Source organism: Mytilus trossulus, chromosome 1 (genome assembly GCF_036588685.1).
Source record: "Mytilus trossulus isolate FHL-02 chromosome 1, PNRI_Mtr1.1.1.hap1, whole genome shotgun sequence".
Taxonomy (NCBI): domain Eukaryota; kingdom Metazoa; phylum Mollusca; class Bivalvia; order Mytilida; family Mytilidae; genus Mytilus; species Mytilus trossulus.
Window position 1 is genome coordinate 34,348,135 of NC_086373.1, and position 144,179 is coordinate 34,492,313.

The 144,179-nt window shown below is 32.7% G+C and overlaps 4 protein-coding genes across 5 annotated transcripts; 2 read left to right on the forward strand and 2 right to left on the reverse strand.

Moving 5' to 3' along the window:
- The first annotated feature begins 39,111 nt into the window (after window positions 1–39,111).
- LOC134722455 (mucin-2-like) lies at window positions 39,112–47,136 on the forward strand. The gene is made up of 3 exons (XM_063586078.1): window positions 39,112–39,245; window positions 40,285–45,411; window positions 46,041–47,136. Exons 1-3 carry the CDS (start codon window positions 39,146–39,148, stop codon window positions 46,133–46,135), a joined length of 5,322 nt encoding a protein of 1,773 aa, XP_063442148.1. The 5' UTR covers window positions 39,112–39,145; the 3' UTR covers window positions 46,136–47,136.
- Window positions 47,137–48,235: 1,099 nt separating this feature from the next.
- On the reverse strand, window positions 48,236–70,642 carry LOC134722465 (extracellular signal-regulated kinase 2-like). Its single transcript, XM_063586089.1, has 12 exons — window positions 70,354–70,642; window positions 65,554–65,652; window positions 64,810–64,930; window positions 63,342–63,472; window positions 62,446–62,615; window positions 60,542–60,681; window positions 59,880–59,937; window positions 59,315–59,555; window positions 58,705–58,930; window positions 58,236–58,339; window positions 56,073–56,228; window positions 48,236–53,597 (listed from the first exon to the last, which is right to left on the reverse strand). The coding sequence occupies exons 1-12, from the start codon at window positions 70,417–70,419 to the stop codon at window positions 53,406–53,408; spliced, it is 1,704 nt and encodes a 567-aa protein (XP_063442159.1). The 5' UTR covers window positions 70,420–70,642; the 3' UTR covers window positions 48,236–53,405.
- Window positions 70,643–70,711: 69 nt separating this feature from the next.
- Window positions 70,712–82,410, forward strand: LOC134722475 (poly [ADP-ribose] polymerase tankyrase-1-like). 2 transcript variants are annotated; one of them, XM_063586098.1, is made up of 7 exons: window positions 70,712–70,890; window positions 76,007–76,086; window positions 76,665–76,816; window positions 77,097–77,163; window positions 77,989–78,087; window positions 79,093–79,318; window positions 81,355–82,410. In XM_063586098.1, exons 1-7 carry the CDS (start codon window positions 70,806–70,808, stop codon window positions 81,828–81,830), a joined length of 1,185 nt encoding a protein of 394 aa, XP_063442168.1. In that variant the 5' UTR covers window positions 70,712–70,805; the 3' UTR covers window positions 81,831–82,410. The 2 variants fall into 2 exon arrangements, with proteins under 2 accessions (XP_063442168.1, XP_063442175.1); XM_063586105.1 differs by having other exon boundaries at window positions 70,885–71,008.
- A 6,271-nt stretch (window positions 82,411–88,681) lies between these two features.
- LOC134722491 (carbonic anhydrase-like) lies at window positions 88,682–105,071 on the reverse strand. Its single transcript, XM_063586115.1, has 8 exons — window positions 104,862–105,071; window positions 94,172–94,198; window positions 93,763–93,918; window positions 93,218–93,369; window positions 92,750–92,842; window positions 91,760–91,826; window positions 89,804–89,967; window positions 88,682–89,109 (listed from the first exon to the last, which is right to left on the reverse strand). Exons 1-8 carry the CDS (start codon window positions 104,917–104,919, stop codon window positions 88,918–88,920), a joined length of 909 nt encoding a protein of 302 aa, XP_063442185.1. The 5' UTR covers window positions 104,920–105,071; the 3' UTR covers window positions 88,682–88,917.
- Window positions 105,072–144,179: the final 39,108 nt, after the last annotated feature.

A 144,179-nucleotide genomic window follows, 5' to 3' on the forward strand; every position in this document is an offset into this window, starting at 1 on the left:
AACATACATCTATCAAAAACACATGCAGAGTGGAAGTGGCCGGGTACTTGTATATCCCAACAATAAAAAGACAGAGAGCCATGGTGTAGTGGTTAGCGCTTCCTTGTAGATTTCGAAAAAGAAAAGGCGAATGCCGCTACAAGGCAGCACTCGCACCCTCAAGGTGGAAAGGGATTTATATAATTAGCAATCACTTGTTTCCAAATCAACTATAAAATAAATATGTTAAAATAAAAAGACACTATGAACAAATTAATCTAAAGCCCGTTGCAATCTATTCACGATATTCCAACAAAACGTCTTTAGTTGTTTACAGTTATGATATATTCGTCTGATTTTGAAAAAAATGACTCGTTATTTATCATTTGCAGTGCTCTCTGTAAAAGTGAAACAAATGGACTTGAAAATAACCACAAATGAACTGCAGGTTATCGTGGTTCTAGATAATTGCAGGAATTTTTCCGACTTCCAATCAGAAATTCTACATCTTATAGCAAATATTGGAGACCAATTAAATGTGTAGATTTTAATATAATGCTTGTTTACACTTACTGATTGGCTATGAGTGTAAGGGGACGACCATTTGATATTCTGCGGGGGGGGGGGGGGGGGGGGGGCAGGAGGATTTGTTTTTGATCGGTTATTTATTTTTGAAAACTGAGAGGACAGATTATTCATTTTCTGCACTATTGAAGCAAGATTTTTCATTTTCATTAAAGCAAGGGACTGATTATTCATTTTCACAACTATATTTATGTTATTCGAAAACATACAATTTTTTAAATATTTGTTAATTATGAATAATACATGTATAGTCAAGTCATTATGTACCATTTAATCAGAAAAGATCATAATTCCCTGCAGAAATTTTAAGATTCAAGCTTGCATTCATAACCTCAGACACATACTTGTGTACAAGAGGACAATATAATATACAACATTTTAAGATAATACATAGCGATACAGGACAAACGAAACACAAATACATAGTAATAAGTATATTATAAAATACAATTGGTATAATTAAATGAAGTATTTTATAATTTTGTTAATATATATATTCCCAAGCAATAAACCTGTATTGCATACATATATAGTATTAAAGTTAATTTAGTTTACGTAGCCTGTTTGAAACTGAATAAAAAGTAGTGTCAAACTTATTTTGCCGAGCGGAGCGAGGCAAAAAAAATTTTGAAGGGTTTTGGAACCGCTGAAGGCCAAAGAAGCTATAGACCTGCTAAGTTATTTATTTTCAATACATTGCAAATCAGGTTATTTATTTTCAAACTACCACAGAACAAACCATTTATTTTTGTGATTATCAAGGCTGAGTTATTTATTTTCAAAATCCTCCTGCCCCCCCCCCCCCAGAATATCAAATGGTCGTCCCCTAACACACGTATGTTGTCCCTGAGTTGAAATTTATCGAGTCGAAGTCGGATGCAATGGTTGGTATCGAACGGAAACTATTGTCTAGAGCAAAAAGTTTTTGAAAGTATCATGGAATAATAAAGCACAACTGTTTTATTCTTTTTTATATTGATTACAAATATATTGAGGTATTGATAATAATTCAAAGTATTATCTAAAAATATATACTCATAAGAACCGTTATAGGGAACAACTACTTAGTACTTAAACCATATGCAAATATAAATTAGTCTTAGCTTTAATTTCAATGAAATTTGGAATTGGGACAATATGAGTGTTGATAAAAACTTATTGGTGAATGTATTTCAGGAAAAATATACAGCCAATCCCTATCAAAACAATCTTTGAAATAACTAAATATCATAGAAAACAAGTCAAATTTAAGAATGCATTTAACTCGTCATAGATTATCGCCAAATTATCTAATTGTAGGAGTAGGCCATATAAGCATGCAAGGAGTAAATATGTCAGACAGAAATTGTGATATTTCTATTGTAAATAATATTGAAGATGAATTTCATTGTGTTATACAATGTGGAGGTTACCTAGAATTAACGAAGAATCATATTTAACCATACCATTATAGACGTTCTGCTACATTTAGAATAGTTCAGCTACTGAGCAATTACAAAATGTCAAAGATTTGCGAATTTTGTCATGGTAAATTCTTGTTTTATAACAAGACCGAACTTTGAAATAAAAATGATATGCATATGCTTAACTGATTTCTCTGCCATGTGATGCAACATGTTCTGTCCATATTAATATACTAATGAACATCATCTGCATAAGGTAATACAGATTTAAATTGAAGTTAAATTATTTCATATTCTAATTGTTGAACTTATTGTTGAAAGAACATATACCTTTCAGCTTTGATGATTTTTTTTTTTATCGATAATGGTTGTTTACTTAACAACCAGTGGTAATATTTGCACATCCAGGACGAAAACAATGAAACAATTGATGAATTGGGTTTTTTCCCAAACTGAATCGACCGTAATGAAGTGCAGAAAATTAGTCTCACACTGGAATCAGGTATGCTTTGAGTTTTTGACTTGTAAATTGGACAATTATTTTTTGTTTATTGCGCAATTGAAAGCATTCGTTTACTTTGCTAGTCTAGAGCGTTATACCGTCCCAACTTGTGACACTGCACATAATGTCCCCTTTCTGATCAGTTGCGTCATAGCCTCAGCAAAACCTTGCAGCAGATTTAAATAGATATTTAAATCTAATTAGGGTTGACATCGTTTCTTACTACCTTTAAATATAAGAAATGTAGGACTAAATAAATGTGTCACTTAATTGTAAAATTAGAAATAAATTTGTACTGTAATTTAAAGAGGCAATTGTTAAAAAGCGATGGTTAAATTAATTGTTTAAACTCTATGTTGGCCAGTATATTTAGAGTCAATATTTCCTTAAATTTTTAACTGTTTAAATACCTTGTTTGATTGTCGTTTAGACTACAAAGTTTCAATGGAAAACTTTCACGATTTATGATATATATATACTAATATTTCGAAATCCGTACTTACTGTTTTTTGCAGAGCGGCAAAAAAATAAGGTAAGCTTGTTAATACTTCCAATTTTTAGTACCTGAACACTCTTTGTGCTGAAGTAGTACTTTTTCAGAACAATTGATTTTGACCAAACCAAATATACGTAAAAATGTCAAGATTCATTTATTTTCTGATTTAGATTTTAAATATCAAAATTGAACTTTAATATACAAAGACAACTAGTTATGTAATTGTTCATTGCGAAACATCTTTTCAAAAAATGCATCTGACTTTGTTAGTATTTTGATATATTCCTTTAGTTAGCCAGTGCATTTTGTAAAAACACACCTTTCTTATTTAACTTGTTTTAGATTTAAAAAAAAAAATTATACAAAATAATTGCGAACCAAAATTTATACAAGATAATTTCGAACCAAAGAAATAAACAAAATAATTTCGAACCAAAAAATTATACAAAATAATTTCGAACCAGTAGATGAGAAAAACTGTACAGTTTCTTTCTAAAACAATTTTAATTCATTTAAAATATTAATTTCTACTACTTTCAAAATTCAAAATTCAAAATTGAGCTGTCTCGATGTTCTGCTATTTGAAAATTTCTCTTTAAACAAATATGAATTAGTTTCGTCTACACATTATATATAATTGTTTTAAAAGATGAAATTTAAATGAAGATAGTCACAGCATTAAATCATTGAAAAGATTATTAAACTATCACATTTGTGTATGCTTTTTTTCGCAGTCTATGGCCAGTATGAATAGTTATCGAATGTTAAAATTTGATATTTCATTTTCCTCAGAAAGTCAATAAAAGTGGAACTACTGGATGACGCCTATTTTCGCTATCTTCAAAGGACATGATAGAAGAATTATTTTTTGTAGTGGCCACAGTTCTTGCAATATCCAATGCTCAGAGTATGTAAAAATATATTTACTAATATCTGATAGATAATGGGAAGCATATGAAAAATAAAAAGTAATTGAGACGATCCACAACTTAATTTCAGGTTAATTTATAGGATGGATACTCTGTACCGGTTTTCAATACAGTTTAAATGAACAAAAAAAAATATAGGAAAAAGCACAAAGCATATAAATTAAGTTCAATACATTATTTAATATTTAAAATTCATACATACTTTCAATTACATTGCGACAACGGTTCGAGTTAAAGACACGAGGCAACAGGATTTATGGAGCGACCATGGTTTTAGTTTTTTTGTAGTTGAAATAAAAAACTCAACAATGATGCACCTATATATATATATAAGATGCATCAATAATTCTCGCACGAGTTCGACATATGGGCATCAATGAAAACTTATATTACCACATTTGCGTTGTCGTTGATTTTTAAAACATTTAAAAGTTATTTAAAAAAAAAATTACTATTATCTGATGAACACTTCAAAATAATCGAAAATCGACAATGATAAACTAAACCGTAAACTTAAGGGAAGGCCATTGATTGGAAATTGTTTACATATTGTCATATGTGTCTAGGCTCTTTGACGTTTTATTCCACGGTTTAGCCGCTTGAAAATTTATTTTTACTTTTGTACAAATTTGTATCCACAGCTATCACTACATTCTATATTGTAGAATATTCGTTTTCATCACGTCTTGTGGAAGTCATATAATTTTAGTCCCTACAAGTCCAATGTATTCGTTTTCAAACCCTTTGTTTACGTTTCCAAAAAGATTGTTACGGCTTGGTTCGCCGATTAGAAAAAATATACCATACGTAGTTCAAACCCAATTCTCATTTTCTCAGTCATGATTTTCACAGAATAGAAAACAAACGCTATTTCTTGTCATGAGTAACACAACAGGTTCTATTAGTGTAACATGAACTAAGTACCCCTTTACTCTGATACTCAGACATTATAATACGTCACCAGTGCCTGGGCAGAAAGTTGATGAACGAGGATTATGTTAAAGATCGTTTCGTCGTTTTTCCTTAAAAGTTCATTGGTAGATATCATGATCACATACGATGGTCTTGAAGTATAATAATAGTTTATAGGTGCTGATGTTGATTATAATCATAATCACGTGTTATATTGTTCTTTTATTTGTCTTTGTAAATTATTACTTTTACTGTTAAGTCTCTTTTTGTTGATGATATTCAGGTGATGTGGCTTGGTTCTTTAAATGTACAACCCCTCATTGTTTATTGTGCTGTGGTAAATTATTGTATTCTTGTTTTTCGTTTTTGCTTATGCGCTTTTCTTGTGTACAATTTGGAAATTAGTATGGCGTTCATTATCACTGAACTAGTATATGATTTGTTTAGGGGCCAGGTGCGGGAATTTCTCCGCTACATTGAAGACCTGTTCGTGACCTTCTGCGGTTGTTTTTTCTATGGTCGGGTTGCTGTTTCTTTGACACATTCTCCATTTCCATTCTCAATTTTATTTGCCTGTTTTTTGTTGTTGTTGACACAATTGTTTGTCAATGTTGACTGTTGTATCCCTATTTTTGACATTTTTACCTATATATCTGTTTATTTTGTTCACACATTGTTGTCAATATAACGGAATGTATGCAACTGTCATACGAGTGAGAGGTAAATCTAGCTATAAAACCAGGTTAAATCCACCATTTTCTTCATAAGAAAATGCTTGTACCAAATCAGGAATGTGACAGTTGTTATCGCTTCATTTGAATTTCTTTAGCGTTTAATTTGGCAATTCAGCTAGAGACTTTTCGTTTTGAATTTTCCTCCGAGTTCGATACTTTTGGTTATTTGACAAATTTAGACATTCGGAAGTCAACCCTTGTTCTCATAGTAGACTGGTTCTCTGTCCTTTATCTGTTTGGCTTTGATACCCGTATGTTGCAAGGGAGAGGACCAGCCAAGTTCTCATAGTTGCTTTAGTTTTTAGGTGGTGCTTTGTTGTGTAATCTATTTAATTTAAACATCTGTTTTATTTTGACAAGTAACGATTTAGTCTATTCCTTCTAGATAAGTTTTCATCTTAACCTCGATGGTTCATGAGACAGGAAGCCTAAACCAATCTGCTACTGTGCAATGCATTTTCTGGATTATACTTGTATTCAAACGAGTAACGCAAGGATTGTCTAATAAGAATCTAATAAGGCAAGAGCTTATTCCAAACCGTGGCACTTTATGTCATGCAGGTTTTGTTTTGCTCTATCTTTAGCGTTTTCTGCACGTGCAGTAATCTATTGACTGACGTTTGTCTTGTCTTTTTTATTGACCTTGCTTGATGCTGTCAGTTCTTTTCTACATATGTATGTATATTTTGGCATCTTAGTACATTTTGCAACTCTTTTACAATTGATTTAACTCAAATACCGAATGAAGAGGGAGTGCTTTAGTTTGCAAGCTACTGTGCCGAATAGGAGCTAAAAAAAATATTATTGGATATGATTTACTCACATTGCGTAATGTTATAAATAGACTATGATCTCCTGTCAACCTAAAAAATATGAAAATTGTAAAAATTAAAATGCATATAAAAAATTACATCTTCCAGAAAAATTAAATAAAAAATCCGTCTTCATTGGACAATATGAATAAGGATTAGCATATGATGACTATAACACCCATTTACCAGCTTTAGACATAAAATAGCGTAAAATATTTCTAGTCGATGTAAAAGAAAACTTACATTCTTTTATTGTTTTTTATCTACTTTGAAAAAATGAAAGCCTATTCTTAATGAAACGTAGGACTTTATCTAGTTATGTTTTCTCAATTAACAAATAAACCTGATTGCAATTACTCTAGCCTTATATAAAAGGATAACAAGTTGATAACGTAGCAATTAGAACATGCTCGCCGATGTATTTACCATGCAAAATTTAACTCACGGTATATTTTTTGGCATTTTTTGCCAAATCTTATGATTAAAAATTTAATATGGCGCAATTTTCAAAAATTGGGTTTCGATGGCTATCTAGTTGAAATGAAGAATAACAATATGATTTTATAATAAACCGAGAAAAAAAAATATAAAGTAAACTATTTATTCACCCGTAATTAAATTTGATCAATTATTTAAATAAATACGACGTCACAATACAGAAATGTATTTAAATTCTATCGGAACTATATATATACCAAAATTTTAAACTTTTGTGATAATAAAAATACCACATAAAGAGTCCGGGGGCACACTTCAATGTAGTTCACATTATATATATACTTAAGTATATCTATTGCTAAACGGTTCTGACATTATGTTTTGAGGAGGATTTAGAAATAGTATAAATGTCAAATATATACTCAACAACAAAAGAAACGCACCTCTTCCATTAATTTCTTTGGGGTAAATATATCTACAGTCCATACTTTTTTTCTTCAAAAAGCTATTGAAATGAGTCAAAAATTTTCTACAAACTTTTTTTGAAGAACAATCTATTTTTTTTTGGCGACAAGTCAATGTAAGCATTACATATAGTGGCAGCTGAGGGTGAAACAAACATTTTTTTTCTCAGGGACAAAAACAAATTATTTTTTTCTCCAAAAACTGGAAACAAACTTTTTTTTCCAAAAAAAAACATACCCCCCCCCCCCCCCCCGAAAATCAAATGGTTGCTGCCTTATAAGATAGAGATTTGTTTTAAGAAATTGAAAGTGATTTGTAAAGTGAAGAATAAATATACTTTAGTTTGTTAGGGGTGAAATTAAAATACCTGTCAAAGCATTTATACATTATAAATAATTATCAAAGCAAAGTCACATACATTGATCTTCAGTTGTTTTTATTGTGTCGTTCGGTTGCTTTTCCCTTAAAGTATGTCCCACATCATTTCCCTATATATTTATATAAAGAGAAGAATGAATTGCATTAACAAAATTTTGTAAAATTGTTAGCAATAAAGAAACTTCACCGTATAAAAGACACAAAACACACTATTTTTCATGATTATCATCTATATATCCTGCACCGACATGTACTATCTTAATGCAATACAACCACATTAAAATTATAAAGAAGCGACTCTTTTTCATATTGCGTCACAGAGACAACGACCAAAGAGCAGACAACAGCCGAAAACATATTTTTGCGTGGCGTTTAATTCATTACTGTGGTTATTGGCTGGATATTTACATGCAAAGGGGATATAAGAAATAATTCAGAATTCGTACATTCTACATTTTACCTATACGTTGGGAGAATATTTACATATAATGTATTAAGAATACTGAAATAGTCAATCGACTCCATATTGAAGTTACTTTAATGACGATTTCTACCTATTTGCTCCCATTCAAATGTACTGTGCAAAATAATCTTTATGCATTATTCATTTAGAAAACTGCAGCCACGTTTTCAATTTTATTTGTCTTGCTAGCATTCTGTTTCGGTGAAGATATTTTAAAATTTAAAATGCCTACCCACTGCTATATTCCTATTTTTGGTCTTCTGGTTATCGGGACTGCCTCACACAATTTATACATTTAGGTCAGAAAACGTGGAACATGTTTTAGCTATTGTCATTACTTTGAGTTGTCGTCTGCCAGTGCAGAAGCATGGAGATGAAATAAAGATTGATTTGAACAACGTACAATTTATTCGTCGCTCGTTGCTTGTGCTTGTCCGGGTCCTCCACCATATCGTGTACTTGGCTGGGGGGACTATGGCAAGTACAAGCAACGAGCGACGAATAAACTGTACGTTGTTCAAATCAAAAATTTTCCAAATTTTATAATTTGGGGCGGGGATGTTATATTCCTATTTTTGGTCTTCTGGTTATCGGGACTGCCTCACACAATTTATACATTTAGGTCAGAAAACGTGGAACATGTTTTAGCTATTGTCATTACTTTGAGTTGTCGTCTGCCAGTGCAGAAGCATGGAGATGAAATAAAGATTGAACAACGTGCAGTTTATTCGTCGCTCGTTGCTTGTGCTTGCCATAGTCCCCCAGCCAAGTACACGATACCACAATGACATAGACCATATATCTCATAAATAGCGATCTGTGATGAACTGTTAACTGATTACTTGTCACTCTGTCAAAATTTATGAGACTTTCAATCATCATCCAAATCTTTCCCGCTTTTTTCTTTCTTTGAAAGATAAAACACGGGGAACATCCTTGAGCTGTACGTTTTATTCTTTCCAGATATTCGCATCGATATTCAGCCTGATGGACGACTGTTAGCATTTGATCCATTCAAAGGCACATATGGAACAGTATGTTCTAACAACTGGGATGATGTTGACGCTGACGTTTTGTGCAGCAGTAATGGACTTTCTAAGTCCGGACAGGCAAAGTCCCTAACACGTGATTGGACATACCACCGGGAAGTGTTTGGGTTGTACTGCACTGGCAATGAAGTGAATTTCAATGATTGTATGATGGACAGATATGATACTACGTTTGGAGGGTGTGATAACATGGAAGACGCTGCTGTTGAGTGCAATAGTGAGTAAAAAGAGCAGAAATAGTTTACTCTAACTGAATATTTTGTTTAAATGCATATTTCGAATACCGAACATCATAATAGAATAGAACCGAAAAATAATAAAGGGATATTCCAACTTTTCAATTGAAATAAAAAACTGAAACTGGATTGGCAAAAAACCGACGAAAAGTCAAACATCAGTACAAGCAAAACCACATAAGTTTATGTACGCTCTTGTTATTCTATAAACCGATAAAGCTTTTTTTCATGAACATGTAATACACTTATTTCGAGTTCAGGCTTTATATGATTAAAGAAAAAATGCGAAAGTTGTCTACATAAAATACACATTTCCAAGAGCTAACAAATACTACATCATTAATTTGAAATAATAACTTAGAAAAGAAAATATCACGGTAAAAGTTATCAATATTGTCAATAATAATTTAAAAAAAAACCTTTCATTTTAATGAATAGCTGTTATTTATTCTAAATTTATTGAACCATAAAATTAATTTTTGACTCTTCACATTGAATAATCCGCGATTAGTTTTATGCCGAAATTATGGTTCAATAACCTCAAAATAAATTATTGCCATTCATTATAAATAACTTTCTATAACAAATTAGGCTTTCAGAACTTTTTATATGATTTATATCAACAATAACAACGTTCACACATGTTGGCGTATGAAAGCACAACGTCAGAGTGAGAGTAAAAGTGGGCGTGTCGCCATAAAAATTGACAATATTGAAAATAAAAGTAATAATTTTAACCAATCAGAAGACAGTATATTCACCTAAAATAGCTGTAACAACAAAGTATATGTAAATAGGCGAGGTAATAATAAAATTATATTTGAATTGTTAAATAAAAAAGATAACCGATAGAATAGAAGAAATATATTTTAGTACGCTTTGCACGTGATACATAAAACCACCATTAGAAATGCAGAACATACAATTTCTAAAAATTACAAAATCCATTTACTGAATTCATATCAAACTAAATATCGTGGCACTAGAATGGACAAATACTTTGGTGACTACATAGTTTCAAGAAAGTGATGGAAACCTTCATCATAAATGTAACATTATAGTTAATTTGAGTATTTGACTTCCATTCTTTACTACTTTCTTGTTAAAAAATTGGTTTTCCCCAAAAAATGTACAAGATTATTTTTAGTATTATCATTCAGTTTATATACCATTTCAGATGATCAAAAGGTGGCAATAGACATTTCTTCTGATGGTAGAGTTTTATACATCGAAAATGGAACTACTGAATCGATTTGTTCATTCGAATGGGACGATATTGATGCTAGCGTTCTTTGCAAAAATTTGGGACTTGGAATGTGGGGAAGAGCCAAGTATTTGTCACGTGATTGGTCATACGATCGTAGGGGTCTGTATGGCGTATTTTGTACTGGTAACGAAACAGATATATTCGATTGTCATTTCAACGAGAAAGACACAACACTTGGAATGTGCTATCAGATGGATGATGCAGCTGTTGATTGCTATACCAATTCAATGCCGATGTTTCAATTTTGGAGTAGGTTATTCTATTATATGTCATTATGGTATATTTCTATTATAAATTAGAAAATACGTGGAACCACAAATGTCAAAATTATTTTTTAATAACGTAGTGGAATGAACCATTTGTAGATTCTTATAAACTCTATAGAACTTTTAGACTATTCTAAATCCCGGTCTATTTCTGAAATTAATTATAACATACTTTTTTAATCCTGTATGCTCAAATTGCCTATGTAAAATTTTAAAGTTGTTTGTATAATCATTGAACACAAATATATGTGACGTATACATTTTCTCACGTCAGACACGCGATATTGTTTCTTTTAAAATTGTAAAACGATGATGACTGCTGTATCCATATTTTGACTATTTTATTTATTATGTCTGTTAAGTTCACGCATCATGGTAACTATAGCTGAATTTGATGAGACTGTCGTACAAAGTGACAGGTTTAGCGCTATAAACCCAGGTTTACTCCACCATTTTCTACATTTGAAAATGCCTGTACCAACTCAGGAATATAAGTCGTTTTTGATGTGTTTTGTCATGTGATTAGGGACTTTACGATTTCATTTCCCTCTGAGTTCATTACTTTTGTGAATTTACTTTACACAAATCGTAAAACTTAAAATAAAATAAAAAATATTGAACAGCTACAAAAACAAACACCAACGTATATAGAAACAGACTTTTTGATGACACCAATTTTATATTATCGATTCTAAGTATCATGTTCTTTCCACGAATATGACCTACCAAATTAGACTAGTTACCGGGTTTGCAATAACATGAGCAACCAGACGGGTGCCACATGTGGAGCAGGATCTGCTTACACTTCTGAAACACCCGAGATAACACCCAGTTTTTGGTAGGGTTTGTATCATAAAATTGAATGTTAAAATATTGTCATTTGATCGACTGATTAAGTGATTCATTAAATAATTTTTGGCTTTATCAAAAACCAGTAAGTTTAAATATCTTTTGAAACACCATTGCGTTCGAATACCTAATACAGGAGTATCTAGTTTGACTACTAAAATCGTAGTGTTGTGAAGATTGGATTCAAATATACGATTAAATAGCTGATATATCAACGTTTGGTCATATCCACAGAATTTTAATGAAGCTTATTAGGTTTGATAGAATAAGTTGAACTTATTGATCCATATATAAAAACGATAATTGAAGCTTTATTTTCTAAACTAACTTTATATTTGATTTTTAGATGACAAAAATGGTACACTGGCTGTCAATGCCGATGGAAGGGTTTTGTACACTGAAAATGGAACTACTGAAACAATCTGTTCATACGAATGGGATGATATAGATGCTGGAGTTTTATGTAGACATCTTGGGCTTGGAATGTCAGGAGGAGCCAAATATCTGCCACGCGACTGGTCATATGATCGGGCTAATGCCTATGGCGTCTTTTGCATGGGTAACGAAACGGATGCCTTCGATTGTTATGTCAACGAGAACGACACAACACATGGAATGTGCTATCAGATGGATGATGCAGCAGTTGATTGTTACCCTTATCCAATGCCGATGAACCAATTTTGGAGTATGTCAAATATATAATTAGATCACTAAGACTTTTAAAGAGACAAAATTGAATGTAAAAATATTGTCATTTGATCTACTGATTGAGTGATTCATTAAATAATTTTTGGCTTTATCAAAAACCAGTAAGTTTAAATATCTTTTGAAACACCATTGCTCTCGAATACCTAATTCAAAAGTATCTAGTTTGACTACTAAAATCGTAGTGTTGTGAAGATTGGATTCAAATATACGATTAAATAGCTGATCTATCAACGTTTTGTCATATCCACAGATTGTTAATGAAGCTTATTAGGTTTGATAGAATAAGTTGAATTGATTGATCCATATATAAAAACGATAATTGAAGCTTTACTTTCTACCCTTACTTTATACTTGATTTTCAGATGACAAAAATGGTACACTGGCTGTCAATGCCGACGGAAGGGTCTTGTACACTAAAAATGGAACTACTGAAACAATCTGTTCATACGAATGGGATGATATCGATGCTGGAGTTTTATGTAGACATCTTGGGCTTGGAATGTCAGGAGGAGCCAAATATCTGCCACGCGACTGGTCATATAATCGGGCCAATGCCTATGGCGTCTTTTGCATGGGTAACGAAACGGATGCCTTCGATTGTTATGTCAACGAGAACGACACAACACATGGAATGTGCTATCAGATGGATGATGCAGCAGTTGATTGTTACCCTTATCCAATGCCGATGAACCAATTTTGGAGTATGTCAAATATATAATTAGATCACTAAGACTTTTAATGAGACAAAATTGAATGTTAAAATATTGTCATTTGATCGACTGATTGAGTGATTCATTAAATAATTTTTGGCTTTATCCAAAACCAGTAAGTTTAAATATCTTTTAAAACACCATTGTTCTCGAATACCTAATTCAAAAGTATCTAGTTGGACTACTAAAATTGCAGTGTTGTGAAGATTGGATTCAAATATACGATTAAATAGCTGATCTATCAACGTTTTGTCATATCCACAGATTGTTAATGAAGCTTATTAGGTTTGATAGAATAAGTTGAATTTCTTGATACATATATAAGAACGATTATTGAAGCTTTATTTTCTAAACTTACTTTATATTTGATTTTCAGATGATAAAAATGGTACACTGGCTGTCAATGCCGATGGAAGGGTCTTGTACACTAAAAATGGAACTACTGAAACAATCTGTTCATACGAATGGGATGATATCGATGCTGGAGTTTTATGTAGACATCTTGGGCTTGGAATGTCAGGAGGAGCCAAATATCTGCCACGCGACTGGTATTATGATCGGGCTAATGCCTATGGCGTCTTTTGCATGGGTAACGAAACGGATGCCTTCGATTGTTATGTCAACGAGAACGACACAACACATGGAATGTGCTATCAGATGGATGATGCAGCAGTTGATTGTTACCCTTATCCAATGCCGATGAACCAATTTTGGAGTATGTCAAATATATAATTAGATCACTAAGACTTTTAAAGAGACAAAATTGAATGTTAAAATATTGTCATTTGATCGACTGATTGAGTGATTCATTAAATAATTTTTAGCTTTATCAAAAACCAGTAAGTTTAAATATCTTTTAAAACACCATTGCTCTCGAATACCTAATTCAAAAGTATCTAGTTTGACTACTAAAATTGTAGTGTTGTGAAGATTGGATTCAAATATACGATTAAATAGCTGATCTATCAACGTTTTGTCATATCCACAGATTGTTAATGAAGCTTATTAGGTTTGATAGAATAAGTTGAATTTATTGATCCATATATAAAAACGATAATTGAAGCTTTACTTTCTACACTAACTTTATACTTGATTTTCAGATGACAAAAATGGTACACTGGCTGTCAATGCCGATGGAAGGGTCTTGTACACTGAAAATGGAACTACTGAAACAATCTGTTCATACGAATGGGATGATATCGATGCTGGAGTTTTGTGTAGACATCTTGGGCTTGGAATGTCAGGAGGAGCCAAATATCTGCCACGCGACTGGTCATATAATCGGGCTAATGCCTATGGCGTCTTTTGCATGGGTAACGAAACGGATGCCTTCGATTGTTATGTCAACGAGAACGACACAACACATGGAATGTGCTATCAGATGGATGATGCAGCAGTTGATTGTTACCCTTATCCAATGCCGATGAACCAATTTTGGAGTATGTCAAATATATAATTAGATCACTAAGACTTTGAAAGAGACAAAATTGAATGTTAAAATATTGTCATTTGATCGACTGATTGAGTGATTCATTAAAATTTTTTTGGCTTTATCCAAAACCAGTAAGTTTAAATATCTTTTAAAACACCATTGCTCTCGAATACCTAATTCAAAAGTATCTAGTTTGACTACTAAAATTGTAGTGTTGTGAAGATTGGATTCAAATATACGATTAAATAGCTGATCTATCAACGTTTTGTCATATCCACAGATTGTTAATGAAGCTTATTAGGTTTGATAGAATAAGTTGAATTTATTGATCCATATATAAAAACGATAATTGAAGCTTTATTTTCTAAACTTACTTTATATTTGATTTTCAGATGACAAAAATGGTACACTGGCTGTCAATGCCGATGGAAGGGTCTTGTACACTGAAAATGGAACTACTGAAACAATCTGTTCATACGAATGGGATGATATCGATGCTGGAGTTTTATGTAGACATCTTGGGCTTGGAATGTCAGGAGGAGCCAAATATCTGCCACGCGACTGGTCATATGATCGGGCTAATGCCTATGGCGTCTTTTGCATGGGTAACGAAACGGATGCCTTCGATTGTTATGTCAACGAGAACGACACAACACATGGAATGTGCTATCAGATGGATGATGCAGCAGTTGATTGTTACCCTTATCCAATGCCGATGAACCAATTTTGGAGTATGTCAAATACATAATTAGATCACTAAGACTTTTAATGAGACAAAATTGAATGTTAAAATATTGTCATTTGATCGACTGATTGAGTGATTCATTAAATAATTTTTGGCTTTATCAAAAACCAGTAAGTTTAAATATCTTTTAAAACACCATTGTTCTCGAATACCTAATTCAAAAGTATCTAGTTGGACTACTAAAATTGTAGTGTTGTGAAGATTGGATTCAAATATACGATTAAATAGCTGATCTATCAACGTTTTGTCATATCCACAGATTGTTAATGAAGCTTATTAGGTTTGATAGAATAAGTTGAATTTATTGATCCATATATAAGAACGATTATTGAAGCTTTATTTTCTAAACTAACTTTATATTTGATTTTCAGATGACAAAAATGGTACACTGGCTGTCAATGCCGATGGAAGGGTCTTGTACACTAAAAATGGAACTACTGAAACAATCTGTTCATACGAATGGGATGATATCGATGCTGGAGTTTTATGTAGACATCTTGGGCTTGGAATGTCAGGAGGAGCCAAATATCTGCCACGCGACTGGTATTATAATCGGGCTAATGCCTATGGCGTCTTTTGCATGGGTAACGAAACGGATGCCTTCGATTGTTATGTCAACGAGAACGACACAACACATGGAATGTGCTATCAGATGGATGATGCAGCAGTTGATTGTTACCCTTATCCAATGCCGATGAACCAATTTTGGAGTATGTCAAATATATAATTAGATCACAAAGACTTTTAAAGAGACAAAATTGAATGTTAAAATATTGTCATTTGATCGACTGATTGAGTGATTCATTAAATAAATTTTGGCTTTATCAAAAACCAGTAAGTTTAAATATCTTTTAAAACACCATTGCTCTCGAATACCTAATTCAAAAGTATCTAGTTTGACTACTAAAATTGTAGTGTTGTGAAGATTGGATTCAAATATACGATTAAATAGCTGATCTATCAACGTTTTGTCATATCCACAGATTGTTAATGAAGCTTATTAGGTTTGATAGAATAAGTTGAATTTATTGATCCATATATAAAAACGATAATTGAAGCTTTATTTTCTAAACTTACTTTATATTTGATTTTCAGATGACAAAAATGGTACACTGGCTGTCAATGCCGATGGAAGGGTCTTGTACACTGAAAATGGAACTACTGAAACAATCTGTTCATACGAATGGGATGATATCGATGCTGGAGTTTTGTGTAGACATCTTGGGCTTGGAATGTCAGGAGGAGCCAAATATCTGCCACGCGACTGGTCATATAATCGGGCTAATGCCTATGGCGTCTTTTGCATGGGTAACGAAACGGATGCCTTCGATTGTTATGTCAACGAGAACGACACAACACATGGAATGTGCTATCAGATGGATGATGCAGCAGTTGATTGTTACCCTTATCCAATGCCGATGAACCAATTTTGGAGTATGTCAAATATATAATTAGATCACTAAGACTTTTAATGAGACAAAATTGAATGTTAAAATATTGTCATTTGATCGAGACGACTGATTGAGTGATTCATTAAATAATTTTTGGCTTTATCCAAAACCAGTAAGTTTAAATATCTTTTAAAACACCATTGTTCTCGAATACCTAATTCAAAAGTATCTAGTTGGACTACTAAAATTGTAGTGTTGTGAAGATTGGATTCAAATATACGATTAAATAGCTGATCTATCAACGTTTTGTCATATCCACAGATTGTTAATGAAGCTTATTAGGTTTGATAGAATAAGTTGAATTTATTGATTCATATATAAGAACGATTATTGAAGCTTTATTTTCTAAACTTACTTTAGATTTGATTTTCAGATGATAAAAATGGTACACTGGCTGTCAATGCCGATGGAAGGGTCTTGTACACTAAAAATGGAACTACTGAAACAATCTGTTCATACGAATGGGATGATATCGATGCTGGAGTTTTATGTAGACATCTTGGGCTTGGAATGTCAGGAGGAGCCAAATATCTGCCACGCGACTGGTATTATGATCGGGCTAATGCCTATGGCGTCTTTTGCATGGGTAACGAAACGGATGCCTTCGATTGTTATGTCAACGAGAACGACACAACACATGGAATGTGCTATCAGATGGATGATGCAGCAGTTGATTGTTACCCTTATCCAATGCCGATGAACCAATTTTGGAGTATGTCAAATATATAATTAGATCACAAAGACTTTTAAAGAGACAAAATTGAATGTTAAAATATTGTCATTTGATCGACTGATTGAGTGATTCATTAAATAATGTTTGGCTTTATCAAAAACCAGTAAGTTTAAATATCTTTTAAAACACCATTGCTCTCGAATACCTAATTCAAAAGTATCTAGTTTGACTACTAAAATTGTAGTGTTGTGAAGATTGGATTCAAATATACGATTAAATAGCTGATCTATCAACGTTTTGTCATATCCATAGATTGTTAATCAAGCTTATTAGGTTTGATAGAATAAGTTGAATTGATTGATACATATATAAGAACGATAATAGAAGCTTTATTTTCTAAACTTACTTTATATTTGATTTTCAGATGACAAAAATGGTACACTGGCTGTCAATGCCGATGGAAGGGTCTTGTACACTGAAAATGGAACTACTGAAACAATCTGTTCATACGAATGGGATGATATCGATGCTGGAGTTTTGTGTAGACATCTTGGGCTTGGAATGTCAGGAGGAGCCAAATATCTGCCACGCGACTGGTCATATAATCGGGCTAATGCCTATGGCGTCTTTTGCATGGGTAACGAAACGGATGCCTTCGATTGTTATGTCAACGAGAACGACACAACACATGGAATGTGCTATCAGATGGATGATGCAGCAGTTGATTGTTACCCTTATCCAATGCCGATGAACCAATTTTGGAGTATGTCAAATATATAATTAGATCACTAAGATTTTTAATGAGACAAAATTGAATGTTAAAATATTGTCATTTGATCGAGACGACTGATTGAGTGATTCATTAAATAATTTTGGGCTTTATCCAAAACCAGTAAGTTTAAATATCTTTTAAAACACCATTGCGTTCGAATACCTAATACAGGAGTATCTAGTTTGACTACTAAAATCGTAGTGTTGTGAAGATTGGATTCAAATATACGATTAAATAGCTGATATATCAACGTTTGGTCATATCCACAGAATTTTAATGAAGCTTATTAGGTTTGATAGAATAAGTTGAACTTATTGATCCATATATAAAAACGATAATTGAAGCTTTATTTTCTAAACTAACTTTATATTTGATTTTTAGATGACAAAAATGGTACACTGGCTGTCAATGCCGATGGAAGGGTTTTGTACACTGAAAATGGAACTACTGAAACAATCTGTTCATACGAATGGGATGATATAGATGCTGGAGTTTTATGTAGACATCTTGGGCTTGGAATGTCAGGAGGAGCCAAATATCTGCCACGCGACTGGTCATATGATCGGGCTAATGCCTATGGCGTCTTTTGCATGGGTAACGAAACGGATGCCTTCGATTGTTATGTCAACGAGAACGACACAACACATGGAATGTGCTATCAGATGGATGATGCAGCAGTTGATTGTTACCCTTATCCAATGCCGATGAACCAATTTTGGAGTATGTCAAATATATAATTAGATCACTAAGACTTTTAAAGAGACAAAATTGAATGTAAAAATATTGTCATTTGATCTACTGATTGAGTGATTCATTAAATAATTTTTGGCTTTATCAAAAACCAGTAAGTTTAAATATCTTTTGAAACACCATTGCTCTCGAATACCTAATTCAAAAGTATCTAGTTTGACTACTAAAATCGTAGTGTTGTGAAGATTGGATTCAAATATACGATTAAATAGCTGATCTATCAACGTTTTGTCATATCCACAGATTGTTAATGAAGCTTATTAGGTTTGATAGAATAAGTTGAATTGATTGATCCATATATAAAAACGATAATTGAAGCTTTACTTTCTACCCTTACTTTATACTTGATTTTCAGATGACAAAAATGGTACACTGGCTGTCAATGCCGACGGAAGGGTCTTGTACACTAAAAATGGAACTACTGAAACAATCTGTTCATACGAATGGGATGATATCGATGCTGGAGTTTTATGTAGACATCTTGGGCTTGGAATGTCAGGAGGAGCCAAATATCTGCCACGCGACTGGTCATATAATCGGGCCAATGCCTATGGCGTCTTTTGCATGGGTAACGAAACGGATGCCTTCGATTGTTATGTCAACGAGAACGACACAACACATGGAATGTGCTATCAGATGGATGATGCAGCAGTTGATTGTTACCCTTATCCAATGCCGATGAACCAATTTTGGAGTATGTCAAATATATAATTAGATCACTAAGACTTTTAATGAGACAAAATTGAATGTTAAAATATTGTCATTTGATCGACTGATTGAGTGATTCATTAAATAATTTTTGGCTTTATCCAAAACCAGTAAGTTTAAATATCTTTTAAAACACCATTGTTCTCGAATACCTAATTCAAAAGTATCTAGTTGGACTACTAAAATTGCAGTGTTGTGAAGATTGGATTCAAATATACGATTAAATAGCTGATCTATCAACGTTTTGTCATATCCACAGATTGTTAATGAAGCTTATTAGGTTTGATAGAATAAGTTGAATTTCTTGATACATATATAAGAACGATTATTGAAGCTTTATTTTCTAAACTTACTTTATATTTGATTTTCAGATGATAAAAATGGTACACTGGCTGTCAATGCCGATGGAAGGGTCTTGTACACTAAAAATGGAACTACTGAAACAATCTGTTCATACGAATGGGATGATATCGATGCTGGAGTTTTATGTAGACATCTTGGGCTTGGAATGTCAGGAGGAGCCAAATATCTGCCACGCGACTGGTATTATGATCGGGCTAATGCCTATGGCGTCTTTTGCATGGGTAACGAAACGGATGCCTTCGATTGTTATGTCAACGAGAACGACACAACACATGGAATGTGCTATCAGATGGATGATGCAGCAGTTGATTGTTACCCTTATCCAATGCCGATGAACCAATTTTGGAGTATGTCAAATATATAATTAGATCACTAAGACTTTTAAAGAGACAAAATTGAATGTTAAAATATTGTCATTTGATCGACTGATTGAGTGATTCATTAAATAATTTTTAGCTTTATCAAAAACCAGTAAGTTTAAATATCTTTTAAAACACCATTGCTCTCGAATACCTAATTCAAAAGTATCTAGTTTGACTACTAAAATTGTAGTGTTGTGAAGATTGGATTCAAATATACGATTAAATAGCTGATCTATCAACGTTTTGTCATATCCACAGATTGTTAATGAAGCTTATTAGGTTTGATAGAATAAGTTGAATTTATTGATCCATATATAAAAACGATAATTGAAGCTTTACTTTCTACACTAACTTTATACTTGATTTTCAGATGACAAAAATGGTACACTGGCTGTCAATGCCGATGGAAGGGTCTTGTACACTGAAAATGGAACTACTGAAACAATCTGTTCATACGAATGGGATGATATCGATGCTGGAGTTTTGTGTAGACATCTTGGGCTTGGAATGTCAGGAGGAGCCAAATATCTGCCACGCGACTGGTCATATAATCGGGCTAATGCCTATGGCGTCTTTTGCATGGGTAACGAAACGGATGCCTTCGATTGTTATGTCAACGAGAACGACACAACACATGGAATGTGCTATCAGATGGATGATGCAGCAGTTGATTGTTACCCTTATCCAATGCCGATGAACCAATTTTGGAGTATGTCAAATATATAATTAGATCACTAAGACTTTGAAAGAGACAAAATTGAATGTTAAAATATTGTCATTTGATCGACTGATTGAGTGATTCATTAAAATTTTTTTGGCTTTATCCAAAACCAGTAAGTTTAAATATCTTTTAAAACACCATTGCTCTCGAATACCTAATTCAAAAGTATCTAGTTTGACTACTAAAATTGTAGTGTTGTGAAGATTGGATTCAAATATACGATTAAATAGCTGATCTATCAACGTTTTGTCATATCCACAGATTGTTAATGAAGCTTATTAGGTTTGATAGAATAAGTTGAATTTATTGATCCATATATAAAAACGATAATTGAAGCTTTATTTTCTAAACTTACTTTATATTTGATTTTCAGATGACAAAAATGGTACACTGGCTGTCAATGCCGATGGAAGGGTCTTGTACACTGAAAATGGAACTACTGAAACAATCTGTTCATACGAATGGGATGATATCGATGCTGGAGTTTTATGTAGACATCTTGGGCTTGGAATGTCAGGAGGAGCCAAATATCTGCCACGCGACTGGTCATATGATCGGGCTAATGCCTATGGCGTCTTTTGCATGGGTAACGAAACGGATGCCTTCGATTGTTATGTCAACGAGAACGACACAACACATGGAATGTGCTATCAGATGGATGATGCAGCAGTTGATTGTTACCCTTATCCAATGCCGATGAACCAATTTTGGAGTATGTCAAATACATAATTAGATCACTAAGACTTTTAATGAGACAAAATTGAATGTTAAAATATTGTCATTTGATCGACTGATTGAGTGATTCATTAAATAATTTTTGGCTTTATCAAAAACCAGTAAGTTTAAATATCTTTTAAAACACCATTGTTCTCGAATACCTAATTCAAAAGTATCTAGTTGGACTACTAAAATTGTAGTGTTGTGAAGATTGGATTCAAATATACGATTAAATAGCTGATCTATCAACGTTTTGTCATATCCACAGATTGTTAATGAAGCTTATTAGGTTTGATAGAATAAGTTGAATTTATTGATCCATATATAAGAACGATTATTGAAGCTTTATTTTCTAAACTAACTTTATATTTGATTTTCAGATGACAAAAATGGTACACTGGCTGTCAATGCCGATGGAAGGGTCTTGTACACTAAAAATGGAACTACTGAAACAATCTGTTCATACGAATGGGATGATATCGATGCTGGAGTTTTATGTAGACATCTTGGGCTTGGAATGTCAGGAGGAGCCAAATATCTGCCACGCGACTGGTATTATAATCGGGCTAATGCCTATGGCGTCTTTTGCATGGGTAACGAAACGGATGCCTTCGATTGTTATGTCAACGAGAACGACACAACACATGGAATGTGCTATCAGATGGATGATGCAGCAGTTGATTGTTACCCTTATCCAATGCCGATGAACCAATTTTGGAGTATGTCAAATATATAATTAGATCACAAAGACTTTTAAAGAGACAAAATTGAATGTTAAAATATTGTCATTTGATCGACTGATTGAGTGATTCATTAAATAAATTTTGGCTTTATCAAAAACCAGTAAGTTTAAATATCTTTTAAAACACCATTGCTCTCGAATACCTAATTCAAAAGTATCTAGTTTGACTACTAAAATTGTAGTGTTGTGAAGATTGGATTCAAATATACGATTAAATAGCTGATCTATCAACGTTTTGTCATATCCACAGATTGTTAATGAAGCTTATTAGGTTTGATAGAATAAGTTGAATTTATTGATCCATATATAAAAACGATAATTGAAGCTTTATTTTCTAAACTTACTTTATATTTGATTTTCAGATGACAAAAATGGTACACTGGCTGTCAATGCCGATGGAAGGGTCTTGTACACTGAAAATGGAACTACTGAAACAATCTGTTCATACGAATGGGATGATATCGATGCTGGAGTTTTGTGTAGACATCTTGGGCTTGGAATGTCAGGAGGAGCCAAATATCTGCCACGCGACTGGTCATATAATCGGGCTAATGCCTATGGCGTCTTTTGCATGGGTAACGAAACGGATGCCTTCGATTGTTATGTCAACGAGAACGACACAACACATGGAATGTGCTATCAGATGGATGATGCAGCAGTTGATTGTTACCCTTATCCAATGCCGATGAACCAATTTTGGAGTATGTCAAATATATAATTAGATCACTAAGACTTTTAATGAGACAAAATTGAATGTTAAAATATTGTCATTTGATCGAGACGACTGATTGAGTGATTCATTAAATAATTTTTGGCTTTATCCAAAACCAGTAAGTTTAAATATCTTTTAAAACACCATTGTTCTCGAATACCTAATTCAAAAGTATCTAGTTGGACTACTAAAATTGTAGTGTTGTGAAGATTGGATTCAAATATACGATTAAATAGCTGATCTATCAACGTTTTGTCATATCCACAGATTGTTAATGAAGCTTATTAGGTTTGATAGAATAAGTTGAATTTATTGATTCATATATAAGAACGATTATTGAAGCTTTATTTTCTAAACTTACTTTAGATTTGATTTTCAGATGATAAAAATGGTACACTGGCTGTCAATGCCGATGGAAGGGTCTTGTACACTAAAAATGGAACTACTGAAACAATCTGTTCATACGAATGGGATGATATCGATGCTGGAGTTTTATGTAGACATCTTGGGCTTGGAATGTCAGGAGGAGCCAAATATCTGCCACGCGACTGGTATTATGATCGGGCTAATGCCTATGGCGTCTTTTGCATGGGTAACGAAACGGATGCCTTCGATTGTTATGTCAACGAGAACGACACAACACATGGAATGTGCTATCAGATGGATGATGCAGCAGTTGATTGTTACCCTTATCCAATGCCGATGAACCAATTTTGGAGTATGTCAAATATATAATTAGATCACAAAGACTTTTAAAGAGACAAAATTGAATGTTAAAATATTGTCATTTGATCGACTGATTGAGTGATTCATTAAATAATGTTTGGCTTTATCAAAAACCAGTAAGTTTAAATATCTTTTAAAACACCATTGCTCTCGAATACCTAATTCAAAAGTATCTAGTTTGACTACTAAAATTGTAGTGTTGTGAAGATTGGATTCAAATATACGATTAAATAGCTGATCTATCAACGTTTTGTCATATCCATAGATTGTTAATCAAGCTTATTAGGTTTGATAGAATAAGTTGAATTGATTGATACATATATAAGAACGATAATAGAAGCTTTATTTTCTAAACTTACTTTATATTTGATTTTCAGATGACAAAAATGGTACACTGGCTGTCAATGCCGATGGAAGGGTCTTGTACACTGAAAATGGAACTACTGAAACAATCTGTTCATACGAATGGGATGATATCGATGCTGGAGTTTTGTGTAGACATCTTGGGCTTGGAATGTCAGGAGGAGCCAAATATCTGCCACGCGACTGGTCATATAATCGGGCTAATGCCTATGGCGTCTTTTGCATGGGTAACGAAACGGATGCCTTCGATTGTTATGTCAACGAGAACGACACAACACATGGAATGTGCTATCAGATGGATGATGCAGCAGTTGATTGTTACCCTTATCCAATGCCGATGAACCAATTTTGGAGTATGTCAAATATATAATTAGATCACTAAGATTTTTAATGAGACAAAATTGAATGTTAAAATATTGTCATTTGATCGAGACGACTGATTGAGTGATTCATTAAATAATTTTGGGCTTTATCCAAAACCAGTAAGTTTAAATATCTTTTAAAACACCATTGTTCTCGAATACCTAATTCAAAAGTATCTAGTTGGACTACTAAAATTGTAGTGTTGTGAAGATTGGATTCAAATATACGATTTAATAGCTGATCTATCAACGTTTTGTCATATCCACAGATTGTTAATGAAGCTTATTAGGTTTGATAGAATAAGTTGAATTTATTGATCCATATATAAGAACGATTATTGAAGCTTTATTTTCTAAACTTACTTTATATTTGATTTTCAGATGATAAAAATGGTACACTGGCTGTCAATGCCGATGGAAGGGTCTTGTACACTAAAAATGGAACTACTGAAACAATCTGTTCATACGAATGGGATGATATCGATGCTGGCGTTTTATGTAGACATCTTGGGCTTGGAATGTCAGGAGGAGCCAAATATCTGCCACGCGACTGGTATTATGATCGGGCTAATGCCTATGGCGTCTTTTGCATGGGTAACGAAACGGATGCCTTCGATTGTTATGTCAACGAGAACGACACAACACATGGAATGTGCTATCAGATGGATGATGCAGCAGTTGATTGTTACCCTTATCCAATGCCGATGAACCAATTTTGGAGTATGTCAAATATATAATTAGATCACAAAGACTTTTAAAGAGACAAAATTGAATGTTAAAATATTGTCATTTGATCGACTGATTGAGTGATTCATTAAATAATTTTTGGCTTTATCAAAAACCAGTAAGTTTAAATATCTTTTAAAACACCATTGCTCTCGAATACCTAATTCAAAAGTATCTAGTTTGACTACTAAAATTGTAGTGTTGTGAAAATTGGATTCAAATATACGATTAAATAGCTGATCTATCAACGTTTTGTCATATCCACAGATTGTTAATGAAGCTTATTAGGTTTGATAGAATAAGTTGAATTTATTGATCCATATATAAAAACGATAATTGAAGCTTTATTTTCTAAACTTACTTTATATTTGATTTTCAGATGACAAAAATGGTACACTGGCTGTCAATGCCGATGGAAGGGTCTTGTACACTGAAAATGGAACTACTGAAACAATCTGTTCATACGAATGGGATGATATCGATGCTGGAGTTTTGTGTAGACATCTTGGGCTTGGAATGTCAGGAGGAGCCAAATATCTGCCACGCGACTGGTCATATAATCGGGCTAATGCCTATGGCGTCTTTTGCATGGGTAACGAAACGGATGCCTTCGCTTGTTATGTCAACGAGAACGACACAACACATGGAATGTGCTATCAGATGGATGATGCAGCAGTTGATTGTTACCCTTATCCAATGCCGATGACCCAATTTTGGAGTATGTCAAATATATAATTAGATCACTAAGACTTTTAATGCGACAAAATTGAATGTTAAAATATTGTCATTTGATCGAGACGACTGATTGAGGGATTCATTAAATAATTTTTGGCTTTATCCAAAACCAGTAAGTTTAAATATCTTTTAAAACACGATTGTTCTCGAATACCTAATTCAAAAGTATCTAGTTGGACTACTAAAATTGTAGTGTTCTGAAGATTGGATTCAAAAATACGATTAAATAGCTGATCTATTAACGTTTTGTCATATCCACAGATTGTCAATGAAGCTTATTAGGTTTGATAGAATAAGTTGAATTTATTGATCCATATATAAGAACGATTATTGAAGCTTTATTTTCTAAACTTACTTTATATTTGATTTTCAGATGATAAAAATGGTACACTGGCTGTCAATGCCGATGGAAGGGTCTTGTACACTAAAAATGGAACTACTGAAACAATCTGTTCATACGAATGGGATGATATCGATGCTGGAGTTTTATGTAGACATCTTGGGCTTGGAATGTCAGGAGGAGCCAAATATCTGCCACGCGACTGGTATTATGATCGGGCTAATGCCTATGGCGTCTTTTGCATGGGTAACGAAACGGATGCCTTCGATTGTTATGTCAACGAGAACGACACAACACATGGAATGTGCTATCAGATGGATGATGCAGCAGTTGATTGTTACCCTTATCCAATGCCGATGAACCAATTTTGGAGTATGTCAAATATATAATTAGATCACAAAGACTTTTAAAGAGACAAAATTGAATGTTAAAATATTGTCATTTGATCGACTGATTGAGTGATTCATTAAATAATTTTTGGCTTTATCAAAAACCAGTAAGTTTAAATATCTTTTAAAACACCATTGCTCTCGAATACCTAATTCAAAAGTATCTAGTTTGACTACTAAAATTGTAGTGTTGTGAAGATTGGATTCAAATATACGATTAAATAGCTGATCTATCAACGTTTTGTCATATCCACAGATTGTTAATGAAGCTTATTAGGTTTGATAGAATAAGTTGAATTTATTGATCCATATATAAAAACGATAATTGAAGCTTTATTTTCTAAACTTACTTTATATTTGATTTTCAGATGACAAAAATGGTACACTGGCTGTCAATGCCGATGGAAGGGTCTTGTACACTGAAAATGGAACTACTGAAACAATCTGTTCATACGAATGGGATGATATCGATGCTGGAGTTTTGTGTAGACATCTTGGGCTTGGAATGTCAGGAGGAGCCAAATATCTGCCACGCGACTGGTCATATAATCGGGCTAATGCCTATGGCGTCTTTTGCATGGGTAACGAAACGGATGCCTTCGATTGTTATGTCAACGAGAACGACACAACACATGGAATGTGCTATCAGATGGATGATGCAGCAGTTGATTGTTACCCTTATCCAATGCCGATGAACCAATTTTGGAGTATGTCAAATATATAATTAGATCACTAAGACTTTTAATGAGACAAAATTGAATGTTAAAATATTGTCATTTGATCGACTGATTGAGTGATTCATTAAATAATTTTTGGCTTTATCAAAAACCAGTAAGTTTAAATATCTTTTAAAACACCATTGCTCTCGAATACCTAATTCAAAAGTATCTAGTTTGACTACTAAAATTGTAGTGTTGTGAAGATTGGATTCAAATATACGATTAAATAGCTGATCTATCAACGTTTTGTCATATCCACAGATTGTTAATGAAGCTTATTAGGTTTGATAGAATAAGTTGAATTGATTGATCCATATATAAAAACGATAATTGAAGCTTTACTTTCTACACTAACTTTATACTTGATTTTCAGATGACAAAAATGGTACACTGGCTGTCAATGCCGATGGAAGGGTCTTGTACACTGAAAATGGAACTACTGAAACAATCTGTTCCTACGAATGGGATGATATCGATGCTGGAGTTTTATGTAGACATCTTGGGCTTGGAATGTCAGGAGGAGCCAAATATCTGCCACGCGACTGGTCATATAATCGGGCTAATGCCTATGGCGTCTTTTGTATGGGTAACGAAACGGATGCCTTCGATTGTTATGTCAACGAGAACGACACAACACATGGAATGTGCTATCAGATGGATGATGCAGCAGTTGATTGTTACCCTTATCCAATGCCGATGAACCAATTTTGGAGTATGTCAAATATATAATTAGATCACTAAGACTTTTAATGAGACAAAATTGAATGTTAAAATATTGTCATTTGATCGACTGATTGAGTGATTCATTAAATAATTTTTGGCTTTATCAAAAACCAGTAAGTTTAAATATCTTTTAAAACACCATTGCTCTCGAATACCTAATTCAAAAGTATCTAGTTTGACTACTAAAATTGTAGTGTTGTGAAGATTGGATTCAAATATACGATTAAATAGCTGATCTATCAACGTTTTGTCATATCCACAGATTGTTAATGAAGCTTATTAGGTTTGATAGAATAAGTTGAATTGATTGATCCATATATAAAAACGATAATTGAAGCTTTATTTTCTAAACTTACTTTATATTTGATTTTCAGATGACAAAAATGGTACACTGGCTGTCAATACCGATGGAAGGGTCTTGTACACTAAAAATGGAACTACTGAAACAATCTGTTCATACGAATGGGATGATATCGATGCTGGAGTTTTATGTAGACATCTTGGGCTTGGAATGTCAGGAGGAGCCAAATATCTGCCACGCGACTGGTCATATGATCGGGCTAATGCCTATGGCGTCTTTTGCATGGGTAACGAAACGGATGCCTTCGATTGTTATGTCAACGAGAACGACACAACACATGGAATGTGCTATCAGATGGATGATGCAGCAGTTGATTGTTACCCTTATCCAATGCCGATGAACCAATTTTGGAGTATGTCAAATATATAATTAGATCACTAAGACTTTTAAAGAGACAAAATTGAATGTTAAAATATTGTCATTTGATCGACTGATTGAGTGATTCATTAAATAATTTCTGGCTTTATCAAAAACCAGTAAGTTTAAATATCTTTTAAAACACCATTGCTCTCGAATACCTAATTCAAAAGTATCTAGTTTGACTACTTAAATTGTAGTGTTGTGAAGATTGGATTCAAATATACGATTAAATAGCTGATCTATCAACGTTTTGTCATATCCACAGATTGTTAATGAAGCTTATTAGGTTTGATAAAATAAGTTGAATTGATTGATCCATATATAAAAACGATAATTGAAGCTTTATTTTCTAAACTTACTTTATATTTGATTTTCAGATGACAAAAATGGTACACTGGCTGTCAATGCCGATGGAAGGGTCTTGTACACTGAAAATGGAACTACTGAAACAATCTGTTCATACGAATGGGATGATATCGATGCTGGAGTTTTGTGTAGACATCTTGGGCTTGGAATGTCAGGAGGAGCCAAATATCTACCACGCGACTGGTCATATAATCGGGCTAATGCCTATGGCGTCTTTTGCATGGGTAACGAAACGGATGCCTTCGATTGTTATGTCAACGAGAACGACACAACACATGGAATGTGCTATCAGATGGATGATGCAGCAGTTGATTGTTACCCTTATCCAATGCCGATGAACCAATTTTGGAGTATGTCAAATATATAATTAGATCACTAAGACTTTTAATGAGACAAAATTGAATGTTAAAATATTGTCATTTGATCGACTGATTGAGATATTCATTAAATAATTTTTGGCTTTATCAAAAACCAGTAAGTTTAAATATCTTTTAAAACACCATTGCTCTCGAATACCTAATTCAAAAGTATCTAGTTTGACTACTAAAATTGTAGTGTTGTGAAGATTGGATTCAAATATACGATTAAATAGCTGATCTATCAACGTTTTGTCATATCCACAGATTGTTAATGAAGCTTATTAGGTTTGATAGAATAAGTTGAATTGATTGATCCATATATAAAAACGATAATTGAAGCTTTACTTTCTACACTAACTTTATACTTGATTTTCAGATGACAAAAATGGTACACTGGCTGTCAATGCCGATGGAAGGGTCTTGTACACTGAAAATGGAACTACTGAAACAATCTGTTCATACGAATGGGATGATATCGATGCTGGAGTTTTATGTAGACATCTTGGGCTTGGAATGTCAGGAGGAGCCAAATATCTGCCACGCGACTGGTCTTATAATCGGGCTAATGCCTATGGCGTCTTTTGCATGGGTAACGAAACGGATGCCTTCGATTGTTATGTCAACGAGAACGACACAACACATGGAATGTGCTATCAGATGGATGATGCAGCAGTTGATTGTTACCCTTATCCAATGCCGATGAACCAATTTTGGAGTATGTCAAATATATAATTAGATCACTAAGACTTTTAATGAGACAAAATTGAATGTTAAAATATTGTCATTTGATCGACTGATTGAGTGATTCATTAAATAATTTTTGGCTTTATCAAAAACCAGTAAGTTTAAATATCTTTTAAAACACCATTGCTCTCGAATACCTAATTCAAAAGTATCTAGTTTGACTACTAAAATTGTAGTGTTGTGAAGATTGGATTCAAATATACGATTAAATAGCTGATCTATCAACGTTTTGTCATATCCACAGATTGTTAATGAAGCTTATTAGGTTTGATAGAATAAGTTGAATTGATTGATCCATATATAAAAACGATAATTGAAGCTTTATTTTCTAAACTTACTTTATATTTGATTTTCAGATGACAAAAATGGTACACTGGCTGTCAATACCGATGGAAGGGTCTTGTACACTAAAAATGGAACTACTGAAACAATCTGTTCATACGAATGGGATGATATCGATGCTGGAGTTTTATGTAGACATCTTGGGCTTGGAATGTCAGGAGGAGCCAAATATCTGCCACGCGACTGGTCATATGATCGGGCTAATGCCTATGGCGTCTTTTGCATGGGTAACGAAACGGATGCCTTCGATTGTTATGTCAACGAGAACGACACAACACATGGAATGTGCTATCAGATGGATGATGCAGCAGTTGATTGTTACCCTTATCCAATGCCGATGAACCAATTTTGGAGTATGTCAAATATATAATTAGATCACTAAGACTTTTAAAGAGACAAAATTGAATGTTAAAATATTGTCATTTGATCGACTGATTGAGTGATTCATTAAATAATTTCTGGCTTTATCAAAAACCAGTAAGTTTAAATATCTTTTAAAACACCATTGCTCTCGAATACCTAATTCAAAAATTCAAAAAGTATCTAGTTTGACTACTTAAATTGTAGTGTTGTGAAGATTGGATTCAAATATACGATTAAATAGCTGATCTATCAACGTTTTGTCATATCCACAGATTGTTAATGAAGCTTATTAGGTTTGATAAAATAAGTTGAATTGATTGATCCATATATAAAAACGATAATTGAAGCTTTATTTTCTAAACTTACTTTATATTTGATTTTCAGATGACAAAAATGGTACACTGGCTGTCAATGCCGATGGAAGGGTCTTGTACACTGAAAATGGAACTACTGAAACAATCTGTTCATACGAATGGGATGATATCGATGCTGGAGTTTTGTGTAGACATCTTGGGCTTGGAATGTCAGGAGGAGCCAAATATCTGCCACGCGACTGGTCATATAATCGGGCTAATGCCTATGGCGTCTTTTGCATGGGTAACGAAACGGATGCCTTCGATTGTTATGTCAACGAGAACGACACAACACATGGAATGTGCTATCAGATGGATGATGCAGCAGTTGATTGTTACCCTTATCCAATGCCGATGAACCAATTTTGGAGTATGTCAAATATATAATTAGATCACTAAGACTTTTAATGAGACAAAATTGAATGTTAAAATATTGTCATTTGATCGACTGATTGAGATATTCATTAAATAATTTTTGGCTTTATCAAAAACCAGTAAGTTTAAATATCTTTTAAAACACCATTGCTCTCGAATACCTAATTCAAAAGTATCTAGTTTGACTACTAAAATTGTAGTGTTGTGAAGATTGGATTCAAATATACGATTAAATAGCTGATCTATCAACGTTTTGTCATATCCACAGATTGTTAATGAAGCTTATTAGGTTTGATAGAATAAGTTGAATTGATTGATCCATATATAAAAACGATAATTGAAGCTTTACTTTCTACACTAACTTTATACTTGATTTTCAGATGACAAAAATGGTACACTGGCTGTCAATGCCGATGGAAGGGTCTTGTACACTGAAAATGGAACTACTGAAACAATCTGTTCATACGAATGGGATGATATCGATGCTGGAGTTTTATGTAGACATCTTGGGCTTGGAATGTCAGGAGGAGCCAAATATCTGCCACGCGACTGGTCTTATAATCGGGCTAATGCCTATGGCGTCTTTTGCATGGGTAACGAAACGGATGCCTTCGATTGTTATGTCAACGAGAACGACACAACACATGGAATGTGCTATCAGATGGATGATGCAGCAGTTGATTGTTACCCTTATCCAATGCCGATGAACCAATTTTGGAGTATGTCAAATATATAATTAGATCACTAAGACTTTTAATGAGACAAAATTGAATGTTAAAATATTGTCATTTGATCGACTGATTGAGTGATTCATTAAATAATTTTTGGCTTTATCAAAAACCAGTAAGTTTAAATATCTTTTAAAACACCATTGCTCTCGAATACCTAATTCAAAAGTATCTAGTTTGACTACTAAAATTGTAGTGTTGTGAAGATTGGATTCAAATATACGATTAAATAGCTGATCTATCAACGTTTTGTCATATCCACAGATTGTTAATGAAGCTTATTAGGTTTGATAGAATAAGTTGAATTGATTGATCCATATATAAAAACGATAATTGAAGCTTTATTTTCTAAACTTACTTTATATTTGATTTTCAGATGACAAAAATGGTACACTGGCTGTCAATACCGATGGAAGGGTCTTGTACACTAAAAATGGAACTACTGAAACAATCTGTTCATACGAATGGGATGATATCGATGCTGGAGTTTTATGTAGACATCTTGGGCTTGGAATGTTAGGAGGAGCCAAATATCTGCCACGCGACTGGTCATATGATCGGGCTAATGCCTATGGCGTCTTTTGCATGGGTAACGAAACGGATGCCTTCGATTGTTATGTCAACGAGAACGACACAACACATGGAATGTGCTATCAGATGGATGATGCAGCAGTTGATTGTTACCCTTATCCAATGCCGATGAACCAATTTTGGAGTATGTCAAATATATAATTAGATCACTAAGACTTTTAAAGAGACAAAATTGAATGTTAAAATATTGTCATTTGATCGACTGATTGAGTGATTCATTAAATAATTTCTGGCTTTATCAAAAACCAGTAAGTTTAAATATCTTTTAAAACACCATTGCTCTCGAATACCTAATTCAAAAGTATCTAGTTTGACTACTTAAATTGTAGTGTTGTGAAGATTGGATTCAAATATACGATTAAATAGCTGATCTATCAACGTTTTGTCATATCCACAGATTGTTAATGAAGCTTATTAGGTTTGATAAAATAAGTTGAATTGATTGATCCATATATAAAAACGATAATTGAAGCTTTATTTTCTAAACTTACTTTATATTTGATTTTCAGATGACAAAAATGGTACACTGGCTGTCAATGCCGATGGAAGGGTCTTGTACACTGAAAATGGAACTACTGAAACAATCTGTTCATACGAATGGGATGATATCGATGCTGGAGTTTTGTGTAGACATCTTGGGCTTGGAATGTCAGGAGGAGCCAAATATCTGCCACGCGACTGGTCATATAATCGGGCTAATGCCTATGGCGTCTTTTGCATGGGTAACGAAACGGATGCCTTCGCTTGTTATGTCAACGAGAACGACACAACACATGGAATGTGCTATCAGATGGATGATGCAGCAGTTGATTGTTACCCTTATCCAATGCCGATGAACCAATTTTGGAGTATGTCAAATATATAATTAGATCACTAAGACTTTTAATGCGACAAAATTGAATGTTAAAATATTGTCATTTGATCGAGACGACTGATTGAGGGATTCATTAAATAATTTTTGGCTTTATCCAAAACCAGTAAGTTTAAATATCTTTTAAAACACGATTGTTCTCGAATACCTAATTCAAAAGTATCTAGTTGGACTACTAAAATTGTAGTGTTGTGAAGATTGGATTCAAATATACGATTAAATAGCTGATCTATCAACGTTTTGTCATATCCACAGATTGTTAATGAAGCTTATTAGGTTTGATAGAATAAGTTGAATTGATTGATACATATATAAGAACGATAATAGAAGCTTTATTTTCTAAACTTACTTTATATTTGATTTTCAGATGACAAAAATGGTACACTGGCTGTCAATGCCGATGGAAGGGTCTTGTACACTGAAAATGGAACTACTGAAACAATCTGTTCATACGAATGGGATGATATCGATGCTGGAGTTTTATGTAGACATCTTGGGCTTGGAATGTCAGGAGGAGCCAAATATCTGCCACGCGACTGGTCTTATAATCGGGCTAATGCCTATGGCGTCTTTTGCATGGGTAACGAAACGGATGCCTTCGATTGTTATGTCAACGAGAACGACACAACACATGGAATGTGCTATCAGATGGATGATGCAGCAGTTGATTGTTACCCTTATCCAATGCCGATGAACCAATTTTGGAGTATGTCAAATATATAATTAGATCACTAAGACTTTTAATGAGACAAAATTGAATGTTAAAATATTGTCATTTGATCGACTGATTGAGTGATTCATTAAATAATTTTTGGCTTTATCAAAAACCAGTAAGTTTAAATATCTTTTAAAACACCATTGCTCTCGAATACCTAATTCAAAAGTATCTAGTTTGACTACTAAAATTGTAGTGTTGTGAAGATTGGATTCAAATATACGATTAAATAGCTGATCTATCAACGTTTTGTCATATCCACAGATTGTTAATGAAGCTTATTAGGTTTGATAGAATAAGTTGAATTGATTGATCCATATATAAAAACGATAATTGAAGCTTTATTTTCTAAACTTACTTTATATTTGATTTTCAGATGACAAAAATGGTACACTGGCTGTCAATACCGATGGAAGGGTCTTGTACACTAAAAATGGAACTACTGAAACAATCTGTTCATACGAATGGGATGATATCGATGCTGGAGTTTTATGTAGACATCTTGGGCTTGGAATGTCAGGAGGAGCCAAATATCTGCCACGCGACTGGTCATATGATCGGGCTAATGCCTATGGCGTCTTTTGCATGGGTAACGAAACGGATGCCTTCGATTGTTATGTCAACGAGAACGACACAACACATGGAATGTGCTATCAGATGGATGATGCAGCAGTTGATTGTTACCCTTATCCAATGCCGATGAACCAATTTTGGAGTATGTCAAATATATAATTAGATCACTAAGACTTTTAAAGAGACAAAATTGAATGTTAAAATATTGTCATTTGATCGACTGATTGAGTGATTCATTAAATAATTTCTGGCTTTATCAAAAACCAGTAAGTTTAAATATCTTTTAAAACACCATTGCTCTCGAATACCTAATTCAAAAGTATCTAGTTTGACTACTTAAATTGTAGTGTTGTGAAGATTGGATTCAAATATACGATTAAATAGCTGATCTATCAACGTTTTGTCATATCCACAGATTGCTAATGAAGCTTATTAGGTTTGATAGAATAAGTTGAATTGATTGATCCATATATAAAAACGATAATTGAAGCTTTATTTTCTACACTAACTTTATACTTGATTTTCAGATGACAAAAATGGTACACTGGCTGTCAATGCCGATGGAAGGGTCTTGTACACTGAAAATGGAACTACTGAAACAATCTGTTCATACGAATGGGATGATATCGATGCTGGAGTTTTATGTAGACATCTTGGGCTTGGAATGTCAGGCGGAGCCAAATATCTGCTACGCGACTGGTCATATGATCGGGCTAATGCCTATGGCGTCTTTTGCATGGGTAACGAAACGGATGCCTTCGATTGTTATGTCAACGAGAACGACACAACACATGGAATGTGCTATCAGATGGATGATGCAGCAGTTGATTGTTACTCTTATCCAATGCCGATGAACCAATTTTGGAGTATGTCAAATATATAATTAGATCAATAAGACTTTTAAAGAGACAAAATTGAATGTTGAAATATTGTCATTTGATCGACTGATTGAGTGATTCATTAAATAATTTTTGGCTTTATCCAAAACCAGTAAGTTTAAATATCTTTTAAAACACCATTGCTCTCGAATACCTAATTCAAAAGTATCTAGTTTGACTACTAAAATCGTAGTGTTGTGAAGATTGGATTCAAATATACGATTAAATAGCTGATCTATCAACGTTTTGTCATATCCACAGATTGTTAATGAAGCTTATTAGGTTTGATAGAATAAGTTGAATTTATTGATCCATATATAAAAACGATAATTGAAGCTTTATTTTCCAAACTTACTTTATACTTGATTTTCAGATGACAAAAATGGTACACTGGCTGTCAATGCCGATGGAAGGGTCTTGTACACTGAAAATGGAACTACTGAAACAATCTGTTCATACGAATGGGATGATATCGATGCTGGAGTTTTATGTAGACATCTTGGGCTTGGAATGTCAGGAGGAGCCAAATATCTGCCACGCGACTGGTCTTATAATCGGGCTAATGCCTATGGCGTCTTTTGCATGGGTAACGAAACGGATGCCTTCGATTGTTATGTCAACGAGAACGACACAACACATGGAATGTGCTATCAGATGGATGATGCAGCAGTTGATTGTTACCCTTATCCAATGCCGATGAACCAATTTTGGAGTATGTCAAATATATAATTAGATCACTAAGACTTTTAATGAGACAAAATTGAATGTTAAAATATTGTCATTTGATCGACTGATTGAGTGATTCATTAAATAATTTTTGGCTTTATCAAAAACCAGTAAGTTTAAATATCTTTTAAAACACCATTGCTCTCGAATACCTAATTCAAAAGTATCTAGTTTGACTACTAAAATTGTAGTGTTGTGAAGATTGGATTCAAATATACGATTAAATAGCTGATCTATCAACGTTTTGTCATATCCACAGATTGTTAATGAAGCTTATTAGGTTTGATAGAATAAGTTGAATTGATTGATCCATATATAAAAACGATAATTGAAGCTTTATTTTCTAAACTTACTTTATATTTGATTTTCAGATGACAAAAATGGTACACTGGCTGTCAATACCGATGGAAGGGTCTTGTACACTAAAAATGGAACTACTGAAACAATCTGTTCATACGAATGGGATGATATCGATGCTGGAGTTTTATGTAGACATCTTGGGCTTGGAATGTCAGGAGGAGCCAAATATCTGCCACGCGACTGGTCATATGATCGGGCTAATGCCTATGGCGTCTTTTGCATGGGTAACGAAACGGATGCCTTCGATTGTTATGTCAACGAGAACGACACAACACATGGAATGTGCTATCAGATGGATGATGCAGCAGTTGATTGTTACCCTTATCCAATGCCGATGAACCAATTTTGGAGTATGTCAAATATATAATTAGATCACTAAGACTTTTAAAGAGACAAAATTGAATGTTAAAATATTGTCATTTGATCGACTGATTGAGTGATTCATTAAATAATTTCTGGCTTTATCAAAAACCAGTAAGTTTAAATATCTTTTAAAACACCATTGCTCTCGAATACCTAATTCAAAAGTATCTAGTTTGACTACTTAAATTGTAGTGTTGTGAAGATTGGATTCAAATATACGATTAAATAGCTGATCTATCAACGTTTTGTCATATCCACAGATTGCTAATGAAGCTTATTAGGTTTGATAGAATAAGTTGAATTGATTGATCCATATATAAAAACGATAATTGAAGCTTTATTTTCTACACTAACTTTATACTTGATTTTCAGATGACAAAAATGGTACACTGGCTGTCAATGCCGATGGAAGGGTCTTGTACACTGAAAATGGAACTACTGAAACAATCTGTTCATACGAATGGGATGATATCGATGCTGGAGTTTTATGTAGACATCTTGGGCTTGGAATGTCAGGCGGAGCCAAATATCTGCTACGCGACTGGTCATATGATCGGGCTAATGCCTATGGCGTCTTTTGCATGGGTAACGAAACGGATGCCTTCGATTGTTATGTCAACGAGAACGACACAACACATGGAATGTGCTATCAGATGGATGATGCAGCAGTTGATTGTTACTCTTATCCAATGCCGATGAACCAATTTTGGAGTATGTCAAATATATAATTAGATCAATAAGACTTTTAAAGAGACAAAATTGAATGTTGAAATATTGTCATTTGATCGACTGATTGAGTGATTCATTAAATAATTTTTGGCTTTATCCAAAACCAGTAAGTTTAAATATCTTTTAAAACACCATTGCTCTCGAATACCTAATTCAAAAGTATCTAGTTTGACTACTAAAATCGTAGTGTTGTGAAGATTGGATTCAAATATACGATTAAATAGCTGATCTATCAACGTTTTGTCATATCCACAGATTGTTAATGAAGCTTATTAGGTTTGATAGAATAAGTTGAATTTATTGATCCATATATAAAAACGATAATTGAAGCTTTATTTTCCAAACTTACTTTATACTTGATTTTCAGATGACAAAAATGGTACACTGGCTGTCAATGCCGATGGAAGGGTCTTGTACACTGAAAATGGAACTACTGAAACAATCTGTTCATACGAATGGGATGATATCGATGCTGAAGTTTTATGTAGACATCTTGGGCTTGGAATGTCAGGAGGAGCCAAATATCTGCCACGCGACTGGTCATATAATCGAGCTAGTGCCTATGGCGTCTTTTGCATGGGTAACGAAACGGATGCCTTCGATTGTTATGTCAACGAGAACGACACAACAAATGGAATGTGTTATCAGATGGATGATGCAGCAGTTGAGTGCTACGGTATTTTATTTTAATATTTTAATTTTTTTTTTAAATTGGAATGAAATGAGTCGTCTGGGTGGGTTACAGTGTTTTGTCTATCGTTGATAGACACAATTTTGGCTTGTGACCGTGACGTCGTCAACGTCTTTTTGTGATTAACCTCGCTTTCAAATTGAATTTAGATTAAAATTGCTAGTATGAGGAATGACTGTAATATTTTTCTCCATGATTGGAATGACGTAAAAAATGCGCTGCACACTTTAAAATAACCAGCTTCGCAGGTTATACATGTGCACCACATTTTTAAAGTTATTTTTTTGTAGGCAGAAAAAAATATAATATTTATATTATAATATTTGATCTATGGTGTTTACCTTAGGTGATACTTATTGTCCTTCTTGGACTATACGCTATTTTGACTTCGAGCATTACTGAAGGGACAATCATTGTCGAAAAGCTCATCTGGTGTAGAAAATTGGTGCCTTTAAAATTATTTGTAGTGCTATACATCGCCACCAGAGTTATTTACCTTTCAATCTTAACGGAAATGAGTGTACAACATAGTTGTTTTTGTATACTATACTGATATAAGGCTGTTATAACATTCCACTTATACAATCAAATGTCGTTATGTCGTTGATAGGTCATGGAGCTCATATTTGAGATATTTAATTTATTAAATATGGCGGGGAAAAGCCTGGTTCGGACTTTTACCTTACATTTGCATTGGTATTTATATTTAGGTCTCAATTCATCAAAAGAAAGACAATCAAGAATCTGTCAACTGACCTTTGATAAAGTCTTATATTAAAAGATAGAAAGGTGTTATGGGGCACAATATTCTACCATGAAAAAACACCAAGGAGTCCGAACATCTGACACAAATTCCAAAACCTCATCAAAGTTCATCATTGAATTAGATATTTCGTTTTTATTTTTGAAGGGATAAGAAATGACCCAATACATATATAACGTATTATTTTTGCGCTTTATTAATTTATGAAGTGTCGAACTTTTAGTCTTCAATAAACGTAATGACTGTTCGATTTTTTTGCAGGTAACGTGTCATCAACTTCTGTACAAAATACTTTGATGTATTCTACGTCTTCTGTTTTCAACATTCAACCAACATCCATGAATTCCAATATGGTATTTCAGTCTTCTATGAGTACATTGCAAATGCTTTCCAGTAGTTACATGGGAATGAATCCTTCACATCTGTCATCAAGCAACTATATGCAACAATCAAATATACAGCCTTCGTATAGCACAAGTTCGGTTTCAAATAATATTCCAAATCAAAGTACAATTGGATTTCAACAAATAACTTCACAGATTATTCAAAGCAACTCAATGTCACTTGCATCAAGTAGTTACAATGGGCTGTCAGTTATGCATCCAATACAGACAACTTCAATAACTCCATCAATTCTTCCGCAAAGCATGTCACAATTTGTTCAAAATACACCAACATCGTCATCATTTAGCAGCATAAATCCATCTCATATGTTGCAGAATAGCCAGGCGCATGCTAGTGGAAGCTCATTAACTCAGCAAAGTGTGTCTCAGATTATTCATACTTCACAAACCACTCCAGCATTTAGTAGCATAACTGGATCTCCTCTTGTGTATAATAGTCAAGCATCTGCCTTGACAACATCAGTACCTCCGCAGACTATGTCTCATCAAATCCAAAATACACCAATATCAATAGCATTTAGCGGCATTAATGGTTCTCCCCTGGTGCAAAATAGCCAGACGCCTGCGTTGACACCATCAGTACCTCCGTACACTATGTCTCAGGTTATCCAAAGTACACCAACATCAATAGCATTTAGCAGCATTAAAGGATCTCCCCTGGTGCAAAATAGCCAGGCACCAGCTTTAACAATATCAGTATCTCCGTACACTTTGTCTCAGGTTATCCAAAATACACCAACATCAATAGCATTCAGCAGCATAAATGGATCTCCTCTGGTACAAAATAGCAAGACACCTGCTTTGACACCATCAGTACCTCCGTACACTATGTCCCAGGTTATCCAAAATACACCAACATCAATAGCATTTAGCAGCTTTAATGGATCTCCTCTGGTACAAAATAGCCAGGCACCTGTTTTGACGTCATCATTACCTCCATACACTATGTCCCAGGTTATCCAAAATACACCCACATTAATGACATTTAGCAGCAATAATGGATCTCCTCTGGTGCAAAATAGTCATGTACCTGCATTGACATCATCAGTACCTCCATACACTATGTCTCAGGTTATCCAAAATACACCAACCACTCCAGCATTCAGTATCATTATAGGATCGTCTATGATGGGCAACAGCCAGGCACCTGCTTTGACAGCATCATTACCCCCACACACTATGTCTCATGTTATCCAAACAACACCAACATCAATAGCATATAGCAGCGTTTATGGATCTCCTGTGGTACAAATTAGCCAGGCACCTGCATTGACAACATCAATACCCCCACACACTATGTCTCAGGTTATCCAAAATACACCAACAACAACAGCATTAAGCAGCATTAATGGATCTCCTTTGGTACTAAATAGCCAGGCAACTGTTATGACAACATCAGTACCTTCGCATACTATGTCTCAGGTTATCCAAAATACACCAACACCAATAGCATTGAGCAGCATTTATGGATCTCCACTGGTGCAAAATAGCCAGACACCTGCTTTGACAACATCAGTACCACTGCAATCTATGTCTCAAGTTATCCAAAATACACCAACCACTCCAACATTCAGTTACATTATTGGCTCGTCTGTAATGAGCAATAGGCAGGCACCTGTTTTGACAACATCAGTACCTCCGTCCACTATGTCTCATCTAATCCAAAGTACACCAACCTCAATAGCATTAAGCAGCATTAATGGATCTCCTCTGGTACCAAATAGCCAGGCACCTGTTTTGACGTCATCAGTACCTTCACAGACTGTGTATCATGTTATCTTAAGCACACCAACATCAATAGCATTTAGCAGCATTAATGGATCTCCTCTGGTACCAAATAGCCAGGCACCTGTTTTGACGTCATCAGTACCTCCACAGACTATGTCTCCGGTTATCCAAAATACACCAACATCAATAGCATTTAGCAGCATTAATGGGTCTCCTCTGTTGCACAATAGTCAGGCACCTGCTTTTACAACATCAGCAGTACCACTGCAATCTATGTCTCATGTTATTCAACATACACCAACCACTCCAGCATTCAGTAGCATTATAAGATCGTCTGTTATGAGCAAAAGCCAGGCAACTGTTTTGACAACATCAATACCTCCACACACTATGTCTCATGTTATCCAAAATACACCAATCACTCCAGCATTCAGTAGCATTATTGGATCGTCTGTAATGAGCAATAGTCAGGCACCTGTTTTGACAACATCAGTACCTCCACAGACTATGTCTCATGTTATCCAAAATACACCAACCATTCCAGCATTCAGTAGCATTATAGGATCGTATGTAATGAGCAATAGCCAGGCACCTGCTTTGACAACATCAATACCTCCACACACTATGTCTCATGTTATCCAAAATACACCAACCAGTCCAGCATTCGGTAGCATTATTGGATCGTCTGTAATGAGCAATAGTCAGGCACCTGTTTTGACGTCATCAGTACCTCCACAGACTATGTCTCAGGTTATCCAAAATACACAAACATTAATAGCATTTAGCAGCATTAATGGATCTCCTCTGGTGCATAATAGCCATGCACCTGCTTTGACAACATCCGTACCTCCATACACTATGTCTCATGTTATTCAAAATACACCAACCACTCCAGCATTCAGCAGCATTTATGGATCTCCTCTGGTACAAATTAGCCAGGCACCTGTTATGACAACATCAGTACCTCCACAGACTATGTCTCAGGTTATCCAAAATACACCAACATCAATAGCATTTAGCAGCATTTATGGATCTCCTCTGGTGCACAATAGTCATGCACCGGCATTGACAACATCCGTACCTCCATACACTATGTCTCATGTTATCCAAAATACACCAACCACTCCAGCATTCAGCAGCATTTATGGATCTCCTCTGGTACAAATTAGCCAGGCACCTGTTATGACAACATCAGTACCTCCACAGACTATGTCTCAGGTTATCCAAAATACACCAACATCAATAGCATTTAGCAGCATTTATGGATCTCCTCTGGTGCACAATAGTCATGCACCGGCATTGACAACATCCGTACCTCCATACACTATGTCTCATGTTATCCAAAATACACCAACCACTCCAGCATTCAGTAGCATTATTGGATCGTCTGTAATGAGCAATATCCAGGCACCTGCTTTGACAACATCAGTACCACCGCAATCTATGTCTCATGTTATCCTAACTACACCAACAACAATAGCATTAAGCAGCATTAATGGATCTCCTTTGGTACTAAATAGCCATGCACCTGTTATGACAACATCAGTCTCACCCCAATCTATGTCTCATGTTATCCAAAATACACCAACCACTCCAGTATTCAGTAGCATTGTCGGGTCATCTGTTATGAGTAATATCCAGGCACCTGCTTTGACACCATCAGTACTTCCACACACTATGTCTCAAAGCATCCAAAATTCACCGATTACACCTACATCGAACAGTGTAAACGGACCTTCTTTAATTCAAACAACGCAGTCATCACTAGTTAGTGCTTATGTACCTCCTCAAACCACTCAACACATCCAAAATACACCGACTACACCCGCATCGAGCAGCGTAAATGGAGCTCCATCAATTCAGCCTACACTGACCTCTACAAATACACCGACTACACCCGCATCAAGCAGTGTAAATGGAGTTCCGTCAATCCAGCCTACACTGACCTCTACAAATACACCGACTACACCCGCATCAAGCAGTGTAAATGGAGCTCCATCAATCCAGCCTACACTGACCTCTACAAATACACCGACTACACCCGCATCAAGCAGTGTAAATGGAGCTCCATCAATCCAGCCTACACTGACCTCTACAAATACACCGACTACACCCGCATCAAGCAGTGTAAATGGAACTCCACCAATCCAGCCTACACTGTCCTCTACAAATACACCGACTACACCCGCATCAAGCAGTGTAAATGGAGCTCCGTCAATCCAGCCTACACTGACCTCTACAAATACACCGACTACACCCGCATCGAGCAGTGTAAATGGAACTCCATCAATCCAGCCTACACTGACCTCTACAAATACACCGACTACACCCGCATCGAGCAGTGTAAATGGAGCTCCATCAATCCAGCCTACACTGACCTCTACAAATACACCGACAACGCCCGCATCGAGCAGTGTAAATGGAGTTCTGTCAATCCAGCCTACACTGACCTCTACAAATACACCGACTTCACCCGCATCGATCAGTGTAAATGGAGCTCCATCAATCCAGCCTACACTGACTTATACAAATACACCGACTACACCCGCATCTAGCAGTGTAAATGGAGTTCCGTCAATCCAGCCTACACTGACCTCTACAAATACACCGACTACACCCGCATCGAGCAGTGCAAATGGAGTTCCGTCAATCCAGCCTACACTGACCTCTACAAATACACCGACTACACCCGCATCTAGCAGTGTAAATGGGGTTCCGTCAATCCAGCCTACACTGACCTCTACAAATACACCAACTACACCCGCATCAAGCAGTGTAAATGGAGCTCCATCAATCCAGCCTACACTGAACTCTACAAATACACCAACTACACCCGCATCAAGCAGTGTAAATGGAGCTTCATCAATCCAGCCTACACTGACCTCTACAAATACACCAACTACACCCGCATCAAGCAGTGTAAATGGAGCTCCATCAATCCAGCCTACACTGACCTCTACAAATACATCGACTACACCCGCATCAAGCACTGTAAATGGAGCTCCATCAATCCAGCCTACACTGACCGCTACAAATACACCGACTACACCCGCATCAAGCAGTGTAAATGGAGCTCCACCAATCCAGCCTACACTGTCCTCTACAACTACTCATTCTACATCAATAACTTCATCGTCGACTTCAAGTTCTGTAAATACCGCATCTTCTCAACAAACGACCCAAACATCGTCTAGTATGAGTTCAAACTCTTCTACAACGACACAATCAAGTCTATCAAATAATCTTGGATCAGGCAGTAAGTATATCTTTTTGAATATGTCACAGCAATCACCTAATGTACTTTACGTTATTTTCTTTCAAGTTTTACAATTCATTTTAAAATGTACGAAAACAAAAACGAAAAAAACCCACCCCAAAACATAACTATGAATCATAAGCACTGCATAGCGTTTTCTTGCGATAAATAGTATTTATGAAATAGTTTGCGTTATACGTTATTAACTAAATATTTTTTAAAGTTTTCTTTATGCTTCTGAGATAAAAAAAAAAAAAAAAAAAAAAAAAAAAATTACCAAGGCAAACAAATTTATTTGAAATAGAGATATTTTTAGTTCTTACATTAAAAATAAGAACCACGAGGTAAACAAGTCAAACATATTAAACCAAACAACCAACAGGACGGCAAGTCTTATGCCAATTAGAAAGCTATTGACATACAACAGAAAGATCGTATTACTTTAACGAAAAAATATCTTGCAAAAAGTAAAATCACAAAAAAACTGAACTCAAAAAGAAAAAATCAAAACCAAAGCTCAAACAAATGGACAACCGTTTTATTGATATATAATATAATATATATGACTCGCTTCAGGCATTTTCTTATCAAACCTGATTTAATGAAAGTGAAAATTTATCTTTTTATAGGTTCATCTGTATGGTCGTTCTTCAGCACAAAAATAATGATTCTTACAGTTCTTATGATGATAACAATCAAGAAAATGTTTTGCAGAGATGCTTGAATGTAAAACATAGCTTTTCGTGATATTCATTTGTTTAAATGAAAAATCAAATGTGATTCTAGTTTTCAAATATTTATATACTGTTCGTTAATGAAAACAAGAAGTTTGTATGCAGATTGTAATATCAAATTATCAATTTATCAAATCAATCATGTTTAATGAAAAAGTGGAACCAAAGCAATCATGATGCATACTCAAAAGCTTTAACGGAAAAAGATTATTTAACAAGAACACCAACGTCAGTTTTGTAATAAATAAAACTGCAATGTTAGTTTTATTTGGTGTTAGTATAGATTTGTTTTGAATATAAAATTTCTTTAACCTAAAATAATGCTTTGTTCGTCTTTTTTATCTGAATAAGGGACTTCTGCCATATTGCTATAAAAGGATATAGCTAATTTTAACTCTTGGTTAAAAGTTTTTTTTTTTTTATCAAAGGGTTACATACCCAAGGATTAAAAGGATGATGAACGATAGAACTTTAACTCCTGATCACATAACCCCCCATTTAAATAATTTAACTTAGGGTTTTAACCAAGTAATGTTTAACCAGATATATTTTTCAAATACAGCTACACTGGATATGGCATCAAATAGTTCAGTCACTCTATGAGTACTAAATACCGGTAGCTAAAACAATAACACAAGCAGCATTACTGGCAGGTTGCAATCTTATCAGATTTGTCTTAAACGAAAAACGTTTGTCTCCGAGTGCAAAGAAGATGGTAAAAGTCTGCCAAAAATTTATTTCAATGATGGAAAAAATCGTCCCAAATTTCACTCTTTTATTGTTGTTAACTTAACATTAGATTTATTGATTCAAAAATGGATTCAGGCTTTTCAAGGCTAGTTTCGTTAGAAGTATTTTAATGTGGCTTGTAATATTTGTGTCCTAAATACACATTGTTGACATTATTCATGTTATTATGTGCTATTTTCAGCATCTTCGCAACTCTACTAGTTAAAGTAGATCTAGATTCACCGTATTAAATGCCTTTTTTATAATGTATTCCTTATAGTGTTGTCTGTGATTAAAAGGAATCCAACATAGATTCAACATAAGTTTTTGATATTGCTTTGTTCAGATGAAAACATTTTTTTGTATTTTTGTTATTTGAATTTTTTGCTCTAAATTATAGAGTGGACACAATGATCACTATAGGGTGTCTGTCATTAATAAACACTTTCTGGAAGGTAGGCCGACCTGCAAATGGAAAATTGGAGAATGTTGAAGACTTGTCAGAAATTTTACCTTTCAATAGACCTGACTGCACTCAAGTAGGTCTTGTAAGCTACTTATGTATCAGTTAATTTGGGAGTTCTTTGTTCAGATGATGATTTTAATATACGAACGGTAGATGTGAGATTTTTAATTTATTTTAGAAATGCACTCCCCATCCCTGTTTTTCTTGTTTGGCAGAATATTTGGCACAACTGCAGGCTAAATTGATGTAAGTAGCCTTAAATTGTTTATCTAAATGGTTGTGTGTGTCATTTAAGTAAGATGTTTAGCTAGCTATAAAAGCAGGAATAATCCACAATTTTCTACATGAGAAAATGACTTTTCCAAGTTGTTATCCTTTTGTTTGATATGTTTGAGCTTTTGATTTTGCAATTTGGTTACAGAGTTTCAGTTTTGTATTTTCCTTCGAGTTCTGTAGTTTTGTTCTCTAACTTTTTTCTTAGAAGTGCAGACAGTAAGCCATCATAAGGTTGTTTTGAAAAATTCATGCATATAAGTTTTAAATCTTATATAATGGCTTTTTCTCTCTTCTGGATTCAATCACTTTACATTTTTATCAGTTTCAAATATTTCCAGGGTAATTGTGCCAATGAAATTTAACATATGATAGATCATTTATTTCTAAGAATGCTATCATGTGAACTCAGCTTTTCATTCGTGTTTTTTTTTTTAATTTTCTACCCCATTGATTGTGAAGCATAAACATTTACTTTTCTTACTAGGAGAGTTTATAAAGTATAAACAAAGAAATATCTACACCCACATCAATGCAGAAATACTTTGTTTAAGTAAAGGGTTGCAGTACAGGTTTTCAACAAGATTCGAGTATAATCAAACATAGTGAAAAACAAAACAAATAACTATATCATCCACCTTTATTTTATATCTCAGGTTTTAATGGGAATGTTCTTCTTTCAGTTAAAATTAAACTAATGATCAAGACAATCAACAGATAAAATGATACATTTCAAAGTACAGTAGATCATTGGCATGCATCACATATGTTGTTGAACAAATCAAAACATGTAGCATATTAGATATTAAAAATAAAATTGAGAAAGGAAATGGGGAATGTGTCAAAGCGACAACAACCTGACCATAGAGCAGACAACAGCCGAAGGCCACCAATGGGTCTTCAATGTAGCGAGAATTCCTGCACCCATAGGTGTCTCTCAGCTGGCCTCTAAAAATATGTATACTACCATAAATTAAATTCTACCTCATAGATTCATTATTTAGCAAATTCAATATTTATATCCTTTCATTTATAATAAAAAATTTCAATGTCATACTTCTGAACATTGACCTCTTGTCCCTTTGATACTCCGACTTTAAAAGATAATTTTTAAATTAAATGCAAATTTGCAAAGGTTAGCATATAGACATGACAGGAAAAAATCTTGTTGAACATCCCCCATGAAAAGAACATAACTTAAGGATGTTCACTGCTTAGTTTCAAAATAAATAACTTTTCATTAAACTAGTACAAATTGATATGGGAGGGATTGGGAAATAAAAAAGCCAAAAAATATAGGGGTCAGTGTGCTTATTTTCAAGAAATTTGCCTTTGGAATTTTGGCGGGAAAATATTCTCTCTTGATTTTTCATAGCTTTATCATTGACCAGTTCAAGTTCTCAAATACTATTAAAAAATGAATAAAATTTTACAAGACTTTTACAAAAGTCTTAAAATTATACATGTTAAAGATTTATAAAAAGAAAAATTGGGGTTCATGGGCAATATTTTTTTTTGGATAAAACCAGAAGATTCGGAAAAATCTGACAGAAATTCCAAAACATGACAAGAAAAATCCTTAAGAAGGAGTTTTACTACAATGATATACTGTAACCTTAATCTTTGAAAAACATTATGTCGCTGGGCTTCTAAAATGTTGTAAATTACAAATTTTTCAAGAATTGTTTTTCTCACAAATAGGCTTTGAAAATTTTGGCAAAATGCATGCTTCCAAAATGTCGTATGAGAACTTGAACATTTTTGTAAATAGCAGTGAAATAAATACTTTAACATTTCTGGATTATCCAAGAACTTTAATTGTTTTCCCAGAAATAAAGAAATGTACAATTATTTTTTTCTCTCAAAGCCATTCTGCAACGATTTTCAAGTTTTCATATAACATTTTGGAAGCAAACTTTACAAACAACTGACATCGGCAATTTTGTAATATGAATTATTTCACACATTTTGGTTGGTCCAACTGTATGCTACTTTGTAATACCAAAGATTACCTCCCGCCCAGACCATTGGTGTCAAAAAGTATTTTTAGTCAAAAAAGTCATATACAACATTTTAGAAGCCCAGCGACGAATAGATCAATAACTGTTCAAACCCATGTCAAAACATACTAGGAACCCAGACCACATCCTTAATCTTTCACCTAAGATTGAGAAATAAAAAAGATGATTATCAAATAGCTGGAATACAAATTAGCTAATAAAATTAGACTGACATTGTTTTCTTTAAAGTCCACTTAATTTGAAATGCCCTTTTATTACTTTTTTTAAATCTTCTTGTGGAATCATATTGTGACCTAGTATAAATGAGTATTTTTACATTATATTAGATATCAGTTCACATATAAATTTGATCCTATCAATACCCTTGTCAATATTAAGCAGTTGGAAAGAGGCAAAATTTCTTAACTCATCCTTTAAATTAAGAAGGTAAAATTCGAAAAAACTAAATTGAAATAAAATATTTGACAAGATCTCATTGGTTTATCAGATTTAATTTATTCTAGCTATAGTTTTAACTTTAGAATAAAACTATCTTTAGTTGGCACATGGGACATTCGTTATAAAAAAGAGCACTAAATTTGTTCACTAATAAAAATATTAAAGGTTGGTTAGGTGAAAGTCATCACATATTTATTTGTTACAAGTCAGGTTTGCATTTTCTTGCTGATACTTTCTAAAAACAAATACAGAACGAGTCTAAAGACAAAATGGTACAGTCAATGACTTCTTTAGTATCAAGACAAAATGGTACAGCCAATGACCTCTTTAGTATCAAGATAAAATGGTACAGCCAATGACCTCTTATACTTTCTATATCTAAAATGCAATTCATCTAAACTATACTATTTACAAATAGATGGATTTTACATAGAAATAAATGATTTAATGTATAATAAATATGATAACGTGAATAAAAATAATCATAAACTATGTAGAAAAAATACTGGAACGTTCAGTTGGATGGAATGGTTACAACACATTAATACTGGACGGATCACAAAATCTGGATGGATTAGTTTTCAATATCACAACTATTCATTCATACTCCTGTCATATAAAATTGACAGAACAAACAAAATTTGGTTTTAAACATATAAACATCATTTAACAACTTCAATCAGTATCCTGATTCACAGCATTGGCAATAAATTAACAAAGTGTTCCACTCTTTTGTCATGTTCCATTATTGTTCATCAAACATTTAGAACTATATCTCTGAAAATCAGCATTGGCAATAAATTAATAGAGTTCCTCTCTTTCCTCTTATTCTAATATTGTTAATTATTGTTAGTTTTCTTGGAACTATGTGACTGAAAACAATTTGTTTTTCTTGAGGCAGTTATATATATGAAGGCAAGTGAAAACACCAAAGCGAACAACAAATGTATATCAGTTACTCGATAAAAAATTCCCTGTAGAAATTCTAGTATAAAAATAATTAAATAAAAATGGAATGGTACCAGTGAGGTACATTTTACATATTTCTTAGGGTGCAATCAACAGTTTTTTTCTATGACGTCATATTTTGAGGTACCATGTATAAGTGACCCTTAGTGGTGGACTGATTAATAAAGATACCTGTATAAAACTAGATATCACTGGAATCAGAATGTTCTCTAGTTTATAATGGAATAAAAAAAAGTGTACTTTTAATAGTATAAAAAAGTTTTATACAGAGAAACTGGGAAAAACATTGCCTAATTTAAGCTTAAAAAATCTGAAATCAGGTCATGTGCACACCCCTGAAGACATGATACCTGCACATTTTTCATAATCAAAGTTGTATAAATTTCATAGATTTTTACCTGGTCTTTCAAAAAATTCATGCCTTAGGCTTCATTTGCCTGCTCCGAAAAGAGCTACAGTGGCTGCAAATAAGTTTTGAATTTTCACTGCCAAAAAAACAGACTGTTTACAGTGTTGTCTCCCCTCAAAACATGAATATTTAATCTATTTTTTTAAATTATTTTAATCATTCAACCTGTTTTAATTGAAGTTAATTAACATATCTTTACAACCAAATACAAAAAACATGATACTTTTTCACCAATTATGTTGATAAAAAGGGACTTCCCTCCATGTCTATTTTTAGTTGGGGAATAACCCCTAGTTTTTTATACGAAACTGTTTATAGCACCCTTATTCAACATCTGATTTTTGTTACAGTTTCTGCATTAATAATAAGAAGCTTAAATGTATGTTCAGATAACCCAGTCTTTGGTAATCTTCAAAGGAAACAAGGCAAGACAATTATTATGTTTTAAAGAACTTTATGTGTTTTTCCTCAATGAGACAGCAACCCTAACGAAAAAAAACCTGTCTTATTGTATTATTTATAGTAGTCAAAATGTTATGAAACAAATGAATTTGATTTTACATGAATTTTTTAAGTAATTGGTGTCAGGTTTTATAGAAAATCTCCTTGTCAGCAGTGTGAGAGAAGTATCTGTCATTATTTTGATCAAAAAGCTTTTAGTTATCATCTGATCCTTCCATCATTAATATATACATTTTGAAAAGACAACACATAGGATTACTTCATCATGATGACATTTGAACACTTCAATATATATAGAAAATGATTTAGGATCAAGTCTTATGACATCTTTGACATCACAGATTTTATATATCACATATTCAAAAATTAGATAAATATGACTTGTATCAGAATTAACAATAAAGATAAATATATTTTATGCCTTCAATGATGACTATAGTACTATCATGGCATGTGTGAATTTGAACACAATGTTATACATGAGATAAAATGGACATGAGTATTCAAACATTTATTTTATTTTAAATTTCCGAAATTTTATTTATAATCATCAATTGTTTTTGTTGATTTCTTATAAAGAAAAACTAAAGTAGGTGCATTTTACCAGTTTTTTTAATATATTATATTATTTAAATCTTAAATGAAGTAGAGTTTTATAAATACATCTTATTAGCACATGTTCTTATTTCGTCAAGAAATTCCCACAAAGCCCTTAATCTTAATTATCTAGAGCTCAAATTCCTCAACCTTACCTAAATGGTGTTCATACAAAAACATTATTTATTGAATGAAAATTTGACAACTGAATATGGAAATATGTTCTGGATCTATATAATGCAGGTTAAGTCTTTGAAGATTATCATTCACAACCAAGACATTAGATATATGTAACACAGTAATGGAATGTTATTTGAATATAATGAAAACATTAAAAAACATCATCAAAATTACAATTTAAAACAAATAAAAATATGGTTGATAGTTGAAATATTGGTATCACTTTAGTTCAGCATCACAGGTAAATTTCATTACACTTAGAACTACACAGCTACCACTCTGGAACTCATATATTACATGATGAAAATTTTTCATATTGTGCACATTCAAACAGTGAAAAATAATTTGTAATTTATATTTTTTTCCAGCGAACTAAATGCTCTATATGTAGATATTTCCCCAAAGAGGAAAATATTGATAACAAAATATTGTGATTACAAAGCCATTTCACAGAGTGATATGTATGCAGAATCTTATCTGAACACCTAGTGTTTATATATTGGCACCTTTTTTGCATTTTACATATCTCTGCTTCCACACTTATTTCAACTGGTAATACATAGCAATCATCTGTGTCAAACACACAATAAATGTTTCTTCTTTCTTTTTGAATAGTGAATAGTATATTTTTAATTAAAGACAGTCAACATACTGAGTTCAACTCAGACATTAAAGAGCATGCTTCAAAGTTTTATGAAAGACAATTTTGTGACATTTTAGGCCTTTTTACCCTGCAGTGCAGCCAAGCCTGACGATGTGATTGTACCAATATCTTGGGCATAACTACCAAAGTAATCCTTAGGGGCCCCAGCAGACGGCACATTTGTAGCATTACTGAACTGTTTCCTTCCATAGATGGGCTTTTGTTGTGGCTTATTTTGAGCTGATATTGGTCTAGAACCAGGTACCTGCAAAATGCGAAAAAGGAAATATTGATCTGAAAAATGGAACGATTATAAGAATTTGAATATACAAATTTTAATATGAAAAAATGTTTAATACATTAAACTTAACTTTTGAAAATACTTTGGCATTACTGCAAAGTTTTATTAAACAAAGAACAAGTTCCCCATTTAAAATATGTCAATGTCACAGGTTACATAATTAAACTAACTAAAGTAAAGACAACATAAAAATATTTAAATACAATAAAAATTGTAAATAAGAAAAATAAAATTGCTACTAGAATAAACTAGCCTGAAAAACATGGCTACAGTAAAAATCTAAATACTGGAAAAATAATGCCCAGCTGCAACAGGATAATTAAAAAAACAATATGAATTGCAAATGACTCTTATATACCCAAGCAATGAAATAATGATGAAAAGCGTTTAAATACAAATATATGTGCAGTTAAAACAGTTTCTGTACTAAAAGCAGTGCTGCTATAAGTTGTACATAATACGTCAAGTGCCAGCAAATATATAATATTCACACATGTGCAGATGACAAAATAAGCAAGAGAATTATTACTGATTAATCAGAATAATCTGAAAGCTTGCTTTGATACAATTGTCAAATTTATGACCGTTTTTTATTTAAAATTTATATGTATATTAAGTATAAATTTAGAAGCACATTTTTCCTGGTGTTATACTTATAATGGTCATATGTAGTGTAATTCCAAAACACACAAATGGGCAATGAGTACGTTCTGTTCACCAATAAGTGTGTATACGTACAAAACAAATATTTTAAAGTTATTTAAAGCATGGCGTCCAAACAATATCTAAACGAGCTGAATATTTTCCCTTATCCCCATATTTATCCTTTTGACCAAGCTATCAATGATACTTTCAGTATTTTAAAGATTTTTGATACATAAATAAATCTCAAAGTCACACCTGTGCACATGCAGGTTATTTTTGCTTGAAATGAGGGGTATTAAAGTATGGCTTGTTTTTATAGTTCTTATTCATCATGTCACTATTATGAGGGGGAATTGAAGGAAGAGGTCAGATGAAAAATATACTCATCAACTTCAAATTTTCTTAATTATGTTAAAATGGCAGATCTAAGCTTGGCACAACAAATCGGGCAAATAATTTGTATGACTAGACTGGATAATATTACTGTTTTGGAAGATCTGGTTTTAAGACATTGTGACATTTTCCGGAAGTTGTGAATAGGTTTCCATCTATAGATGAACTAAAAAATAAGACTGGAGGAGAAAAGCTGCTATTTGGACATCATTTGGAATTTATTCAGCAAATTCGAGTTAACTCCAATTTGCCATTTTAATTAAAAATTTAAACACTGTTTTGTATTCATTTTATACCTCAATAAACAATGTGTCCCTAGTACAAGGATGCCTTATCTGCCATATCATTTTCTATGTTCAGTGGACCATAAAAATGTGGTAAAAACTCTAATTTGGCATTAAAATTAGAAAGATCATATCATAGGGAACATGTGTACTTAATTTCATTAAAAAAAAATACCTCTACAAAAACTTTAACCTGAAGCGGGACAGACATACAAACAACAATGAATGGACAGACGAACAAACAAGAGACAAGAAAACATAACAGCATTAAAATGGGCCATACATGGGGCATAAAAATGACTAAGCAGTATTTGAGAGCCAAATTATTGTTTTTAGATTGAATCATTTCCAAAACAATGTAGTTAAAAGTTGGGTAATATCTACAAGAGCCTATGACTGTGTGCATTATAACTACTGAATGGATGAATATATGGAGAAAAAAAAGGACGTGATTGTGTGCATTCATATGTGAAACCTATCAAAGCTAGCACAAACCACACTTGAAAACTTACGTAATAATGTGTGTATGATCGGATGGGAGGTAAAGGTTCCATTGCACATTTTAACAACCGGCCAATTCCTGACTGAGAAAAAGGCAATCTTAACAAACTGTTCCATGTTATTTCAAGTTTTTTCAATAGAAATTAACAGCAAATTTATCAAAACACCATAATTAGAAATAACAAAAATCAGCAGCTGTCAACAAAATTTCTCTTCTTTTTTTTGTCAATATTTGTTGAGTAAACATGAAATATCATACTAATCTACTGTGCTGTGAATAGCTGCCAAGACTTTGGTGCTGTTCTGTGTCAGAAAAGTGATACTGCATTTCTTGTCTGGTGCAAATCTATACCATGTTTACAATATTACCCAAAAAGAACCCCCCTCCCCCTTTTTCGTCTTGATTTTATCAAGAAATGCAGCAGAACACAACAAAGAACAAGAAAAGAAATTGTGTTGACAGGAGAGCAAGTTTTAATACACATCTCTAAGGCATAAACAAGTGTGGAAAAGAAACAAGAGTTATTTGCAATTCATATGAGTTTTTGAAAGTCATTTGAATGTGATGTAAATATCAAGCGGCATATATGTCTCTTGTAAACTTATATAAACGTACCAGTCTTGAACTGGTGACACTCAATGCACCAGCTTTTTCGTCTCTAGTAATTGTTGGTCCTCTATACAAGCCTGACGTTGGTCTACCTGCCCTGCTTTGGGTCGGAGCTGAGGTGTGTCTGTTTTTTGACATAGGTGGATAAGGATCTGGCTGAACCTGAAAATTTATATATTTTCTTCATACTGTACAACATTGACTATAAGCACAGAAGGTATATTCTGACTCATAGTTTTTCTAAGGTTTACCATGCATTAAAAAAAGTATAACACAAATACCAAACTCCAAGGTAAATTTATGTGTATGCAAACATACTTCATATATTGTAGATTTAATGTATAGTGTAGGCAATTGTCCCCGTGTAACTTGCTGTTTTTTGCAATGCAATCCATTACATTACGATTACTTGTAATCATAAATGGCATAATTACTGATTACATACAATTACACTGCAAAAAACAATCGATTACAGCTGATTACGATTACTGCATGCCTGCGTGCTACAAACCATATTCATGTACAATCATTTCTAAAATTATTGCATGGTAGTGCTGCTGATAGTTTTAACATTCAAATAGTTTCACAGTTTTCATGTAAAAGCCTTTAATAAGTGATGTTGAACTTTTGTGGATAGTTGTGTCATTGACAATCATACCACATCTCCTAGTTTTTAAATGCATAGATACTTAAGCCGTAGAAAATCAACCAACAAGCAAACTTAATATGAATCAGATCGCCTGAAAAAAACCCAATGCTATCAAAATAGGAAAAAATACAACAAATCCGAAAATTAGTTTGACAATAATAATATATAGCACAAAAACATATTTCATAAACTTTATCTGTTTATACAATGGCATATATTAATCATATATAATATATGAACTAAATGTTCTATAGATCCTCCATAACTTCCTCTTTCCTCTTTACTTCACCTTGTTAGCCATGTTGGAATGCAGATGGGATCATCAGACACAATATTTAAACAAGACACTTTAAAGTTTAAGTTTGATTGTGGTTTAGTTTGGATATTGATACATGTAGGGAATAGATAGTATTTTAGTGTTTGGTTTGGATAGGCATCTCATTTCCTGACATAAGACAATAATGTATTATGAGGGGTTGTTTTGTACAAGACTTGGATATATTATAGAGTATATATGCTTTAGAATAGAACGGAGAAACAAACAAAAAATTACAACAACCAGTTTCCAGCACATCAAATGTTATGAAACAAGGTTAATCAGAGGCTTGTAAACTAGAATCATTAGTTTTCACTACAGAAGTCACATACATGTATTCCTCATTTTAATTTCAAGTAAAAAAAAAATCTTAAGATTACAAAGCCTACTGGAGTATCTAAAAATTGTTTATGTTTAATTTGCTTATAAAAAATACAAAAATATCAAAACTAAAATAAAAAAAATATAAATGAAATAAAAATAAAAAAAATAAAATATATAAAAACTTCCTAGCATACAATTTAATCTACTAGATGTGCAATATACAATATTTAAATGGATAAATGAGGAACATGCATGGTTTTAGCCAATGACACACAAGCTATAGATGAGGAAGCTCTATATGGTTACAAGCCTCTGACTCACCTTAATGTTTCTACCATATAGAAACTTATTGGGATGAATACCAAGGTGTTGAGATCTCATAAATATCTCATATAACTGCATCTGAAGTGGTGTGGTATTAAGGTACTATATAAATAACAATGTTTCTCAAAAGAAAATCATGAAGGTTTTTTTAGGAGTTAAAATCTGTATCAAACTTATGTCTAGTATATATTTTTTTAACTTATCACCTACCAATGACGCAAAAGGGTGAAAATAATATTTCAATAATTGCCTTAGAATCTTTGAAATGACTGTTGGTTGCTTACTTGATTGATTGATTTTTGGTGATTTAATGCCTTTTCAGCATTATTCCCTTTTTTATTGAAACATGGCAGCTTGTTTTTATTGATGAGAAAGCTGGAGTGCTTGCAGAGAATGACTGACAACAGCAGAAAAGCAAGCAATCCAAGAACTTAAACCTCATTTTAACAGACTAGTGGTACAGTACTTAGTAGAAATACTTATACAACTTGCCACTGGAACCCTTAAGTTGATTTACAGCACTCAGTACAAAATGTAAAAAAATTATCAAACTTACAGCTGTGGCACTATTAGAATGCTGAACATTGTTTCCAATACTGGTTTTCTGTCTGCTTTGTAACCGTGACCTTGGTGGCTGTTCATGTGTTGTTCTTCCGAATGCTGTCAAAAAAGATTATAATCAAACAAATGAAGAAAATCTGGTCTTGTCTTTAGTTGCAGATGATTATGAACATCTGAAATGCACATTTCCCAAAAAGACAAAGTTGTGCAAAAAAAATATTTATGAAAATCTCTATTTTAATCTATTCTAATTGTCCTGTACAAGGTTTTTATTTTCTTGTTATTGGTTTGGTGATTCATTTCAAGCTATTAAACAAAGTTATTTTTTAGCAATTTGCTTCAAATACATGTACTGTTATTCTCTTTGAATTAGCAAGTACTTAATGTCATGTTTTGAATATTTCAGCACATTTTTCTGTATATGTTAAATCTGAATCACCTGAGGACATGCTTATTTTACTTACCTGAAAATGATGATTGATGATGTGGAGCTGAGTGTGGATGACCTTCTGATGGATGACCTTTGTAATATATTTTGGGCTCTGCCCCTTTGTCATATTCATTTTCACGATTGTAGGGTTCGCTTGGAGGAGGTTCCTCTGGAGTTCTAGATTTGTGTCGTGTGGGCTGTGGTGCACTTCTCATTTCATGTCTCTTTCGCCGTCTTTCCTGTTTTTTCTGCATAATCATCTGTAAAAAGTCCAATTATTTCTTATATTATGTTTTTACTAAATAAGGCAATGTGTGTTAATGCTGTTTTTTTAAAACTATGGGTGAACTACTGACAGATAAAATGTTTGCCCCAACACTATTTTTCTAGTCCAAGTTCAAAATTTCAAAGACTCAATTTCACAGATATATTTCTACTTGATTTATTGCTAAATAAGGGAGGCACTGTTTCAAGAACCATAGTACCCTTGAAATATTCTTTTTTAACTGTTAATTCTTATAAAATTCTAATATTCAATTACATGTAAATTGAGTGCCTTCAATTGCCCTGAAAGATAAATTGTTTAACAGACTAAAACTATTTTCATCCTTTTATAATTATCTGAACTATAGTTTAACCTTTACCTCATAGAGTTTACTTCTGTATTCATCGACAGTCAGTTGTGTGTCGTCACTTAAAGGTGGAACTACATCATAATTTAATCCTATTTCTTCTGATACATTATGAAATCTAGCTACATATGAATGTCGTAATGCTTCGTCAGCAGTTATTCTTTTGTCAGGGTTAAAATGTAAAAGTTTTCGTACTAAATCTGCTGCATCTTTAGGTGCATCTGGTATTAATGATTCCAATGACTTCTTTCCTCTGAAATGGTGAAAAAATTATGTAAGTGACCAAAATTTGTGTACCTCATTACTGGTATAACAAAATATATCATTTTTATTTAAGTTGTTGGGGAGCATTTGACTTGTTTAGCTGAATTCTTTCAATCTTGATATAAATAGAATACTTTAAGCAAACAAGAATGCATACATTGTCATGCTTAGCAGGTACCCCGATGAAAGTCTTTAAATTTTAGTTTTAGCTGAGGCATACTAAAGTTATAGTGTTGAAATGGCAAATTCAGCACTTTTTTCCCATTCATATGAAAGTTGAGAATGGTGAATGTAATGATAATGAAATATTTACCTAGAGGCAGCTTTCTCTAATACTGAGGCACCATATGCAGATTTAATACTATCTATATCTGTAATAACGAAAATATAAATACATACAAATATCTAAGGATTAAAAATAAGACAGATCCTGAGCATTTTTTTTTGGTGTTTCATTAATATCTGTTTGTTTTTATTGATGTTTAATGACTTTTTTCATGAACTATTACTGTATCATTGCAGCCAGTTTTTGTCGCTAAAGGAAGCTTCAGTACCTGGAGAGATAACAACCAACCTTGCATTGAAATGCAAATTTTGCACATCACTTTAATGTTATAACAAATTGAATGATACACTTGAGTAGATAACTTTAAACATTTCAACAATTGATGTTCAGTATTACTTATTTTTTTCAAATACTTTCAAAAGCCTACCACAAACACATGACTAGATTGGTTTTAAGCTTCTGATGGCAAATAAAATGCATATTCAGGATAAGATCATGTTGATGTGATATAAACATGATCAAACATGAATTAAGCTTTTTTCTAGATCAACACGCTGAGCTGAATGTTTAATGTGCTAGTTCAAAAGGTAACAGTCCACAGGAAGAACCTACCTGGACACATTATTCCAACTCCAACCAGTCTTTGCTCTTACACCTAAATGATGTGTGTAGTATCAGGATAGACTTACCTTCTCTACAAGGTTCTGCAATATATGTCATTATTTTCTCTATTTGATTTATTGTGGAAGCGCCAGGAAATAATGGTTTTCCCGCCAACATTTCACCAAGTATACACCCTAAACTCCACATATCTACACCTTTGGTATACCTAAAATTTACAAGCACATTCAAAACAAATGTCAATAAATAATAAAGTACAATTCAGTTTAAGCAAATGGATTTCCATACTCCCAACATAGTTGAATTCATAGGTGATTCCTCCATAATTTTTAGAGAAGAATTGAGAAGATTCTGTATGTGTTCCGATTTAAGATTTTGTTTATTATCATGAAAGCAATATATATCTCTTCCAACACCCCTACACCCTAAAATGAATTACCATAGCCTGATTGATTTATTGATCTATACTGACAGGTTTTGGATATGTATAAATGTAATCAACTGTTTTTCCCTGTCGATAAAGAATATCTACTGTACAGTTCAGTGTTCTCCCCAGGATTTTTGGATAGCACCAGGGTAACGCGTGCTCTTGGTAAAATTATTGTATAATGTGTGATGTCGCGTTGCGTCGCTTATCCATATTTCTAGTTACTGTTGTTTTTATTATGTCTTTTGTTTTGTTTTAATACTGTGGTACTGTGTTATGTAGACACTGAGTCTGAAAAGTATTGGTAAAAGAGAAGTAAATCAATAAACAATTTGTATACTTTAATATCTTTTTAAAATAAATAAAACATGATTCAGTACTATAAAATAATTAAAGTTATTTAAAATCTTTTATAAAATCTAGGATCAATTAAAATAAAATTAAAGAGTTCAATTTAAAAACTTTCTAGTTTCTAGATAGAAAATTGTTGTATATATATAAAAGGATTCCTGTCTTAAGGAGACTTAAAATTTAAAAGAACTTATATAGTTTTATTATTTAAACCTGTTTCTATTTTAACTTCTACTAACAAAAAAATTAGGAACTGTTGAACATTTTGCCATAAATATAAATTTTATGTAAATATTAACCTTTGTTGTGTTTGGTGGTAACCAAACATAGATAAATTGTACAACCTAAATGCTGCACTAAAACCTTAAACTTTGCTTGTCATGATTCATTTAAATAGAATTCCCTAAAAAGGAACCATGTTCAATGTCAACAATAAAGTCTCCATATTTTTCCCGCCTAAATGAGAGGAAATAGACATAAATAGATTCAACATGTGTTTATGGATATTGTTTACTGCTTCCATTCATTAATTTGGGATATAGATATTCAGTTTGAAGGTACAGTCATGGCTTTGATTTATAAAATAGATTGCAATTAATTGTTAATGAACTTGAATTAACTAGATCATGTGATATCAGGCTGAGATTACTGAGATGTCCAAAGTCTGTTTTGTCAGACAAGCTGAGTGTGTACTTTATGTGTGATCATAAAATTATAAAATCTTAATTAAGACACAAAACAATTATGTTACAAGTGTAAGTAACATCATTAAATTCAATCAACAAGATTAACCTCATAAGGTAAATTGATCACTGGTGTAAACAATCTGGGTTTGAACTGGTTTGAACTGGTCAAATTTCACCTGAAAATTTTAGCACCACGGATAAGAATTATACATCGCGGTAAGACCGATAGAACCACGGTAAAAAATTATACATCGCGGGCCCGCGGTCCTTTTAGGGCCTGGGGAGAACACTGCAGTTTCTTTGAGGAGTTGCTGAACCATGAAAATAATGTCATAGACAAATTTATAACAAATGCCAGCAAGTAAAAAGATAACATTTATTAATATTAAATGAAAAATAATGAAATTTATCTAAAATAAAAATTAAATGTCTCATGTATGTGAAGTTTTGTTTCTAGTAGTTCCAGTTGAAATCCCATTCATGTCACACATCAAACCTTAATACTGACCTGTGTGATGCGAGGAGAATTTCTGGAGCTCTGTACCATCGAGTTGCTACATATTCTGTTAAATTAGGATCACCCGTCTCAGCATCTATACCAATCTGAGACAGTGACCTTGCCAGGCCAAAGTCACATACCTTCATTACACACTCACTATCCAACAAAATGTTTGAAGGCTGAAAAATAAGTTTTGTCTGATTTATTCATTCTTCACTTATTCTTCGATACGTTGTTATGGAAAATATCTATTCTATCCTGTTTGAATGGTTTTACACTAGTAATTTTGGGGCCCTTTATAGCTTGTTGTTCGGTGTGAGCCAAGGCTCTGTGTTGAAGGCGGTACTTTAACCTATAATGGTTTCTTTTTAAATTGTTATTTGGATGGAGAGTTGTCTCATTAGCACTCACACCACATCTTCCTATATCTAAAAGTGACATGCATTTAACTAATTCATAGCTGATTAATCCCCCCCCAAACTGTTTATTATCTTTTTATGCAATGTATCACTATGGTTTCATTGATCTTTAATAGTTCTCCATTGGTCAAAAATCAATTATGATACTTTTTTCCTGCTTTCAATTGATTTGAAAAATACATTATCTTTTACACAGATCATTGAAAAAAATGCTCAAGTATTTTCCTGAAATTGCAATGGTTTATGCATGCAATAATTTACTAACCTACAGTAAATATAGCATTAAATACCATTGATTTATTTATTTCTACGATTGAATGTGATTGTATTTTGTATGTATTTACCTCTTGTTTCACATGTGAATGTAACAGAGTGTTTTTAAATTAACCATATTGTATTGTTTTCAATCATTTTCATTCTGATATATGACAAATTAATTATTTTCATTGTATTGAATTGTTCACCATATATATATAAGGGATATACCTTATGATCTCTGTGTATTACATTCCCACTGTGTAAGTACTTGGTGGCTTTGAGTAACTGGTACATAATATATCTCTTGTGTACATCTTTAAGTATATTCCCTCTCTTAATTACATTATGTAAATCTGTCTCTGTAATTAAAATCAAATAATGCATTACAAACAAGTGAAACTGCGAGCTACTGCTCACTGATGATACCCCCGCCTCAAGTGGATAATATCAATTGTGTAAAAATATGCAAGTGTTTGGTAAACAGGAAGTTGTCGAGTGATGAATCTGAAAACGCATCACACAGTATAGCTGACTTATATAAATCCTGAAACCAAATTTTCAGAAATCCTTGTATTGTAGTTTCTGAGAAAAATGTGACGAAAATTTTCAACTTGGCTATCATGTGTAAAATCATACAAGTGTTAGGTAAACAGAAAGATGTCAAGTGATCAATCTGAAAACGCATCACACGGTATAGCTGACTTAGATAAACCCTGAAACCAAATTTCAGAAATCCTTGTATTGTAGTTCCTGAGAAAAATTGCGATGAAAAATATTCATGGAACGGACGGACTGACAGACAGAGGTAAAACAGTATATCCCCCTTTTTTAAAACGGTTAAAGCGGGGGTATAAAAATGTACTTACTTTATTAACTTTTAAAAATAAAAAAGTAAACACAAAAGCAAAATTGAGGTCTTAGTTCAACCATAGGTCCTCACAATGAGATAAGTATTGAATATTTTTTCAAAAAATTAAATTGCTTCACCAAGCGCAGCTGGGTAGACCGCAGATGTCCAACCCTGAACAATTAAGGAGAAAATGGACACAATACTCGTGCTTGATACAGGTCTGTATTTGGATTGTATTTAAATATTTGACACATAATAGGTTTCTGACACTGAATAGATGTAGTCAAAGAACTTAGAATTGGTTATATAATTTGAATTTATATAATATTTTTTTTTGCTTTTGAGCAATACATAATGCTGTTGCGCAGAGAAAAATAAAATTTTACCACCTTTTTATTTGCTTTTGTGCATAACACTATGCTGTTGTGAATTGCCCCCTTTTCAACTTTGGGCAATACACTATGATGTTGCGAATTGACCCCCCTTTTTGGTCCCTAATTCCTATATGGTTTGAGCTATAACCCCAAAAAGCCAATCCTAACCATCCCTTTGTTGTATGGGAACTGGTGGTATAATTTTGGAGAGATCCGAACACCATTCCACAAGTCATTGTCTGGAAACTAGAAAAATACTTATTTATTAATGTATCCTACTGTTATAACACAAATGCAAGTTTGAAGATATGAAATACAACCCCTCAAGTAGGTATGTTTAAGTGATTTTGGTCCATAGTAAATGAGGCATGAAATGTAGCCTACCAGACATGCCAGAATCTGAATTAAACTACAGTAGTTCTAATTTTCTTATTTTATTCATTTACTAAATAATAAAAAATCCCAAACTTACCCATAAATTCAAAGACCAAATAAATATCCTTATCATTTTCTGCTTTTATGACATTATGTAATTTGATTATATTAGCATGGTCTCCAAATTCCTGTAGGAACATAATCTCTCTGAACGTTCTCTGAAAAACAAGTACAGATGTATACCAATTTATGTAAAATAATCACTTATAAAATACTCAACACATATAACTTTTGCTTTAATGTTTAAAACATCTGCACTTATTGGCCTGATGACTCATCAGATGAAAGCAGACTATATATCTATTGTACTATCATTGACTATGCAGTCATTTTTAAAAATATGGTAAAATGATGCTTTAGTCATGTTACATGTTTGAAGATGATGCTGTAATATGAAAAAGAAAGAAGAGATGTCATTTCAAAATTCCAGGTTAACCAAAATGATGTAAACAACAGCCGGGTGATTTAACATGGGGGATTAGCCAATCAAAATAGTCAATCTGATGTTATATAACAATGTAGTAATTTTACTATTTACATTACGACACCTTTTTTAAAATTGTATATATACAGGTACATGTATCTGTGCATGAGAAGTTTGCAATTTTTAAGAAGAGTGTTAAGAATTTTTACACTTGTGTTCCTTTCCTTTTTTATTAAACTTAGAACTTTATCACTGTGAAACAATGTTATTATAATAATTACAAATGTATTTCCTTAAGTTACAAGACTTGCTTCAAAAACATGATAGAGTATACATTGTACATGTCTATTTCCCTACCTGTGCATCTGTCTGATTTCTAAAGGCATCAAAGATCTTTTTGACTGCAACAACCTCACCGGTTCTCCTATCAATTGCTTTCCATACAATACCATATGCCTGTTAATATAAACATATATCATGTATATAATTATATAATGAACGCACACTAAAAAATAAAAGATGACACTACTGCCTGTGACCTATAGAGGTGGTAATGCATTTTAGTCCATCAGGCGTTCAACGGTAATTTTCATCTACTGTTAGTAGTGTCAAATTGGATAAAATTTTATCATGATTTGTTAAAATAATCTTATCGTGATTTGTCAGATGTCTCAAATAATTATTGTTACCGTTTGGGGAAAAAAATGGCGTGACTAGTCAAATTCAGCTGATTTTTTTATTGTCTAAAAGAAAAGTGTACATTTTATCACCATGCACTTAAATTACCATTAACGTAATTTGTCCAGAATTTTTACCATTAAACATCACGAAGGCACCCCCATTACTACTCTCATTATAATTTCCCTATACCTGGACCCAAATATTTAATACCAGGTAAACAAAAAGCGGGTTCGGCTTCAGAGTGATCTGTTTGCATTTTGGATCATGATCAAAAGTTAATATTTTTCCAAATTCATATGGGACTGGTCTGGGATCTCCTGTAGTTGGTGATCGCAATACTGGTATACCAGTATTGTGCACAATACTGGTATAAAAATTTTGTACCAGTATTGTATTCCAGTATTGTACCAGTATTGTGTTTTTTTGTTTTTTTTTGTAAATAAACAATACATAGGTAATTAATCTTTTATTAAATGTGTCACATAATGCAATTAACATATGACATGACTATTATAAGGTATTTGAATAATTAGACATATATAGGTAATTAAGCACTAATTTAATTTTAAACATAATGATATTAAATACTGATATATATTATATATGATAATGTTCTTTTAGCACTAATAATAAAACAAAAGCATGATGTATAACAATTGTTAAATTCACATGTTTAAATGGTGATACACTGCAATTGTCATCAATGAAAGCTTCAAGTCTTCTGTTGTTTTTGTTTTCATGTTACCATACTGTCCAAGTATTTCCACAAAGTCTTTATTTTCTTCTAACTTTTCTTTAAGTTCTTTCTTGCCTAAACTCATGGTATACTTAAGTGAATTTTGTATGGACATTGCTGTGATTGCTGCTGTATCGTCAGCATTAGTGTCATCAATTTCTTCAGCAGATGGAATTTCTGCCACCCTCCTCTTTCTGTATTCATATTCAGTCTCTGTGGACTTTCTCTTTCTCTTCACAACATGTCCAGCTTCCTCTGATGGTAATTGTACAGCCCTCTTACTGTCATAGGAGTTGGAGTGTTGACGCCATAGGATTGTGGCAGCATCTTTGGCCTTGGTTGTACTTTTAATTGTACCAGATGATATATCTTTTAGAAATTGTGAAGCCCATGATTCTGGATCATGTGCCTCACCCTTTGCCATACAGAATGCCAATTTTTTGTTTCTTGTCACTTCATTTTTACTTAATATTTTCTTTGTAAGAAGAGTCTGTGATTAGCTTAAGAGGTCTAGTTATGGCACATATGTTGGCCTGGTCTAGTTGTTCTGTTGACCAGTTCATGAAATAATTGTTGTTGTGTCTGGTTACAATGATGTGTACTCTGTCTAATACAGACATCTGCTTAGGAAAGTCTGGAAAAGGAGTGTAATATTTTTTTTTTTTTTTTTTTTTTTTTTTTTTTTTTCTTTTTCTTAGGGCAAGAAAAGGGTGGGCTTATCTCGCCCCGTTAACACAAAGATATAACAGTTAAGGGTATTTAACAGGTTTGGGTTGGGCTCATATAGCCTTTATTTTATCTAATTTTCTCAATTTCAAATTGTTCTTCTTAGCCACTTCTTCGATGTTCAATTTACGTTCTTCTGAGTACAAGAAATTCTTCTTGTCTCGTACATCTAACCAGTGGTCATGACTTCTTTTGATGGCGCTGTAGAAAGTCGGATCTTTTTCTTTTTCTATCAGATTATAGGGGTACAGCTTATCTGAATAAACAAGGATAAAACTGTTTTCCTTTTCAACTTCGAACAGAAAGGTCTTTTGTGGGAGGTCGAGTGTTATCTTTCCTATCCTGTATCTTGTAGTTTTTTCGTGTTTTTCCGTTCCTGCATAACTTGCTGAAAGTTGACCCTCGGCACCTGTTGTGCAGGCGGGATCCTCGTGTGGTTTACAGGATAGTGTTCTGTCATCATTGGGTACTGTGATTAACGGTTCTTCCTGTGTAATCATTTCCTCTGTATGTTGAGCGGTATTTTCTCCGTTCTCTTCGGTATTGTTGGTAAGCTCTACATCGGGGTCATTTTCTAGACATTTATTTTGAGCGGGTTCTCCATTCTCACTTGTCGTTGGTGTGGACGTCGATGGTGCGGACTTCTTAGCTATATAAGCTTCTAGACGGCGTTTGTTCCTGTCTGATCTAGCTTTTGATGACCGTTTCCGTGTCTTTTGTACTGTAGGTGACTCGGTCTGCACTTCATGTTGTCTGGACTTTTTCCATCTTATTACTAGCTTGTAATCTCCATTCCTTGCTGAGAGGTCCCAGTTGGCGGTTTGATGTTCAAGTAAGTGTATAATGGTGAAGATATCTCCAGTCAACAACGAAGGTGAGCATGACTCACTGCTCGAGGTCATAACGATCCACCTCTGCCTGACATGTTTAACTATTTGTGGTGATTAGTTAAATAAGGAGTGTAATACCAGCCATATCAAAAGTGGTTAATGAGGATAGGCATGAATATTAGTTTATTTATTGTACTCTGATTTAATCTGTTGTAAAAACAGTAATTTTCATTGGTTGATAAAAAATAATTTAAGAATATACACAAGCTCTAATTAATCATGTTAATTGGATAAAAAATAACCAAAAACATCTAATAAATTGGAAAGTAATTAAGAAATGACCTACACATTCATGGAGATAATAATTCCCTAAATAACATGATTAAGCTCATATTTCATAGTTTACTGTAAAAGATAAATATATATAAATAAAGCAGAAAAACACATACATGTACATGTGTCATATTAACATTATTTTATTTATATCTATAATAATTTCATATTATATTATATATATAGTCATCTATCTTCTTACTTTATCAGATTATGAATATAAGATAATTTCAAAGATTAATGTTTTAAAAAAAAAATATACTCTAAAAATATGAAAGAGGTACTAGTATCATTAAAAGATGAGAAAAACACATAAATTATTAATATATGATTAACAATTGTTTGAATAATATAATTTAATTACAATAATCTTTTGAAAATATTTGTATCTCTTTGATCTTAATTAGGGTATAAAGAAGCATGCTTATATTTAATGAGCTGTTGATTAATTTCAATTATCCTCTTTAATCTTTTTGAGTTCAGTTAATCCCTCTTTGATCTTTAATATTTAATTTTACTTAAAATTCCTTTATTTGTTTTATACTTTCAAAACACAAGCTCATCTGTGTCTTTAAGTACTGGTCAATGATAGAGTGGTTCATTGAATGTTAAACCTCTCACTTAGATATGGCTAGCTTCTTTACAGATCTTGCACCAAATGTTATTTTTAACAGTGACCCTACAGCAGTTATTGACTTCATGAAAAGCCACAAACTATTAGCAGACTCATGTAATTGTACATGCTGTACCAAACCAATGGAGCTAGTTGCTAGACCAACAACATCAGATGGTTTTGGATGGAGATGCACCAACCAAAGATGTCAAAAACGCCACACATTCCGCACCATCCGTACAGGGTCCTTCTTTGAGAAATCCAAGGTCACTCTTACTAAATGGTTGTATGCTATATACTTATGGAGTCAAGAAAGCAAAGTAAATACAGTGGTAAAGCAAGTTGATATAGGTGAAAAAACTGTGATACAAATGTATCAGTACCTACGTGATGTCTGCTCCACAAAGCTTCTAAACACACCTATTGAACTTGGTGGACCTGGAGTGGTGGTCCAAATTGATGAGAGTCTATTCAACCACAAGTCCAAATACAACAGAGGTAGACGACCTAAGAAAGAATTATGGGTATTTGGCCTGGCTGACACATCATTCAAACCTGCCATTACTTACATGGAATTAGTAGAGAAGAGAGACGCAGCTACGTTATTACCCATTATTGAAAAGGCAGTGAAACCTGGTACCATTATATACTCAGACCAGTGGAAGGCTTACTGCAATATACAAAGAGATCTGAAACTACAGCATGCAACAGTCAACCATTCAGTGAATTTTGTTGACCCTGAAACAGGGGTGCACACACAAGCCATTGAATCGTACTGGGCTAAGGCCAAATATAAGTTCAAAGTAATGAAAGGTGTATCATCAGACCTTCTTCCAAACTATCTTGATGAAAGAATGTGGAGAGATCGTTGGGGCTCAAGTAAAGATAACATATTCACCAACATATTAGCCCATATTTCTGAACAGTATCCAGTGTAATTAGTTGACAAGTAGAAGTGAGATAGACAATACATTATCAGTATTTAGTGCTTTTATAATGAACAATTGTTATAGTCATGATAGTGCTCTAACTTTATCATATGTATTCTGGTCTGTTGATAGAAAAACATTTGAGACTGAACCGAAACTCTGATGGGGATTACAGACGTCAAAGTCACTGAAATCAAGTATCAACACATCGGGGCTCTCATTGCGGCAACATTCGTTAGAAATGCGTTCACAATTACGTTTAAGTGAGAAACTAACACCGTTTATTTGTCCAAAGTATAAAATACTAACCCCTTTACCGAGCCGCTTCTTGATTTCATACTTTTTGGTTATATGGGGCTCTATTTCAGTACTCATATTTTCAGACCATTAGTTTGATTACATCAAATTCCGACATGAATGTCAAATCACTTGTAAATAAATCCTACGCTATAATAAAGTTCTAATCTTGAATCGGTTTACGAACGAAATCACGCTGTGTTCGTTTTTAATAATATATTTTAAAGACTTTGACAAAATTTAAGATATGTCAAAAGACAAAACTATGACAATCAATTATGATTTCTTTCGTGACGCGTATTAATATTAAAAGTAATTGGAATTTACACAATTATTTTTACGTCATCAATTTTGCGAAATTATGTGAAGTTGTCATGGAGCTTATAACCTCTAAACGGGGTTCATGATTTAGCGATTACGTTAATGTATCCGGTTTGGAAAATGGCGGGAAACAGCAATTAATAATGACAACAAACATTATTGAAATTGAAACAAACATTAGTCAGTTGACAACTGAGTTGTCAGGGTTCTCACCAAGAATTTTTCATGGTGAGTCCTCTTTGAAATTCTCAGATCTGCAGTGACATCACAACATGTAACTGACCAAACAATGATTAGCATTTGTAACAGTCAATTTGTGTTATGTAAACAATACTGAGACTGAGAGGTGATGCCAATATAATTTTAACAGGTTTTGAATAATCACCAATTGGTGGATTTTACCTCAATTAACGTATAATCAACCAATTTACATATAAGGGTACAGACAGACCAATTGATGTATAATGCAAGTTTTTGTTATAAAATGCAGGGGCGGATCCAGCCATTTTAAAAGGGGGGGGGGGGTCACACTCCAGGACAAAAAGGGGGGTCCAATTGCATCCTTCCCATTCAAATGCATTGACAGGGTTCTCACTAAGGCGAGTCCATGAGTCCTGGACTCATCAAAATCTGTTTGGACTCATCATTTCCAAAACTGGTGAGTCCACAGATGCATCAAGATTGAAATATTTTGTATAAACTGAACACAATTAAACACAAATATCATCATTTTATAGTTTTAGTTTAAAAGAAATTTGAATTTTATTTCATTTCATTGCTGTAGTAGGCCATGGAGACTAAAATATCACATTATATTGCAGTGTTCCAGCTAGGTTTTCAAAAGGGCAGGGTGCCAATCCTGAAAAAGGGCATTTAACGCTCGTTATGATCATATGAAAAGCAGGGTTTGACACTAACATTAGAGGTGATGAAGTCCACAGGACTACCAAGAAAATTTTTTGGGTAGTCCTGGTAGTCCTCGTCTATCACCGGTGAGGGCCGCAACGCGGCCCGAACTAGCTAGGGGGGTTTGGGGGCATGCCCCCCCACGAAAATTTTTGGAAATAAGATGCAATTTCCTGCCATCTGAGCACCCCAGAAGCACACAAATGTTCATTTGAGTTTTGAAAATATTTGGGTTTTTTTTTCCAGATAAATTAAAGTTGACATTCAGTGAATAAATTTTATTACTCCTGAACTTTTCCTGTCAGAAAATATTGAAAAATTAAATGCAAAATCTGCAATCTGAGACAATTTCAAAGGCCTTGTTAGGTAGTGTTATTTCACCTTTTATTCCGGGATTATTTAGAAAAAATAGGATAAAAATAAGGCCATAATAAATAATAGGTTTGTTTGCCCAAACGCTACCTACCCAGATAAAAGCTGCCTACTCTGTCTCAAATTCTTTTATTGTCCTGATTTGAAGAAGTTTTTTTTAATCAAATAGGCATGAAGACTAATAAACATCTAATACTTCAATTTCTTTAAAAAAAAAAAAAAAAAAAAAAATGCCCACCTACCTACCCACTGTCTCAACCTTAGGGTAGGGTTTGGGCAAACCAACTTAAATATTTTTATGTGTGGCCTAAGTCAATGTTTGAAGTTTTCATTAATGCTTCAAACAGTTTATAATTATTTTTTTTGTAGTGATACAATGTCTTTGTGTACTAGAGGTCAACTTCATCATCACTGTTGAAAGCAATTCAGTGGATATGTTGCTGAAACAAAATGTCTTTAATATTATTTTGAATGACATGTATGTAGGTTTTTTTAATAAGAAAGCCACCAAAAAAATATTGTTGCCTTTTTTTCCAAACTACCCCTTCCTGTTTATTTTTTTTAGGGGGATAATAATTTTTCATCCAAATTTGGGAAGTTATTTTTTTAACTCATCTACGTTTTTATTGCTGACCTTTGCTGTCTATTCAGCAATTTCTTCACATTTTGGTTATCAGATATTTTTATTTACATTGAAAATCCTTTGTGTTACAAACACTGTGATGATTCTGATCAGAAATCTGGATCTCAAAAGTGCTTTCATAATAACAATATTAAAATTACGTTCTTCCAAATGCCATCACTGTTTTTGAAGAATTTAAACATTATTGGGAGGACTTTTATGCCAATCTTTAGCATTGAAATAGCCAGACCATATACAAATTTCCAGGTGGTCCACAGGACTACTGATTAACCATGTTTTGGTAGTCCTCCTAGATTTTAGGGGGGCACCGGACTACCGGACTACCGTTAGTGTCGAACCCTGAAAAGGGCATATTTTAATAAAAGATGTTAATCAAACATTTGTGTTTATTTGTTGAATCACAGGTTATACAAGAACAACATCATTAGCCGATATAGAACTCTTATCTTCTACTTTTAAGGCTGAAAAACTTGTCAAGCAGCTTGTCACACAAGTTTTTTGATCATTGCTTGACACAGTTGAACTTTATATGCAGTATGTTTTGAAAGGTGACCTGTTTCATACTGTTTCTATGGTATACCACATTTTATCAGTTTCACCTTTCTACCCCTGCTGTGCTTGATGGCAATACAGCACAAAACATCTGTGCTCAGGAAATTCACAATTTTAGGATATAAAGCAACAGTGAAAAATTGTATCAAAAATAAAGAATACAGAAAAAGATGACCAAGGCACCCTACCAACACTGCTACTAAGACCCTCTTTAACTTTTCCCATAACTCAAAATAAATACCTAAACATATATATTCTTAAGCAAGAAGTATGGAGACATATTTTAGAATATGTAAATGGGTTACTCAATGCTAGGAAAAAAATCAGATTGAGTTATCTTTCTTTATTCGGGTGTGCTCCTTCTTTGGAGGATTATAAACAGTAAGTAAATATGATGTAAATATGATCACTATATGGCGGCTGATTTTGTTATTTTCGTATCAAAAATGAAGGCAGTCAATGACAAATACGTCTGAATTTTCTGTTTAATTTTACGGAAAACAAGTAAAACAATGTCTTCAACGAGTTTATTATGGTTTTCCAACTTTCTGTCATTACGTTTCCTCCATGAAACTACGGTAAACATCGCAAATTGTGCAAAAGTTGTTGTGTGCACAGTCTTCAAAGATAATTGTTGACTGACCGATTCCATTTGAATGAATTAATGTTGATGATCATTAATGACCCATCCGATAAACGGATTACCTATTACAACAGATTATGACACCAGTTGTAACCATTGATTAGCTTGGGGTCGTAAACAAAGTCATAAACTTTTCCTCAGGTAAAATTTAGTAATTAGCGTATCATATCAATACGCACAAATTAATATGCTGTAAAAAGGGCACAGGGTGCCACTAGAAAAAGGGCGGGCGCCGCGCCCTCTGAAAACGGCCTAGCTGGAACTCTGTATTGCAATAAATTATCTTCTTCTTGCTGTTGGACTTACAATGGCCAAAAACGACGAGTCCCTGGACTTGCCTTCAAAAATTCTTAGCGAGAACCCTGCATTGATCGTCCAAAATAAAGGGGGTTCCAACCCCTGGAACCCCCCCTCTGGATCCGGGCCTGAAATTCTAGAGTGAGATAGCATGATTTTGCAACTTGCAGCCTATTTTATGACCCTTTTTGAGTCTTCTGAAAGTTTCAGTTTTGTTAAAGACTGCTGCATCTCTTGAGAATGCATGTGTACAAAAATTCTTTTGTTGAAACATTTGTACTATTGCAGACCATGATTGACTTTTGACAAAATATTTGATAATGAAAGTCGAAGTATTAACAAAGAGCTCCATGCACCTGTGGAGTTGTACTCATGATCACATGACTGTAGACAATAATAATGTCCATTGACAGGTGATTACAGGTAAATTTACCAATCAAGAATTGACAAGATAACAAAAGAAGAAACTGCTAATACAATAACAGTCACATCTCAGTCATTACAGCTGAACGGTCGTGCTGGGCCAGCTCTCCTTTACCCGTTATCTTCAATGAGGGTTCACAGTTAGATGATCAACGACTTACTACTTAAGATGACAGAAACCAATCCAAGCCGTACAGTTAGACGTAGTAGATGGCACACCTGCGTTAACATGCATTCCAAAACCATTGTATCATGGGGAGTGTTATGCTGATTAACTTCCAAGGACTGTATCCTAGGTGTTGGGTGATTGACCTTCATTTCACTGCCTCACGGCTTTGGTCCTGATAATGCTTCCTGTCATCTTTAAAACTACGTCCAAGACTCATCTACAAGTACTCCATCATCGACGTCCTTTGCGACCTGTTCCTGACCCACGGCAGAAAATATTTAAATGCTCATCAATCTCCTTCGGGCATGGAGCCGACTGTGCGAGGGCTACATGTATATAGCCAGTCAAGGTCTTTAAACACTTCCATTTGTAAAATTATTGTTGTAAATCCAATTATTGATTAAATGCAATATGTTTTGTCACTATACTAAACTAGGAACTTTTGACAGGTTTTCATACCATAAATGCTTAATGATACAAAATATTTCAAGAAATATCCAAAAGAAATAACAAGACACTGTACGATTCCATTTGAGGTGATAATTAATATTTTTATAGATAGTGATAAACTGTTAACAGCAATAATGTTCATCAAATTAAAGTAAGATCTACAAATATGTCAACAAGACCAAATTTGTCTGTCGACCCCTTTAAGGAGTTATTGCCCTTCAAAGTAAATTTTTAACAATTTTTAGTAAATTGTGTAATCTTTTACAAAAACTTCTTCTCTGAATTACTGAGACAAATTCACCAAACTTGTCCAGAATCATCATAAGACTATCTAGTTTAAGAAATGTCAGATAACCCTGCCTTCCAAGCAACATGGGCAACATGGCTAAAAATAGAACATAGAGGTAAAATGCAGATTTTGATTTATATTTCTCTGACACTAAAGCATTTAGAGCAACTTTGATAGGTTGCAAAAATTGCTCATCAGATTAAGATTTATCTGCCCATAAATTTGGAGACCAATATCCAACAACCCATTTTTGGGTTGCTGTCCCTGAGTTGGTAGTTTTACAGAAATTTTGCAATTTTTGTTAAAATTTTAGATATCATTATAGTATCTAATAATACATGTATCTAATATCTGATACATGTACTATTAATTATGTTTTAACCTAATTTTACATGATTTACAAAGCATCAGTGAATACAGGTGAGCGACACAGGCTCTTAAGAGCCTCAAGTTTTAATACACTTATAATAATAAAAAAAATCCCTCTTTTCAATAGGCAGTATAATCATGTAAATGGTTGGAAAGCAAATGCCTTTTCATTGAAGTTTACCAACAATAATCATTGATTATATTTTATAACATATTTTTCATTTCTTACAGAAGACCCCCCTGTAGGAGGTACAGATGTGGATATACAGTTACTGGAAGCAGCAAAGGCTGGGGATATGGCGGTAGTTGAAGTAGGTTTACTCAACAGATGTTGACATCAAAAAGAATTATTCAAACAATGTCATCTGACAAACAAAGATTCAGGTTTATTTACATGGGAATGAAAATGGGGAGTTCTTGTGACACAAACTTGTTTTAATGGAGTTCATTATTGGTGGGGTTAATTGTTAACTTGAAACATTATGCATGATTTTGAAATAATTTTTTATAAGTAATGATTTGTTTCTTTTGATCCTGGGGAATGGAAAAATACACCATTGGTTGTAATTAACATGTTTATAGCTTGCTTTGATTACATATTTTAAGAATCTACAGATCACTCTGTGTCTTTTAAAATATTATTATTTTCCAGTGGTGGATACAGAATTTTTCATAAGAGGGGTCCCACTGACTTCCTGAGAGGGGGCATGCTTAATTCATGCTTCAGTGATTCCCTATATAATCAACCACAATTTTTTTCTCAAAAAAGGGGGGGGGCTGAAAACCCCTCTAAATCCTCCCATGTTTTCTTTTGAGAACAACAGCCTTCCTTGCCAAAAATATTCAGTATTTAAGAATAAGAAGTTGAATCACACACATTTTTTTTTAGAAATTAATTTTAGCTAACCAACACTCGGTGAACTGTAGAGACCTAGATGGAAGACATTCAACACCTTTACATGTTGCTGCTGGATATAACAGAGTTACTGTGGTTGACTTTTTACTAAAGCATGGTGCCGATGTGCATGCTAAAGATAAAGGGTAATTATATCTACACAAATTTACTGAAATATTGCTGTGCAACAGAAATTTCAAAGAAAGATTTCATAAAGTCATTGTTGAAAATGACCTCACATCATACATTAGACTGAATGGTGTTTTGAGTTTCTATTGACAATTTGTAATTTGTTGAGCTCTAGAATTAGGTGTTAATCAAAATCAACATCCACCAAATTAAATACAAACTGAATTGATGTTAACTCAAGTACTGGCCTTCTAAAATATTTAAATGGATATTTAAACTTACATTTTTATCTTTCAGAGCACTGGTTCCTTTACACAATGCCTGTAGTTATGGACATTATGAAGTAACGGAACTATTGATAAAGGTAAATTATGAGATCTGAACAACTGATGAATTGCCTACTTCAAGGAAAATGATACTGTTGATGTAAATGAGACAGAAAGCTAATAGAATACTAGAAAGTTATCAATATAAGAAATAATTTTAGTGTACATAAAACATATATAACTACTGGCATAGCATAGACAAATGTGTACGGGGATAAAAGACAAAAGCTTTTGTAATACTTTGTAGTAACTGGCAGTTTTCTATCATATCAGTTGAAATTGATAACATTCAAACATTTTGTTTGTTCCATCGATCATTACATTTAAACCTTGACTGCGGTATGGGCTTTGCTCATTTTTGAAGGCCGTACGGTGACCTATAGTTGTTAATGTCTGTGTCATTTTGGTCTTTTGTGGATTGTTGTCTCATTGGCAATCATACCACATCTTTTTTATATTTTATTGTGACATACCACTATGACAAGTTTTTGTAATGGATGATACTGCCATGTTATAAAAGTAGGAAACCTAAATTCACCATTTTATTACAGTCTCTATTCGCAAAATAAAGTATTTCTTGGTTAAATATCATGGGAATTGAGCATAAGGGGGGTTACAGCAACGTGCTTATTTAAGCTTTTAATAAAATTGAGAAAGGAAATGGGGAATGTGTCAAAGTGACAACAACCGGACCATAGAGCAGACAACAGCCGAAATATACATTTGTAAATATTTTAGTTGGGTAGTTTTAAATCAAAACTAATTGTTCAAGCTGAATTTTCTGGGAAAGCTCTGATTTAAGTTTTTATTTTCATGCACTGATATAGCCATTAGATGATTGCATTGATACTTTGTATTTTCAGCATAAAGCAGATGTAAATGTTGCAGATCTATGGAAGTTTACCCCTCTACATGAAGCTGCTGCTGAAGGGAAATTAGAAATATGTAAATTATTGCTGAAGGTATGATCCACATTTAATACAGCAAGGGCCAAAACAACACTAATTGTTTTTCATACATTTACAAAAAATGTAGATATAGGAAGATGCAGTGTGACCATGTGAGTGCCAATGAGAAAACTCTCCATCCGAATAACAATTTAAAAAAAAGTAAACCACTTTAGGTCAATGTATGGCCTTCAACACGGAGCCTTGGCTCACACCGAACAACAAGCTATAAAGGGCCCCATAATTACTAGTGTAAAACCATTCAAATGGGAAACCCAACAGTCTAATTTGCATAGAAGGCAAATTAAAATTTAAATACACTAATCTTCTTTCATGTTTGTAAAATAAAAATGAAAAAGGAAAACAGAATATTGGTCAAATTGTTGAATGAATATATGACTGCTTGACTTTAAAGTTGCAAAATTTCTTCTTGGTCATCAGACATGTACTATTTAACCCTCTTTGGACCGTTTTTTTCATAGAATATTTCATAGAATAACACATTCAAACAAAAAAAAAGCAAGTTTGAATTGAATGGCTGGTAATAACTATAAGTATACTATTATTTCAAACCTTTTTTGGGAAAAAGCAAAATGTTCAAATATTATTCATTTGGTACTAATTTTGTTGATTTCCTTGTTAATTGTTTACCACAAATTAAATTTTTGTTTTCAAAATCCCAATAGGGAACGTAATGTACAATCGTATTGTGACATCATAACATTTCCAAGGACCTTTGTCTATAACATCTTTTTTAAATGATTGAAAAATGTAATGTCAGCCATGTAGTTGTTAGAAGGAAAAAAAAAAGAACTGAAGAAGGCTAGTGGCCAAAATGTCTTGAAAAATTGGTTCATTGATACAATTATACAAATTAAAGTGTTCAGTTAAAAAAAATCTTTATAGTTAGTAAAAAAATTGTAAAAGACCACAAAATCAAGTTTCCAGGAAAATGCAAGTTTTCTAAATACATAAAAATAAATTCACAGAAGGGCTTAAATGTTTAAGATTTGCTTTCAGCATGGAGCAGATGCAACCAAAAAGAATAAGGATGGAAACACACCATTGGACCTTGTCAAAGAAGGTGATAATGATGTAGCTAATTTACTTAGAGGTGATGCTGCATTGTTGGAAGCTGCTGAAAAAGGAAAGTCCTCTCAAGTACAGAAATTAACAACACAAGAAAATATCAATTGTAGAGATAATCAAGGGAGAAATTCTACACCACTGCATACAGCAGGCCTAGGTAATACACTGAAATATCAGAGCTCCAGATATAAGAATTCACAAATTGGGGTTTTTACCCACAATTTTTTATGTAATTGAGTAAAATTTTGTAAACAGCAATAATATAGGGTTGTTGCATGAATATTGGGGAATATTGTCCCGAGTTTTATATTGCACGAGCTTGGGAGTGCAATATATTGTTACAGGCGGGCGAGTAGGGGTCGAGTGTACTTTTAATTCCGTATGATTGCTTATTGATAGTGTTCCGTTACTTTGTCTTGTTTTGAGTGTAGTTTGTTGACTCAAGCATAATCATATATAAATGAAGAATCCAGCGTAAAAGAGTGACTTTTATTCTTGTCCAGTAGGCATGTATATCTCAATAAATAACCCATGCAAATATCAGCAATAACATAGTATAACCATAAATTGTAATAGTAAGATGCTGGCCTTCCGAACCCCAGATATAACTTATAAATACAGATTTACAAGACTTTATCCTATCAATACAATAATGAGAGAATGAAATATACGTATTTCATTAAACTACGATATAAGAAAGTTGTCAACGTGGTGGGACATCGTATCTTTACATCTTTAATAATTTTGTGTAATTTGCCAAAAACTGCTATTAGAAATTGTAAACATTGAACTGGTTCCTCATCTTGTCTTAATATGAAGCCACTTCCTGTTGAAGACCTGCTTAAGCGGGAATATTTATAAAAGCGATATTTGGTTCCTAGACGTCCTTATGTGAGCTTTTAGTTAAATATTCCAAAAGATGTAAAAAGATAAATAAAGGCTTGAAATGCTATCGCATAGCTTAAGGTGAAATAGCTGTATATCGAAATGCATCCTGTACCTAAATAGCTTGCTTGACTTTAAGGGTTTGTTTGGTTTATTGTACTGCTCTGCTTGATAGCCAGATACGATATGCCAAAGTGCTAGTGCGATGCCGTATTTATACTTGATGGTGAAATACATCCGCGACTCACAGAACTGAAAATCTACTATAACTTTGAAATACTAAGGAAAACTCTGGCTCATGTCCCAAAATGTCGTTATAAATACATAAAATCGCGAAAGTTTGCCTTTAATTCCAATAAATAAGTGACATCATAAATATAAACCTTAAAATTCCATACTCGTAGCCTTATCACCTACGTTACTATATGACGTCATTGAAATCACAAAATAGTTCCTTAACGGCGCTACACAAAAACGTACTTAACATAATTATTTCCTATTATTAAATATCCTACACAGTAAAAGGAAGGCCAGCAAGTAATTTAATCATATCTTAATAATACTTTCATGTATTATTATAACTTTATAAAGAAGTACCGTTACCCGGAAGTGACCATTCGTTGGAATGGCAACTTCCAATATACGTAAACAAGCACTCGCCACGATGGAATTTAAGGGAAAACTACCCAAAAGAAGTGTCAAATAACACTGAGACTGAATGAATAGGTAACGGCAAACATGTTTTATAAACCCATTATCCCCTAAAAGTGTGAATTTAATGTAGACCCATGAAAATCGTGATCGAAGTGCCTGTTCACTGACAGTTGAATTTTACCGCTATGTCAACTTGATAAGTTGATAGATGTTAAATGTTATGTTATCTGATAAAATTGGTACTAATTATAAAAATGCAATTTGATCTCCCCAAATTGAGATTGCCAAAGTTGTCTTAGTGTATGAAAATCATCTAAGACCATTATTTTTCAGGTTTTCAGATATTGATCCCAATAAAATTTAGAAATATAAAATGAGTTGTTTCTTTGAGATTATTATCAATGCCCATTTATAACAATATGTTCTCTGAGGGACAATATTCCCCAATATTCATGCAACAACCCTTTTATTGTATTGCAATATAAAATTTGAAAGTAAAAATTGATTTAAACTAAGATGTTGTCGTTTGAAGATTTATTGCACTAGTTGAATATTGAAATTTATTGGAATTTATTTCACGCTAACCTTTAGTTACTTTCTGTGAGAAATATTATATTGCTATGCAATAATACAAAGCATTTTTCTGTTTTTCAGAAATAAAAAAAGAAGGAAGAACCAGTCCAAACCGGACAAAGTTCAGAAAACTTTCCAGAGAGGTTTGTGGAGAAGTATGTGATATTCCAGAAAACAACTCAGTCATTTTCGTTTATGAAAAGCGACCTTCCAAAGTATCCCTCATAGGTGAAATAAGTTACCAGTTTTGTGACTTAAAGATGGATTCACCTGGCAGTAACTTTGACAGCGAATTCTATAGTCAGATAACATTCATGTTTGTAAAAGAAGATTTCCAATTACAAGGAATTGGTAAAAAGTTGGTGAAAAAAGTATTGAATGAGTTCAAAAGTCATGATAAAAGTAGACCAATCAGAATTCAAAGTGCAGGTCGTGCTGTAGGATTCTTTGAAAAATTGGGATTTGTTAAAGTTGGAGATATCATGGAAACAGTTTGTGGTATTTCAGTATTTAGATTCATGCAGAACATGGAACGACCAATACCATCGCCAACATGATGATTATATTTCAAATCTTCAGTATCTACTAAAATGCCCCATGTGCATGGCCTAGGTTATTCTAGGACAATGATGGCATGATAAACACACAAGAAACCATGAAATATAATGTAGGCTTTTAGGATGGTATTAGATACTCATTGCTCACAGATTTGTGGAAAAACTATTGAAGAAAGCAAAAAAACATTGATGTAAATTTAGTACTTTGACATATAATGTGATTTGAGAAATTACACTAAGGAAAGCAAAAAACATTGATGTAAATTTAGTATAAGACATATAATGGGACAAGAGTAGAAACACTAAAGTAAAAATCATTGTTGTACAATGATTATTGTAATATGACATATACAATGTATAATATGAGAAAAAAAATCACTAAAGAGAGTAAAAATTATTGTTGTACAATAAATATTGTAATATGACATATACAATGTATAATATGAGAAAAAAAACACTAAAGAAGTAAACATTTTTGTTGTACAATAAATATTATAATATGGCATATATGATTTGAGAAAAAAACGCTCAAGAAAGTAAAAATCATTGTTGTACAATAAATATTGTAATATGACATATATGATATATTTACTTTAATGGCCATGAAAGTTTAAAATTATAGTAATTTAACATTGAACTGGGATAAACATGGCAAACAATGCATATTGAGTGGCATAAATTGTACTCATTGAAAACATGAAATATTAGATTTTCTTCTTTGAACTACCTTTCCAATTTAAGCCACATTTAGAGGGAGTGTTGCTCAGAATAGAAGGTCTTAAAATGAAATAAAATTGAGAATGGAAATGGGGAATGTGTCAAAGAGACAACAACCCGACCAAATAAAAAACAACAGCAGAAGGTCACCAACAGGTCTTCAATGTAGCGAGAAATTCCCGCACTCGGAGACGTCCTTCAGCTGGCCCCTAAACAAATATATACTAGTTCAGTGATAATGAACGCCATACTAATTTCCAAATTGTACACAAGAAACTAATATAAAAATAATACAAGACTAACAAAGGCCAGAGGCTCCTGACTTGGGACAGGCGCAAAAATGCGGCGGGGTTAAACATGTTTGTGAGATCTCAACCCTCCCCCTATACCTCTAACCAATGTAGAAAAATGTAAGAAAGTACAGTTGATCACTAAATCACACAATAAAAAGACTGCACAGTTCTGTTTGAGTTGACCAAGGAAATATTGCACTAAATTTGGAAAGCATGGTCAAAATGGGAACACAATTTAAAGATAGCTAAGGTAGCCACAGCCTGCCCGATCGGAAAAGCAATAAACACACCAAAAACAAATAAAAACAGAAAATGCGTGTACATGTACATTCCTTAGAAGGTTTTAAAAGGTCTCATAAATGTAAATGAAAATTAGCAGTATTTGTGAGAGGTAACTTAAGTAAAGTATTATATATTGAGGGGAAAAGGACATATTTTTACTACTAAATTACTAATGCATTGTTAGTAAATATTGTAATATGACATGGTACTTTTGATAATAATTTACACCACTGGGTAGATGCCACTGCTGGTGAATGTTTCGTCCCCGAGGGTATCACCAGTCCAGTAGCCAACACTCCGGTGTTGACATGAAAATCAATAATGTGATCATTTTTATAAATTTCCTGTAAACAAAACTTTGAATTTTTCGAAAAACTAGAATTTTTCTTATCCCAGGCATAGATTACCTTAACGTATTTGGCACCACTTTTTTGAATTTTGGGTCCTCAATGCTCTTCAACTTTGAACTTGTTTGGCTTTATAAATATTTTGATATAAGCGTCACTGATGAGTCTTATGTAGAGGAAACGCGCGTCTGGCGTACTAAATTATAATCCTGGTACTTTTGATAATTGTATGACTTAAGAAAAAAACACTAAAGAAATAAAAAAACAGATGCCATATGTAACAAAGTATGTACATTGTACTCCTACTTATTGTCATGGTTCAGCAACTGCTTAAAAATATACATAGTTTGCCATGTTTGACGTTCAAAGATATAAGAAATTCCTAAGTTTGGAATATGTCATTTTGTCAGTGCTTCTGGAAGGGTTTGCAGATCCTTCTCAACATGTGGCACCCATTTTAATACTTGTAAGTACAAATGCTGTATTGAAGTCTCATTGGGGATGTGATAATCAAGGAAAAAGAGGCCAAGGCAATATTGATAGGAACATGTGACATATTCCATAATGAGAAACCAACTCTTGGTGGCTTCAAAAGTCACTGACAAATGGATACTTATCATGCAACAGAATTAACTCTGTATTACGGATGCTGTATGTAACAAAGTATGTACATTGTCCTCCTACTTATTGTCACGGTTCAGCAACTGCTTAAAAATTTGTTTTTTAATGTGACCCCCAAAATTTATTTGTGGTCGTATATTCTTATCACATCATCGTCATCGTCCGAATACAGTTGGTTTCCGGACAATAACTTTGAATAAGTAGATAGAAATCTATGAACTTCATACACACGGTTTATAACCACAAAAGGAAGGTTGAGATTGATTTTGGAGGTTATGGTCCCAACAGTTTAGGAATTAGGGTAAATAAAGGGCCCCAAATAAGCATTTTTGTTGGTTCCAAACAATAACTTGTAATTAAGTGTATGAATATCTCTGAAACTATACATTTTGTACCACAAGTGTTCATACCACAAAGGGATGGTTAGGATTGACTTTGGTGGTTATGGCTTTAACCATTTAGAAACGAGAGAAGAAACAAGGGTTTCCTGGTTAATGGACAATTAGGACAATTAAAAACAATCTAAGGGAGATAATCCAATCACATTTTAAGTACAATGTATGGATTTACCTCCCTTACACTACTTGACGGATGGCAGTGTTTTGCACAACAGTAAAAAATTGAATATAAGATCAAATTATATAACCAAATCTAAGGTCTTTGACTACAGTTATTTTGTGTCAGAAACCTATTATGTGTCAAATATTAATTTAATTACAATCAAAATTCAGACCTGTATCAAGCACGAATAATGTTAAACAAAAAACAGCTCAAGACCTTATCATCGGCTTATTCTGCATGACACATAGAAACAAAGCCCAACTAGAAAAACTAGAAACTTCGCAAATGAGGAAAATCATCAACAACAACCACAATGTCAACAAAGCATGGCTGACGTTCTAGAAACACTAGTTTGCCAGTCTAGGCAAACTCTTACCATTAAAAATAGTCAAAAGTCCAATAACTGATTGCACAGGCACTTGTCTCAGATTTTTTCCCTATATTAATGGCTATATACCTTAATGTTATATCAAGATATATAGGGAAAAAAGAATAGTGCCTGTGACTGACTGCCATGAATAACCTTCAAGATCAAGAAAATGCTGGAGAAAAAAAACCCAAACCTGTATTACTAAGCCCAAAGATCAAAATCATGAACAAACTAACGCTATTCCAAAAAAAAAAAACATGCTACATTGAATTCTGGAAAGCAGAAATTAATTATGATAACAATGTCAGAATTGAAGTAATAATGAGAACAACACAATTTTTTTTTTATGAAATATGTTAAATTAAATAAAACAGGATAACATTTGGGTTATACCACTAAAGATTTAGTAATTTTTTAAATAAATATTCAGATATTGAAGTAACAAAATTATGTATATGAATGTATAACCATAGATACAGAAAGATGTGGTGTGAGTGCCAATGAGACAACTCTCCATGCAATTTATAATAGTAAACCACCATAGGTCAATGTACGACCTTCAACACGGAGCATTGTTTAGAAAATAGCATGAGTTGGTAAAAATATAGTTGATTTTAAAAGGAAAATAGCCATAAAGATAAAATTATAATCGGAGTTATCGTCCTTTGTTCATTCGAACCAACTACATTTAACGACAAAAATATAAAATCACTAATTCTAAATTTTTCTATGTATGTTGTATTGTCGTTTGTTTTTTGTTGAATTTTCTGTTGTTTCGTTGTTTTCCTCTTATAATTGATGTGTTTCCCTCGGTTTTAGTTTGTAACCCAGATTTGTTTTCTCTAAATCGATTTATGACTTTTGAACATAGGTATACTACTGTTGCCTTTATTCACCTAACTAAAGGTTAATTGAGGAATGGTGAAAGTCTATGAAATTTGATAAAGTCTAACGTTGAAATATATTGCAATTTTAACTTTCAGTGATAACAGCAAATTTCATGCTATGAATCTCTGATTATTTGAGTGAAACTGGTACATAATATATTAAGTATAAAAGTCCCAGATAGAAATTTGTAAAACTGTTGTAATTTGTTGGAGAAAACTGTATTGTCTGTTTAATAATTATTTTTTTTATCGACAATGTGAATTGAATAAATCCATAGTAGGACATTGGTCTTGACTCTTGAGTACTAAAGATTTGCAGATCTATGCCATTTTGTTTTAGCCGTATATTTTGATAAATACATATTTGTATCAAAGAGTAATATATAATAAAGCTGTGGATAGACATGGTCTAAACCTGTCTTTGGCTATGTATTCAATCAGCTTTCACTGTATTTATAAGGTGTCTTCTGAAGTTTCTGAACTATTGAAATAAGTCTGCATTAGGTCTGGTTGTGACTTGCACACACTATGTTGTCTCGATATCCCAATAGCATTAGTTTGAATCCCGTCAAGGGTTGAACACAAATTGACTTTTGCTGATTTGCAGTTTCAATCTTAAACAATTGCATGAAACAATGCAGGTCCATACCTAGGTGTATTATCTCGTTTAAGATGGAAATTACGATTACTACAAAAGATAACAATGACAATTTTTTTCTCTTTATCGTGACAGGTATCTCTCTATACAGGTATCAATCAGGACCTGATTGTAGAGATTTAAGATTGATTACACACGCCACATTTTAAAAGCTGCTACTAAACAATTTGTATTTGTTGCCTAACTTTCCAAAGTGGAGCAGGACTTGCTTAACCTTCTTGAGTACATGAGATCTTCGTTTTTTTGTAGGACTCATGCTGCTTAGTCTTGAGTTTTCCACGTTTTGTGTTATGTACTATTGTTTGAAATTTTTTCTCTTTTCTTGTTTTCCTTATTGCTTTGAATGTCTTTTTTTGTATTAAATATGAAAACAACACGTTATACATTGCATGCGTCTATAGCGCGTTTCTTCTTGATTTATGTTATCAGCTGGAAAGCTGGTATTCTAATATTTAACAACCAAGGATAAGAATCTAATCAGTTGAATAGATGTATGACCAAAAAATAACATATACATTGCCAAATCGATATAAGGTCTGGTGAACTTGAAACCTGAGTTTCTGATAATTTCAAATTTTATAAACGGACAATTCTAAAAAGATTTGTTATGAATCATGTCAGTACCGAAGTACTAACTACTGCGCTGATGATACCCTCTGGAACTGATAGTCCGTCAGCTATCTCGATTCTCCTTAAGAGTTCGAGTGTATACAAAGAAAGACTTCAGTCGCATTTAAAGATTTTTAAAATTGCAGTGTTAGGTATTAGTATTGTTGCTGATAAAATCATTTTTTCTATGAGATGAATAGGTCGATTATTTGATGTTTCTATGATTAAACATGTTTGTTTGATTCTGTTTGAAGCTTTCATTCGTTGATAAAATGACAAATTATTAACAAAACAAAACAAAACTATCAGGTAAAGTTGACGTTATAATGGTTTTTTTTTGTTATTCAGGTCCACTTTGATTATATACCTCTTTACGTGTTCGTCTTTATTCTGTGGCTAAAAACATGTCGAAATGTACTATTGTTTTGTTTATTTTTGTATTTCTCTATCCTGAATGTTGTTGCATTGATGTATTCTATTTTCCTGTCCTTTACTGTTGTCATTTTAGTGTTATATTTAACATTGCCATAAAAGCAATATACCATTTGCTCCAAGTCATCAAATGGCAGTAGTTATTTTATAGTTCGTTTCTATGTGTGTTGCATTGTAGTTTGGGTTTTGTTCATTCACATGTAAATTGTAAAAACATGTAAAAAGTGTAAATTCACATTGCGATAAGACGTGTCACGGTACTTGTCTATCCCAAATTCATGTATTTGGTTTTGATGATATATTTGTTATTCTCGTGGGATTTTGTCTGATGCTTGGTCCGTTTCTGTGTTTTACATTTCAGTGTTGTGTCGTTGTTCTCCTCTTATACATGTATTTAATGCGTTTCCCTCGGTTTTAGTTTGTTATCCCGATTTTGTTTTTTGTCCATGGATTTATGAGTTTTAAACAGCGGTATACTACTGTAGCCTTTATTGTTCACTTCAGTGTTTCTGTTGTTTTCCTCTATAGTTAGGTGTGTCCCTCGGTTTTAGTTTGTAACCCGGATTTGATTTCTCTCAATCGATTTTTGTGTTTCGAAAAGCGGTAAACTACTGTTGCCTTTATTTAGAAAGGAATAAAACATTGATGATGAATTTGCAAATTATTAAAAATCATGATTCAAAACCATCACAAAAAAGTAGTTTGTTTTGCTTTCCCTCATTTTAAATCAACTTCGCCACATCACTTTTCATATGGTTGTACATCCCATGTTTTCATTTTTGTTTTGTTTTGAGCGTTACTGGCGAAGGTTAAACCATATTCCATTGGACTTTTTAAATTTTGTGCAAGGTTTCTATTAACTGAACTATTTTGTAACACATTATACATATATTATATATATTAAACCTCAAATTCAACAATGTTTATAATGTTACAATTTCAAGTTAACTACATTGATAATATTAACTTTACAAGCAAATACATCTAAATATCCTATAAACTAAACATCTCTTATACAATGCTACAACCGTTTAGTTAATTCTCATGATTCAATGAGGTCAAATTAAAAAAAAATATATATATTTAACTGAAAATAAATGAGAATTAACATAACATGAGTAACATAAGTTCACTTTTGATATTCAATAGGAATGCGTATTGTACAAATAACATTACTCATTAACTCTTTGAGGATTTGAGGATTTACGTTTTAGTGAGTCTCAAGTATAAAATAGTTGTTCAGTTCAAATGCAATTGTGGTATAAAACCAAAAACTCAAAAAGTTGATGCACAGATGAATGTCATATTTGTCAGTATAAAAATCCTACAATAGCTGACAGTAACAAAAACAGCATATTTTGAGTAAGAATTGATGCAGCACTTATGTCGGGGTCATATGAGATTTTGACGGTACGAGAATTAAGACCCTGAGTTGAACGGTAATTTTTTCCAATAAGTGTTGTCCCAGAGGATTCCTGGTAGCTGAGTCTGATCTTGGCCAACTGAAAAATAAAGGAGTAACGATAGTACACATATAATATCATTGTCATTTTGCTTAGTTTCTTATGTCAACTATTCTGACATCGGACTAGGACTTCTTTCGAACTGAATTTTACTGTACGTATAACTCTGTGTTTGTTTATTCTAAATTGACTAGATGTATCGTAAGGGGGTTAGGGGTCGATTTCTCACAAATTATTTTCACTGAACTAGCACATATTTTTGGTTAGGGGCCAGGGTGCGGTATTTCCTCGCTGTGTTGAGGATCCATTGGTGGTCTTTGGCTCTTTTCTGTCCTATGGTCCGGTTGTTGTCTCTTTGACACATTCTATTCTCAAATGTCATTTAGAATGATTTATATCGATCAAATTGATTTAAGTTTTATAACAGGGCTTCGGCTTTTTTTCATCCGTTTTGTTACGCTGCGCGTATTTCTTTACGAGAAACAGCTTGTCCGAGAGCTTTTATACTTGGTAGCATTGTATATCACGTGACTTGACCTCTCAATTCTGTACTATAATTTTGTGTCTGACTTACGCATATAACTACATGTTTGTAAATCATTTATAAAAGTCATTTCTATCGAAAACTTTTTGTCATAACTATCAAATAATAATAAACTAAAGTTTCTTTGATTTCCGTATCTATTGATCTGTATCTATGACGCGCAAATAATGAATACCAATCGTGACTTACTTGAGCACTTGAGATTGCAATTTTCTCAGTGAAAACTGTCCACTGAACAACTTCGTTACACCCTGGTGTTGTTAAACCTCCACTGTATCTCACGAACAATGATGTATTAACATTTTGAAATATTGCGCTAATTACAGGCGGTGATGACAAAGTAGCGGTTTGATCTATAAAAAAAACCCAACAATCTAATTAATTGACGTTTTCTATCTCCAATTTTCGTTCTTTGCGTATATATTTTCTACATTTTAAAATACCTGTACCAAGTCAGGAATATGACAGTTCTTGTCCATTCGTTTTTGATGTGTTTTGTTATTTGATTTTGCTATGTGATTATGGACTTTCCGAATTGATTTCCCTCTAAGTTCAGTATTTTTGTCATTTTACTTTTTATACTTAATTGGTACGTACCATAATAAAGAGTACGTGTATCCAGTATTAAGTGTATCTATAACATTAACAATATCAGTTTTATTACACCCAATACGCTTTACGACGTGTTTTTGATTGTTTCTTCAATGATGCCTAGAACAAATACATTCGAAGGTACAAAACATAATACAAACGTTATAGCACTGGTTAAACCTAAAAGAACAAAAATAAAATAAAATTTGGACACCGGAATCAGAGCTATTCAAGTGGGGAATACATTGCTTAATTTGAAATGATTACGAATTTTTAAACAGCAAATTCGAATATAGGATTACTAGCTATACACATAGTATATCTATTCCCTTAAAAAGAACAACATGCATAAGTTATGCCAGAATAATTGGCTGCTGCACGATAATACCATCGGGGCCTTACAGTCCACCAGCAGAGAAATCGACACAGTGATAGCAATAACATTAAAGGTGCCAATTTTATTTCACCAGACGAGGTTTTCGACAGATGATGTCTCTTGAGTGATGCTCAAGCCAAAATATATAAACTATACATCCATTAAATATCATGTTCTTTGATATTGAAAATAATCTTTTTTTGCCTCAGTGAAATCTTAATCTTTAAAAGCGAAATCGTAACAGTCAGAAAAATTAACTTGACTTTATAAAACTTAATGTTGGATCTTTCTAAAACTTAGATTTTTTAAACATTACGGCTTTTCTACCTCAGGAACAGATTACCTTAACTGTATTTTGCAAACTTTTGGGATTTTTTGGACCCCAATGCTCTTCAACTTATTTTACTAATTATTATACTTTATCAAGCCTTATTATCTTTTTTTTATATTCAACAGTTGTCACTGGTGAGTCTTTTGTTGACTAAACACGCAACTGACCCACAAACACAAGTTTAATCCGGGTAATGAGATGATGAGTTTATTTAATCAGTATATGAACAGAGCTTTTGCAGAACAGTCGTGATCAGAGGGAGGAATATTTATAAATAAGATCACATCAACCTGTAGCACCTTCTACCCCATCCACTTACATGAACTCTATCAAGGATTAACGTGTAAAGCTTCTATACAAAAAATCATAATATATATCGGTTGGATTCTGTTTACACATCGAGAAAGCATTTTTAACAGATTTACCTTCTATAAGGTTTGAATTGACAATGGAAAGCCAAATAAAAAAAATACTGAACTCCGAAAGTTCCTAGTCAAATGGCAAAATCAAAAATTCAAACACAACAAAAGAATAGATAACATATGTCATATTCCTGACTTGAATATAGTCTGTTCTTCCATTAAAAACAATTGTAAAACAATTGTAGAAGGTGGTTTTTGTTAATAGACTATCCAGTAAATAAAATGTGAAGAGTCATTCAATTTTATTGGTTAAAGCATTTTTTACATGGTGAAACCGCAATGTCGGCAACAAGCTCCAGAGAGCTTATGTTTGTAATGTTTCATGTAAACACATCTTTAAATAGCATTTTCTGGTTTTATTCTATTCATTACTATTGTAAAGTGAACATCACATGAAAACTTTTGTTATTTGATAACATTCCTACCTTTATTTGCAACGCTAGTTACTGCGTCAAGGAAGGGATCAAGGTTGGCGTTGTCTGATGGATACACCTGTAATGGTATAACATTGTCTTATTCAACTTCTAGTTGAAATTATAAAATTTCCTTATATTCAAATTAAAAATTCCACATATTCTATGATCTATAACATGTAGATTTTGAATTATAAATGTGCTGAAAATGTTTAATAAATAAGAAAATAACTTATTAATCAATTCGAAAGATAACAAAGGGACATTCGAACTCATAAGTCGAACATAAAATGACAACGCTGTGGCAAAAATGAAGACAAAAAGACAACAACAATATACAAAACACAACATAGAAGACATAGACTGAGCGTAAAACAAAAGACTGAACAACTTACGGTAGAGATATGTTTTTTGTGGGAGAAAAGTTAATACTATTATAACCCTAATTTATATTCCAGTTAATATATTTGATCTAGTTTAGAAGTTTATTTTGTACAAGATCCGTTTCACATTTGACGATTCGGAAGTTTATAAATCCTTCATATACTGGTTGTTAATAGAACCGCAACACACAATATCACAATATCATGTGGTTTCCTTTAAAAGTACAATACACAAAGTTTTGAAAGAAAAACAATAGCGGGTCCCTCATGTCCTCAAGCAATTGGCTTCTTGTTACTGCTACAGTTTGGTTTCTGATAGACTTCAGTTTAGAAAGTTGCGAATAGTTGGTTCAGTATGGAATGATTGAAGCGTTTAAATGTCCGCCAAGCAGAGACAATCTGACCTTTACCTTATATGAATTATTTAAAGGTCAGCATTAAGTTTACGCTTTTTTTCCGCTCCTGAGGTCAAATTTATTTGGTGTAAGGGTTAATGGAAGGTGTACTTTCTTTTGATGTGGTTTTGTATAACATTGATCTCATATCAGGGTTTACTGCTTGGTTAACGTTTATTTAAGACCAATATTTTTGCAGTGTCTATGAAAATAATCAATAATACCTCGAAAAAAAATCCAAGGACAGCTAGACCTTCTGGGGTTCCAGCTGCAGTACCAAGGTCAGTTAATGACGCTTTGTAATGTACAAAATGAATCTGCAAAAAGATAGGAATATGTATCTATGTTGACTTTATTGTTTACCAATACCAAAATGTATGATCTCACTCCCGGTGATGGAGGGAACATAGTCAACACTAATGATAAATTCTGATATGGGCGAATTATACAGGTAAAGAATAATTACGATACTCAATTGCCTCAGAATTCTGAATTCTGAAATTTTATAACATTATAAATAAAAAAAAACAAATAATACCATAAGTTATCGTTACTGTTTGTCGACTTCACATATAAACTGATGATTTGAGTTTCAATTGTAGTTATTACTTTAAATTATACAACGTTTTTCTAATTAGAATTAATATCGTTAACCTTTGAAATTACATGACTTGAACTAATAGCTTTCTTACTTCAAGTGGAGACTGTTTTCCATCAACCGTGTGCTCGGAACCCGTTGAATCTGATGTTCCCCAGTGGAAATGAAACTGTGCCAAATTAAACGGTCCACCGTCTAGTCCTCCACCATTCAAAGTAACAGTGTCGTCTGCCATATCAACTTGAACTGAAGAATTGAGTAGTACCGTTTAGTCATATATTTGAAAATTTCAAGTCTAAAATGATTTTTTTTTCAAATTTAAACAAGATTTTTGGCCTTGGTAGTCTTGTAGGATTTATAATTCTAGTTCATTTATATGTTTTAGAGTTTAGTATGGCCTCCATTATAACTGAACTGTCTAAGGCACATTTTAGGACACAAATTTAACAGTCAAAGCTGCTTGAGAAAAAATTTGCATGAGGAAGTTATAAAAGGAAAAAACAATAGTTGTATAATCTGAAATTCTTCGATCAAAACAATAACTTTAATTTCCCTAATACAAAACACTGATTGAATGGTACGACTGTAGACTGATACTTAGCAGTGGTAACGTATCTGATATGGTGTATCGTTACTTACTTGTGTGTCCGTTATTCTTAATATTTCCATATTTGCTGTTATCATTATAGTTTGTAAGGGTAAATTCTCCAAGTGAAGTGTCGACTGTAGCTGACGAAAGAACTATGTTGATTGGTGACTGACTAGTCCCTGTAGAACAAACTCCATCAGTCCAATCTAAAACAACAAAATATGTAGGTTTATAATTGGACAGCAAAATTTTAAAAAAAAAGCATGCAAGTATTCGTAGACAATTGAAATTTTACTCGTTCCTAATAACAAATAAATCTCTACATCAACAGAGTTAACATGTATAAACTCTATAAAACTATCATAATTAAGGCGAATTAATTATTCTTACACTATTTTACGAATCGTTTTTACTTTGAAATTCATAAGATATAATTTAATAATATATATAAATGCTTACCATCTCCATTACTGTCATAATTATAACCTGTAATTATAAAATGTAAAATATCAACATCAACTAGAAAGTTAATCATGTAAAAAATATAATACTAAAGAAATTATCAATTTTAGTCGAGCAAACTTAATTGGCTACATTGAGAGGTATCATAAAAGTTCATTTTCCTTGCACACAAAAAAACGAAAACATAAATTGTAACTGCTCTTGAAGTATACTTCAACTATTTATTGAACGATTGGCTCATATTCCATGTCAATGGCATATATCCCCTTCCCTTGACGGCTGAAGGGTTAAAATAGAAGGAATTAAGCGAGTCCCTGTGAAAATCGAGAAGAGCAGATATCACTTGTGGGTGTAAAGAACATCAAATAGTTACATTATTTAGGAAAATACATTTTAAACGTATTTAAAATCAGGGACTGCAGTTTTTGTTTGTTTACTTTGAAATTTTGTATAGACCCCGATTGACTATAAAGTTTCAGGTAATGAGGAATTTTTGAAATTTTAGAAGTATCGAACAAATCAGAGATCCACACATTGGAATTTGCATCATCATATACAATAAAACAGAGTCTATGAGGAGCTTCGATGGTTTTAACAATTTTCTACAAACCGACTGTTAGTAATGTATGATAAGCATAGATTTTTAGAATGAAAATGCCAAAGGATTGTGAAAATGAAGATTTGGATTGAAAACACGTTTGAACTTGTTTAAATCTTATTATTAATTGAGATATCACTAGGGTTATTATATTGCTAAATATATTTGAGATATCTGAATCATGAAACTGTATATTCATTTCTTGTTTCTTTTAGTTCATGGAAACAATACCAATTCTGATGATAAGTAAATAATTAACATTATTTATTTGTTCAATGTTGGAACCTTGTTCACGACTTATCCAATATCAAAATATTCCATTATGGCGGCTACATGTTCATTTTTATGTATATATTGGTTTTAAATTGACAATCATACATTGATGAAAATATTTATTGGAGAAATAAATATCTATAATAACTGTCAAACATAAAGTTCAATATTTATCTAACGTTTTAGATCATTTTGGTTTTTGTCCGACGAAAGCATTAAATATGACCAAAGACTGTTAGTCATTATATAACGGTATATACATCATAAAATGTTGTATGAACTTTATTTTTTTTACATAAATTAGGCCGTTAGTTTTCTCGTTTGAACTGTTTTACATTTTCTTATCGGGGCCCTTTATAGCTGACTATGCGGTATGGGCTTTGCTCATTGTTGAAGGCCGTACGATGACCTATAGTTGTTAATGTTTGTGTCATTTTGGTCTTTTGTGGATATTTGTCTCATTGGCAATCATACCACATCTTCTTTTTTATATTGGGTGTATATAGTTATCAAAAGTACCAGGATTATAATTTTATACGCCAGACGCGCGTTTCGTCTACATAAGACTCATCAGTGACGCTCAGATCGTCTAGTATATTCTAGACCTGGGGAAGATACAGAAATATAAAATGGGTTCCCCACTCCATACCCAATGGTCCTCGCCAAACGCTTTTACTCCCTCGAAAAGTACATAAAAAGCATTCATCTCGTGCCCTTGGAATCCACACATTGTAGAAAAAATTACGACAGTCTAACAATTACAGAATAGACAACTATTCTGTTTTCAAAATATCAAAGCCTTCGAAAACACATCACTGGTGAGTTGAACCAAAAACATTATATAGGTCAGCTAATTCGTGACGTTGACCGTAAAATATATATGGTGTCAATTCAATTCTTTTTTGTTTCAAAATATTCTGGTATCTTTTATTAAGACCGGTTTTTATGCAGTACAAAAGCTGAATAGCTGTGTTTGTGATAGATAGGCTTCAATTGTAAAGTACGTATTTGAATAAGATTGTTAACCCTTAATGATAATTCATTGTTGCTTGTAATATAGAATAAGTAAATATCACATGCTCTGATTGATTTGTAAATTTAATATCTATGATAGTTTGCATTGGTATATTTTTTGATTTATTTGTTTTTTATAAATTCTATCAACTATGTTCAAGGTTATGTACTTATCAAAATGAAGTCAGAATAAATGACACGTTTCAGAAAAAAAAATGCATTTCGGCATGATGAGGGAGCATTCGCTACGATTTAGATTAAAACTACAAATGGGATTCTTTTTGTTTCGTGCATTATTAAAGGCGTTGACATAACAATTTGACATAAGAAATCAGTTAGACCAAAATTTGTAAAAAATAGCTAAAAACGTGGTTGGTGTACTATTGACTTGCAATAATTTCGCATTATTATTTGTAATTTGATTATACGTTTAAATGTTACAAATCAAATATGACAATTTGAGTCAAATCGATGAACATGAAATTGGCAGCTAATTCTCCCCTCAATTTCATAACACATATTGTTAAACGATACATGAATGCTTCTAAGACAAGTAAGCTGCTTATGTAACAATACACCATCGGTCAGGTAACAATTTACCTAGCTAATAAAAATGTTTTAAATAGTCCGAACATCAATTCGATCTTTATAATAAACTAGATACCAAGATGGTAAAATTGAATGAGTGGGAAATTTGCAGGTGATGCAAGCACGTTAATTCCAGTCGACGCAGCACCCCGTGTCATTACTATTGGAGTTGTCTTTGTTACCCTTATTTGTATATTCTTAATCGATCTATGAGATTTGAAGATTGATAAACTATTGTTGAATTAGTTTACTAATCATCAGTATTTATATACATTACACATGTACATTTTATTATGACACCCCCTTTTATGTACATTGAATCACTTAACATACTATGCTGCTTATGCTGTGATAAAAATTTGACATAACTTATTCTTAAGCTAAAAGCAAAATTTATTGATTATACTAAAAAAATATTTAATCTTTCAGTGTTTTTTTTTTTATCTATACTCTATGCAAATGACAATGCTATATAAAAGCATAAACAAATACAAAGTACCTTAACTTAAACGTATTTGCATATTTAGCGTTTGAATTGTTACGTTACATTTGCGATTAATATTATAGTATTTGTTGTATTTATAGGTGTTCATGTTATCAATATTTCTTGATTTAAACTTTTATCACACCCTGCAAGTAAATATGTATTTGGTATCCAACTAAATACATACGATTACAATGCCAGGTTACTATGTAAATCAATTGTTTGCGAGTCTTTGAACTGGTCAATGGGTTTAAATTGTTCTTTTGTGTGATTAGAAAAACATTCTTGTATCTTTGCCCAGACCATTTTTATGCATTTGTTTTTTTAATCTTTTAAACATAGAGAAGCATTGATTTGAAGTTCGTATTTGAAATAAATAGCTGACCCATGATACCCAAGGATAAATGCATAATAGATTGTTGTAATTTTTTTTTTTATCTCTAAGTATCTTTTGTTCATATTCAATTCAATAATGATCAAGGTTAGACGTTTTCATAAGACTGAATTAAAGTTAATGAACCGTGTCACAGAAGTTCTAGTCTTGGTCAAGATGTACTCTTAAAGGAACAATAGCTACGAGATATATATAAAAAAATATTATGTTTTTCGCTAACTCATTAATGGAAGTGAAACACTGAAATATGAATTGGCTTTTATCAGCCAGTATGGTTCAATTTTTGTCAAAAAAAGTTAAGATACATTGATGATGAATTATTCACTTGCAAGTTAATAATACGACCTCGTTGAATCCGTATTCATGTGACCTTCAATATAACCCCTTAGATAGAGATGGATAACACACGAATTGATCGTGTTGAGTTATCTAAAGAGAAAGAATGTCAACATTGAAAGTTAAATGAAGGTAAATTAATTGATGGACTAATTCGATCCACAAACATATATTTTTAATCTATAATATGAAATTAAACAGACCTACAAAGATGCAATTGCCCTAGTTCGCGGTCTATTTATATCTTTATTTGTGTTTATATAGTTTCTTTAACCAGTGGAGATCGACAGAGTTCAACTCGACAGTTAATTAGATGGCGTCTATACTAAAATACACACGAAACGAAGCAACATATTATCGAGCTCGTGCCCTGTAAATTGTTTATTTTACACCTTGTATACTTTGAATAAATGATTTACATTGTTATAAATCGAATTTGAGTGAAATAAGTGAATTTGAATTTGACATCTTTAACATACAAATTACATAAATAATAATCCAGTTATGTCTTCAATTTAAAAACAATATGTAAATAACATTGAAATGCAATTAAACGTTCTTGAAGCAGCTTTTCTCAAAACTAATCCATAGATTTTCTGACAAAATTAACAATTGGTTTTATATAAATTTAGTGGGCCCAGTTGTTTTCTTAATGAATTAGCATGAAAGCATGAATTTACTAATACACGAAGGACATTTCTTGATATGTATTCGACAATGATTCTTAAGTTTTCATCTACAGTTATACTTTCATAATAAAATGCAGTTTCTTACAACTTTTGGATTTAAGAAGTCAAAGAAATGAGGAGATATTTTATATCAGGATTGTGTAAAAAAATGCATAGTATATCAATATTTAAAAAAAAATTAGTTTATAAGCCTGACCGTTGATGCAGCTGTTGTTACTTAGTCGGTAATTTGGATGGTTATGTATATTTTAGTCTTATCGCTGTTTTTCTTTCTGGCCAGAAATGTATGTTTCATTCGACTTTCAAATTTTAAGTGTTCTCTTTGTGTCTTCAACATTTTCTAAAAAATCTCAATACAAATTCAAAGAAGTTAGTTCGCTAAAGTTTCATTTGCACGAATATAACAAATTAAATATATATGCAGTGGTAAGATACTGCAAATTCAATCCACCTTCACGAAAGACGCGACTTCAATAATGAACTTTGATTAAAGTTCATTTGTCTTAAATCGACGGACATTTTCCTTGCAAAAATAGAAGATCACAATATATATAACAAGACAGCAACGCCAGTAACAATGGGTGACCTTATATGCTTTTGAAGAGTAAGTACTTTGCTTATTTCGGAAGCATATTCAACTATGGCAATGCTATATTAACACAGATATTGTCTTGTAATTTTTGCAAATGCTAAGAATAGGAGAGGGGATGTTTGTTACAAAATATATCCTAATGATAGGAAATTTCAAAATTAACCACAAAAATTGCACTATTCGAATCAGTGATTTTGCATCAATATTTGTAGCATTTGTTGTTACTTGGTTGATTTTCTTGCATAGTGTAAGAATACTTTACTGGTAAAAAGTAAATTAAATCACAAAAATAACGAACTTAGAGGAATTTCAATTCGGAAAGTCCATAATCACATGGCAAAATCAAATAACAAAACGCATAAAAAACGAATGGACAAGAACTGTCATATTCCTGACAGTACATGCATTTTCAAGTGTAGAAAATGGTGGATTAAACCTGGTTCTATAGCGCTAACCCTCTCACTTTAATGACAGTCTCATCATATTCCGTTATAATTACATTGATGCAGAACACAAAAACATCTACTATCTACGAACAAATTAGCCTGACATGTTTTATTTTGATAAAGAAGCTGCAAAGTAACGATACGTCATAAGTCAACTTTGGTCATTTAACAAAAGTGTCAAAAACCTTATCAGAAAAACATCATTACAGTCATTATACATTCGCTAATGTCCCTTATACATTTACATCATATCGTAACGACCAATTTACTCTGTACATACAAAGACATATACTTTTATTAAAACCTTATTCAGTGTTATTCAAATCGATATTTCACAGCAATGCTTGTTATACAAAGATCCAATTTCAGATTCGAATGTCATGAAAGATCCGGACAAAGTTTTAAATGAGCGTTGCATACGTTTTAAGTCAGTATCTATTAGGACCACACTGTATGTCATCTTTTTGACATGGAACGAATCAAATTTGTTTTTTACAATCCATTTATGTAAAATTTTGCGTTGACGGACTTGACTAGTTTCACTAAGTCAAGACTGTCATCTCACCACATCGACGAACACGTGCAGGTTTGTGTCACAACTAGTCCAACGCTGTGTCTTCGTCGTCGAATTTTGTGTTGGAAAATCCTGTAACGCAGTGTCTGTGCGGAAATTCTTCGTAACCTTTGTGTACTAGCATCAGTGGTTGTAGCAATTAATGCTCATAATCAGTCAAGAAGAAAGAACAATGGGATACATCGATCTTAAACGGAATAACAGGAGCATTGCCCAACACTTCTAAGGCGACATTGATTTCATTAATTTCTTTTATTGTCAAAGGCGTGAAATTGTTCACAGTCAACGCTGAAATGTCAGAAGACTTCACATCTTATAATATCAAGTCTGAAGACGACCGATGAGTTTGATACTTGTAGTAAGGCCAAATCTTGTCATAGCGTCTTTTCACATTTGTAATGACAATCACCTGTATAGCATCCTATTTTTATACGCAATAGATTCATACTAGAAAAACGCAAAAGATTCAGACTAGAAAAAAACATGAATAGTTTGTCAGCAGGGTAATGATTCAATCTTTATTTTTTAGGTCTTCAAAAATACACTGGGGGAAATACTCATACAGGCATTTTGTAATTTAAAAGACACCATTGATTAGATATTTAACAATTTAACGTTTATTATGTATGGTCAATTTTATTTTTAAAAATAAATTGACCAATGCGTTTCTATTTTTGCAGAGTGCTAGTATACCATTCTGGTTTTTTTTTACTGTTTATGTAAACACTGATTGTATCTAATAGAAAATAAAGTTTGCTATCATATCAAAATGCAGGACCGCTTGTTGTAAGTTCAGCTTTTTGCTCTGTGCGTACATTAAAAGACAATTGCTATAAAGAAGAATATCAAATACAAAGTAGTTTTACTTCAAATTATTTGAATATTGAACTTTCGCTTAAACAATGTAACCTTTGAAATCAATATCATAGTATTTGTTATATTAATAATGCGTTTACGTTGTCAAAATATATGTTTGACTTATTATACACCATTTAAGTGAATCTACAATTGAGCATAATTTCAGAGTACCGTGTTAATAAATTATGTGCGCAACTTACCAATGGTCACGGGGTTGAAATATAGATCATAAGATTTATATATGTAATTATAAAACATTTTGTTTCAAAAGATTTTTCTTTCTTTGTAAAGACCGGTTTTAATGCAGTACAAAGGTTGAATACATGTTTTTGTTACCTTTACAGAGACAAATAAAACAGTTAACCCCGGTTTTTATGCAGTCGACTAAAGTTGAATAAATGTTTTGTTAAGCATTTAGAGAGTAAAGATCGTGTTTAAATAAGATTACTAACCCCTGATATTAATGTATTGTCGACGACGACCAAAAATGTAGTATCATATATATGCGATAGTCGTCATTAAGATATTGTATCTATTTATTCATTTTTTTCATATTGAATGTGATGATGCTCAATGACAAAGGGTACATAAAAAAGAAGATGTGGTATGATTGCCAATGAGCCAACTATCCAAAAAAGACCAAAATGACAAAAAACATTAACAATTATAGGTCACCGTACGGCCTTCAACAATGAGCAAAGCCCATACCGCATATAGTCAGCGATAAAAGGCCCCGATAAGACAATGTAAAACAATTCAAACGAGAAAACTAACGGCCTTATTTATGTAAAAAAATGAACGAAAAACAAATATGTAATACATAAACAAACGACACTAGATTATCAAGATCAATTTACTGTATATGTACCACGTCATAGTTTTAGACTTGGACATGCTGAAATCATCAGAAAATTAAAAAAAAAAAAAAAAAAAAAACTTTATTTTTCTCATTTTTTAAATGACTGAAAGAAGACTCGTTATGTAGATGAACACTAAGAAGAATGTAAAAAAAGATAAGTAAACATTTTACAGTACCTATTTTCCAAGCTGATCTAATGATTTATCTGATAATTTTAAATGTTGAATTATAATAAATTTCCATTTCAATGACGTTAAGTATTTATAGACAATTACAGTTCGCCTTATTATTAAGTTTGTTATTGTAGTAATTATCAATATATTCCATTTTATAGTTGATTTTTATCTTTCTGAAACACTTACACTTAACACTGCATGTACTCCATAATATATATCAGAATTTCGTGTGTATTTTAGTCTAGATGCAATCTCATTAACTTGGGAGATGACCAAAAGAGGCGGCAGATTGTCATATAACCCGATATAAACACGAACCTAATTATGAATAAATAGGGACCTCGTGCAATTGGTTTTTTTCGTGGTCTGTTTGGTTTTATGTTATATGTTAAATAAAAAGATAAGTATAGATTTTACCTGTATAAGACTGATTTTTTTGTGGATCGAATCAGTCAAAGAAATGGTTCATCTTTGTTTCACTTTCAATATTGACATTCTTTTCCTTTTAATGACTGACCACGACTACTACATGCGTAGGCAATCTTTAGCTTTTATTATTCACTTGCAAGTGAATGATTCATCAACAACGTTTCTTGAATCAAATTGGTTGCGAAAAACGATTTTTTATTTCATCATTTCACTTATATTAATGATTGAATCAAACACAATCATATTCTATTTTTTCATATCTTGTAGCTAGTGCCCCTTTAACTTATATGGTTGTTTTTTTGAAATTTTGCGAAACATGCATAATTCGATTAGTGTTGACCTTGTGTACCAAGTTAATGACCTATAACAGTTAAGCTATATCATTGGGTAAATTGGCAACAACACACCCGTTTGAATAGATAACGCAGATCTCATCAAACTATTGGTATCAATAAGTAAATGGAATACTAGTATAAGGAAAGGATTTTGCAGTTGGATATAATTATCTTTATTTTTTCAAATATTTTTTTTAAAGGCATCAGTAGTTTAACGTTATTAAAATCTCATAAACAGCAGTGATAAGTTCAAAATACAAATACCGCCTCGACATGTTGCAAGAAGAAGAACTATAAAAGTAGATCGCTGCGATATAATCTTTTTGTGCTAACACGGAGTAAGGCAAATATCAATCAATCAATCAATCAATCTGTATACGTAGCTCTCACTCATTTGGCTTACGTTATTACCTGTGAATCTCGTATCAAAGGTACGTGATTAAACCCAACTGTGAAATAGCAACTATACCTATATACACTTACGGTTCAAATCGTTGATGCAACCTAAGTCGCAAAAACATGCATTTATATTTAAATAAAACAACAAAGGGATTAAAGTGTTCTTTAAAGTTATGTTTACGTCTTCCTGAATCATTTAATTATGGAAAATCAAGGTTGTCTTGCTTCAGTGCAGACTAGTAGATTTTGAAAATCCGAAATTTCAAACACTTTCGAAAACAAGTGCATACAGACAAATTATCAACCCAACTATGGGCTAGACAACCGTAATCGGTGGTATGTCTTATTACTGTGAACTCATTCATAGGTAGTACGAGTATGATTTGACAAAGTAAAAGGAGTGAGGTGGTCTTTGATACTGTTTACTCTGGGGCTATGATACATGTATTTATTAAATCTATTTGTAGTCTTTTTTTATCAACCAAATAGTCCCAGTTGTCTCGTATATTGCTGCATTGAAGTTGCATACTTTTTATATTTACATATGCTCATGTATTACGGATTATTTTATTAAGGACATTGATTTTGAATGGCAAATTGAAAAGTATTTAAAACTTTCTAATATTCGAATATTAAGAATCTATACAATAATCTTCCAAAAAAATTATTAACAATTTTACATATTTCGATTATATAATAATGTTTGAGTGCTACGTATAAATATTACTAATGTTCCTAAAATTGCAAATTTCGCGGTTTCATAATATTTTACACCGAAGGGTGTTCCTTGTAACTATGAATTAATTCAAGCAGTTATAATTTGGTCAAATGTTAGAAAATACATCAACATTTTGTTCACAACTTTTATATATACGATTATGTGAAGGCTAGAAAAGATATAAGGATTTTTAGAACATGGCCAAGGTGTGAAATTTATCAAATTACCTCTCTGAATTGAAGATCAAATTAAACATAAATATGATCTAATAGTTAACGTGTAGCAAATGAGAAAATTCCGTTAATTGTTTATTCAAAAACCATTCAAATTTAATACAATAACTATTTCAGCTGTTTAGACGATAGTTTGCATTTACATATTAAGTTTGCTTCTTAATTTCTGTTGTTAGTAACCACACAGCATATTTATGTTCATTTTTTTTTTAAAGTAAAATGATATCAAATTTGTAGTCTAACAAATTGTAGTTAAATACCTATCTAAAATCATAAAAAATGCATTTTCCTATTATTTCAAAAATGAATATGATAAACATAAAAACATTCTATAACTATATGCTAATCCAAATATGCAAAATTAAATTAATAACGTTACAGAAAAAAAAAACGTGATAAAAAGTTATTGTTTCTAAAAAAAAATTGGTATTATTCAACTGTTTAATGTGGGAAATTCATATGTCATAATTAAAATACTTATTTGCTTCCCGTGCTTGTTTAATTAAAAATCTATAAATTATACTGATCAAAATATGCATACTGTAAGATACATCGTTTGTTGAAGAAATGTTAGTAAAAAGAAAGAAAATAATAATGGTAACAGAAAAAAGTGATTGTTTCTACATAAAAAAAAAAGAAATTTTGCATTAGTCAACTGTGGGAAAAGTATATCTCATTATTAAAAGACTTACTTGCTCCTAATGCTTGTGTAATTAAAATAAGAAGAAAAAATAAATTTTGTAGTTCCATTTTCTTAAAAGTATTCCGAAGTGAATTTTGGTAGTATTCGATCAATTACAATTTTTATATATCACACAGATATAAGTGTAATTGTCAGCGGCACCAGCAATAATCGACCAGTGATTACCACGGTTTAAAATCCTACGTTATATATACTAGTGAAGTTTCCCAAGGCTGTTACGCCTAATGGTTTTGGGTTCAAACGAATATGTGACCCACTATGTGGGTTTAACCCGATACTGGACACAATACCAAACGTTTGTATCATATTTTCTATACGACTTTAAAAAAACAATGGCGATTATTTTGACCGCGACAAATTTAATATTGTAAATATATACCTTTAGTTTTGGTTGATACTTAAAATCTATAAGAAGGCTGAAAATGTCAACGTTGAAATTTTTTCGTATCTGATTTGATTAATAAGTACTAATACTTATTAGATCGTAGATTTGGAAGTTTTTAAAGACATATATGTATATGTTAATGACACATCATGATATATAGTTTTATTTTAGTACCTTTAATTTACATCGCATTCGAACCATATAAGTTGTCCTTTTAGTATATACCACACATATTTTATTCATTTCAATAAACTATTCAACTATTAAATCTGTTAAATGAATTAAAGAAGATGACGGGTACAGAACTGGCTTTAAACAAAGGAAAAGCGAAACATGTTTTGAGGTCTTCATATTGTAAGTAACTAACAATCCGCCATTCCCTTTATGCCATAGAAGTTAGTGACGTTATCCAATCAAAATGGACGTTCACAAACGATGTTGCATTAGAATAACAGTTATATCAAGTAGAGTATCGAGCGCTTTGGTTTTTTTTATACATTACTTTTAGATTATTGTCACGGATAGCACGTACAGTCATAGCTGTATGTTTTCATGCGGAAATAAAATCTGACGTTAGAGTGCCTTGCGATTGTTGTCAACATGACGTGTGGAGCAGGATCTGCTTCCCCTTCCGGAGCACCTGAGAGCATCCCCAGGTTTAGTTGGGTTCGTGTTGCTTGGTCTAGTTTTCTATGTTGTGTTTTGTGTACTATTGTTCGTCTGTTGGTCTCTTTCTTTTTTAGGCATGGCGTTGTCAGTTTATTTTTGACTTATGCGTTTGAATGTCCCTCTTGTTTCTGTCACCTCTCTTTTGTCATTTAATCATATTTGATTTTGCATGTCCTCTACAAAGACGCTATTGATTGTGTGTTGCATCAAACAGTTATAAGGTTTATTTTAGAAGATTGAATGTTTAATAACAATACAAGATATAAGAGAACTCTTGAACCGACACACATAATAAATTATAGACATGTATATTATATACAGTGCATGAAGAAAAAAAATGCACAACATAAGACATTTAATAGTTAACACATTTACAGTTGTGAACGTAAAAATATCTAGTCATGCATGTAAGCATATAGAATTAAGTTATGCAGGCACACAATAAAGCGGAACTATTTAAACTTAAAATATGCAAAACTCCAAAAACAGAATATTTGCAAAAAAGTAAGGAATTTTTGCTTTTTATGTACGCCGAAGCAGTATTAATTTATTGATGAAAGTTAGACTAGAGAGAAAATATTGATTCACTACAAAGATTACCTCTTTTATGTTGAAGTCACATAACTAAATTTGTGCCTCGAAACCTTTTTGTATAAGGTTTTCGACTGTTTTTTATTCAAACAATGTACTTGCAAAACCGAATTTGGTGACCTCTATAGATTTGACATTTATCACAAAAAAAAGTGAAATTGAAGTGCAATAAAATCACGGTTTAACAAAAATTGTTAAACGGGTTATCGAGGTAATTCAATTTGAGGAGGATGTTGGTATAAATATAAATTGATAGAAAACGTCGAAAACGTCAGTTTTCAATGCACAATGTAGTTAAAACCACATGCGTACTGATGCTTTTTCTGACTTTTTTTGTCTCGCCTTGACGAAGTTGCGGATGCAAGACTAGGGCGTACTGTTTCTGTTATGTGGCTTTCTTTGTTTACTTATGTATTCATTTAGATTAAGTTGTTGGCTCAGATTTTTTTAACGGCCCAGAAAACAAGTTACTGGTTGCACGAAATGTAACAAACCTCATAAAAGTTAATCGATCAAACACTGCATGAATAATATTTGAACGAACTTTTTGTACGCAATTTTTTTTTATGTACACTGACGCATGAAATAATCTACTAAAATATATAAAGAAAGATTAATCCCTCAGAATTAGTTTCTATAGATAAAATATCACCTTTTACTGCTAACAAATAAACGATGTAATATTTGTCATGTAAAAAGTATGAACATAGCAAATTTGAACTCCATACAAATAATATTGCATATAGGAAATTAAAATACTGCTGCTTTCTTGAAAAGAACACTAGCTGTAAATATGCTCTCTCTAAATTGAAATATAAAAACCATTTCTCAAGCAATAAAGATATAAAGAGATGATCCCCATAAAAAAAATTTTCCACCCGTGATCAGAGAATGAGAACGTAAACAACTATATATGTCTCACCGTGCGGTTTCAACACTGATGAGCAAACTCTTGGGGGAGGGTTGGGATCCAGCTTACATGTTTAACCCCACCACATTATTTATGTATGTGCCTGTCCCAAGTCAGGAGCCTGTAATTCAGTGGTTGTCGTTTGTTTATGTTTTACATATTTGTTTTTCGTTCATTTCTTTACTTAAATAAGGCCGTTAGTTTTCTCGTTTGAATTGTTTTACATTGTCTTATCCAGGCCTTTTATAGCTGACTTTGTGGTATGGGCTTTGCTCATTGTTGAAGGCCGTACGGTGACCTATAGTTGTTAATGTTTGTGTCATTTTGGTCTTTTGTAGATAGTTGTCTCATTGGCAATCATACCACATCTTCTTTTTTTATAGTTTACGTTTTAAAGGACCCAACGATTTAAGTTTGTGCCAAACATATAATATTTGTTAACGTATAAATATAAGTCAAACCAAAAATCTACCCGTCTTCTTTCGTTGATATATTTTGAGAAAACAAAATCCATACATAGAAGTTCTTAGTATTTACAGATACGAATTTTGAATCCTTGTTACAATTGCAATGATAACATAAAAATAAAAAAGATGAGGTATTATTGCCAATAAGAAAACTGTCCACAAACGATCGAATTATACAGAAACTAACAGCTATAGGCCACCCTATGGCCTTCAACAATGAACAAAGCCCATGTCGGATATTCAGCTATAATATTACCCACAACAAAACATGTAAAACAATTCAAACGGAAGTACTAACGGCCTAATTAATGAACAAAATAATAAACGAAAAATAATAAGTTACACAGCAACAAACGACAACCACTGAAATACAGGCTCCTGTCTTGGAATAAGCACTTACAGAATGTGGCGTGGTAAATGTAGATAATAAGATGCAATATGAGTTCCAATGAGACACCTATTCATTCAAAGTCACATAGAATAAAAGTATACAGCTAAAGGTCAAAGTACTACCTTCAACACAGAGCCTTGTTTGAAGAAGCAAGCCCTCGCCATTATCTGGGACAGTGATGTAACAGTGCATCATAGGAACAAGCTATATGTTGCACTTTGGAAGTACAGCTGTTTCACATACTACGCCTCTTTTGGAGAGATACAAAACATTCATAGATATTTTGTTTTGTTAACCTTCTGGTCCCCAAATATGATTTTTTATGTTTCATTTCGTGGACAAAACTTGGAAATTTTGCCAGTATAAATATACACGGGTAGCGTGCAAATTGAAATTTAGTGACGACTCAAAGTGAAGGGATTTTAGTATAAGTTTAAACTCTTACAAGTTGAGGTCATATAAATGTTGAAACTTTACCACACAGCCTAATAGTTTGACCTTTGAAGAAATAGATAGTAGTGTATATGAGCTTTTCATACTAGGATATTTCATTTTACGAAACTTCATAGTAAACTGCATTTTCTATATAAACAGAATTGCAATTAACAAAAGTCAGTTGAAAAACCCCCAACTCATCAAATGGATACAAATGTTTATTTTTAAATATATTTGCTTAAGCAAATAAACATCATTTGATCTGAAAGAATTTAAATATTTTTTCATAATAGGGCTTAAAGATTATTCTACTTATCCTACTTACGATAGATTTTTTATATGGGTTCCGATATTCCGACTGTTCACATACGTATGAACTCTTGGCTTAACTTTTTGAAACAAATACTTGTGCTGTTTGATCGCAAAAAAATGATAATGAATCTTCAATCTATCATATAAATATTTCTTAACTGGGAGATTAGAAAACAAGCTACGTTCATTGCACTTGACACTTCAATAATATTTTTATGAAGTAAATAAAAAAAAATGGATATATATCAGAAAATAGACTTTTCGATGAAAATAGAAAATTTAGATGCTATTGAAAATAAATATAAGAAAACAAATCCCAGAGTTATATCTGCAATAAATACAGAATGTGAGGTTAAACATCAAAGCGTACACCCCCCCTCCCCTTTAAGCCTGGGACAGTGGTGTAACTGTACAGCATAAAAACAAACAATGAAGATCAATTGAAAAAGGCTTTATACAACAGATTGATATAAATAGAAATACATCTATTATAAAACACAAAATGGACGTGGACGGGTACTTGTTCATCCCAAAATCAAAAAGACACTAAGTACAGATCTGAGAGTACTCCCAGTAACTGACAACTAGTTCATAGCATAATAACAACTGCTAAACAAAAAACCTGCATTAAGACTTAATTATCAAAAGGCACTATATAAATTCTCATTCTCATATATAAATGTTACATTATCATATATAAAAATAAAGAGTCGATATCTTATAAAACGTTGATGATCCTTTGGGCTGTGATCACGTTTGACTGGAAACACATACATGTTATAACTATATGTAAAAAGGAAGATACTTTCAATGGGTCATCTATTTGTCAATGATCTGCTAAGTAAAATAAAAAATAGTCAACCTGCATTTTATTAATAAGCTCCCTCACATAGTTAATGACAGACCCTCGGCTGCAAAAGAGGCTGATAAAATGGAGAGCAGATCGATTACACATATTTCAGGGGCGTATCGAGCCATTTTTAAAATGTGGAGGGGGGTCCAACTATGTGTCCCGAATCAAATGCATGGATCGTAAAACAAGTGGGGTTCCAACCCACGGAACCCCCTCGTGATCCGCCTCTATATTTATCTTAATGAGATATACATGTGATCTCATTAGCAGAAATGATATATGGAGTCAAGGTTGAAGCGCAGACAAAAACTTATACCAATATAATCATTTAATTAATAGTTAAAATATTTCTTTTGAAATTATTTACAAATATAATTTTGAATAAGTTCAAAATTGAATACAAAAGTGATTATATTAACCTGTAATAATTTATCATGGATTTGTATCTTGATCTAGTTTGTTAGACAAAATTACGACAAGTGTGAATTTGAAATTAAAAACGGCATGCAACTATGCGGCAAATTTGAACTTTATTTTAAAGAATTATACAAAGTCAATTTTTTTTCGGAGCAATTTTTTGTTTACTTTTTGAAATCTATTTATTTGGGTATACAGGATTTTTGAAAAAAATAAACTTTCTATACATTATGAATTTTAATATTTCATTTAATATACAATGTCATGTAAATACATCAGGGTGTTTGTTTGAATTTCTTGCTTAAGTTGAAATACTAATTTTCCTTTTTCAGAATTTGAAAGAAATTTTGCTCAAAAGGTGCATTTATAAGTGTTTGCATACAATGGTTTTATTGAGAAAATATATCTTTATTTGAAAAGTTTTTCTTTTTGAAACCGATATGTTTAAATATTGTTTAATAAATAATTTGAAGACGAATAAAAGAACTATATACCGGTAGATCGTAAAACCTCATTTTAGTTTCGATATGCAAATGAATAAGTAATTGAAAGAAGACCGAGCCAAACCCAAATTCAATTATAAAATGCATGACTCTGTTATGAAGAAAGTAACTTAATAAATTACAGATGACGTAATTCATTATTTGAAGACACATAACTATTTAAAAAGCATTAACCTGCATGTCTGTATATTGCATATTTCATTTCTGTGCAGTTTTATTAAATTTAACGACTTTGAAATGTTTAGAAATATTAGTTCATTTTCTTTGAGGATGATATACTAATGTAGAGTTAAAAGCTTACATGTATGCATCATTGTTTCCTCAAGTCGTAAGTCTTCTCATGACCTTTACGATATGCACGTCTGTAACATTATAAAGCAAGCAGAAAATCTACACAATACCTGAATTCGAAATATAGTTACTAATAAAGTCACTGTTAAACTTGCATCATATATATACATGTATATACATATACATTGTTCATGCGCCAGTCCAACGAGTGACAACTCTATGGCAGATCCATCATTTGGATCACCAGTGAAAGAAGCACACGCCTGAAACACATGTTATATTTATAATTATCATATACTTAGACTAAATAACATATGATTTTTACTGTATGATAATACCATTAAGTTAACGTAAATTCCATATTTTTCGAATTGGTCCTTAGCGGGCTGATATGAAAAGTTTATCACGTGGTTAGATTGTTGTCACATGCCTTTCCGTAACGTTATCGCATGGCATTCCGGTGATACTCGGCAAATTCCGGAAAATACACCTCAATTCTACGTTTTCTGTGAAAACCATTACAAAGTAGTGTACAAAGCAATCATTTGGATACTGGAAAGTATATTTTGTGAAATAATAATAAAAAGATTTTTTTTTAAAAATAAATGCATTGTTTAAAGGTTTCAAACATAATTTAGAAAGTTACTTAAAAAGTTACCAAACAGTCTTCATTATGTGTATTGTTAATTTTTGTTTGTTTTTTGTCAATTCGTCCATATTAAAATGTGTTTCTTCTCTGTTGATGCAAATGATAGAAAAATTTCATATCGAATGTACTAAATTTGGGGTCCAACGTCCGTGAACTTTTCAATCTTTGAACTTCTATTACAGAACCACGTAAAAGGATCAATATACGAATCAGTTATTTTTCTCCATTGTTGAAGCATATGATAAAAAGATCATAACATGTCATTTTTCATATCGCATGTATTATCAGCCCTCGGTCAATATTAGCCCTCGAGCCATGCGGCTCTTGGGCTTATTTTGAACCTAGGGCTGATAATACATGCGATATGAAAAATGCCATGTAATAATTTGATATTACTCTAAATATCATCAAAACAATACTGCGAATTAGTATTATCAAATTTTTGTTCTTCACTCGCCGAGATTCGACCTCAAGCGATTGGTATATTGTGAAAGCACCGCCTGCACTTTGGACAGCGCTGTAGACAACTCGGTCATCTAGACTGATAAAATTCAGCTTTACCGTTCCTCGTCAGTAGAATCTAGAGTGTAGTAAAAAAGTACATGATAATTATATTAGTCATGAAGATGGAATTTTTGAAGATTAGCTAAATTGTCTGTTTAAAAGGATCGTAACATAGTCACCGAAATAATTATTTGTTAAGAACGTCTAAACAATAGACAACTCTACTACAGATCCATCCACTGGTTCACCAGTGAAGATGCTACACGGCTGAAAACACATATTATATTCATATTTAGAGTAGTTTTGTTTAAGAATTGAATGCTTCTTTTTGTAAATTTATTAGGGTGTAAAAGCGTTGACCGAAGTACATTTTGTATGAAGCGCGGAAGCGCTTCATTCTAAAAATGTACGCAAGGTCAACGCTTTTACAACCCTATAAAGTTACAAAAAGAAGCATTCAATACTTATAATTACATTTTTTAGCTAGGATCATAAAAACACGATTTTTATCCAGATTTATTCAATTCACCTGTGCACTTTATTGTAGAACCTCGTGTCATCATGCATGATATTTTTTATTGTCTAATGCAATTGTTTACGGAATAACATGTGATGTGCAGTTAGCCAATCAGAATAACGTATTATAATGAAACTTACATCTAATGTAATTATATACATATATTAATATACTTCTGTGTCATATTGTATATGCTTGAGAGTTGTCTCATTGACAATCATACCACATAAACTTATTGTAAATAAAATTGATTATTGTATCGTTTAGAAATACCTTACCTTACGATCCAAACAGAGAAGATGCACGAAAGGTTAAAATTGTTCCAAGATAAAAAAAAATGCAAAAAAGTCTGACCATTTTAATACTTGAATATAGACATAGTTGTTCTATAACTTTTGACACAAATATCTTGTTTGTATTACATGACAATACTGATTACCAGAGTAATGACCCCTTCATAACTATAGCGTGACAATATCTAGAATGGTTTTACTTTTACCGCAACCTTCTAACCATGAAAGTTGTTTTGTTTAAGCCTCGGTCACACCTTACCGGATAGCACGAATGCACGCCTAACGGATGAAAATGGTATCCGTTGGGTAGAAGTCCGTTGGTAAATTTATTTTTCAGAACTCCAACGGATGTATAACGGACACGTAACGGATAAAAAACGGAAACGAAACGGACGAGTACCGTACACAATAAACGCCTAACTGGACGTTCAACGGACATTTTATCCGTTTAACGTCCGTTCAAAGTTTTGAACATGCTAAAAATTTTCCACCAGACAGAACAGACATCGACGGATAAAACATACGCTTAACGGACATGCAACGGGTATAGACGGACGTTTAACGGACAAGAACGGACGTCTAACGGACATGAACGGATTGAACAAAAGTTATCCGTTAGGCGTCGGTTCGAGCTATCCGGTAAGGTGTGATCGAGGCTTTAGGTAATTAGTATAAACATTGGGTAGGTACTTTGGGTTACAGAACATGAAGAACAGCAGACGGCGGGCAACGTTTCTTGAAGTTGATAATGCCCTCCCCCCCCCCCCCCCCCCCTGAACAATGCTCAAAATAATCATTCTTTGACAATGTCATCGAATTGTGCTGAGTTAGTAGCTAATGAAAGCACTTGTATGAAGATATTTGTGTTATCTGGCGTAAAGATTTTTGAAATATTTAAGGAATGACTGTAATATTTTTTCTGTCTATTCGAAATAACATAAAACATTTGGTGCACACTGAATAATGCGCGTAGCGGGTTATTTAACATTGTGCACCACATTTTTTATGTTATTTCGAATAGACAGAAAAAATATTGCAGTCATTTCTTATAATTTAATTCTAAATTCCGATTTATACTATAAAACCATGAAAAAACGTTGATAACGTCACGGTCACATGACTAAATTATGTCTATGGACTGATAACAAAATAACGTCAGCCAATCAGAAGACGCGTTACATCCAAAATTAAATTATATCAATTTAACATTCAAGTTGTGACCCTTTTATATTTTTTTATGAAGTTAAAAATAAGGCCATATCTTTCCAACAGTAAACTTAGTCCTTTAGTAGGATTACCTTGATCAGCCTCCAGCTTGTTGCTGGGGGATTCAACAATAACAATGCCTGGTGCATTTCCGTCATGAAGCTGTCTTTATTCGGTTTGTTTTTAAGGCCTGTTCATGATTACGTCTGAAGTTACCCGTGTGGATCACAAGTCGTACAAGATGTGGAATTACTTTTGACATACAAAACTCATGTACAAATACACTGTTTAACTGGACACATAAACAGTCGTCATTTGTATCATGTCTCATCGATTTTAATTCATATCAGTATAATACTTGATAAGGTAATTCTTTATGAGAATTCTTTGCAAATACAATTGAACCTATTATGTTGGCATCTATGCTTTTAGCCACATACAAACTTTCTTTGTTTGTATACCTTATTTGATAGCGTTGACGTTGCGCACTATGTTGGTACTACTAAGCGTTTTACGACGTTCCTCAAAATAAGGCGATTTCGACGATTTCAAAGAAAATTTCAGGCGTTCAAGCATATTATTGATGAGGTCAATTTATTCTTTGTCTACATATTTTACTGCATATTTAGATAGTAATTTGCCAATACTTTGTTAATAAGATGTGACATCAGTACAGTGCTGCGCATACAAAAAAAAGGTGTACAGTATCTTTTGATTTCAAAAGTTAAAACAAAATAACAAGGTACCAGTAATCATTATGATTAAAACAGAAACTATCCCATTATAAACAACTTAGGTGGTCTGCATTTGATGCGCATGAAAACTTCATAACTGTAAACGTGTTTTAAACAATGAATATTTATTTCCCAAATTAAATTTCTTGAATAGTGACAGTAATGGTATTTCAAATCAACAATCTGTTCCAGTCGTCCCAGTCTTCTTTTAAATGAACATCATGTCATTATTTGAGTGATGTTCCTTATAGCTGGTGAAAAACGAAAATATTTTATTCGTTTTTCACACAATTTAGCTAACAATCATATTTCACTTTACAAGATGTAGACAAAATACCATTAATGAGATTGTTTAAATGATCTATTTTGTTTGAAGGCAACTCAATTAAGGAGCTTTTTAAATTCTTTGTGAAACCAAGCCAAACTAATGATTGAACCGGCGTCCAAATACATTTATCCTTAACTGGGACAAATCCGGATAATATCGAATCATTTTAACCTTCTCTGCTTGATCTTGACCTTGTTTTTAAGTCTCTGATGAAAAAGCCCGTCATCTAAATAAAATATGATTTTGATATCATCTTTATGCCAGTTAGCAACTAAATGTCTTTAACTTTAGTAAACACCTTGGCTTCACTTCTGAATTTAAACATAAAAAGCAAAATCATTAAAACAAAATAGTGCACTGTTTCACCAAACAATAAAGATAATCCAAGATATTTTCGATTTTCGATATGAATGGCTTTTAAATCCAATATTGATAGATTGTTGCTAAATTAACGTCCAGTGGCAATCATTCCAAGGATCAATCTAATTAAAATATGGATCTCTGATTTCGTTATTCTACATATGAGTAGTATAACAAAATCAGAGATAAATTAAAACAATATGTAGGTTATTCAAGTGAATGATAGAGATAAATGACAGAAAATTCGAACTGCCACAGGAAAGCATTGATAGGTTTAATAGTGGCAAAATTGTTACCTTGCAACAAGCCACCAACGTAAACAGTTATTCATATTGTTCTTTGAAATAAGATTCTCCTTGCACTCTCTCTATGTGAGGCATCGGATTTAATGTCTTAATTTTTTCTTGGACGTGACTGTGAATTTGTGAATCCTGCACAGCCAAACGGACGCCCGATATTGGCAACGGTTCTACTGCCCGTCGAATGAAAACCTATTATAGCACAGTCATTATATGGGGTGTTAAATAAAGGACAAATCTAATACAGTTTTAAAAACTAACTGCCAGTTTTCCCGTCCTCAAACTTGAATCTGCTATAAACACACTGTTACAAACATGGCCTAAAGACTACAATTAAAGACCTGTACCCGATGAGGTACCAAACGAAACAGTTAAAGGGTTAACTAATGTGGTCTGTTTAATACGTTATTTATCAAATTAGCTTCAATCAATTTCAGAATTGCTTGATGTATAAAATCTTTATGGTCTAAAGTCAATTTCTTATTTTTCAATAAAACACTCTCTCGTGATTCAAGGTATTAAACAGCCAAATTAATTTGCGTCTTAAATAGAAAAAAAGAAGAATTAATAATTTTCGATAATCTGAAGATTTTTTCAGTATATTTTAACGTTTAAACTAAAAGTAAAATTGAAATGGGGGAACATGTCAACGAAACAACCTAACCAAAGAGTAGACAACAGCGAAGGCCTCCAATACAGCGAGAAAAACATCTGCATCCAGAGGCGTCCTTCAGCTGGCCCCTAAACAAAAATGTGCGCTAGTTCAGTACTAATGAACGTCATACTAAACTCAAAAATATATAAAGAAAACTAAATTTAAAAATCATATAAGACTTACAAAGGCTAGAGACTCCTGACTTGGGACGGGCGCAAAAATGAGGCGGGGTTAAACATGTTTTTTGAGATCTCAACCTTCCCCCTTTACATCTAGCCAATGTAGAAAAACAAACACACAGCAAAAAGTCAAATGACAATGATACACAAGTTAAAAAAGGATTACTAGTAGTAACTGACATGCCAGCTCCAGGCATCAATTATACTGATTCAAAGACTATGTTTTCATCATATGAATATCAAGCACAATCCTTCCGTTAGTACTTGATTCATGCTAATTGAAAAACTAAATTGTCTACAGTTTATTCCAGAATTGTTAAGATCAACTTAGATGAGAGGTTTCTGGGGGTAACTTTCCCCCTTTCACAGTATTATGCTCAGTGTCTGTTTAGGCCATAACTATATCTGATTTTCCATGTTGTTGATCTCCTCTGCTTTAGTGTAACGGAGAAGAAGGCTGCTTGACCCCAAAAAGCTACCACAAGGAAATACCAGTATTCTTACCTATTATCACCACATAGAACAAGCATATGTAGGAACATCAGCAGCTCCCACAGTCCCCTTCTTAAATTTTTTCTTCTTTACAGTTTTATATATCTCCATCGTTCTGCTCGCAACCGCCTTCATGGAACGCTTCTTGTCCTGTGAGTCGCTAGCCGTTTCGCTGGACAGAAACTATTCTGATATTTGTATACCACTGTCTAATTTATCAGCTATACGAACAAGTTTATTCATTTTCTTAAACGATATACCTGATTCTATTAATGATAGCATTTGTAGCAGCGGTGTTCTATACAGTTAATGACTATTTTAAACTGTCCAAAATTTCCTAATTATATCAAATTGTCTTTGTTTCAGAGGAAATTGAACCTTCTTGTCTTCGTTTTTAGAGAACTCTCAAATTTAATTACTTTTCATCCAATGTACTGGTATTATCTGGAAAATTAGTTTGGCCAATTTTCCCTTCGTTTGTTTCAAATAAAGGCTCTTTTCCAAAATTCTTTCAATATTTATCTAAATTCAAAGTATTACTGCCAAATATTTGTAATTCATGAGTGTTACAATATTTTGGCTAATTTCTGAATGTTTTGTCGAATTGTAGACATAGAAAAAGTGGCAGAAAACTGTTTGTTTCGAATTTTCCTCGGAGGTCAGTATTTTTGTGATTTTACCTTTTGAAAATATCAATATGCCAATTAGCAAATAGTGGTCGTTCAACTTTAGTAAACAAGTACACGGAATATAGAAAAAGGCGAAAATTTAAAAACAAAATACAGTTTCACTAAACGTTTTTACGATTTATTTTTTTCAATTTTCGAGAACAAAATTGTCTATATGATTGTAGTTGCTTGCTTATTCAAAATAGCATGGACAGTTGCAGACATTTTCCTTGCAACAAGCCAGAAATGGACAACTTAAACAGTTATAAAGACTGTTTTTGAAAGTGCAGAGATCCTAGTACTCTCTCATTACGAGGCATTAGATTACACCTATCCAATCTAAAAAAATATCTAGCAGTTCACCCGTCCTCACACGTAAACATCATATAAACAACATGTTACTAGTCTATTTTTCAACGTTTTTACTCAAAGTACCAGATTCCTAATCCTTAACATTGTCAAAATATCTACATTCTATACCTTAAGAAAAAACTAAAGTTCTACTCGACAAGTCTACACTTACAGAAATGTTCCACATTTTACTATTATTTGGCCATTTGTCTGTCCAGTTCACAATTGTAAAAAATATAAAAACAAAATATCATTCAACGTTTGTACTAAAAGTATCAGATTCCTATTCCTTAACATTGTCAAAATTATCTACATTCTATACCTTAAGAAAAAGAAAAAAATCTACTTAGACAAGTGTACACTTACAGAAGTGTTCCATATTTTACTATGTTTTGGCCATTTGTCTGTCCAGTTCACAATTGTAAAAAATGTAAAAACAAAATATTTTACAGTTTCGCAAAACCTTTTACGAAAATTCACGATTTTTTCAATTTTCGAGAAAATTGTCTGAATGATTGTAATACTTGCTTATTTAACGTCTAGAGGACACTATTTCATGCATATCTAGAACATGAAACTTTAAAAATGGGATGAATAAAATGACTGCCATTGGAAAGCAATGCTAGGATGGATGGTTGCAGAAATTTTGCCTGGCAACAAGCCAGAAATGGACAACTTAAACAGTTGTTAAGATTGTTTTAAATCTTGCAGAGATCCTAGTACTCTTTCATAACGAGGCATTATCATTATATTACACTTATCCAATCTAAAAAAAATATAGCAGTTCACCCGTCCTCATACGTAAACATCATATAAACAACATGTTACTAACATGTCCAAAGCTACAAAAATAGATTTGTACCCGATTTGTACTCACTTATCAAAATAAATCCAGTCAAATCCTGGATTGATTTATCTTTTAAAGTTTTATGGTGAACATGATTTTTTTATTTCTAATAAAACACTCTGATTCTTTGATTAACGTATTTAATACCCCAAATCACTTCCTTTTATCATAAAAAAGTGTGATATTAATAATTTCCAAACAATTAAAACATTTTTTCTGTATATTTTTAACGTTTTTTACGTATTAAAAAGTACTAGATTCATCTGGAATCTTTAATAAAATTTGGAAAGTTATCAACATTCTATACCTTAAGAAAAAATAAAGTTCTACTGAAATAAGACTCCTTTTATAGCAGTGTTCGCCTTTTTACTCTTTTTCGGCCATGTGTCTGTTCAGTCCACAATTATTAGATAACCTCTGGATTTGATCTTCTCCGCTTTGTTGTATTGGAGAAAAATGACCATCAATCTGTTGACAGTCGCTCAAATATACAATCGTCCTCTAGGTAACTAGCCGCGTCGTCCAACAGAAATTCGTCTACAATTTCCCAATCGCCGTCTGATTTATTATCTATACACGTCAGTGTCTCCCATATCTTGAGGAATTTTCTCGATTCTACTAGTACTTCGATGTCATTTTCTTGTCCATTGTGCCCTATACAGTGTATGAAAATATCATATTATTGATACTGTTCTAAATGTTCGAATTTAAATCGAATTAAGCCTTCTTGACTTTGAATTAAAAGACCTCTCAGACTTTTTTACTTTTCTTTCAAGGTCCTGACTATTATCTACCCAAGTGCATGAACTAAGAGTTTTATTTAATATAAGGACGATTTTTAAGGAGTATTTCAATCTTTACTTTTATTCCTGAGATCACTGTCAAATATATGTATTTTATGGTTCTTACATTATTTTGGCAAATTTTTTAATAGTTCGTTAAATTGTATACACCGGAAAAATTAATAAAAACATAAATTTTAAGAGATTTTGGCACATTTTGATTATTAATATAATTATCCTTATTTGGGATAAATCCTGATAATATCGAATCATTTAAAACTTCTCTGCTAGATCTTGAATTCTTATAAAAACTAGTCGTCATATAAATACACTGTAATTTTGATATTATCTTTCTGCATGTTGGCAACAAGAAGTCGCATAATCTTGGTCAATAAGTACACTACTGAAAAGTAAAATCACAAACATACTAAACTCAGTGGAAAATCTAATCGGAAAGTCCATAATCACATGGCAAAATCATGTGACAAGACACATCACAAACGAATGGACAAGAACTGTCATATTCCTGACTCCGTACAGGCATTTTCAAATGTAGAAAATGGTGGATTAAACCTGAATTTATAGCGCTAAACCTCTCACTTTGTTGGAAGTCTCGTCAAATTCCGTTATATTTATAATGATGTAAATAAACAAAAGACAAACATGAAAAAACAAAATACTTAAAAGTTTAGCCAAATTTCAAGAAAATTCATGATTCTTTCAATTTTCGAGAAACATGTCCTAATTATGTGTTAAGTTAACGTTCAGTGGCAATTATTTCATGCATACCCAGGACAAGAAACTTTAACAATGAATACAATATAAAGGTTCTGCAAGTGGGACAATAGTGATGAATTAAAAATAAATTCGAATATTTTTTTTATTCTAGCGTCACTGATGAGTCTTTTGTAGACGAAACGCGAGTCTGCCGTTAACATAAATTTTTAATCCTGGTATCTATAATGGGTTTATTCTCAAACTACCACTAGAAAGCAATGCTAGGTTGGATAGTTGCAGCAATTTCACCTTGCAACAAGCCACCAACCTTAAAAAGTTGTTCATATTATTATTCAACTCTCTATACTCCCTGGTACTCTCTCTATAAGAGTTATTGGATTGCACATTTATATTCTCTCAATCAACTGGCAGTTCATCGGTTGTCACATTTGAATCTACTATAAACAACATGTTACCAACAGGTCTCAAGACTACAAAGATAGATTTGTACCCGATGTACTTCCTTTAACAATATTAAATTCAATCAACTCCTGGATTGGTTTATCTACTTTATCTAATGGTCTAAATAATTTTTTCAATTTTCTCTCTCAATAAAACACTCTTTGAATCTTTAATTTAATATATTTGATACCCAAAAAAAGAGTGACATTAATATTTTCCAAAAAAATAGTCTATTTTTAAAGATTTACTTATCGACATTCTATACCTTAAAAAAATAAAGATCTACAAAGATAAAACTCTTTTAATAGCAGTGTTAGCCTTTTTGCTGTTTTTCGGCCATGTGTCTGTTCAGTTCACAATTATATCAGATAACCTCAGGTTTTGATCTTCTCCGTTTTGTTGGGTCGGAGAAAGGGACCCTAGACCCGAAAATATACAGTTGTGACAGATTTCAATATCTTAACTGCTCTGTTGGCAGCCGCCAAACTATACAACTCGTCCTCTGGCTCTAGCCGCGTCGTCGAACGAACTTCGTCTACCATTTCCCAATCGCCGTCTGATTTATCATCTTTATGAGTCCGTGTATTCCCGTTTAAGAGGTATTTACGATACTACTAGTACTTTGATGGCCTTCTCGCGTCATTGGCATTCTATACAGTGTCTGGCAATATCATATTATCGATTTTGTCCAAATGTCCAAATTAAAATCAAATCGACCCTGCTTGGCTTGAATTGAAAGACCTCTCAGATTTCTTTACTTTCTTTCAAGGTCCTTTGTAGTATCTGCGAAAGTGGTCGAGCCATTTTTTCCCGAGTTTATTTAAAACAAGGGTCATTTTCAAAAAGTATTTCAATAGTTATTTCTTTTCATGATATCATTGTCAAATATTTGTACTTCATGAATCTTACAATATTTTTGCCAATTTATGAACCGTTCATCAAATTGTAAATAGTTATCAAAGGTACCAGGATTATAATTTAGTACGCCAGACGCGCGTTTCGTCTCCACAAGACTCATCAGTGACGTTCATATCAAAATATTTATAAAGCCAAACAATAACAAAGTTGAAGAGCATTGAGGATCCAAAATTCCCAAAAATTGTGCCAAACACGGCTAAGGTAATCTATACCTGGGAAAAGAAAATCCTTATTTTTTAGAAAAATTCAAAGTTTTGTAACAGGAAATTTATTAAAATGACCACATTATTGATATTCGTGTCAACACCGATAGAGTGACAAAAACACAATTTCAAGAGATTTTGGCACTTTTTGATTATTCACCACAATTATCCTTATTTGGGACAAATTATGCTAAAAATATTATATCGAATCTTTAAATACTCTTTAGATCTTGCATCGCCGATTAAAACAAGTAGTCATCTATAAATACATTGTAATTTTGATAATAGTATTATGCCAGTTTAATAGCAACTTGAGGTCTTACAAATTTAGGAAACAAGTACACTTCTGCATAAAGACAAAAGGCAAACATGTAAAAACAAAACTCTTTCGACAAGATTCTTTCATTCTAAAAGAGTGAAGTCCGTTTGCTTACTTAAAGTCAACTGGCAACTATTTTATGGATATCTAGGACAAGAAACTACAATAATAGATCTGTACCCGATGTACTTCCTTTTATCAATATTAAATTTAATCAAATCCGAAATTATTTAATCTGCTTAATCTTTATGGTTTAAATTATTTACTTATTTTTCAATAAAACACTTTCTACTTCTTTGATTTAATGTATTTAATACCCAAACTCACTTACTTCTATATTGAAAAAATAAAGATAATTTCCCAAAAATCTAACGAATTTTCAGTCTATTTTTAACATTTAAACCAAAAGTACCAGATGAATACTAATAAAAATTGTGAAAGTTATTTTCCGTCAATAATTTTTAAAATTCAGTTATACTAAGATAAGACTCGTCGTAAAGCAGTGGTTCACTCTTTTTACCGTTTTATGGTCATGTGTCATTTCAGTCAAAATCTAGTTCAATAAATCCCTGGTTTTGATTTTCTCCGCTTTATTTCAAATAAACTCATCATAGATACCAGGAATTAAATTTGACACTAACGCCAGACACGCGTTTCATCTACAAACGACTCATCAGTGACGCTCGAATAAAAACATGTTTAAAAGGCCAAGAAAGTACGAAGTTGAAGAGCATTGAGGACCAAAAATTACTAGAAGTTTTGCCAAATACAGCTAAGGTAATATATTCCTGAGGTAGAAAAGCCTTGATATTCAAAAATTCAAAGTTTTGTTTAACAGCTCATTAATTATTATGAACATATCAATATATCAATGATAATTCATGGCAACACAGAAGTGCTGACTACATCAGTTTTAAATACCTTGACCTTGGCTGCTCTGTTTGAAGTTGCCCAACTACGTTTACCGCCCTCTGTGTCACTATCGCTTCGTCGATCAGAAATTGTTCACTATTTTTCAACCGCCGTCTGAATTATTAGCTGTACGAATCAATTTATTCCCTTTCTTGATGAATTTTAATAATTCTACTTGCACTTGGATGGTCTGCTCGTGTCAACGGTGCTCTATTTCATGACAATATCATATTATCGATGCGGTCCAAAATTTCCAAATTTAAATCTAATAAAGCGTTCGTTCTTGACTTTACATTTCAAGAACTGTAAGACTTCCTTACTTTTCTTTCAAGGTCCTGGGTAGTTACTGTGTTATAGTGGTTTGACCAATTTCCCCCAAATTTGTTTTATAGGCAATGGACCATTATCAAAAAGTCTTTCAATATTTACTTACATTCATAATATCACTCCAAAATATTTGAACTTCATGGTTCTTACCATAGTTTAGCTTATATCTTAACAGTTCGTCAAATTGTATACACCAGAAGAATGTCTCCCAAAAAAATTCGATAAATCGACTTATTTCAACCTTGAGTCTATGTATTAAAACAGGTCGTCATCTAAATACATTGTAATTTTGATACCCTCTAGAAAATTGAGATCGTGCAGCTTAAGTAAACATATACACTACTGAATGTAGACAAAAGGCACGACTGAAATAACTGTACAGTTTCGCGAAAAATGTTGATAGGATTGTAGTCCGATTGCTTAATTAACGTCCAGTGGCAATTGCATAAAAATGGCAAGAAACTATTAATCCATAATTCAGTGGCAATTGCATAAAAATGGCAAGAAACTTTAACTATTAATACAATACGTTGGTTCTGAAAGTGGGACGATAGAAATTAGTGAAAGGAAATGCGGACTTCCGCTGGAAAGCAATGACATGTTGGATAGTGGCAAAATTTGTACCTTGCAAAAAGCAATCAACCTTAAGGAGTTGTTTATAGATACGTAAAAATGTGGTATAAGTGCCAATGAAACAACTCTCCATCTTAGTCACAATTTGTAAAATTTGAGATTGTTGTTTTTTTCTTTTACGTGCATTGTCTTATCGGGGCCTTTTATACCTGACTATATGCGGTATGGGCTTTGCTCATTGTTGAAGGCCGTACGGTGACCTATAATTGTTAATGTTTGTGTCATTTTGGTCTTTTGTGGATAGTTGTCTCATTGGCAATCATACCGCATCTTCTTTTTTATATAGACCTATGTTCTCTCACTATCAGACGAGACATCAGATAGCACCTTTCCATTTTCCAAAGCCTACTAAGAGTTCACCCGTCCTCAAACTAAAATCTCCAAAAAAAATATGTATAAAGACTGCAATAATGAATTGTGTCGATGTAATTCCTTTATCAAATCAACTCCAATCAAATCCTGAATTGCTTTATCTTCTAAATCTTTATGGTCTTAATGAATTCATTTTTGCTCAATAAAACATTATCTGGTTCTTTGATTTAATGTTTTTGATACCCAAACTCACTTATCTTTTATAATAAAAAAGAAATATGAATAATTTTCAAAAAAATCTAATGAATTTTTCACTCTATTTTTAACGTTTTAACTCAGAGTATCCGATTCATACTCTCATGAAAACTGCCAAAATTGTCTACAATTTATACCTTAAGAACAAATAAGATAGAATAAGATATAACAGTGCATCCCTCTTTAAACCGTTTTTTTTTTGGCCTAGAATCTGTGAAATCTTCTTAAAAGAAGTTTCTACAAAATTCGATTTTCTTAAACCACATGGGGTTTTCTATACTTTAGTATTTCGGTGTTATTTTTGAAATTTTGTCCCCGAAACTTTATTTGTTCACGCTTGATGGGCTCTTGGTCAGTGGCATCCATTTGGATGGATAGCAGTTTAACTTTCAGTGACAAATACAATACATATTTAGGACGAAAACATGTTAAATGCAAAATATTTTTGCAAAACAGTATGATCCTTGCTTTTCAAACCTACACACTGAACCAAACTTTTGAGTTAACAAGGTAATAGTCCACAGAGATACCTTTTGCATTTCCCAGAAACATTAATCTGCTGATTCGAAGCGGACCTGTCTTTTTCTCTTATTCCTTATGCCGTCTAAAAGTAAACACAAAATTCTATTGTTTGCTATCCGTCACAGTTGGAAACTTTTTGTTCCATATGGTATTCACGCCGTCTTGAATTTATTACGTAACAAATATTGGTGGTCATTGTTGCTCATGATTTAAAGAAAGATAAAATTGGCTAGAATGATATATAGAGTTGGAACATTTCGCTGTCAGGAAAATATATTTCGTGAACAAAAATACAGTATGGGAATTAACGTTCTGATACGATACTAGTCTATCTTGCTATATAATTTCGCGTCGACTTCTTTTTGATAAAATAGATAGATAATTTTTGAAATGTTGCGGATAGATTTGTGCTTAATTTGTAAAAGCTTCGCGCATTAAATCTATTAGTTTCACTCGATGTGAACGCAATCTTAAATTTTTTACCTGACAATTATCGCTTCTTATAAGGAATACAATTAGTTTAAATGGGACGTTGAATCCGATGCCCGCATCTTTGTATTGTGTTACTTTGTATACACGATCAGAATCATTGTTATAGCTTTCAGTGTTTCCCAAAATGGCTTGTTGCAAGGCACATTTTTTTCAAATCTCTTTTTCTAACGGCAATCCGAATTTTGCGTCAAAGCAAACTTCATTCTTAATAAATATTTCACTTTAGTTTGTAAAGTATATTTAAATGGGATAAAGATTAGCTAAAACTTGTGTAAATTATATTTAGTAATCAAGTAAATACATGTATACGACAATTTAATGTATCCATCAGCAAAGAATTAACTATAAAATTCATTCACTAGTTTATTTATTTATTAACAGCTATTTATTTTGAAATATTTTAGATATGTGTAAAGTGTTCGCTATAAAAAAAAATATAAAATAGTTTAAAGAAAACTAAAGCCAGATTTAATGTCGTATACAGGGGAACAATTGGACCATAAGAGTAATTAAAAGATTAAATGGAACGAACTATTAATATACGTGGGAAGGAAGGGAGAATAATCAACCTTTTAAAAATACTATTTTGGTGTCAATATATTCACAGCTCTTTTTACTACGTACATAATAAATTACCACTATTAATGTGTCCAGTTGAATTATATTATTGAATTAAAACGAATATTCTTTTTAATTTGTTCTCTGATCCAGCAAGTTTGATTTTAGTGTTATTTTACTTGATTTGAATGAAGACCCTTTTAATTTTCAATCTAGGGTTCCTGTAAACTGTGACAAATCAAATTATTTTTGAGTTGAAAGAAGTAAGGTCAATTTCCCATGTATTTTTATGCTCCACCTATGGGCATTCTATTTTTCGGTATGTGCGTCCGTTCATTCGTCCGTCCGTCTGTCTGTCTTGCTTAAGGTTAAAGTTTTTGGTTATGGTAGTTTTGTATGAAGTTGATGTGCAATCAACTAGAAACTTACTAAATTATAATCCTGGTACCTTTGATAACTATTATAACACATGTTCTCTATTATGGTATGATCTTTTAGAATTTCTATGCAAAATAAGAGTTTTGATCTCGAATTTTACGGTCCAATGAACATTGAAAATGATAGAGCGAGTAGGGCATCCATTTACTATTGAAAAATTGTTGTTTTATTTTTATTTTAGTGCTTTAGATAAGCACCACACAATTAGGTTTTAGCTTGGTGCATGAATGTACTGTTTGAGTGCTTTGCCTTAATACATATAATTTATGTGATTTTCTTTGAACTTGTGAATGATATGTGTCTATGGATATATCATGTTTGTTTTTAAATTTGCATATGTTTTATATAGCTTGTTATGCCTTATGTGTGTAATTTGATTCATGTAGTACCTGTAAGTCGGTTTAAAAACCGTAATTCGTTTAAAGTAGTTGGAATGTTATATAATATATCGAATCAAAATATTTTCTGACGTTAGACGTTTGCCGGACTTCCTGTCAAAACTTATTAATTTTTAGATAGTTTTTATTATATAGATACTGTTGAGGGGATTAGATCGTAACCCTTGGCTAGCGACGATGACTCAAATCCATCTATTAGAAAAGCGATTTATTACAGAAGAGTGTCCACCGCATGCACTTGCACTGCGATATCATTAGACTAATATAAGCATACTAGAGTATAAAACATCTATATAAATGGATTCAAATTTGCCTGTAGAGTTTTTATGATCTGCTATATCAGTAAAAACATATAACAACAAACCAGACAATACTGATTTTGGCACTACAATATAATAATTATTGCGGTGAGGTTGAATGAAAATTCCCTGTCATTTATTTATCATCTACACAGATTCTTGAAATATATCTATGTACCTCAATCTAACTTTCAGGTAAAGAGATATGATTTTTGTTCTGAGACTTGACGTGCTTGTGATTATCCACATAATTTTGCGATCACCCGATGTTCAGTACTTCAGTACTTTGATAATATATGTTTGGGCTACTATTCAACGTAACCATTTTTTGCTATATTTTAGAGTTTTTAATTTGATGATCTGCATTTAAGACATAATATTGTTAGTACTTTAAGTTTCCGTATTATTAACTTGAACTTATATGTTATTTCAAGTCCCTTTCAAATATACGCATTAATAGTGGGTACCGTGTCGCTACTCCCTCTTCACACCCGACGTGGCGCCTGTTCGAATGTGTGGGATGTAAAAATAAACTGCCACGTTTGGTTTACATTGCATCATCACATCCGATATCATCTGGAAGGGCTACGCGCTCTGCATGTGTATATTTAATTCAAATGCAATAACCATTTGAAGGATCTGTATGTGGACTTTGCAAGACAAATATTCGGCCCTTCAAACCAATCGACCCACCTTCCTCAACCTATCAATTAAATACGAGATCGCTAAAAATGTTATTTTTCCGTGTATTTCTATGTATATTTTCAAGGGCTCCACTCGTGTAAAAATAGGTTGTCAATAATCTTTCCCTTTGATATGAATTTTGCAAAAAGTCGACACAAGAAATGGAGGTTTTAGTGTCACAATGTATTAGGCACTGATTTTAAGAACTTGTCTGTAACATTTATGATATACTAGTAAACCTTTGATACCAATTTCATTAATATCCTACAAGATTTGTAAGCTGGAGATAGATGACAATGCAATTTAAAATTTCTTTTTCATTGTCCGATTGGTCTAAAAATTAGCCACCTGAAACATACCAGATATATTTTATCGCATTATATTTTTCAAATAGTCCTGTTCGAGCTTCTCTATACTTTCGTGTATTATATTAGACTGACCTAAAACCTTATATCGGATAATCGGATTAAAGAGGTTTAGAAATTGCCTTGAACCTAAGGTGAATTTTTTAAGCTGTTGTGACGGCTTTGTTCTGACAATTGGCAGTACAAAAATGTCCCGTCATAAAAACTCCCAAATCTCTGGTTTTTACATTGATTGTCATATAAGGTTTTTGTGACCGATTTTTTTTCAGTTTTAAATTTTAACAGATGTTGTCTGTTATGCAACTGTCCAAGGTTAAGGTTGGTGTCTCTGTAAAAAGGGGGAAAAAGGGGGTAGGATAAAAATGAAAGGATGTGGTGTGATAGACAATAGGACAACTCTCAAACTGAGGCCATGCAAATAACGAAGAAGTAAGCTCAGACAAGCTTAACCTTGTCATATTAGTAATGTACCTGGTTCAAGACAAACCGTATTCAAGTGAATACCGTTTTTTTCTCTCTCTGTTAGAATTGGTCTTCTTTTATTGTTTTATAAGCATAAACCATTGTTCTTAGGTCCTTGGTCCATCGAAAGTCGTATCATTGACAATACATGCCACAACTCCCTCTGCATATCCAGTAAAATCAGTTAAGGAAAACTAAATTAAACCATGCCATCCATCCCTCTGATATGAGTGGTGGTATTTTATAGAATATTCATACATCAACGTCATACATAGAGTTTTACTTTTCTACATTGGCTGGAGGTATAGGGGGAGGGTTGACATCTCACAAACATGTTTAACCCCGCCGCATTTTTGCGCCTGTCCTAAGTCAGGAGCCTCTGGCCTTTGTTAGTCTTGTATTTAGTTTCTTGTGTACAATTTGGAAATAAGTATGGCGTTCATTATCACTGAACTAGTATATATTTGTTTAGGGGCCAGCTGAAGGACGCCTCCGGGTGCGGGAATTTGTCGCTACATTGAAGACCTAGCTGTTAGTGACCTTCTACTGTTGTTTTTTCTATGGTCGGGTTGTTGTCTCTTTGACACATTCCCCATTTCCATTCTGAATATTATTAAAGAAGGAAACTTGTGCGATGCCGATACGATTTCAATGGAGGAAACACAAAATTACCGTTTCAGCATTGCTTTAAATTATAAGTTCAAGAGAAATAATGATCAACTGAAATAGTACCATATACAGTATTGAATAAAACAATTCATAGACACTTACTTTTATAAGACAAAAAGAAAGATTTGAAGGACAAATTATAAACGTGTTTAGCTTTATAAAGATTACCATAAAAAACACTTTACATATCCTTGAAATGAAAACCGTAGTAACTTCCACTATTTCATTATCTTAAAATCCCTAATATACTATCGAGAACAAGACTGCAGACCAATGCAAGCACTCGCATATTAAAGAAACTGAGAATTATAACTATGTAATTCAATTTATTAGTTTTATCTATTTTTATTATGTCAACACTGTGTGTGCTTAAAAAGAATGGTATACAGTTTGTGTTTTATATGTCTCTGTTTTATATCTATATGCATTGTAGTTTTTATTATTTGCATGCATGTCCATGTTGGTTTAAATGATTAATAATTATTTATATTTCCGAATTTAGAAAAATATTATTTGTTTTTATTTAGTTTGTTATTATGTTATCGCCTCGGTGTTTTTATGTTTTTTTGCTGCAATGCGGGAGGCATTGGGTTCGATGCTCGGTATGGTATGCTATTCTCGGTCGGGTCAAACAAAGACTGTTTTTGCTGTTTCTTCCAAGTATAGGGTATAATACTAATTGGCACCGGTTCAGAATAGTGTGTCCAGAAAAAATGTCATATTTTTCAATGGATTGTAACCTTGTAATACTTAACACGTAAAAGGTCAATACAAAGCAGGACATCATCATATTACCTTTATCTTGTCGTCATTTTAAATAAACAGACATGAAATATTTGCCGATGACCATTATACAGTCATCATTCAATCAAATAATATCAGAAATAATTCAAACTTGTAGAGAAAAAAATCTAGTACATAAAAATGAAAACGTTACTAAAAATAATGACTTTCTGTATACTATTCGTCACAACTCGGCTGTTTCCGTACCTTCATCCGAAGATTGCCGATTGTCTGTATACAACAAGTCATCCTTTTGCGTGTATTTACTTTTTTATGTCAGATCATTGACGTAGAGAAATTGAATAACAATACCCTTATTATTTTAACCTTGAATTTATATCGTGAACTGTTTTTGTTAATTGTATAAGTCAAAGACCTTGATCTTATTTGTGAAAATATTTTGGTTATTTTATCACACACTCTGAACTTCAACAAAAGATGTTAAATGTGTTTATGAAGTAGTTTATGGACTGATTGAAATTCGCAACCTCATGATGATAAATACACGGAAAGCGATGATTTTTTTTTTTTTATCTTATATGTATGTAAACAAATCAGAGGAAACTAAGCCACGAACTCTGGAATAAAATGTATAAATCTTTTCTTGAATTGTAAAAGTTTATCACACGAGAAACGGTGGTCATACTCTGATTATTTATTTTTTGCCATGCACATATATACAACTGTTCTGGTTTTTGCAATACTCTAGATCCTGCCCCTTTCTAGTTGACTACATCTGGCAAGTAAAAAAAAACAAAAACAAAAGGACCCCCCCCCCCCCCCCCCCCCCCCCCCCCGAAAATTCAAGAGAACAACAAAAGGACGACTAGCCGTTGTCATCTGTGCGCTTATCTGAACTACATTCGTAAAACAATATATGAAAAAAAGTTTCTTAAAAATAACCAAACTTCAAGCTTATCTTAAACGGGGCTAATCCATAAAACCTGACAAAAACAAAAGCACGACTAAATAAATCAACGGAACGAATTGAAAACAAATGCCATAATGCTGACTTTGAACGTGCATTTTCCGAAGACAATTTTTTGTTTAACCTGATTCCATAGCTAGTTAAAGCTTCCACCAATTGTAAGACGTGTGGTGTATATATGATAAAAAGTGTATATTTTTCAATATTAATGGAGCCTTAACGACAATATCGAAATTTGTCATTTTCGAATTGTGTGTTCAATCGACAATTTTTTACATAAGAAAATGCATAAACCAAGTCAGGAATATGCCATTTGTTGTTCATTCGTTTTATGTATTTGAGCTTTTGATTTTGCCATTTGATTAAGGACTTTTCGTTTAGAATTTTCCTCGGAGTTCAGTATTTTTGTGATTTTACATTTTGTTACACCTTGCGACTGAACTCTCTTGCTTTATAAAATTGCTGTTTTCAAATCATTAAAAAAAAATCCGTTTTCTCATCTCTAAAATCGCACAGCTGATAGATTACTTTCAAATAAAGGTAAAACATTCTATTTTATCGGAATTTCTAGAGTAAACCTAATCAGTGAAGAGAACAGCAAACGATGGAACAGAAAAAAAGTGCAGATAAGAAAAATAACAGGATTTAAACTCCAACAGGTTTGAACTCAAACTACGTGTCAAATTTCAGAACTCGATATATTCTCGTTTTGCAAAACTTTCAAGTGAATATAAAAAGATGATGTGGTATGATTTCCAATGAGACAACTCCCCACAAGAGACAAAAATGAAACAAAAATTATCAACTTTAGGTCACTGTACGGGCGTCAACAATAAGCAACGCCCATACCGCATAGTCAGCTATTAAAGGTCCCAAAACGACAATGTAAAAGAATTCAAACGTGAAAACTAACGGCCTAATTTATGTACAAAAAAATGAACGAAAAACAAATATGTCACACATAAACAAAAGAGAACCACTAGAAGCCTGAAAAAATCGTATCTTTTGCGTTAAGATTAAACAAACATAAACGGAATAAAGGCCCCTTGACATGTATCGGGGTTAATATTAAATAAGAAAAAGTTGTTTCAATGCCATCGAGACAAATTTTCACCACACGACAAAAGGACACGGAGGGAGTCCACCACACGGCCCTTCAACAATGGAAAAAACTGTCAGCATAGTAAGTTTTAAATTTTATCGGGAAATCATTAAACAAAATCAGCTAACGATATAATCTAAGCTAGAAAAAAAACCATCATGACAGATGGAGTGTTGGCGCACACTGTATTTCTTTTAACCGTAGTTTCTCTTTTATATCATTTGGGCCACTACACAGTTTTCTTTATCTTCTGCGTTTTTTTATACACCCCCTTATATATCTTTCAAATATTTTATTCTTTATCAGCCAATACCAAGCTTCGTATCAATAAGTTATTTCGTGTGACACATAAACCAATAAAGCTTCAAATAACTAAGTTATATCGTGTGCATCCATGACGCATCACACATTTATGTGTTCTTTTGATTATTGAAACTTACTTTTTAACATTTCAGCAAACTGTAACGAAATTAAAACATAAAATTACATGTATATGAAAATTGCATATGTGGTAGAGTGTTTACTGTCTATGTATTTACGTTTTGTTATTTGTGTACTTTCAGGGTTGATTTATTTATGTCGTATGAATAAATGAATAATTAAACTTGACGAATCCTTTTATTCGCCACAAGAACCCTATTACACATATCCTCGTCAATATGTAAAATATTCTTATTGAAACCATCACTTCACCCTATTACTTACACATATAATTCAGCATGTCATAAGTTATATTTCATTTTTGACGCTCAAATGTTCACTTTTTTAAATTGTTATATCGAACAAACACACACACAAACATAAATAACACTTATAGTATAACTAATCGCCGTATTTGAATATCAAAAATAAGACAACGCGTGACCGAACGACGCATGGATTAAACGAGTGCGCAGCACGAGTTTAATCCATAGCAGCGTTCGGTCACAAGTTGTCTTATTTTTGATATTCAAATACGGCGATTAGTTATACTTTTTATTACATTGGCTTATGGCTTTTTTCTAATGGAATTAATGTAGAAAATGTAAGGAATTATATGTTTTCCCTACGCATTCACAATTTGTTTTGATTCGACGTTATCTACGTCTTGACAACGTCTATTGTTGTATGACGTCAGAGAGTGAAATAACCACGTTTATTTCACATGTGAAATTATCGGTTTTTATCTAACTGGGAACTCAATGTAATGCATTGCAACCAATGTAATAAATGTAATTATCGGATTGCGCTCAGTATTCATGACCTTAGTGACAATATTTAATGTCATGGTTTCTTAATAAATGTTATAGTTTGTTTTTAAACTGACTCAAAACTTACATAATCTGTTAAAATAGCCCAAAATATCATCTCAATCTTATACATAACATATGAAAGTTTACTAAATAATGACCTCAATTTAAGGTGACTCTATGTAAGTAATGACTGTGCCCATTCAGGCAAAATATTCAAAAAAAAATTCACACGAACCATTGTAATAAACAAAAGACGAAACAGAACAGCAAGATATCCCTCAACAATATACATTATGTTGATTATCTGCATTCCATAAAATAGAGAATATCCTCTTCACCGCATCCAACCATAGAAATTGAATAACCTTGTCCAGATTATGTCAACCCTGAGGCTTTTAATTTGATGATGCTGAATAGTTTTAAAAGCCGATTAACAAATAAGGAAATAAACTGTTTACTTCGTTTTCAATATTTTTCTATTCTTCAAATTTTGAGGTCATGGTTATTTAACAAATTTTATGTCCTGTATTCAGACGGACTAAAAAATTATATAATCTGTCGAAATAGACATTTGAGAAAGTATTAAAGCTAATTTAACACAACCTATAAATATTTTTATTACGATCAAGTTTTAAACAATCGCAAAATCAGAAGGGTCAATACAATGATTGAATATTTTCTCAAGGGATTTAAAGAAATCGCTATTATATTAGTATAACAAAAGAAAGGAAGAAAGAAACTTTCACTGTTTTTCGAAAACATATTCCCTGTCTGTGTTGAATATTCCCTGAGCCGTCGTGAACTAATTTTCACAGTGAATCCCAAATGACAATTACTTTATATTTTTTTTCCATTTTTTACCCCATTTTAATATTCAATTTGAAAAAAAACACAGTTTCCTTACGGCAATATTTTAAAGTCTAAATCGCTTCAGGCTAAGAAAATTTCTTGTAACAAATTTCACCAAAAGCCCAAGGTATCAAAGATCTTTGTCAGTTCTTAGGCAACGGTGGTAATCTTTTTAAAAACAAATCAACATTGCAAATAACATATTTTATTTAAAACAATGCCTACTCATCTGCCATCCCGACGCGGCATTATGACAAGTTTTCGTTAAGCAGGGTTAACACCTGTCAAGTATTGATATCGTTCGTTGAAGTAAAATCCTTGATAAAACTAGCAATATTCTGTTGTTTTTGCTGACATGAAAAAAAGGTATAATATAATAATCAGAAGAAAACAAAAATGTGTCTGTCAAAACCGAAAAGTATAAATATTGTACAGAATTGTACATGACAGCTATTTCAGGTGAATTGTTAATTAACAGTTGTAACAAAACATTTACATAAATGTTTGAAAACTATAACTAAATTAAAACATGAAATAAAATTGAAATACTCATAGATTTGAAATTTCTGAGACATTGCGTCTCGGTCGTACAGAGTCTTCAGCTTGTTATCTCTATTGTTGGTCACTAGGCTAACTTAAATAAGTTATATTTTATTCTGTTACATCTTTAAAAGTGTCTCGTCATAAGATGATGATTTGCAAATTGTTTTTGTTTTGCTGGTTAATCCAAATTTATTTACCATACATTGCAAGGTACAGTACACAACACATCATAGAGTATGTGCGAATGTTGACCATGCTCGGTTTTAATCGGTGTAAAGGTTGATGATATCTGTTCCTGCTGAAACATCTATTATATTATTTTTTTTTCGTTACAAACAATTACTGCTATACAAATTATTATGTAGATAGAACGCGCGTCTGGCGTTTTAAATTATATTCCTGATTCCTTTGATAACTATTTACACTACTTGGTCGATGCCTTCTGGTCGACGTTTCGTACCCAAGGTACCACCAGCCCAGTAGTAAGCACTTTGGTGTTGACATGAACATCAATTATGAGGTCATTTTATAAGTTTTCTGTTTACCAAAGGATGAATTTTTCGAAAAAACGAAGGATTTTCTTATCCCAGGCTTAGCCGTAATTGGCACAACTTTTTGAATTTTGGGTCCTCAATGCTCTTCAATTTTGATATGAGCGCCCCTGATGAGTCTTATGTAGTCGAAACGCGCATATGGTACCTTTGATTACTATATATTTGTTTCAGAAGAAACATTATTTCAGAATATTTATTCAACTGGAACTTATATATGTCAGAAGGATAGTATATTTCATGAGACGGGAAATTATTTGTGATGGGAAAGCCCATACTTCATATTTATGTCTTTTATCGACGTATACTGAGAATATGTCTCAAATCTGAATGATATAGAGGTATCAAGCCAGGGGAAAGCACTTGTTAATCTGTTCATCAATGGAGCCATACTCAATCAGTGGGCTCGTTTACATATCCTTGCTTACAAATATATAAGTTTGAACTAGTTTTTTCAATCAGTTTTAACATCATTTACTATGCCTCATTTCTTTGTCAATAAACTGATTGGTAACCTTTTAAACTAAAATTGATATTTAAAATCAAAAGTTTATAATTTATAGTCGTGATTAAAGAGATTTTAATAAAAATTAGAAATAATGTAATGAAAAAGTTATTTCTAAAAACACCGAAAACCCCTCCAGAAATGAAACTAATATTAAAAAGACAAGACATGTCTGTCTGAATGAATACCAAATTCAAAAATAATAAAAATTAGGTTTATAAAACTTAATAAGACAAATACATCTCCAAACAAACATTTTTTGTAAAATTTCCTGCATGCCAAACCAAGAAACATTATAAAAATATATGCATGAAACCCAAACAGAACATAAACATACCAATACCAAGCGCTTATAAAAAGGCATTATTAGTTATGCGGTCAAGTTAAATATTTTCACTTACTTTTGAGATATTATAGAAAATATAAGCAAAAATCAAAAAGTGTCAAATGAGGACCTACGCGATTGCAACGCTACGTTGCATGCAATTCAATCATCCTAAAATGTCACTTGACCGAAAGAAAAACTAAGCAATTCTTTTACATGCAAAATTGCTTGAACAACTGGTTGAAGTGTTTGGTAATGTCTTAATAGACAACGGTCATATAGCAATCTGTTATAATGTGTTGCAATATGACTTTATTCCAATTTAAGGGATACAAAGGTTGTTACTAGTGAAACAGAAACTGTATACCATACCGGGGCACTATATACCATTCCCACTGTTCATAGAGATATTTTCAATTTAGTCTTGAAACACTGCAGTCGTTTCTTTTGTTAAGTTCATCTGACTTGTTGTTCTTAATTTGTCTTATTTGTTTCATATCTAAATACATCGTTTTAATTGTTTCAACCTGTAGTCCTTATAAATTGAGATATGTTGTTTTTTTTAAAGCAAGAAAAAACTGTCGTTCGATATTTTAATTCAGGAATGAGTTAATATATTTCCACTGTTTTAGTTTGTAATGCGGATTTGTTGTTTACTCTACCGATTCATGAACAGTTGTCTTCATTTTTTTGTTTTCACCATTTTTCCCCAAATTATCAAAAAAACCATTAATAACTCTCAAATTTGCAAAAATATAGATAATATCTTAATGTTGAACATTGCAATACAAACACAAAGGGGACATTCAAAACTCATAATTAGAATAGAAACTTACATTGCCCAAAAACCAAATACCCCAAAACATAGCAACACTAACCAGTTCAAAACAGGAATGATCTTATTTGATCCTTAAGGGATAGCAGATCCTGCCAAATATGTTACACTAACCGAATTAATCACATGAAAAACCTCGGAATATTATATCAAGTTATTAGGTAGCACGCAATAAATTAGTAAATATAAGTATGTGATACTCAATATGTGAAAAATAACAATACAGTTGATTGGTTAAAAAGCTTATATTTCTATGCTTTAATACATGCCATGCATGTTAAAATTTGATTATGTAACTCGGTTATCAATATATATACTTTATGCACATTTATTGAAACTGATATGGCGGACAAAATACACAAATCAAGATTACAGAATGCATATTGTATTATACACCAGTCCAGTATTCGGATGAACGTGTCTCGTCTCTTGTACATTTGATTAAAATGACATGATCATTGGCTGTTGTTTAACAAAGACAATCAAATATACGGTAGTGGTAAAAAATTTTTTTTTATATCTTTGCATACTAAATATCAATTAGTAGAAAAGTATGCTATAAAATATAATGCATATATGCGTTTTCTTTTTCATTTCCACGTGGTTTCTCTAAATTTACATTTGTTGATTTATAAAGGCAACAGTAGTATACCGTTGTTCAAAACTCATAAATTCATGGACAAAAAAAAACAAAATCGATTTACAAACTAAAACTGAGGGTCACGCATGAAATATAAGAAAGTCATAAGAAAAAGGTAGGAAACGATAAGGGTTGTATTAAACCATGATCATAGAATAACGGCTGAAACACTACCAAAGAGAAGAATCACGACAAAACACTGTACTGTTAAACCAAGATTTAGCGAAACAACTCCCATATTTATCTCCCAAAGAAAAAGTACCAACTCCTGCTCCATCAGTGACACCCGTGAAATGTTGTTACAACATAATCCAACATAATCCAATTATCTATACAAATTATTCCGAAACTCCAAACAGGAATTCCTTGAGAGTTAAGTACAAACATCAGATGGTTAAAAAGGGTCAAATACAGCCAAAACTGTTGGACGTTCACCTATTTATCCGCAAAATTCTTATATTTGAAGCTCCAAGTAATTGACATAGCCGTTATATTAATTGAATCGGTTCAAAATTTGCCGTTTTGTGAAATTAAAAAAGTATTCATTGTCAACCTTATATGATTTGAACCATTTGAGCACCCTGCAACGCCTTTTAAAATGTTTGACCACTTATTTTATTTTAATGACTGATCATATTAACGCACGTTATCAGTTCTGTACCTAATAAAACATTTATCTTTTACATATCTAATAGTACATTTATAATAAAAGTGATGAGAGGTAATTATGCCGTAGACCATTATATTTTCATGGGACATTTAGCAATTGCAAATACTATTAGTAATAGCCTTCAGATTAAATATGGAGTCATCTTTGGTGAACATTTTACAACCACGAGTGTATCTTCGTCTCTTCGGTGTTGACAAGTCATATATTAATAAACTAAACGTATTACAATAGTTAGACATAACGAGGATTTTCTTAATAATAATTATAAACCTGGTATCTCCAGTCAGTTTTGTCATGCACAATGTGCCTACCGTATTAATCCCCTTAATCCTTATAATTTGGTGTACATATTTAAACCCAAACGGGAACAACAAATTAAAGTTAATCTGTTAAGAATAAATCAAATAACTGCCCATGAGTTGTGAACAATAATGAAGTTCACTGACACGAAAAGATGTGCATGACATATAACCAATTAGTAACTAACTAAATAACACAGATTTTTTGTATACAATATGTTCTCCGTACCGTTTTAAAATCCTGCTTTACAAGATTTAAATTAGTGAGACATATTTCATTTCACAGACAAAACGAATATCAATAAATATGTCTCCTAAAGTTATGTTTTCTGAAGATTGTGCTTTATTCATGTACCTACATCTAGACAAATAAGTCACATGAAATCCATCTTCCTACCGAGAAGGAATTCACGGTATTCCCATATACAATACGTTGATACATATAAAAATGATCTTAAAATTAAACATTGTCATCATATCACCTAAATTAAATAAAAGCAAATACTTAATGTTAAATATATCCCTCACAAAGAAAATTATATCAATGTCCTCCGTTATTTTTAGATATTGTCAAATTAATTTTTTTTATAAATATTTTAATTTGATTACATCATTACAACTTATCAAACAGCTTCTATGTTATTTTTACAGTTTAATAATGTTTTTGAGTTCTATTATGTTGTGAAAAGTAAAATCACAAAATAATGATCTCTGAGGAAAATTCAAAAAGGAAAGTCCCTTATCAAATGGCAAAATCAAAAACTCAAACACATCAAACGAATGGATAACACCAGATATGTTCCGGACTTGTTACAGGCACTTTCTTATGTAGAAGATGGTGGATCGAACCTGGTTTTATAGCTAGAGAATTCTCTCACTTGTATGCCAGTCGCATCAAATTACATTATACTACCAACAATGCGTAAACAAAACAAACAAACACACCAGGTTAATATGAATGCTGGCCTTGTTATATATCCGAAGTTTGCACCAGCCCAGTAGTCAACACTTCGGTGTTGACATGCATATCAATAATGTGGTCATTTTTATAATTTACTGTTTACAAAACTTTGAATTTTTCGAAAGACTAAGGATTTTCTTATCCCAGGCATAGATTACATTAGCGGTATTTGGCACAACTTTTTAGAATTTTGGATCCTCAATGCTATTCAACTTTGTACTTGTTTGGTTTAATAAATATTTTGATATGAGCGTCACTGATGAGTCTTATGTAGACGAAACGCGCGTCTGGCGTACTAAATTATAATCCTGGTACCTTTGATAACTATTACAATCAAGGCTCGCTGATGACTACATAAGGAAAAATCAATTTTTACTTACCAATTACCTACTAGTACTATTTAGTATTCATCTTGCGGATAATTTGTATAAAAAGTTATTCAGTTTTATATGAAAATATACATCTTGTTTAAATGTTGTCAATTTCCAGCAAATTATAACCTTATTTTCTGTGTCAAATAAGATAATTATGTTGAAAATCACAATTTAAACACCATTAAACACACAAAACAATTTACAAAACCAAAGACCTGACCAAACTGTACTACAGGCGCCTGACAGGCACATACAGAATGTGGCAGAGTAATCATGTTTGAAAGTGTTTAACACTCCCTTAATCCGGGGCAGTGGTGTTACAGCACAACATACGAATAAAAAGTGAAGGTGCAATTTGCAACTCAAAAGATCGGTCAGATGCGCTTAAACTAAAGACACAAAGCACACTAAATAAACAGTTTCTGAAATCTAGTGGCCCATCGCAACTAATAAATCATCTTTTCCAAGACTAATTATCAACTAGTACACATCCAGCGTATAAAGTGTGGAAACCTCATAAACAGTATGAGAAACGCATGATCTTGTGCAATGCCAAAATATGAGGAAATAATATCTACAGGATTGTAGATTCGTATATGTTAATAACTGCACATATATAGCAAGAAAAGATCAGTTATGTTTTATTATTTTCAAAACAAAAACAATGTGTAAAGTCCTATAAAACAATTGCTAAAAAGATTTAACTATTGTATGAATATAAAAAAAAATGTTGTACGATTCCCAAGGAGGCGAACTCTCTACAAGAGACCAACTGACATAAAAATTAACAAATACAGGTTACCGTACGGACTTCACCTATGAACATTGACAGCTTTAAAAGGTCCCGAAATGACAATCTTAATATTAGGTGTAATACCACCATTAATTTTTCCCTATTAGTCTTTGTTAAATTTGCACTTTTAAAAAAAATTGTGCAGAATTTATCTTTGTTTCAAATAAAGAAATACTGGGCATGAGTAAAGTTTTATCCTGTCCAATTCTATAGAAAAAGTTTCACATAACATTTCATTGCATATAAGAAAATAACCATCATTGGAAGTTAACCAATCAAATTTCTCCCCTTATTCTATCTGTGTACAAGGTTTAGTCACCATGTATACTCAAGATTACAAAATTTTCTATAGAAATCACAATTAAAAAATAATGGTGTTTTGAAATACCCAAGACATATGTTTATGACTCAGAAATAGTTTTACTGCAATAAAATGTAGGATTAATTACCTACAACGGTCAAATTCAAGGGAATATTTTTTTAGACCTACTTTCGTATGCAACCGGATGTGACTTACCATGATTTGGTGGTATTACACCTTAAACAATACAAACGAGAAAACTAATGGAATAATTTCTATACAAAAAATGAACGAAAACAAATAAGTTACACATACACAAACGAAAACAAATATGTAACACATACACAAACGAAAACTACTCAATAACAGGCTCCTGACTTGGGACGGGCACATACATAAATAATGTGTCGGGGTTAATTATGTTAGCGGGATCCCAACCCTCCCCTAACATGGGACAGTTGTGTAGTAATAAAACATATAAACGAACTATAAAAATCAGTTGTTAAATTGATAACCTGAATTTGAGATAAGTGTTTTTAAAAGATCAATAAGTTTACTTGGAATTTGTTTAAATTTACGGGCTTTATGAACATCTTTTAGCGTAAAATTAGGATGGGATATCCCGGTTGTATTATACTAAGGGGTTAGTTTTCCTTCGACTTGCATGCATATAATCGAATTTGTCTTTGTACTATTTGCAAAATAGGCTTAGCAATGTTGTGGCAAAATGATTATATCGAGTCAGATTTTCTTCTTATATAGGCAACAATAGAAACGGTGTTCAAAAGTCATAAATCGATTGGGAGAAAACAAATCCGAGTAACATACCAAAACCGAGGGAAACACACCAACAATAGGATAAAAAAAACAAATAAACAATAGGAACACTGAAGTGAAAAAAATCTAACGCCAACACACACTGAGATAAACTACCATATTTCTGACTTGAACCTATTCATCTGAACCTTGAACTTCGAAATCAAAATTTGATTGCGACATTTTTGGTACAATGACATTAGAATAAATGACAGATGCTGATTTGCTCTTTTGATGAAGGAAAAAATAACTAGTTAAAATAACAACACTTTTCCAGCGATAGAATTTGGAAACCACTTTATTTGGTGTTTCAGAGAGTAGAAGGTTGGTACCCATCTGGAAAACCCGAGATCACCCCCAGTATTTGGTGAGGTTCGTGTTGCTTATTCTTAAGTTTTCTATGTTGTGTCATGTGTACTTTTAGTTATCTGTTTGTCTTTTTCATTTTTAGCCATGGCGTTGTCAGTTTATTTTCGGTCTTTGAGTTTGACTGTCCCTCTGGTATCTTCCGCTTCTAATTTTGAAGAAGCAAATGTTTTTTCCTGGTTGACAGATTCATTTTGCGACCCACTGTGTCAGTGTGACTTGTCATATTCTTCATCATTATATATATGTTTTTACCTGATGTCTGATGATTAAAACATTTTGGCATATTTAAAAATCTTTAAAAATGTCTTACACATTTTTACAGAGACTATGTTTTTTTTAAGGAAGGACACACATTTTAAAAAATATGAAAAGATTTATCATGGTAAATGAAATAAGCTTTTTCAAATGAGTATGTGTGCTATATTTTAGTAGAAATGATACTAAAATTTATATACTATGCATATCATTTATCCAGTTGTCTAGCTAATAAAATTGAGAATGGAAATGGGGAATGTGTCAAAGAGACAACAACCCGACCAAAGAAAAACATCAGCAGCAGCAGGTCACCAACAGGTCTTCAATGTAGCGAGAAATTCCCGCACCCGGAGGCGTCCTTCAACTGGCCCCTTAACAAAATATATACTAGTTCAGTGATAATGAACGCCATACTAATTTCCAAATTGTACACAAGAAACAAAAACTAAAATAATACAAGGCTTACAAAGGCCAGAGGCTCCTGACTTGGGACAGGCACAAAAATGCGTCGGGGTTAAACATGTTTGTGAGATCTCAACCCTCTCCCTATACCTCTAGTATATGTAGAAAAGTAAACGCATGACAATACGCACATTAAAATTCAGTTCAAGAGAAGTCTGAGTCTGATGTCAGAAGATGTAACAAAAGAAAATAAACAAAATGACAATAATACATAAATAACAACAGACTACTAGCAGTTAACTGACATGCCAGCTCCAGACTTCAATAAAACTGACTAAAAGATTATGATTTCATCATATGATTATCAGGCACAATCCTTCCAGTTAGGGATTTAGTATCATACCATCATAACATATATGAGAAGAACATAACCCGTGTCATGCCAACAACTGTTTATTAATAAATGTGTTTAGTTCCGATGCAAAGACCCTATAAGTGAATCAAAATTAACGCCAAAATATGCAATTTTTAATGACCTGACAACAGTATCTTAACTATATCCATTCTTAATAAGTCTATTCAAAGGTTTAGTTAGTTTCTGAGGTGAATACTGACACCTTTGTGCTTTATAAAGAATATTTCCATAAAAAATTGGATGCGAAATACCTGAACGTATAAGAAGTCTGCATGTTTAGCTATATTTACGAATAATGTATGTTGTATTTTCACTATCACTTAGTT

Excerpts from the sequence above, each read along its gene's own strand:
- LOC134722465 (XM_063586089.1), bottom strand. The coding sequence starts at position 70,419 with ATGAGTACTGAAATAGAGCCCCATATAACCAAAAAGTATGAAATCAAG. Across the intron at positions 64,931-65,553 it reads GAAATCAGACAGATGCACAG|AGAACGTTCAGAGAGATTAT; the intron begins GTAGGGAAATAG and ends CTTGTTTTTCAG. Across the intron at positions 59,938-60,541 it reads TGCAGAACCTTGTAGAGAAG|ATATAGATAGTATTAAATCT; the intron begins GTAAGTCTATCC and ends TCGTTATTACAG.
- LOC134722475 (XM_063586098.1), top strand. The coding sequence starts at position 70,806 with ATGACAACAAACATTATTGAAATTGAAACAAACATTAGTCAGTTGACA. Across the intron at positions 76,087-76,664 it reads GGGATATGGCGGTAGTTGAA|AAATTAATTTTAGCTAACCA; the intron begins GTAGGTTTACTC and ends ATTTTTTTTTAG. Across the intron at positions 78,088-79,092 it reads TATGTAAATTATTGCTGAAG|CATGGAGCAGATGCAACCAA; the intron begins GTATGATCCACA and ends ATTTGCTTTCAG.
- LOC134722491 (XM_063586115.1), bottom strand. The coding sequence starts at position 104,919 with ATGGAACTACAAAATTTATTTTTTCTTCTTATTTTAATTACACAAGCA. Across the intron at positions 93,370-93,762 it reads TAAGAATAACGGACACACAA|TTCAAGTTGATATGGCAGAC; the intron begins GTAAGTAACGAT and ends TCAATTCTTCAG. Across the intron at positions 91,827-92,749 it reads TCCTTGGATTTTTTTTCGAG|GTGTATCCATCAGACAACGC; the intron begins GTATTATTGATT and ends ATACCATTACAG.
- LOC134722455 (XM_063586078.1), top strand. The coding sequence starts at position 39,146 with ATGGGTAACGAAACGGATGCCTTCGATTGTTATGTCAACGAGAACGAC. Across the intron at positions 39,246-40,284 it reads TGCAGCAGTTGAGTGCTACG|GTAACGTGTCATCAACTTCT; the intron begins GTATTTTATTTT and ends ATTTTTTTGCAG. Across the intron at positions 45,412-46,040 it reads AAATAATCTTGGATCAGGCA|GTTCATCTGTATGGTCGTTC; the intron begins GTAAGTATATCT and ends ATCTTTTTATAG.